The following is a 144,179-nucleotide window of genomic DNA, read 5'->3' on the forward strand; positions in this document are numbered from 1 at the left end:
CTCAGGAATCAATGCAGTTTTTCCCTTTCTAAGTATTGATTCCTCTTCTTGCGTTTTCATCTCTAATTTCCATTCCTTTGAGTTTAGTCTTAACTGAATGATTTCGAATGAAATAATAATTATAAAGCAGTCAGCACAGAATAAGTGCTAAATAAGTGCCTGTCATTATTATTATTATTAAACTTTAATTCAATTAAATAAACACGTATGCTAAGTGCCTAGCAGTATGCTAATAGCTGAGGATATAAAGAAGTCAAAAGGCAGTTAAACCTTCAAGGAATTTACAGTCTAATGGTGACTAAGTGATTTGGCCACGACTACACAGCTTGTGTATGTCAGAGGCAGGCATTTCTTGCTACAAGTAGAGTTCTGTATACATGGAATCCTCTACGCATTTCCTCCTTGAGTGGCTCCATCTCAAAACACAATTTTCTCATCTGCCTTTGTTGGAGCTGGTATCAGACTAGTTTCCTACAATAAAAGTTCCTGCTCTAATCTTTCCTAGCTAGCGCTACTACACCACTCTTTGGAATTTGTAGTTTTGTGGCTTGGCGCACCAGCCACAACAAACCCCCTTTCCCCGCCCCCTTTCTGTTGCCAGGGAGACGAAGAGACGCTGCACTGAGACCAAGGGTTCCTAGCCGATTTATGAAGAGAGGAAATAGGGAGCGAAAGAACACTGTAATCAGAACCTCACCCTTGACCAGACACCAGTCATGGGGACCCCTAGCTGCCGCGGGTACTTGGAGCTGGGCCCCACAGACGTCCTGGAGCGCAAAGGTTCCCTAACCATCCGCTCCCACCACATGAAGTACTCTAAGCCGGTCTTAATGCATCGTTGGTAAGGGCCCCTTTTCCTACTCAGGGGATGGGAGAAAAGATCTGGCTCCGCAAGTTCCAGAGCTCGCTGTGCCCCATTCCCACAGTCCGGATGGGCACCCCTTCTGTCGTTGCCTCGTACCTGCAGGCATTTGTAGAATCGCAGAACCTCAGAATTAGAAAGGACCTTTAGGGTCAGTTCAATTCAGTTCCAGTCCCTTCTTTCTTTCTTTTTTTTTCCTTCTCCATTTTTTCTTTTTCCTTCCTTATTAAAAACTTCCCTTGTCCTTCATAGGACAGGTAGAATACAACAGAGGAAAGGGTTCTGGGTATGGAGTCGAAGAACTTAAGTTTTGCTGCACAGGTTCTCCTAATAATTATCACTGGATTTTGGGCAAGTCAATTTCCTTTTCCATTTAATTTGTAAAATGAGGTGTAGTGGACTAGATCTACTCTTTAGGTCTGTTTCAGCTCTTATCCTAATTGCTTTCAGAGACATTCAGAGTTGAAGGGAACCTTCATGGATTGCTTCAATGGTTCCATTCAACAAAATTTATTAAGTTCCATTACAAACACAATAATAATAATAATAATAATAAATTTTATAGCCCTGTAAGGTTATAGAACAAATTCCCATGAGTTTTTTCTTAATATCTTTGTGTTCCAAGGTATATTCCTTAACCTCTACAGGCTCTAGACAGTTTCTAGTCTCTGAGACTAACTTTCAAGAAGATGAATAGCTACATTAGTAGAAGGATTTTCCTTACCCAAGAATTCTCCTGTACCAGTAAATCACATATCTAGTACCTATCCTCTATTCATTCCTCATAGCAATCTTGTCTAGGCAACTGACTTGAAGAAAAGGTGCTTACCTTTATTAGTAAAGACTGTTTTCTCTTAGGGGGGTTTCCTTCTATCTATGAAATCACTGATTCAGTCCCATGCCCTATTCATTTCTCATGACAATAAAGAAGTGGGTGGTGCTGTTATGCCTTAGTTTCCCCTGCATTAGTTTTCCTGAATTGTTCTGCCTTAGTTTCCTTGAATTGTTCTGCTTCAATTTCCCTGAATTGTTCTGTCTCAGACTTCCTAGTGGCAATTAGGACTGAGATAATTAGGGCTGGGAGCCCTAACCACTAGCATTCCGAAGAGTCAACCTCAATATTTGGCCATATCTTCAGACATCCTGGCTCTTAGCCTCTTTATCAGAATTCATGATCCTTCTTCATCCCCAGCCTGTCAGAACTAAATTTATGGTCCTTTCTTGAAAGTACCTGCTCACCAGTGCTCTACCCCCACCTTGCCTTTGTTTCCCTAATCGCTGGGGCCCTATAAGAGTCTCTGGAATCCCTTGCTTCTTTCTGGATACTTTGAGACAAGAGTCCAATCCAGCTGGCTGAGGTCAACATAGATCTTGTTTTGCCCCTAGTCCAAATTCTCCCTCTAATAAAATGTAAAAACTCTCTAATCTCTATCTTGCTTCAATTTCTCCAGCATTATAGTGCCTATATTAATATCTTTGTTTTACTAGAAGAGGAATATGAAATTCATGAAGGTTAAGTAATTTGCTTAAGAATATACAGCTAGCAAGTGACATTTCTGAGATTTGAATCCAGGTTTCTTGACTCTAGGTCCAGTATTATTTTTTTAAATAAAACTTTTTATTTTCAAAACACATGCATAGATAGTTTTCAACATTCATCCTTGCAAAACCTTGTGTTCCAACTTTTTTCTCCTTCCCTTCTCCCATCTAGAGTAATACAAAAATGTTAAACGTGTAATTCTTCTGTACATATTTCAAGTTATCATACTGCAAAAAATATCAGATCAAAAAAGGAAAAAAATGAGAAAGAAAACAAAATGCAAACAAACAACAATAACAACAAATGTGAAAATACTAATTTGTGATTCACACTCAGTCCCCACAGTCTACTCTAGGTTCAGATGACTCTCTCCATCACAAGACCATTAAAATTGGCTTGAATTATTTTGCTGTTGAAAAGAGCCACGTCCACCAGAATTGATCTTTGTATAATCTTATTTTTGCTGTGAACCATGTTCTCTTGGTTCTACTCACTTTAAGTCTCTCCAAGACTTTCTGAAATCATCCTGCTGATCATTTCTTATAGAACAATAATATTCTATAACATTTATATACCATAATACCATAATTTTATTCAGCCATTCTCCAACTGATGGGCATCCTCTCAGTTTCCAGTTCCTTGTCACTACAAAAAGGTCTGCTACAAATATTTTTGTACATATGGGTCCTTTTCCCTTTTTTATGATCTCTTTGTGATACAGGTCCAATAGAAACACTGCTGGATTAAAACGTATGCACAGTTTGATAGCCCTTTGGGCATAGTTCCCTATTGCTCTTCAGAATGGTTGGATCAGTTCACAACTCCATCAACAATGTATTAGTGTTCCAGTTTTCCCACATCCCCTCCAACATTCATCATTATCTTTTCCTGTCACCTTAAACAATCTGAGAGGTGTGTAACAGTATCTCAGAGTTGTCTTAATTTGTATTTCCCTGATCAATAGTGATTTACAGCATTTTTCATGACTAGAAATAGTTTCAGTTTCTTCATCTGAAAATTGTCTATTCATATCCTTTGACCATTTATCAATTGGAGAATAGCTTGTATTCTTATAAATTTGAGTCAATTATCTCTCTATTTTAGGAATGAGGCTTTTATCAGAACCTTGGGATGTAAAATTTTTCCCAGTTTACTGATTCCCTTTGAATCTTGTCTGCATTGGTTTTGTTTGTACAAAAACTTTTTAGATTAATATAATAAAAATTATCCATTTTGTATTCAATAATGTACTCCAGTTCTTCTTTGGCACCAAATTCCTTCCTTCTCCATGGATCTGAAAGATAAACTATCCGTTGTTCTTCTAATTTGTTTATAATATCATTCTTTATGTCTAAATCATGAACTCATTTCTACCTTATCTTAGTATAGGTTATTAGGTGTGGGTCCTTTCTGTCATGTTAATTTCCAATTTTCCCAGCAGTTTTTGTCAAATAGTGAGTTCTTATCCCAAAAGCTGATGTTTTTGGGTTTGTCAAACACTAGTCATTAACTATTTTGTCCTATGGACCTAACCCATTCTGTTGATCAACTACTCTTCTTTTTTTTAGCTAGTACCAAATGATTTTGATGTCCAGAACTATTGACATAATTCCTGTTCTGAAGGAGTTTACAGCCTTGGGGTGAGAGTTGGGAGATAAAATATATACACAAAGAAGCATGATAAAAAAAAAATCAACAGATTGTGATGAGGGCAAAAAAAGTGACCTAAGAAAATCTAAGAAAATAGTGATCCTTTCAGATGGGGATGGGGGAGAAGCAAGCGAGATCAGGGAAGGTGTCAAGGATGAAGTAGTGTTTCCATAGTATTTTAGGATCTGCAAAAAGCTTTTCACATATCTTATTTTATCCTCATGACAACCCCAACAAATAGAGGCTATCATTATTTTTATCTTAAAGACAAGGAAACCAAACCAATATAAAGATTAAATGACTTGTCCAGATCTTATAGCTGGAGCTGAAGTTGAATTTGAACTCAGGTTTTTCTGAGGTACAACATTTTCCCTTAATTTTAGTGCTTTCCCTGGCTCTCTTCAATATTGAGATAATTCAAACCAGTTCCACTTGTGCAGTGATGAAGAGAGCCATGTACACCCAGAGAAAGAACTGTGGGAACAGAGTGTGGAACACAACATAGCATTCTCACTCTCTCTGTTGTTATTTGCTTGCATTGTGTTTTCTTTCTCAGTTTTTCTTTTTCTTCCTTCTTGATCTGATTTTTCTTGCACAACAAGATAACGATTCAAATATGTATACATATATTGGATCTAACATGTATTTCAACATATTTAGCATATATTGGACTACCTACCAGCTAGGGGAGGAGATGGGAAGAAAGAGGGGAAATTTTGCAACAAAAGATTATTCAAGGGTCAGTGCTAGAAAAATTACCCATATATATGCTTTGTAAATAAAACGCTTCAATAAAAAAAAATTTTAGTGCCTTCTCTCTAAGATTATCTCAAATTTATTTTGTACATCTATTTTGTACATAATTAACTTGTATGTTTTTTTTTCCTTATATTGTGAGCTCCTTGAGAGAGGACTCTTTTTTTTTTGCCTTTCTTTTTTGCCTTTCTAGAGCTTTACTCAGTGCCTGGCCCATATAGGTGCTTAATAAATGTTGACTTGACTTGGATGAACTATCTAATAACAAATGATTTTTTTTTTAAAAGTGGAAAAAAGTAGTCCAGCAAAATGAACCACCACCCCAATTGGGTCTGCCTGATACCAGATTCATCTTTACAACTGAACCAATTGGCTAGTGTCTAAGGTAACCTTTAGAGGAAGAGAGGATGTCAACAGGCAGAAATCCTGAAGGAATGGGTTCCTGTTATGGACATGCCAGAACCAATGTAGAATATTGCTGCATATGTAGTCTAGTTTGCTTGGAATTATGGCATAGATGAAGAATACGACAGAATGATACTGGAAAGATAGACTAGAGACAGATTATAGTCTTTGTTTTCAGTTTAAGTTCTAATATAATGGGGAAAAAAGACATGCACAGATAAATATAATGCAAGACAGAACATTAGTTGCAGGAATAAAGACTTTTAGAATTGGTTGAAATAAGTGATCTCTAAAATTATTGAATGTAACACCCTAATTTTGCAGATGAAGAAAATAAAGCCCCTACTGATAAATGTCAGATAGACACATGTTTGAATGGTTAGGAATCATTTGAAGGACCAGGCAGGTGCTTCAAGCATTTTCCATAGAAACTTATGTGTGCTGATCTGCCCTGAGATCATCAGCCTCATTAGAGATCCCAATCTAACCTTTTCATTTTTTTATTATGGCTTTTTATTTACAAGATATATGCATGGGTGATTTTTCAGCATTGACAATTGCAAAACCTTTTGTTCCAATTTTTCTCCTCCTTTCCCCCACCTCCTCCCCCAGATGGCAGGTTGACCAATACATGTTGTATATGTTAAAGTATATGTTAAATACAATATATGTATACATGTGTATATGTATACATATATACATGTCCATACAATTATTTTGCTGTACAAAAAGAATCGGGCTTTAAAATAGTGTACAATTGGGAATTCTATGTAGTGGTTCATAGTCATCTCCCTGAGGTCTTTCACTGGATGTAGCTGGTTCAATTCATTACTGCTCTATTGGAACTGATTTGATTCATCTCATTGTTGAAGAGGGTCACGTCCATCAGAATTGATCATCATATAGTATTGTTGTTGAAGTATATAATGATCTCCTGGTCCTGCTCATTTCACTTAGCATTAGTTCATGTATGTCTCTACAGGCCTTTCTGAAATCATCCTGTTGGTCATTTTTTACAGAACCATAATATTCATATACCACAACTTATTCAGCCATTCTCCAATTGATGGGCATCCACTCACTTTCCAGTTTCTGGCCACTACAAAGAGGGCTGACACAAACATTCTTGCACATACAGGTCCCTTTCCCTTCTTTAGTATCTCTTTGGGGCATAAGCCCAGTAGAAACACTGCTGGATCAAAGGGTATGCACAGTTTGATAACTTCTGGGGCATAGTTTCAAATTGCTCTCCAGAATGGCTGTTTGTATTCACAATTCCACCAACAATGTATCAGTGTGCAAGTTTTCTCACATCCCCTCCAATATTCCGCATTATCTTTCCCTATCATTCTAGCCAATCTGACAATTGGTATCTCAAAATTGTCTTAATTTGGATTTCTCTGATTAACAATGACTTGGAGCATCTTTTCCTTTTCATTTTTTCTGAAGAGAAAATCAAGAAGACCGAAGTGCAAGACATGCCTAAAATCAATCAAAATGGAACTCAGGATCTGAGACTTAAGATTCAATACTGTTTCAATTAATTAACATAATTAGTTATGACATAATCTTCCTACCATCCATATGCCTTGTCACCCTCCTTCAGTTCTATCCTCCTTCACCCTATTCTTGCTTGCTAGAATAAAATATAAACTTCTTAGACTAGAGCTACAGTCTGACACCATTCTACTTGTCTAGTTTTGTTACTCTACTCTGCTTCTTGTATTTTATGTTCCAGTCAAACTGGATTATTAATTATTTCCAGATCTTGCCTTGCATCTTCCTGCCTCTAGGCGTTCCACTACACCATATCTAAACACAAAGCTCAAGCTAGTTGCTGGGAAGCTTTTGCTGATCCCCCCCAATTGTTAGGGCTTTCCCCTTCCTCAGGGTATCTTCTGTATTATTTTACATATGATTTATCTATTTCCCAAGTGAATGTAAACTCTTTTTAAAAATTTTATTATTATTATCATTATAGCTTTTTATTTACAAAACATATGCATAGCTAATTTTTCAACATTGATCCTTGCAAAATCTTCTGTTCCCACTTTTCTCCTCCTTCCCCCAACCCCTCCTCTAGATGGTAGGTAGTCCAATACATGTTAAACATGTTAAAGTATATGTTAAATACAATACAGTTTTATACAGTTATTTTGCTGCACAAGAGAAATAGGATCTAGAAAGAAGGTTTAAAAAAACGGAGAAGGAAAACAAAAATGCAAGCAAACAATAATAGAAAGAGTAGAAATGCTATTATGTGTCCACACTCATTTCTCATAGTTCTTCTCTGGGTGTAGCTGATTCTCTTCATTACTGAACAATTGGAACTGGTTTGAATCATGTTATTGTTGAAGAGAAACATGTCCATCAGCATTGATTATTATATAGTATTGTTGTTGAAATACATAATGATCTCCTGGTTCTCCTCATTTCACTTCTCCACAAAGTCTTCCCTGATGTTCCAAGTGAAAGTGATTTCTCTCATCTCCTATTTTCTTAATATATTTTCACTAGATCTTCTTTCTGCCTATAGGGTGATAGGGTTTATCATTCAAGATCTTAGAAATTATCTTTGGTTTGTGACCGTCTGGGACTTTAGTGATCATTTGTTTCAATCTGTTCAATTTATAGATGAGAAACTGAACAGTGAATTCTGATCTAAAGTCCCACAGAACCGGTATTTCAACTCAAATCATTTTTATTTTGCCTTGTGTCATTATTTATGTGTGTATGCATTCATATTTATACAATGCATATATATAATTTATATACACACATTTATACACTACATATGTAAAATGTTTATATATATTTTTATATATGTACACAAATGTAAAAAATAGTTATATCTATACTTATATTTAGTTGTAGATATATTTTTTATTTACATTGTAAACACCCTGAGTGCAAGGACTGTGCCTTTATCTTTGCATTTAGCATTTAACAAAACCCTTTGCAGGTAGTAGGTTTTTGGTATTAATCAGAATTCAATTTGTTGAATTCAACATCTTTTCTCAAGACTACCATCCTTCTTTATCCTGTAGGAGATTTACCACTTTTCCTTTCTTAGTCTTCTCCCTATGAAAACATAATTCTAAAGATAAGCAAAAAATAAAATATGATCACCATTTGTTTTCCTCCTTATACTGAAGCAAATTTTAAAGTTTGGGAATTCAACATATCATAAACAGAACTCAGAGACAGTTTATCCCCAATGTCTTGGCTTCTTCTTTCTTTTCTTTCCCTTGATTCACTTTATGTTCATTTTCCAGATGGAAGTTTCTTTCTTCTATCCAAATCTGTACCAATAAAAGAATGTTTAAATTGATTCACAAGGCTGTATATGATAGTTTTGTATTACATATATGTTATATTTGCATATGTTTAATGTGTCAATGGGGCATTTATGTTTTAATAGGGGACAAATAAACCTCAAAATGTAAAATTTAAGACATCAGGAGTTTTATGGGATAGGAAGTTTTATTTTTTTGCAGGTAATTAATTTGTTGTTATCCAGTCATTTTCAGGCATATCTGATTCTTCATAACCCCATTTTGGGATTTTCTTTACAAAGATACTGGAGTGATTTTCCATTTCATTTTCTAGCTCATTGTACAGATAAGGAATTGAGACAAACTAGGTTAAGTGACTTGTTTAGGATTGCACAGCATCTGAGTGTCTGAGACCAGATTTGAACTCAGCTAGATGAATATTCTTGAACCTGGGTAGATGAGTGCAGCACTCTATTCACTGTTCTCCTTAGCAATTCTGGTACCCTCAAATTATACTGGGTAAGTATAAATTGACCTTGGCAAGAGATTGGAAATGTAAGTATTTTGAAGAAGTTAAAAGCTGCTAAACTTCCAGGACTCCCATTACCTTTAGGTGGATTATGCCTTTGGGCACAATTCGAAAGATAATCCTTTAAATATTAATGGAATTATAGTACTTGAAGATCCATTAGAAATTCCATTCTTTGGTTTAATCTTCTTCGATATCTAGAGAAAGTAGAAGGGAAAAAACCCAACCCAGACAATTCAAAATACAAGGAGAAACTTTCTCTTATGCCTGAGTGTACTCCCAATCTTTTCTTTTTCTTTTCTTTTCTTTTCTTTTTTTTTTTAATTATAGCTTTTTATTTACAAAACATATGCTTGGGTAATTTTTCAACACTGACCCTTGCAAATCCTTCTGTTCCAAATTTTCTCTTCCTTCCCTCCCCCCGCAGATGGCAGTATTCCAATACATGTTAAAGCATATGTTAAATCTAATATATGTATACATATCCATACAGTTATCTTGCTGCACAAGAAAAATTGGATCTAGAAAGAAAAAAAAAAAAAAACCTGAAAAGGAAAACAAAAATGCAAGCAAACAACAACAGAAAGAGTGAAAATGATATGTTGTGGTCCACACTCAGTTCCCACAATCTTCTTCCTGGGTATAGATGGCTTTATTACTGAACAATTGGAACTGGTCTGAATCAATCATTACTGAAGAGAATCATGTCCATCAGAATTGATCATCATGTGGCCTTGTATAATGATCTTCTGGTTCTGCTTGTGAAACAATCTTTTTTAATGATTGATTGAACCTATCTTTGAAGGGGATTCCCTCCATTAAAACTCATAGGCAATCAAGTCCTTCAGATGAGTGTACTATTTTTTAAGTCATCTCTTAAAATGTCAGTACCATTAAAGGAGGGAGGGTTAGTATTACTATCCAATCTGAGAAGGGGGTGAGTAGAAAGAGAAATAAGAAAAATCAACATTATAGAGGACCACAGATAGTGGGGGAACTCTGAGTAAGGTATAAGACCCTTCAGCCCAGAGGGAAACTGTTGACAATGTCTGGATCACCTCTTATCTCCCCTTGGGGGCATCTCAGCCTTCTTGAGAAGTCAGGGGGTGTGATGACCTGTGTTCTACTTAAAGCAAAGAGGCATCTAAATAATAATAGCAAGATGCTTATGTGGCCCATGCACAGCATCCTATAGTTGGTGCATGCCTAGTATAGTTAGCCCATGCGCAATGTGTTGTAGTGATGTAATTGTACTAGGGTATTTAAGGCTGAGAGAACTTGAAATAAATGACCTCCATGTTTGACCATTCACGTGGGTCTTCCCTCCTCTCCTCTCCTGAGATCAAGGATTCGGGCTGATACCAAGATCCTATAGAGAATTGGTCCGCTCACTACACAACATGAAGCATTAGGTCCCTGGAAAAGGGAAAAAGAAAAAAATAGTGAAAAAAGGGGAGATGAGAAGGCATAAAGAATCTATTTCATCTACTTTTAATTATTATGTAGCCCTAGGTCTGCTTACCTCTTAAAAATTTATTTAGTTAAAATTTTTCTGAATTTTCTAATTCTATTACTTGTCAAACCACCTGTCTCCAAATCTTCATTTCTAGTTTGATAATATAAAACAAAACATTTATATTTTTATTGTAGGAACACTGCTACCACTTTTGATTGGATTAATCTGCATTACTTAGATTATATCAATAAATGAAAAATGAGGTGATCTAGTTATCTAGATTATTTGAGCCGTGATCAGTTTTATCATCTGGAAAATTTTAATTAAAAAACTATTGTTTTATCTAGATTGATCTGAATCACATTGCAAGTACAGAGCTCAGATAAAGACCTGTTTACTCTCTGCCAAACTGGCTCTACCATCAATGTTATTTTTTTGTTGGCTTTTGTGGCCTGTTATGAGTTCAAATGTTGGAGTTCTTGTTCTTCTCAAAACACAGCCGGTTTAGAGGCTTAGAGCCCTCCGAATATCTCCAAATCCAAAGATTCTGTCCTTCAGCCTCTGCCTCTGCTTTCTTCAGCCTCCAACCAACACAGAGATGGAATGTTTCTCTTGTATCCTTCTGGGGAGCCCAGGCACCAACTACAGTGGTGTGAGATGAAGATGAATCTGGTTGTCCACTGAACTGTCCACTCGTAGCTTTTTCCTCTGTAAACTCTTCGTCTGCCACCAGCCAGCCAAGAGGAAAAAAATGTATTCTGGAATGGCTGTCTCGCCTTATGAAGAATCAGATATGCCTGAAAATGACTGGATAACAACAAATTAATTACCTGCAAAAAAATAAAACTTCCTATCCCATAAAACTCCTGATGTCTTAAATTTTACATTTTGAGGTTTATTTGTCCCCTATTAAAACATAAATGCCCCATTGACACATTAAACATATGCAAATATGTAACATATATGTAATACAAAACTAAAAATACATGTTGTATATGTAACTATCGCATATAATTCGTTCTGCTGAGTGGACTGAAAAGGAGTTCTGACTACTCTTTTTACGGTTAAATCATGAGAGTATACAGCACAAATATTTTGTTTGGCTGCGTCTGTAAAAATAGTTGGTCCTTCAAGAGGAACCTTCTCCTCAAAAATCCATCGCCAATTATGCAGTAGTCTGGTTATCTTTAATGGAGATCCATGTGCAAAATTTGGAGCCATGGCCAATAAAATTTGCCACTCTGGGATGGTTTCACAGCATACATTAATTTGTACATTTGTATAAAAGGTGTATATCTTGTCAGGTCTTGTCCCAGATAATTGTACTGCTCGCTTAATGGCCTTTAAGAGAATCCTAGACACAAGCACTGGGTAAGGCATAAGACTTTGTTCTGGTTGTGCTGGGAGGTTCACCCACTTTATCACACTGTCTCCTTGATGAAGGACTGCTGTGGGTGCTTCTTTCGTAACAAAAGCTGATATTTCCAAGGGTTTTTGAGTTACTCTTTCAACTATATTGGATAAAGCCAGTTCAACTTCTTTCAAGGTCTCTTGAGCTTCTTTTGTAAGCCGGCGTGGTGAATTTAAAGCAGTGTCTCCCCTTAAAATGTCATATAGGGGTTGCAATTGATTGGTAGTTAAACCTAATACTGGACACATCCATTGGATATCTCCTATTAATTTTTGGAAATCATTCAAGTTGTTTAACCTCTCTGTTCTTAAAGACAGTTTTTGTAGTGTAAGTGCCTTAGGATATATTTCATATCCTAAATATTGAAAAGGAGCATGCCTTTACATTTTTTCTGTAGCAATATGAAGTTTGTAGTATCTTAGTGTTTCTATGGTTTTTTGTAAACTTGCTTCTAGCATTTGTTCCTCAGGTGCACATCCCAATATATCATCCATATAATGTAATAGCATAACTTTTGGAAATGCTTTTCTTATTGGAGCAAGAGCAGCAGCAACATACATTTGACACATAGTGGGGCTGTTCTTCATTCCCTGTGGCAAAACCGTCCATTCATATCTTTTATAAGGCTCAGCTAAGTTAACGCTGGGCACTGAAAAGGCAAATCTCTTCATATCCTCCTTATCCAGAGGAATGGAATAGAAACAATCCTTGATGTCTATAACCCAAAGAGGCCATTCTCTAGGAAGCTGAGTAGGAGATGGAAGTCCAGGCTGAAGAGTTCCCATAGTTTCCATCTGTTCGTTCACTTTTGTTAAATCAGTGAGCATCCTCCATTTTCCCGATTTCTTTTTTACAACGAACACTGGGGAATTCCAAGGACTTAGAGAAGGTTGTAAATGCCCTTGTTCAAGCTGCTCCTGTACTATATTTAATAAGGCCTGAATTTTATTGCTACTTAAGGGCCACTGTTCTATCCACACTGGTGTATCAGTTTTCCATTGGATAGGAACAGGTGAAAATGTTGGCAGGCCTTCAACAGCAGCCCTGCTTAAAAAACCGAAGTACTCATTTTTAACCCCAATTGTTGTAAAACGTCTCTTCCCCACAGATTGATGGGGAGTTTTTCAACTATAAAAGGAGTAAAAACTCCTGTTTTGCTTTCAAAAGTCCATCTCATAGGGGCAGCACTAATTTCAGCTGCTATTGATCCTCCTACTCCAGACATATAGGTATCTGCTTTAATCTTTTGGCCAACTGGCACCTCTAATAACTGTATGATCCGCACCTGTGTCTACCAATCCTTCCAATGGTAGGCCATTTATATAGATAGTGAGCATAGGTCGGTCAGCCATTACTGCTGCTGTCCAGTATATTCCTGGATTTTGTGGTCTGGAGTCAGAACCTGGGTGACTATCACGAGGCTGCTTATTAGGATTCTGTATGAGTAAACCTGATGCTACTACGTCTCCTGGGTGATAAGTCACACATTGTCTACCTGTATTAGTGACTGGGATATTATCTACACATTCCCCAGTTTCCCACATCAGTGTGTGGATGGACACTGTTTTGTACATACAAGGAGGTGAAATGGTCAAGCCTACTGTGCCTGGAGGTAGGGGATCCATAGGCTGGAGAGGAACAGATTTCACCTCTCCAGGGGGTATCTCTGTTGTCCCAGCTGCATACAGCTCTATTCTCCCCAATTGTAATTCCCTTCTGCCATCAGGTTGCTTCCTGGCTGGTTGATTGTGTAATCCCCTTCTCCCATCATATGGCTTTCTGGCTGATTGGTTATGTCTGGGTACAGGACTTCTAGGCACTCTCTGGGTGCACCATTGGCTGCCATCATGCCCCAAGTGTTTTTTGCCTTGGGCCCTGGGGCTGGGCCCCTCATCCCGTTTCCCTGAATCTGTCTGCATTCTGAGGCCCAATGGAAGCCTCTGTTGTATTTTGGACATGGGGTTTGGGGTCTTGTTCTCCCACCTTGTTTTCCTATTCTATCTCTATACCAACATTGAGCTTTCAGATGCCCTACTTTTCCACACTGAAAGCGTCTACGAGTCTCTCTGGAAGTCCCTTGCCAAGAGGGACTCTGTCTTCTCATGTTTGGATTTTGGGAAGTCTGCATCATAGCCTGGCTATAAAAGGCACCTGTGCCCACTGTAGCACAGCGTCTTATGAGCTCCTCTAAAGGAGCATCCCTGCGCAGTCCTAGTATAATTCTTCTGCAAACCTCATTAGCATTTTCCTTAGCAAGTTGCCTTATCAAAATGTCTGTTATTGCATTTTCTCCATTTGTTCTTGTGATAGCTGTCTGCAAGCGTCCCACAAAGTCAGCAAAGGGTTCATTTGGCCCTTGTGTTATTTTTGTGAAGGCCCCCCCCCTTGTCGTCTTTATTGTGAAGAGAAGCCCACGCTTTGATAGCATTATCAGCAATTTGCTGATACAATTTTGCTACAGAATAACCAATTTGTGCTGCGACATCTGCATAAGGACCTGTACCTGTTAGTAGGTCACAGGTGATTGCCGTATGAACTCCACTTTGACTATTTTGTTGGGCTTGTATCCTACAGAGCTCACTATATTCAGAAAGCCACAAGTAGTTCTGTCCAGGTTCTAGGCATATTCTTGCTATCGATTTCCAGTCATTAGGGGTCAAGATTTCAAAAGACAAATTTTGTAATAGCATCTTAACATAAGCTGATGTAGCCCCATAAAGAGTGCAAGCTTTTTTCAGGTCTTTGAGGATTTCTATATCAAAAGGTGAGTATCTTCTACTTTCTTGACCTGAAGAATTAAACTGTTGAATTACAGGAAAAATGTGGTGTTGAAATTCTGATACATTTTTCCCTTCTTCTCTGGCCTTAATTAGTCCCTTTTGCAATCTACTCATAGGAGCAGCTGGATGCTGGGGGGGAGGTGCTGGATGCTAGAGGGGAGGTGCTGGCGTTGTCACTGCCCCCCCCCACTACCCCTCCTCCCTCCATCCCGGAGGGTGGAGTTGATGGAGGAGAGTCAATTACCTGCTCCTCAGGTGGGGCTGAAGCTGCAGATTCACCCCGCCCTTGAGCCTCACTTAAGTCTCCCTGCCCTGTGGGGATATGACCATTAATCTGTTCTTTGTCTTCCTCCTTTATCTCAGGCTTCCCCCTTTGGCTATTCCTAGAGTTTTTTCCTTTTCTCCTAGAACTAGTATGGTATTTTAAGGCCATCTGTATAGTATTGTATAAATAGAATACTTCAATGGAAACTGAACGAGGACCGTTTTCATTGTTATATGCGGAGATCTGTTGACCAACCAATGCCCAGTTTTTTAGAGAGATTTGCTCTTCCTCTAAGAAACAAGGGGAGGTGCGTTTTAATGTAGCTAGAAGTCTAGCTGCCTGTCCCCAAGTTACAAGTAGCCCTTGATCTTCTATCAGCTTAAGCAGGCTTTCTATAGCACCACTCCTGGGTGGGGCTGGGTTGGGGGGACTGGGGTGGGGGATGGAGAATCTTTACTTAGGATCTGTCCCATTTCAGCCAAAAAAGGTTGTACTCACTCAGTTCCTGGTCACTGGAGACTTCTTCAGTGAAAGTAGGGTCCTTGGTTCCCACGCTTGGGCGCCAAATGTTATGAGTTCCAATGTTGGAGTTCTTGTTCTTCTCAAAACACAGCCGGTTTAGAGGCTTAGAGCCCTCCGAATATCTCCAAATCCAAAGGTTCTGTCCTTCAGCCTCTGCCTCTGCTTTCTTCAGCCTCCAACCAACATAGAGATGGAATGTTTCTCTTGTATCCTTCTGGGGAGCCCAGGCACCAACTACAGTGGTGTGAGATGAAGATGAATCTGGTTGTCCACTGAACTGTCCACTCGTAGCTTCTTCCTCTGTAAACTCTTCGTCTGCCACCAGCCAGCCAAGAGGAAAAAATGTATTCTGGAATGGCTGTCTCACCTTATATGTGAATCTTCTGAGAGAATGGGATTATGGGTTTTCTCCCATAGTGCTCTCTGGCCCAAAGAGCTTTAAGGGAGGTGTGGACTCCCTTGAAGTTAGAAAGTGTACTTTGTGAAGCTAGCATACTTGTGGACTCCAATGAGTAAAGCCTTGTATTAATTAGTTCTACTTAGTACCTTGTTTCAGGTTCTGGCCAAAATCTTCTTGTAAGATTAGATCAACTCTAATTAGTTAGCAGTTAGTAAGGATTCCAACAGTGGCCATTCTTTTTTTTTTTTTTCCCTAGAAAGGAAAAGTCTCTCTTTTTGCAGGGGGTTTTATATATGGCACATTATTAGCACATAACAGAAAAATAAGTATTTGTTAATTGAAGCATGACTTGTTTATTGCACCTTTCATATCACTATTGACTTTCTCCAGGGCACTAAGGATCACAGATTTAGAACTGGATTTGTATTATTGTATTGAAATATTAGTTTTCTTCTTACTAAATATTTATATAGCTCTTTGAGATTTATAAAATTTCTTTTTCAGAATAACCTAGTGAGGTAAGCATCATAATGTTCTTATTTAGGAAACTGAGGTACATATAGGTTAAGTAATTTGTACATAATTACATAGTTGGCAAGTGGCAAAGTCAGGATTCAAATTGTGGACTTTGATTCCTGTTCTCTTTTCACTAAATCAGGAACTGTGACATTTCATTTTTGTGTTCTTAATGCCTAATATAATAAGCCTAATATAATATAATAAGCCTAATAATACATTGAACATAGTAAGAATTCATAACTGTTGACTTTAATCAAATATGTTATTTTTCTGCATTCATTAAGCATATTTAAAAAACACACATGTGAACATATATAACTAACATATATAGAGCAACTAAGGAGTTGTTATTCTGGGATGATTATTTAGATTGTATTTAAACCAATGAAAAGACTTTTCTGGAGAGCTGACTGGTTACTAGGCTAGTAAAGAGGTTGCCACTCCATCAGATTTGAGCTATAGATTCTCACACAAATGTACTCTATCTTGTAAAGTTCTTGTGAGAATCTAATGAGATAATATTTGTAAAATGCATTTAATTCAGTGCCATGTATATAGTAAGTACAATATTCTCCTTCCAATATCTGATGACTTTACTAAGCATCTCTCTTACAAATTATTTTTTATGGTAAATGTAATCATTAGTATGGTTTCTTTGTAGACTCAGTGAGAAAGAACTTTTCTTAAAGGCTTTTCTCCCTATTCATTCTGATCATGGAACGATAACATCCAGGAATATTTGAGTTTTCTCTCTTGAATTATCACATATTCTTATTTTTCCTGTTCCTTCCCATAGTTAAACCTGTACTTGATTATGTGTGATGATAACTTTAAGTAGAAAGAACTCATATGAATTTCCATGGAGAGAATTCATACCTTAGCCTCCATAGTGACATTTACAGAGACTTACAAATCAAATTTAATTTATGTATTTGAGATTTCATATAATTTTGTTTTTCTACTCAAGCTCATATTTAATACTTTGAACATCATAATATTTTCTATAATATTTAGGAAATGGAAATATAAAGGGAAAGGAGGAAAATCTTTGAATTATTATGATAATTATGTCATCCCTTTTACATTTCTTACTTTTTCACATGAAATTTACCAAAAAAGTGGAAGTGGATTAGAATCAAAGGAAAAAGGTTACATTTTTTATATTGCTTCTAGAGTTCTGTCATACCTTATTATAAGTCATGCTCATTTAGTATTACATTATATTCATAGTGAAATCAAAGATGTATGGAATATATGCAAAATACTGATTCAGATTATTAGGGAATTATTTATTGCTCTGCAGGATCTTGAATTTTTATACATGTAGCATCATGTAGTCTATATTAAGTCAAAGTTTTCTCTAGAGATTATGCTTTTGAATATTAAATGGAACTATTTAAATTCTTTTAAGTCACAAGATAGATAAAATACTTAATAAGTGCTGATTTACGTACTTAGATTTAACAATACAAATGCAAGTAAATAAGAAAGTCCTTATCATCAAGGACGAAGCATGGCTGGTGATCTTCCAGGAATTGCCCGAGTCATCAGTCAGGAGAATAGACCTTAAAGGATGTGGATTCTCTAGGCCATAAGATCGTAGTGGAGGAGATATAGTATATAATATAGTAATATCTGACTTTTAGAACTCAGATATCTGTATATCGAATCTTAACCTCAAAAGGCCTTTCAGTGATGAAATTTGGTATTATAAAATTTATATACTCATGTACTTTGTACATAGACAAGAACCTTAGAACCTGAGTCTTTTTATGTACACAAACATGGTTCTAAAAAGTTTGGTTATCTGATTTCCATGCCTATAACAAATTAGAAACAACACAGTAAGGAGGAGTAATGATACACACACACACACACACACACACACACACACACACACGAAACAAACAAAAACAGAAAACATAATTGACAGTTAATTAGGTTAATAGTCCCACAGTAAAAGAAGAGATAAAAACCCTTATAAAAAACAGATTCAAGAACTGAAAATCAGAATTGTTGTGATACAGGAGCCACCTGTCAGTGGCTCCTGGAGGTCTAACTCAGACTTTTAGAATGGTTCTCTTCATGTGAGAGGATGATACAAGGGGATTGAGAGGCAGTTGCTGTTCTTTGACCTCTCCAGTGAGAAGCTGTTGCGTTGTCTGATCTCTCTCCTCTTCCTTCTGCCTCCAATTTATTTCATTCCTAGTCCACAAGCAACACCTGTGTCAGTAAAGGCTGCTTTGCAATTCCTTCAGATGTTATGATCCATGGCTGTGGAAGCTCTTGGAGAATTGACCTGCCCCTTCACTTAGGCATAGTCCTTAACAGTAAGGTAATATCAGGTTTTGGAACATTTTGCAAGGAGTTTGAATTTACTTATAGGAAATAAGGAAGCATGAACAGTTCTGTATAAGCAGTATTCTCTTGGTAGATGGGTTATAGTGGAGAACGGGTATTGATGGGAAGACTTGGAGGCTTTGTCAAGAGTACAAGTAGATGGTAATGAGGCTCTCCTTTAGGGTAATAGCAGTTGGACCAGAGAAGAGGTGATAAAGATATGAGAGATATTGTAGAGATATGTGGTAGCAATGTGAGAGGAGAGAGAAGGCTAGATCTGGAATTCTATTGGCTATAGGGGTGATTAGAGAGTAAGAATGACACCTAGGTTGCGAACCTAAGTGATTGGGAGGATAGTGTTGCCTTTGACAGCAACAGAGAAGTTAAAAAGTGGGGGGAATTAGTTCAGTTTTGGATGTGTATGTTTAAAATACCTATGGGACATCCAGTTCTATATGCCACATAGGCAGTTGGAGATGCAAGACTAAAGGTCAGAGAGGTCAGGCTGGATAAATATATTTGTGTGAATCACCAACAAAGAGATGATCAAAGAAGTTCCAGGACAGAACCTTATGGAATATCCATATAATCTGGATAAATTCAGCAAAGGAGAGTGAGAAAAAAATGGTCAGATAAGTAGAAGAACTGCAAAACAGTAGGGTCATGAAAACCTAAAGAGTCAAGAAGAAGGGCGTGATCCCACAGGTTTTAAATGTGGGACACTGGATGAATAGTAGTGCCATGAAAATGCTAAAGTATGATTGAGGGACAGATAAAAGAGAAAAGATAATGAGTCTGTTTTTATGACATGTTGATTTTGACCTTTGCAAATGCTTGGAAGTAGGAGAATACAGTTAGTAAGGGAAAACTACTAATACATTTTGGCTGGAACACAGAGATTGGGAGTAGCAGAGGCAATGACTAGACCACTCTTTTCTGGGAATTTGGCATTTAGGAAAAGGAGAGATGATACTATTTTGAGAAATGAAAAGGAGAATAGGAAGAGTTGTGATTGTGTTTTGTTTTTTTTTTTTTGTCAGAGAGGAGAGAGACTATATATATATAGGCAGAAATGCCAGAACAAATACAAATAGTAATAATAGCAGAAGCATCACCACAAGTAGCAAAATGATGACAATAGCACTGCAGTTTAATATATATTATATTACACATATAATATATACAGACATATATCATTTTATTGCACTTTGTTTTTATTTTTTTATTTTATTTTTACAAATTGAGATAACCTGCTTTAGGCAAATTTTTGACACTAGTTTTTCAACAACATGTACTCACATCAGTCTCTGTGTCATATTTTGGCAATTCTTTCAATATTCCAATTTTTTTCATAATTATTATATAAGTTATGGTGATCTATGATCAGTGAAATTTTATGTTGCTGTTGTAATTGTTATGGGATGCCATGAACAGAACTCATGTAAGACAAGTAACTTAATCAATAAATGTTGTATGTGTTGTGATTATTCCATTGACTGGCCTTTCTCCTATCTCTCTCTCTTTTGGACCTCCCTATTCCCTGAGACACAACAGTATTGAAAGATATTACATAAACTTAGTTGATAAAGCAGTGGCAGAACTTGAGAGGATTGACTTCAATTTTGAAGGAAATTCTACAGTGAGTAAAATGCTATCAAACACAATCACAGGCCACACAGAAATCTTTCATGAAGGGAAGAGTCAATTGATAAGGCAAACTTTGCTGTTGTCTTATTTTGAGAAATTAATACAACCACTCCAGCTTTCAGCAACTATCATCCTAATCAATTAGCAGCTATCAATACTGAGGCAGGACCCTCCACTGGCAAAAGTATTACAACTTACTGAAGGCTCTCATAATGGTTAGCATTTCAAGCAATAAAATATTTTAAATTTATGTACATACATTATCTTTAAAAAAAATACTATTGCACGCTTAATAGACTACACTATAGTATAAGCATAACTTTTATATGTATTGGGAAACTAAAAAAAATCATGTGATTCACTTTATTGTAATATTCTCTTCATTGTGGTAGTCTGGAACTGAACCTATAATATCTCTGAGGTATATGACTATACACACACAAATGTACACATATGTATTACTTTAACAGCTGAAAAGTGCTTTACTCATTTGAGCCTTACAAAAGTCCTTTGAGATAGGGACTACTGGTAATGTGATCCCCATTTTTATTGTACAGAACCATATGGGAAATTCTCAGTGTGGACATTTTTCTATAGATATACATATACAATTTTTCTGTAACCTATAATCTTGGAAGACTGCCTGGATAGTGAGTGGTTAAATGACTTAGCCACAAACATACAATGTATGAAAGAGGAAGGGCTTAAATTCAGATCTCTCATACTCTTAAGTCTGAATTCTATCCATTCTTTCATTTTACTGAAAGCCTCCTCCCCCTCATTTTACTGAAGCTCAGAAAATTTAACTGACTTTTCTAAAGTCTCACAAGCGGTATATTTTTGAGTTGGAATTTGAGCCCAAATAATTCTGACTCTAAACCAACACTTTAATTAGCTATGTAATGCTATAGGAAAGGCAGCAAAAGCCAATTACTTTTATACCAAAAAAAACCTTGCATTTTGACTGCTGATTATATAATTTTTTACCAAAGGAATTTATTACAAAAACTGTTCAAATCAAATATAGAAGAACAATCATTTAGAAAAGATACCTCTGTTTAATTTTGGAATTGGTCCAAAAATCAGGCAGAACCTCATGAATTAAATACTATGAAATTCAACCTTAAAGAGATTCAATATGCCTGTTTCAGGTCAAGGCATACATTTGCAAGATCCTTAAATCTTCAAATATTGGAAAACTTAATATTGCATGATATTTTAGAGTATTGTAATTCCCAGTTGATCTAATGTGTTTGGAAGGCTTGCATCTTTCCCTCTTTTCCCATCAAACATTGTCATCTTTCTCCAAGTTAATTGAATACCTATCTAACATACAGATCTGACTCTTAAATAATAAATACAAATAAATATATTACCAGCTTGAAGACCTTGTTAGTATATTAGTGTTTCATATAAATAACCATTAATATTTCTCTACAAATGGTACTTCTGCCATCAATGTCTTCAAGCTTTCACTTGCTAAAGCAGTGAAATCTTCAATCTAAGCATTTAATTCGTTAATCTAGATTCTCCATCGTTTCATAGTCTTCATTAGGTTAATGTGATATTGTATTTTCCATTAGTCTTTCAAGCTAATTGCTGAGGCTCATTGCTTTCACAGCGATTTTGGCTTCTTGAGTCAAACTGGTCTTTCCTAATTCTTGAAGATGTGGTTTATAAATGTCTCTCATCTACCAAAATTATATTTGTAAATGAAATATTAGAGGACTTAAGCTCCATTGTTTTCTCTATGTGATCAATTATAGAATGTTCTTGCACATTTGTTTTACTTCTTGTTGCACTGATAAACTAGAAAAATAGAAGACATTCTTCACTTTGTGCTGAGAAATCTATGGCTATGCGATTTTCTAGTGAAATCTAGCCATGGATTTCTCTCTAACACATCAATTCCAACTACACTTGGATTCATAGGATTTGGATATTTATACATACCAGCTATTGTAACTATTTCCCATGGGCATTCAGAAATGTTCTCTGATGTCCATAGTGCCAGCAACCAGCATAAAGTCCAAGTGATGCAAAGGGACATTAGAGGAAAAAAGGCACATAACCCCTGTTACATTGTCAGTAATAAAGTGTGTGGATACTGAAAGGGTAAAAAGAGATGAAAGATGAAGCCTGGAGTAAGGTCCTAGAAGGCAGAGTGGGAGGGATCAGCAATGCAAGTACAAGGTTAACCTTGGCAAGGAGGAAGGTTGTTTATCCTTTGTTACTGGAAAAAAGAAAGAAAGAATGGGTAAAAGACAGAAGTTTTGAGATGACAAGGAAAAGTGATGAAGAGAGCAACATCAATAGTCTCAGTTGTTTTGTCTCTTTATTTTTTCAAGTGGGTAATTTTCCACAATCATTTCAATTCAGCACCTTTCTATCTTGTGATTTTTCTTAATTTAAAATTTCAGATTTCTAATATATGACTTCTATGTATCTATAAAAGTAGAAATTTGTTCGATCTACTTCACAGGTGATTGTGAAATCAATAAAGTTCTATATAAATTAAAGTTATTATAATGCTTTCATGGAATGTTTAAAACCAGTGTTAATTGGTTGAATTGAGTTTCTCTCAAATTTTTCACTTAAGGTGTGAGAAGTTATTTAGTTATATGTAAAATTAATATGAAATTCAATTTATATGTTAACCCATCTTCATTTTCATTAAAAGAGATTCTATTCATATAGAAAGAAATTTGTATGTTTTTTGAAAACAACTTATATAGATTATGAAAATTACTGATTGCTTAGAAACTGAAGGCCATTTCTTATTTAATGAATATGCAGAGGTCAAAGAACCAGAAAAGCAAGATTAGAAGAGACCATTAAACACAAAGTCTTACAAAAATGAATGTTGAAAACTATTTTTACATGTATTTGGAAAAATAAAAAACTATTGAGAAAAAAACATATATAGATGAAATCATCTGATTTATATTTCACTATTTCTGAGGATCCATAATCTAATCAGAATATTCCTCCATTAATTTTTTAAAAATTAGTTTTTTACATCTTAAACTTAAATAAAAATGGGAAAAAACTTTGCCATGTATACAGCAAAAGATGAAAGGATTCAAAAATAAAAAGCAATAAATAATAAATAATAAACATTGTATTCAGTTGTTCATTTTTGCTTCTTTTTGTTCTCTACTGTACACTTTTTACTTTATTTTTTTCCCCCTTCTTTCTCTTCTCCCCCCAGAAGGCTACAATTAAGTGTGGATATCTTTATATATACATGCACACAAACACTCATATATACACATACATATACATACCTATCTATAGTCATACTCAAACATTATATATACATACACACACACACACACACACACACATATATACACACATTCATATATATGCCTCCATGAAAGAACATACAATGCTGTTTGTTCTTTATTTCTTTGAAGGTAGATAATGTCTTCCTTCCAAGTGTTTCCATATATTTCTAACTCATCATTTCCTATATTACATAAATATTGTAATTATTATGTTAAATAGTTTAAAACAATATTGATTAATATGACTGATATGTAATGTAGTTTCCTTATTTTTTCTCTTTTGATTAAATCTATTTTAACTTTAACTTTCTCTGAGATCATTACTGCCCCTGCTTTTTTTTTTACATAAATTCTACTCCTTATCCTTATTTTATGTTTGTGTATATCACTTCTACCCACTATCCAGTTCTTCCATCTTGCCCTCCTGTTATTTAACCTATCCACTTACAAGGATCTCCCTATCCTCTTCATCTGACCCTATACCTCTTTATCCCATTCTTGTTAATCTTCACACCTTATAACATTCCTGTTAATCTATACACTCTTCTATATCCCTATTTATCCTAGTTCCTTACCCTCTTATTTCTTTATAATTTTAGAAGAAATTTATTCCCTTCTAAATGCATATAATGCTTTCTCTTTAACTTTGATCTGATGTGAGTAGTGTTCTCTTTAACAAGCTCCCCTGTAAACCTCTTTCATCCTTCCTATTCTCTTACCCTTTTATTTTTTTCTGATTTTAGGCTTTTATACATATATGTGTATAAGTTTATATGTATGTATGCAGACACATACATATATACAAAAATATGTATATATATTTGCATGTGTGTATATGTTATATATACAGTTATAATGTCTTCTTTAACCCATTCCTGATATGAGTAGGATTTCAGAACTACCAGCCCTTCTCCCCATCTAATTCTCAGTTTTTCCTCTTGTACCTCATTTGTTTTAGATAATTTATTTTCTTACTTTTTCCTATACACTTTTTGTTTTTAAAATCACATCATATTCAGCTCTATCCAATCTTTCTTTCAAACTACCTAATTACTAATGACTATCTTAAAAATAAGATTTATATTTCCATGTATAAAACAAACAGCTTTTCCTTTTTAAGTCCCTTGTAATTAGTCTTTGATGTAATTTAGCATATATTTTTCTTGGATCTTATATGTCAATTTTCTGGGTGTGATATTTTTGGCCATAATCTCGCTCTATGATATATGGTGTTCCAAGACCTATTGTCTTTTAATATAGCCTCTGCTATGAGTTGTGTGATTCTAGTTGTGGCTCAGTCGTATTTGATTTTTTTATTGTTTCTTGTAATATTTTCTCCTAGATCTGTTTTTTTTTTCTTTTCAGAATTTAGCTTTAATGTTCCTATAGGTTTTTATTATAAGATCTCTTTAAGGTGATGATGAGTGGATTTTTTCTATTTCTGCTTTTCCCTTTTGTGCTAACACTTCAGGACAATTTTCTTTAATTATTTCTTATATTTTCTGTGTTTAGTTTCTTTTTTCTTTTTATCATAGCTTTCATTTAGTCTGGTTATTCTTATATTTTATTTGCTTGATCTGTTCTCCAGGTCAGTTATTTTTCTTATGAGTTGTCTTATACCTTCCATTATTTTTTCATTCTTTATATTTTGTCTTATCATTTCTTGTTCTCTAATAATTCCACTGGCCACCCCTTGCCCAATTTTAGTCTTTAAGAAATCTATTTTCATAAGATTTTGGATCTTCTTTTCTACTTGGTTAACTTTCTTTTCCTAATGTTCTTTTTTTTACTTTAGATTTTTTTTTTAAAGTTTTTCTCAATCTCATTTGATTTTTAAAGCCCTTTTTGAGTTCTTCTATAAATTCTTTTGGAACAGGTGAGACATTTTTTGCTTCAATATCCTTCTTTGAAGATGAACCCCAGTCTTCTCCATTTCCATAGTAATTTTCTAGGGTTATGTTCTTTCTCCTTTGAGTGCTTTAAAAAAATTATAGCAGTTTGTGGATGTAATCATCTCTAGTTTTGGGGTGTGTGGGATGATATGTACTTTTTTCAATTTTCCCTTATGGCCTAGAACCAAAACCAAGAACTCCACCCACTTATAAGTGCTAAAAGCCAGTAGCATCCCTGACCCAGTGGTATGTACTAATTCCTTCTCACTCATAGCCCTGTCTCAGTAACACAGCTGGGTCTGGTATCACTTATCACCAGGACTGCTGGACTTAGATGTCTGACTCCCCACACTGTTTAGGAGATGAAAATTCCTGTGGCTGGTCCAAGGTTACTTCCCAAACCAGTTTAGCCACAGGGCTCACAGCTTGTTGTTTCAATGGAGCTATATATACACCTGGAGGTGTATATATTTCACATAGACAGAACCTCCATTCTTTGATTTTTCTTCAAATCTTCAATTATACCAGAAGAATCACTACTCTTCCCCTGATCTTGTTTATTTTTAGTGCTCTACATGCACCCTGAGGTGCTTTTTTATCTTGTTTGTTGGGGAGATCTAGAAAGCATGAGATTTTCTGACCTTTGTCATCTTCCCAGAATCTTCTTATTCCCTCCATTAGTACAAATCAAATTTATCTATATATTCTCATCTTGTATGATTCTTCCCTGTATCCTCCCATAAATTCTCCAAAGAAGATCAGTATACTAGAAGCTTTCATCTAGCTCTCTTCACATTTCATGAATACCACTGAAGCATATTATCCCTAAAATAGAGGGATAACATCTGGTGTATTCTCAGATACGCTAAAATATTAAAATGATATAAACCAGTAGTTTTAAACTTTAAGGTCAAGGAATCCATGAAAGTATCAGTGAGTTTCTATGATGAACAGATCTCCATGTTTAGAATGAATGCTATTGGAACCCTACTGGCTAGTCACTCTTGACATGTTTGTGCCCTGGAGGAAAGAGCAATTGTTTTGGGAAAGACAATAGAGATCTAGAATGATCAGAGCAGTTATGGGATTAAAAAATAACAGCAACAAAACAGTTCAAATGCATTAACCTTAGTCTTTCCTTTCCAATTCAATTTATTTATTGTCTCCTATGTGGCAAGCATTGTGTTAAGAGCTGAGAGTAAAATTAATAAAGAGATCGTGTCTGCCCTGAAAGAGCTTACAAACTAAAGGGAGAAGCTAAAGAAACAAGAAAAGGGAGAAAGGGAGAATATACAAAATGGGGCAGGAAAGCAGAGCAGGGGAAATAACATATCTAGCAAGGAGGTATCTTGTTCTGTGGAGCTGAGACTAGGTAAAGCAATAGATACAAAATAAATTTATATATTCCTTTGATGTATGTATCTAAGTAAGTTAACCATTTGTTGTTGTAGGTGGGATATACAGGGTATTAAGGAAAGACTGGTACCTCTAGTATGAGAAGTGCTATAAGGTCTGGAATTTCTGCACAAAGAATTTCTGAGCCTCCTTCAAACCAAGGGACAAATTTGATACTGAAGAAAGAGACTAGGAGTTTCATTATGATTACATAAGTAGTTTAATAATCATACGGACATTTATATTGGGGGCAACTGCCAGATAATTCAGTGGATCAGAATCCTTACAAAGACCCTGAAAAAAGCCGCATAGTAATCAGAGAAATCAAACAAAGGGAGAAGAAATCATCATTGCATGTATTATAACAGTTTGGCTAATGTATTGACTTACTACTGGATACTGGGCTTGATTCCCAAGACATGTCATACTGATGCAGTTGGTTAAATGTCTGGATATTCAAATCTGTTATGGTTAACTGGGTAAGGTTTTCAAGCATTGAAGATTATGTGCTGGATATTGTGTCCTTGCTATGATTTTCACTTCCTTATTTTGGCTTTCACCAATGAGGACCCCACATACTACCTCTGAAAAATACCCAAACAATCTTCCCAAATATCTTATATAAAGTCCCTGGGTGGCTTTATACTAAGGGTTTTAAGGTCTTTTAAGAATAGACAGGAGAGATGGTCCCATTTGTAGGCACAGACTATATAAGCAATGTAAGCATAGATAGGAAAACAACATGACCCATAGGAAAACTACCACAATTGTTACAATTTTCTTCCATGCCATCCCTAATGGTATTTGGTGATTAGTGGGAGAACTGAATTTCTGAAATTAACTCAATGAAGGCCAGCTGATTTTCTAACTAGTTGCAGAGACAAACAAACATATTGAGGTGATAGAGAGTTAATAGAATTAGATAGAGAGTGATAGAGAGTTAATAGAGTTAGAGTTTAATAGAGTTAATTACAGAATGAGATTAGAATCATTTACTTTTCTTAATTTCTCTTTTTTGTCAAAGCATTCAATTTCAGTTTGTAGGATTCCCTACATTCTAACTAGTTATTTCAATAAAACCCAATTTCCATTTCCCAAAATCTTTTCTCTTTTGGTGAGTCAGGAAAGGGTTAAGTGCCAGTTCTATTCCAAAGTGTAGGCCTTTTTCACCTTGAAGCTTTCATTAATACAACCCCAAAACTGTGGCTCTTTTGGGGGGCTGCCAGGTGATTCAGTAGATCAGGATCTTTGCCAAGGCTCTGAAAAAGTCTCATGGTAATTATAGAAATCAAAAAAAGGGAGCAATATAGAATATCATTGCATAGCAGTTTGGCTAACATTTTGATTTATTTCTGGGTGCTGGGCTTGATACCTAATATTTGAGCAACAGGTCAGTGCAGATGATTAGATGTCTAGACAGGCAAGATCAGTTGGGTAAAGTTCCCAGGTATACAAGGTTATTTGTGATTCTTGCTTTTGGCTTTCACCCCTGTGTGATTTTCCCCCTGAAGCCCCACAGAAGCAACCTTTTCAGAGTTGCTTTCCATCTCTGTATCCATCTGCCATCCAATTTTCATTTATGGCTTCTAGAAGCATGTATAGTTAAACAGAGTGAGAAGGCTGGAGAAGTATACTTGAAATATGGTGTTAACTCAGAGGAATTGATGAGACAATGGTTAACTAGTTTAGATATATACTTAGTACTTAGCATGGTGATGTAATGGTTCTTTAAGTTAACACATAATCAGTATGCTGTAATGATGTAATTACAATAAGGTATATAAGGGCCAATAAGGACTGAAAGAGAAGATATTCCATCTCCCACCATCCTGGTGGCTCTCCTGCCTTCTGCATTCCTCCACTAAGACCAAGGCCTGTCTGAAGGTCACCCAGGCAAAGGAGACAGCTGTGAAAGAGATAATAAAGACTTTGAACTTTATTCCTGACTATTCTCATGGTGATTATTCTGCTGAGATCAAGGCTGATCCCAAGACCCTCCAGAAAGCTAGCCTTTGCAAACATCACATATAATGGCCACATTGGTCTACTGAGTTGGGTAGATAGGTAACTTGACAGGTTTCAAACCTGTCTGTGAGTTAGGGGGATGTCTACCCCAAGCATGCGAAGTAACTTTTAGTTAATTCATGGTAACTCTCTTTCATCAGCAGTTCTGTTTGGTTTGATTTCACAGATCATCATGGTTTCTCATTTCCCTTTCCAATTCTCCTCTCCTTAGCCCTTGCCTTTGCAGCTTCTTTTTGCAGGTGCTGTATTCCCTTATTATATTGCAAGCTCTTTGAGGGCAAAAACTATCTTTTTTATTGATATCCTCAGTGCTAAGTACAGTTCTTGACACTTAACAAATGCTTATTGAAATTAGATTGAATTGAATGGCTTTGAAATTGCTACTTGAAAACTTTCAATGAAGAAAATTCATAGCAGACAGAATATTAGGAAGGGACATCCAGTTCTTTTCAAAAATAATTTATTAATTTTCAACATTTATTTTTATAATATTTTGATTTCCATTTTTTCTCCCATCTTTCCTCCTGCCCTACCCCAAGACAGCAATCAATCTGATATAGGATGTACATGTACAATCATATTTTTAACAATGAATTTCCATATCAAAAAAGAATATATAATAATAGAAGAGATTATATAGTCATGAATGTCTGTTTGCTTCCTTATACTTTGTTCTTTTGTTGGTTGTTGTCCCTTTTTAAATTTTATTCTTCTTTTCTCCTTTCATTTCCCTTCCCACTCTTCCCAAACAGGCTATAATTAAGCAAAGATATATTTAATAAATACACACACATACATACACACACAGAACAAAACATACACATATATACATATGCATTGACACCCATTCACCTACTCACACACATATGCAAATATTTATATATACACATACATAGAGCGACATAACATACATGTAAATTCTCAGACATACACATTTGCCCATATGTAAACAAGCATCTAAAACAATATTAGTATGGCTGACATATAATGTAAATTTCTTTCTTGATTGAATCTTTAAGTTAGACTGTGTCTAAGATCAATGTTTACAAGCCGTACTTTTTTTCCTAATAAATTTAACTCCTAATCTTTGTTGTAGTGTTTATCAATATCTCTCTTCTAATTTAATTCTGCTCCTTAACTTGCCTTGTTCCCTTCACCCATGGATCCCTCCCTTATCTTTTTTCCCCATACTTTGCTTCCCCCCCACCTATATCTCCCTTTTATTTTTTTTATAGATTTTGGAAGGTGCTATAACTTTCCTGATATATCCACAACATTCATATACCATAACTTATTCAGTCATTCTCCAACTGATGGGCATCCACTCAATTTCCAGTTTCTTGCTACTACAAAAAGGGCTGCCACAAACATTTTTGTACATGTGGGATCCTTTCCCTCTTTTAAGATCTCTTTGGAATATAATCCAAATAGAAACACTGCTGGATCAAAGGATATGCACAGTTTGATAGCTCTTTGGACATAGTTCCAAATTGTTCTCCAGAATGGCTGGATCCATTCACAATTCCAACAACAATGTATTTAGTGTTCCAGTTTTCCCATATCCCCTCCAACATTCATCATTATCTTTTCCTGTCATCTTAAACAATCTGAGAGGTGTGTAATGGTATCTCAGAGTTGTCTTAATTTGCATTTCTCTGATCAATAGTGATTTAGAGCACCTTTGACTAGAATGGTCATGACTAGAAATGGTTTTAATTTCTTGATGTGAAAATTGTTCATATTCTTTGCCCATTTATCAATTGGAAAATGGCTTGAATTCTTATAAATTTGAGTCAGTTCTCTATATATTTTAGAAATGAAGCCTTTATCAGAACCCTTAAATATAAATGTTTTCCCAATTTATTGCTTCCCTCCTAATCTTGTCTGCATTAGTTTTGTTTGTACAAAAAAAATTTTAACTTAATATAATCAAAATTATCTATTTGATGTTCAATTATGAGTTCCAGTTCTTCTTTGAACACAAATTTCTTTCTTCTCCACATATCTGAGAGGTAAATTATCCTATGTTCCTCTAATTTCCTTATGATATCACTCTTTTGTAATGACTGTGTATTTAAAATCAGCTGGAATCAGGAATTCAGGTTAAGGGAAAAATCTTCAATCTTTATTGAAGTGAAGAGGTGAAAAAAGACTGCAATAGCAATATGGGCAAGACGATTGTGATAGCAATATGGGCAGCTGCGACAGGAAGCCAGGACAGCAGAGAGAGACCTGAGCTGAAGGGCCATCGCAATGGCAATGCGAGCAATCTCTCCTTCCCCTTCCTTTTCCACTCCCCTGCCTCCACCCACCAAAATCATCATTTCCTATACAACACATCAGGACTTGCACAAAGAGTGGGTGGGGGCCATTCTTTCTCCAAGCTTATATATTAATAGAGTATGGTCCAATTACTACTTAGCCTCATGTGCTTGGGACCTCAGTGCATCAACTCGAGCCTCAGCCCATTACACTCTTTATGTCATGAATCCATGAATCATGATCCCATTTTAACCTTAGCTTAATATATGGTGTTAGGTGTGGATCAATGCCTAGTTTCTGCCATATTAATTTCCAATTTCCCAGCAGTTTTTGTCAAATAGTGTGTTCTTATCTCAAAAGCTGAGGTCTTTGAGTGTGTCAAACACTAGCTTGCTATAGTTATAGACGATTTTGTCCTGTGAATATTAACCTATTGATTGACTACTGTATTTCTTAGTCAGTACCAAATGATTTTGATAATCTGCTTTATAATATAGTTTTAGATCTGACACAGCTTTCACTGGCATTTTTTTCATTAATTCCCTTAAAATTCTTGACCTTTAGTTTTTTCAGATGAACTTTGTTATTATTCTTTCTACATCTGTAAAATAATTTCTTGGGAGTTTGATTGGTATAACACTAAATAAGTAGATTAATTTAGGTAATGTTGTGTATGGCCTACCCATGAGAACTTGATATTTTTCCAACTTATTAGATCTGACTTTATTTTTGTGGAAAGTGTTTTGTAGTTGCATTCATATAGTTCCTGACTTTTCCTTGACAGATAGATTCCCAAATATTTTATAATATCTACAGTTATTTTGAATGGAATTTCTCTTTGTATCACTCACTACTGTTAATATATAATATGGTGGTGATATTTTGTGTTGGAATCTTTACAAAGTGTAAAGTCATTAGAGTTGATAGAGACAATAATTATCTAATTTAGCATGGTTCAGTATGATTGATCTAATCCTACAAGGAGATGTTATGGGCCAGAAGAAACAAGGTACTAAGTAGAACTGATAGACAATAATGCTTCTGTTCACACCTTTAGAGAGCTCATATAGGCAAGAAGTATTTAAGTACTCATCGGAATTCACAAGTATGGGAGATTCACAAAGTTAACTGTGTAACTTCATGAATTCTCACCTCCCTTGAAGCTCTTAGGGCCAGAGAGCACTCTGGGAAGAAACCCATAATCCCCACTTTCTCATATCCCACAATCCCTCTCTCGGAGAAGGAGCATAAATAGAGCTTCAGTGAGCCAGTCAAGAGAGTTCAGCTGAAAAGACTTGAAAGGGGAGTGTCAAGTCAGTTCAGGAGAAGCCCTCTCTCTGAGGCGCAACCAGATTCATTTCATCTCACATCACTGTGGTGGCTGGGTTCCTGCACTTCCCCCACTGAGACCAAGCTGGTCTGAAAGGCTCTCCAGAAAGCTAGCCGAGCCCCAAGTGAAGGAGGCAAGAGAGATTCATTCCATTTTCCACCTCCCTGGCTGGAGGCTGAAGGACAAAAACCTTTGGATTTGGAGACATTCGGAGGGAGCTCTTGGAACCAAGCAGAGAGATAGGCCAAGAAAACTAACTGGACTATATTGGAGACAATAAAAGATCTGAACTTTTAGCATCTGGCTGCATTTTGGAGTGATTATTACTTTCAACTGAAACTAAGGCTGCCTCCAGAAAACCTCCCCAAGAAACCTGCTTTCTCCCAGAGAGAAAGAAGAAAGAAAGAAGAAGAACACCACAATTTTTTATCTGCAATTTTGTTAAAGTTGTGCATTGTTTCTAGTAGTTTTTTAATTGATTCTCTAGGGTTCTCTAAGAATATCATCATATCATCTGCAAAAGAGTGATAATTTGGTTTCCCCATTACCTACTCTAATTACTTTAATCTGTTTTTCTTCTTTTATTGCCAAAGCTAACATTTTAAATAAAATATTGAATAGTAATGGTGATAGTAGACAATCTTGTTTCATTCCATATCTTATTGGGAATGGTTCTATTTTGTCCCCATTACAACATGATGCTTATTGATGGTTTTAAATAGATGCCACTGATCATTTTAAGAAAAAGTCCATCTGTTCCTATACTCTCTAGTGTTTTTGATAGGAATGGGTGTTGGATTCTATCATAATGATTTTTGTTAGTTTGATTATTAATATAGTCAATTATGCTAATAGTTTTCCTAATATTGAATCAGATCTGCATTCCTGGTATAAATACTACTTGGTTATAGTGTGTTATCCTGGGCATGATTTTCAGTAATTTTTTTGCTAATAGTTTAAAAATGATTTTTGCATCAATATTTATTAGGGAAATTGGTCTATAATTTTCTTTCTCTGTTTTCACTTTACCTGGTTTAAGTAACAGCACCATATCTGTGTCATAAAAGGAATTTGGTAGGAATCCTTCTTTCCCTATTTTTTTCAAATACTTTATATAGTATTGAGATTAATTGTTGTTTAAATGTTTGGTAGAGTTCACATGTAAATCCCTCTGGCCCTGGAGATTTTTTCTTAGGGAGTTAATTGATTAATGGCTTTTTCTATTTCTTTTTCTAAAATGGAACATTTAAATAATTTATTTCCTCTTCTGTTAACCTGGGAAATCCATATTTTTGTAGATATTCATCTATTTCACTTAGATTATCAAATTTATTGACATATACTTGGGCAAAATAACTCATTATTATTGCTCTCCTCTTCATTGGTGGAAAGTTCTCCCTTTTCATTTTTGAAACTATCAATTTGATTTTCTTCTTTCCTTTTTCTAATCAAATTAATTAAATGTTTATCTATTTTGTTGGGTTTTTCATAAAACTAACTCTTAATTTTATTTCTTAATTAAATGACTTTCTTAGGACTCAAGAGAAGCATAAAAAGATAAAAAGAACTCGAGAAATGTATTTCTGTTACGGTATACATAAAGAGTGCATGTATAATTTGATTTTACTGTTATAATATAAAAAAAGGGAATTAGAAGTGGAAAGGCAATTTGTATCAGAAAAAGAGAAAAGTGGAGGTAAAAAGAGGGAAATTACATCTCACAAAGAGACAAAGGAAACATCATGTCTGAGGGAATTAAGAGAAGGGAAGGAACATTGTGTGAATCTTACTCTCATCAGATTTGGCTCAAAGAGAAAATAGTAGACATATTTGGTTTACAGAAAAACTTCTCTCACCTCATTAAGAAGTAGGAGAGGAAAAGGGAAAAGGAAAAGAGTAGGCTAAATAGAAGGGAATATAGAAAAAATAAGGGAAATGTTGGAATCTTTTTAAACTGTTAAGTCATTAGAGTTGATAGAGACAATAATTATCTAATTTAGCTGGTTCAGTATCACTGATCTGATCTTACAAGGAGATGTTTTGGGCCAGAATCTGAAACAAGGTACTAAGTAGAACTAATTGATACAATGCTTGTGTTCACACCAATACTCATTGGAGTTCACCAGTATGGGAGATTCACAAAGCAAACTTTGTAACTTTGTGAATTCACACCTCCCTTAGGTGTGCCTCCAGAAGGAGGAGTCAACCTTTGGAAGATGATATATAAGAAGAGGACTCAGTCAGGAGTTCAGCTGAATTAGATTGGAGAGGAGCACGCTGGGACAGACACAGAGCACTCTGGGAGATTGAGAGCCAGAAACCCTCTTTCAGAAGCAAGAGAGAGATTCATTCCATTTTCCACTTGGCTGGCTGGAGGCTGGAGAAAGCAGAGGCAGAAGCAAAAGACAAAGCTGCAAGAGCTCTTAGAACCAAGCAGAGAGATAGGCCTCAACTAACCGGGCTGTTTTGGAAGGAGAAAATAAACATTTGTATTTTTACCAGCTGCCTGCATTTGGGTGATTATTACTTTTCACTGAAACTAAGGCTGTCTCCAGAAAACCTCCCCGAGAAACCTGCTTTCTTTCAGAGAGAATTATTATTTTAAAGAAGAAGAACGTCACAGGGAAAAGTATAATAAAGGTAGGTATTATAGATCTTTGCAAAAAACTGAATGGAGACAGAAAGGAGTACACTTTCTTCTCAGCAGTTCATGGAACCTATACAAAAACTGACCATATATTAGGACATAAAGACCTCAAAATTAAATGCAGAAAGGCAGAAATAGTAAATGTATTCTTTTCAGATCACAATACAATAAAAACTACATTCAACAAAAAGCTAGTGGTAGAAAGTAATTGGAAACTAAATAATCTCATCCTAAAGAATAAATAGGTGAAACAGCAAATCATAGACACAATAATTTCACTCAAGAGAATGACAATAATGAGACAACATACCAACATTTGTGGGATGCAGCCAAAGTGGTAATAAGGGGAAATTTTATATCTCTAGAGGCCTACTTGCATAAAATAGAGAAAGAGAAAATCAATGAATTGTGCTTGCAACTTAAAAGGCTAAAAAAAAAAAGAGCAAATTAAAATCCCCAATCAAATACTGAACTTGAAATTCTAAAATTAAAAGGAGAAATTAAAACTTCTCCTAGTGAAATGGGTAGATGAATTAAGGTGTTTCAACAACAATGAAGAAGGCTGAAGTAGATGGGTAGCCCTCTTAGAAGTTGGTCATCCACTCTCATCCCAGACCATCACCAATCATCTTGACTTTTGTATTTGCTGCTGAATTTTGATGACTCAGGAAGAGAAAGTAACATTGATGACTTAGTGCAGCTCTGCCTCACTTAAATTCAGTTCACAGGCAAGTCAAATTATCATCCTATGATGTCATTGTTCTACTTCAGAACAAAAGACAACAACCCTAATTCCCCACTAAAGACACCTTTCATACAACTTTTCACTGATGATAATGTTACTGGTTGCCCCAGATACAAAAATTCCTGATTATAGTTCTGTTTCCTTGTTGCAATATATAATATCATTTGACTCAGTGAGATTTATTTTTGCTTTAAAATAATTTGTAAGTCAGATGAATTTTCCTTTTAGTTTGACCTAAGCTGCTTTTATTATTTGAGCTCAGTTTAGAATTTTTGATACTGACTTTTCTGGCTTGTTTTGTGATTTCAGTTTATTCATAGGATGTAATTCATAGTTATTGCAAGGAACACATAGAAAAATAAGGTCTTTTAAAAAAGTTTGAAAATGAGAAGGCATGCCCAACCTATATATAGTTTTTAATTTTTTTTTGCAGCAGAGGTTTTGTTTGTTGCCTCAATGAATCTGTCATTGAAATAAAAATCTTGACATCTGCTTCATTTGTGATATCTTTTAAAGATGATAATCAAAAATGTATTATGCTTCTTTGGTTCTATTTGTTTTGACTTTCTAATATGTTAGGGAATTGTTCACTCTCCAGAGTAATTTTTCTGAAGCCTTGGATAGCAGATGCCTAGTGGAGCCTAGAAAACACATCATTCTTATCTCATTTGGAGGCAGTTTTCAACAGAAAGTGAAATATAGATGACAAGTCTTAATCTCAATAATTCTAAAATGTGAACTCATAGCTATTGCAATGTTAGACCAGAAATTGCAACACATTTTAAAAACCTGCTTAGAAGAACTAGAGTTACTAATGGTCAGTTTTCTCATTCATCAAGAAGATTTAAATTCCTTTGGAGGAAAAAAAAAACCTTTGTATTATAAAGAACTAAGATATAAATATTCATAAATTCACCCTTATTTCTCCCTTCTTTGACATTGAACAGATTTATTGTTTAAGTTTATAAGTAAATTTGAAAGCTTCAGTTTTCAGCATTTGAATTGTTAAGATGACATTGGGAAAATAGATACATTTTTACTATGTGAATTGTGAAGGCAAAATTAAGACATGTGACCTGTCGTCTGGGAGAATGCTATGACAATCTTACCATTCACTGTTCCTTAATTGTGAAACTCTCATTTCAGGTCAAATTTAAATCAACTAATATTTATTAAGCTCCTACTGTATATAGCAAGGCACTCTCCTAGGTTCTAGGATACAAGCCTTTAAAGAACTTATATTGAAATAGATTTTGTAACGTGTGTATAAAGTAAATACAAAGTACATTCAGTATAATGCTAAGTAATTTCCAAGAGAGAGAAGACTAAAAAGTTGTGAGGGTAGGGGTGATGAATGGGGGGGGGGGGTGTTGAGAAATCAGAAAGATCTTTATATAGAAAATGATAGGGAAGGGTTTATGTGGTATTTAGGGAAGACTAGCATTTCAGTATGAAGGCTTGCCAAACCTTTTTTCAGGGTTGTTTATCCACCTTTGATGTCTACCTGCCGCCCAACTCTTACTTGTAGCTTCAAGAAGCTGTTGCATGTGCAGCAACCATATCCCAGTAAACCAACTTGGCAGATAGGCTAAAAATCAGGTTAAGGATAAATGACCAGCTTCAAACTGGTAGGTTCTTGTCCCAAGAATGTAAAGACTTCCCATAGTGAAATGGGCAGATAAGAATAATTTGTTCTAATGGCCATGAAGGTGACAGAAGTAAGTGTTGTGGAGTTCTTAGAGCTTGGTTATACAAAAGAGATGCCAAATTTATCTAATGCATACTAAGCCATCACCAATTTTCCTGTCTTTTGTTTTGTTATTGGATTTCAATGATTCTGGAACAGAGAGTGATGCTAATGACTGTGCAACTCTGCCTTCCTTGAATCTAATTCATGTACAAGTCAAGACTATTTGGACTTCTCCTTTAAAAAAAAAAAAGATTATATGTATACATTCATTTTTCATATATTTCCATATGAGTCGTGTTAAGAGAGAAAAAACAAAAAGGGAAAAACCACAAGAAAAAAATAGAAAAAAATAAAACTAGTATGTTGATCTTCATTCAGTTTCTATAGTTCTCTCTCTCTCTCTCTCTGGATGTAGATGGCATTTTTCATCCAAAGTTTATTGAAAATGCCTTGAATCACTAAATTCCCTGAGAAAATCCAATATGTCATATTGATCATAACACAATCTAATTGCTGTGTGCAATGTTTTTCTAATTCTGCTTGCTTTACTCAATGTTCATGTAAATCTTTCCAGACTTTTCTAAAATCAGCTTTTTCAATCTTTTTTATAGTACAACAATATTCCATTATTTCCACATATCATAACTTATTCAGAAATTCTCCAAATGATGGGTATCTACTCATTTTTGGACCTTTTCTTTAAAAAAAAATGAACATCAATATTATGGAAAAAGTGGAAGTGAAAAGGCATCTGTTAACAATTCATTTAACAATATTTACGTACATATATACACAAATGTTTTATAAATATTTTCTTATTGTAAAAAATTCCCTATTTTTATAAGTAATATGTATCTATCTATCTATATGTGTGTGTACATGTATATGGTTACATGTATAATTTCTCAATGTATTTTTGTAGCACATGATCATCAAAAAGTATAGTGTTATATATTATATATATATATTATATATATGCAAATTGGCTTAAACTAAACATAGAAAATTATATGTGCGGACATTTCACAAATCATACGTGTACTTTTTCTCATATATACATATAAGTATATACAATTTGATATATTGTTTATAACCTGCTGTTCTATATTCCTATATAGAAAACAGTATATATAATTTTCTTTACTTTTTATATAATTATGTGTATATGTTAATATATAATTTTATATAATATTTGAGTGTAAAAAATGAATGAGAGAAATGTAACTTGGCAACTAATTGGACACAGGATTGAGAAAGAGAAGAGAGTGAAGAATACTTTAAGGTTATGAATCTGTATGCGTGGGATAATGGAGATCCTACCAAAATAAAAAATAATTTAGAAGAAGAGATGGTTTTTGAGTAAAATATAAAAGTGTCTAGAATCTCCCTCTCGTGTCATAGGATCCCCAGAAAATCTACTCCAAATTTAAGGAATCCTGTGAATAAGTACACACTCAAAACCTTATTCACAGATCCTCACCAATATGTTTGCTTTTATAAATCTATCAAAGGAAACCTTAGTTTGAAATAAAATAATCAAATAGTATAGTTTATATATGCGTATATATAAAACCATAGTAAGTTACACTCAAATAAAATATTCTTGCTTCAGTATTTGAAATCTCTTGCAATCTGCTTTTTGATACCATCCAACTGAAACTGTTTTCTCTAAGATTGCCAATTAAATTTAATGACTTTGACTTACTATTAATTTAATTTAACACTATCTGCTCTGGGGCATTTCACTCTCTTTCCTTCCTAGGCATTCTGTTTATTCTTGTCTTTACCAACACTTTTTTTTTATTGTTCTATCTTTTTTCTTTAAATTATTCTTTTATAGATTTTTAGATAGATAGATACACAGATATCCCAGCTTCAGAAGTCATCCATGGTATTTATACATGCATGTTTGTGTATGTATATATAAATAAAAACAATATACACATGTGTGTTTATGTTTGCATGTGTAGCTTTTCTATAGATGTTCTACTTCAGGGACCAAAAGATTTTTGAAGAGGAGGGGTTAACAAGAGTTGTATTTTAAGATAATCATGAAGATAATGGAGACAACACCAATTAGAAGGCTACTGCAAATATCCAAGTTAGAGGTGATGAGAGATTTCCAAGTGAGTGGGTGCAGAGAAAATGGAAGTCTAGAGACCTAGGCATGAAAGGAACCAATAGATGAGGAGAGAAAAGGAAAGAGAAAGGGAATGGTCACATATACAAAGTCTCAGAGGATAAGAGAAGGGATGGGATTAGAAATACAAGAATAAGGGGATAGTCAATGTAAAAAGCATGGCCTCTCCGTTATTAAAGTAAGTGAGAGCAAAATCTCTCATCATCCCTATTAATTTCTCTCTTGCTTCAGTATCTGATGGAGAAGTTATTTTCCGTACTGTGACTATATATGTGAAGGTGGTTGTGGAGTGAAGAGAGAACTCAGAATTCATAATGCCTTCTATTTTCTTTTTTTTAAAATAATAGCTTTTTATTTTCAAAACATATGCAAAGATAGTTTTCAACATTCACCCTTGCAAAACTTTGTGTTTCAAATTTTCCTCCCTTCCTTCCTCAACCCATATCCTAGACAGCAACTAATCCAATTAAATGTGCAATTCTTTTATACATATTTCTACATTTATCATGCTGCACAAGAAAAATCAGATCAAAAAGGGAAAAAATGAGAAAGAAAAAAGCAAGCAAACAATAATAAAAAAGTGAAAATATTATGTTGTAATCCATATTCAGCCCCCATAGTCCTCTTTCTGGATGTAGATGACTTTCTCCATCACAAGTCTGTTGTAATTGGTTTGAATCACCTCATTGTTTAACAGAGACACACCCATCAGAATTGAACATCATATAATCTTGTTGTTGTCTTGTATAATGATCTCCTGGTTCTGCTCATTTCACTTCACATCAGTTCATATAAATCTCTCCAAGCCTCTCTGAAATAATTCTGCTGATCATTTTTTATAGAACAATAATATTCCACAACATTCATATACCATAATTCAGCCATTCTCCAATTGATGGGTATTCACTCAGTTTCTTGTTCTTTGCCACTATAAAAAGGACTGTTACAAACATAAAAGACACAGTACTTCGTACTCTATGCCCTCATAGAGATTATAGATGGTAGATTATAGAGATGGAAGATGCAAGCTTTAAAGAATTGCCCACAAAGTGCTATGTACAATTTGAAAGAGAAAAAGTCATTATTGATTTCTTTCTTTCTGAGAAGACTACTCTAGAGTAACTGACAGTTGAGATGGAATATAAGGCTGAAGAGAAATCCAGTGGTCAAAGAATTGAATTTAAGGCTTTCTAAGGTAGGGAAAAATAAAGGCTTTAAAGAAAGAGGGTTGCATGGTGCATTTGAAGGCAAAAAATAGACCATATCAGCCGGGGAAGAGACAGAGAAATGAGAGGGAGAGAAGGAGAGACAGAGGGAGGGAAGAAGGGTTATGAAGAGAATGTGTGTGTGTGTGTGTGTGTGTGTGTGAGAGAGAGAGAGAGAGAGAGAGAGAGAGAGAGAGAGAGAGAGAGAAAGAGAGAGAGAGAGAGAGAGAGAGAGAGAGAGAGAGAGAGAGAGATCTATTAGGAAGGAAATAATGCGATTAGATTGGAAAGGTAGGTTATTATATTATAGAAGGCTTTGTATGCTAAAAAGAGGAATAGGTTTTTCACTCAGTAAACAATATTGTTGAGCAGAATAGTGACATGAATCCCATCTATACACATGTGCTTCAGCTCTCTGAAATAATCTTAATTGATTTGAATACACTTTCCAGTGTTGTAGATTGGATTCTTTCCATAATTTCTTATTCTATGTAACTCTTATCTATCCTGCCTTATAAATCTTACACAGAGAATTTTTCCAAAAGGCTGGGGATTTTTTTCTGGAGTTCTTGAAATTGAGTAGAATACATAATACTCTACATTAGTTATCACCATTTTTCTGATATCTCTCTGATGATATTCTTTATGCATTTTTCTTTGTATAATTCTTGTTGATTTTTATGTATAGCTTACCCATAGTTCCCAAACTTTTCCATTTCCCTTTGGATGACCTGAAATTTTAATTCTTTAAAATAGCATTATTTCATTACTTATAGTTATATTTGAAAATATAATTAAATAAAAATATAACAATACTATTTGAAAAATCTAAAAAGATGAGTCTTTGGTTCTGAGAGAAACTTGTTTTTTTTTTTAAAAGAACTTGACTAGAACCAGGAAAACAATCTATATAATCATTACAGCTATGTGAATGAAAAGAAAAACAAACAAAATGAAGGCTATACATTTATAAAAGTTGAGAAATATATCTCTGTAGAAGAGTTGACAAAATGCACATCCTTCCCATCTTTGCTGAGATGGAAGGCTATTGGTGTGGAATATTGCATATGACCGTCAATGTAGTTGGTCATTTTCTGCAATGACTGTTTTCTTTTCAAATTGTTTTTTTAAACAAAGTCTGACTTTGTTGGTAAGGGCCTAAGTGAACAGCTTACTTCATGATTCCTGCTGTGAATGACTAATTCCTTTACTTCCAATCACCACCAAAAAGTCAGTTACTGTGCCTTATCAGAGTAGCTTTAAAGACACAACCTTTTCTGGCTGCACAGCTAGTGGAATGAGTCTGCTACCACCCATGTTGTTGGTCTTCACAGAGCATTTTTGCCCCAAAGTAGGTCTCTAATATATTCCCTAACAGTGCCTCAATTTTAGGCAATCTGGACATGTGCCAAATTCCTGTTTTTTTTTAGCACTAGAAATGACATTTTTTTTTAAATTGCCTTTCTGTTTTTGCTGTTGCACCTTGGGACCTTTCCATATAATTTAAAACTGAAACATTTCATATGTGTTGTCAACCCCATTAGAATGGGAATAATTTAAGAACAAGGACTGTTTTTCCTATTTGTGTATTCCACACTTAGCACAATACTTTGTACATAGTTAATGTTTAATAAAAGCGCTTTTTATTGATTCATACATACTCTCATTTGACTCACAGAACAGGAACTACTATTTATATTCATTGATAGATATGATAACTGAGACAAAAAGGTTAAATGACTTGTCCACAGTTGTGTGGCTGGTAAGTATATAAGATGAGATTTGAATCCAGCTCTTCCAAACTCCAAGTCCAACACTGTATTGTGCTTCATTTTAACTCAATTTTCTGTAATTCCTCCTATGCTTTCTATTCTTAATTAATGAAACTGTTCCACTGATCTACTTTTATATTTTTATCCAGCACATATAGTTTTGATGATTACTGCTTAATACTATATTAATGCTAGAATACTTCATTTATTTCCCTTGACACCCTTAACTTTACACTACTCCATATAAATTATTTTATGTAGTTCTATAAGATAACCTCATTGGTGATTTGTTTGGTATGGTAATAAATCTGCAAATTAATTTAAGTAATATCACTATTTTTATTATATCATTATAGTCCAAGCATGAACAATTAAAGAGCTCTTCAATTATTTAAATCTTCCTTTATTTCTATAAGGAGCATTTTGTAGTGCTATTCATATAAGTTCTAAATATTGCTGATTGATAAGTTAACTTCCACATGCTTGATATATTTTGTATTTATTTTTAAAGAGATCCTCCCCCCCCATCTCTTCATGCAGAGGTTTGTCAATAATATGCAAAAAGGTTGCTGCTGATTTTTGTGGGTTAATTGTATATCTTGCTATTATCTTTTAGTTGCATAGTTTCCTAAGAGTTCCCTAAGAAGACACTTTATCATCTTGGTGTCCTTTCTGTCTGCTTATTTTTTCAATTTCCTTTTCTTGTCTCACTGTTAGAGTTAACATTTCTAGAACTATATTTGATAATCACAGTGACTTTGGACATATTTTCTTTATTTCTAATCTTAAATTCAATTGGTTGTTCTTTTGTACATGGGCTGAAATTTTTTTGGATGATTGTATATCTAATTTATCAGGCCTTGTATTGCAGGGTTTGGAAAAACCACAACAATGACATCTACAAAGAGGACTGTCTAGAGGATTTTTGCTCATCATAGGGAATCAATCTTCCATTTGGATCTTGCTCTGGATTTTCTTTATGGTAGTGGCTAACACTTTCTGAAAACATATGGCCCATGGCCACTTGTTTTATTCCTTTATTGATGTTAAAAATTTGAGGGCTGACCAATATTATCCCTGTTGTCACATCTTCCAAGTAATATTCTTAATATATCTTAACATATGCATGAAGATACCTTGTTGGCAAATTACCTTTAAGATGGCATTTGGCCTTACTAAATATGTTTTATAGTCAATAAGTGATAGGCATAGTTGCTATTTTTATCTTTTATACTTTTTAGTAGTGTGACTAAAGATGTGATTTCCTGTAGAATATTATTTGATAATGTCTACCTTTTCCCTTTTTGTATCTTTTTGAAGAATTCTCTCAGTGTGTGCATACGTTATTTTCATAAGAATTTTGTAGATATGGGAAAATAAGCATTTTGATTTTTCTTGGTTGCCAATTTTATTAACAATAAGGTCTGGGATTTTTTTAATGAAACAAAATTTCTTTTGCAAACAGTTTGTTTTTATTTTTTAAAGTAAATTGTAAGTTTGCTACAGCAATACCAATACTGTCAGCTTGTCTATGTTCCCTTCTGAACTTTCTTTTGCTCTTTTCTATGGATTTTTAAAAATATTTGGAGATGAGTTTCTGCAGGCAGAAATCATAAGATCTTTAGTACCTGTTTTTGTGAGCCATCCTGTGGAAAGAGCAGATTTTCATTGCCTGAGGAAAAGAGAAGATGCCCTTCTCTAGTCCTAAAGTAAGGGGAGAGAAAACACTTCAGGAAGAGGAGCAAGAATAGAAGAGGTGAACAGTTACTTAATGTTTTGGGCAGAGAGCTGAGTGCTGGTGTGATAATACAACTGGGCAAGTGTGAGTTTGGCTTTTGGGTTGAGTAAAAGAGATGCCTAGTGATTTGAATAATAATGAGTTGAAATTTTTTTAAATGATAGATATGAGATATAAAGGTGGCCACTAAGATTCTGGAGGGCCTTCTCCCACTGTAATCAGATGCCATGCCTGGTTAGCTAGAGGCGAGAGAATGTAGGTAGATGGCAAAGTGGCTGTCTTCTTTCTTTGTCCAAGAGAGCAGACGTTTATTCTAGTTTTCCTTTTCTTTAAAGTTTGCTCTTTGTGTTTTAGTAATGCCATGACTACCTTGGATAATACTACTTTTGATCACAATTGTTTTGGTCTGAGCATTTCATTTTTTTGTGAATGGGGAATTCCAAAAGAGTAAGAAACAATGATATGTAAGACATGAAAGAGATTACAGACTGAAATACCAGGATGGAAAGAATTTCTTCCTCTCCACCATCTTGTCTGGGGTCTCAGAACCTACCTGAGAAAGAATTTTATTGATGTCAATTTTCTTTTCTTAGAACTCCCAGAGTGTAGCAAGCATGGTTTTGTTTTGTTTTGTTTTGTTTTTTCCCTAGGAGCTGAAAATCACAATGACACTCTGGTTTGGTGGACTGGGCTGTCAAGTCATACTGCTTCTCCATGGATTTCACTTATACATGCCTTCAGGAGAAATTTTTCAGGAGAGGAGAATGTTTTTATAGCAGTAAGAGAAGAGACTATTTGCTGTTCAGCAGTATCAAAAAAACTATAGAAAGATCAAGGGTCTTAGATCAAGGAATTAGCAGATCATTAGTAACTCTTAATAATAACTTAATGTGTTCTAAGAAATGATTTTAAAAGGATGGTTTCAGTGACACCTGGGAAGAGTATAAATAATTCAGAGTAAAGTAAAAAGAATTAGGAAAATAATTTATCAATAATATTATTGTAAAGATAAAGAACTTTGAAAGACTTAAAAACTGTGATCAAATATCACTCTAAAAGATTTATGATGAAGCTTGCTATTTACATCCTGAAGGAGAGGTAATGGATGTAGAATGCAAATTGAGACATAATTTTTTTATATGACCAATGTGGAAATTTGTTTTATTTGACTATACATATTTGTAACAAGAGTTTTGTTTTTCTTCTTAGTAATAGGGAAATGGGAAGGATAGAAGATGGATATTCTCTTGGGGATTTTTTTTTTTAATTTAAGGAGGTGGGGAAGAATTTATGAAAACAGAAAAGGAATTTCAGAGGATATGATAAAATGATCTATAAGATGGATTAACCAGTTAGTGTAGGGATATTGGTATAGGAACAAAACCTGGTAAAGAGATGGTATATACTAATAAGTATTGGCCAATAGGCCAAGAAACATATGATTTGGTTTGGAGATTTGAAACAATAAGAGGTGAATTGATTTGTCATACTTCATATGCAAACTATTACCAGTGGCAGTTACTCTATCACAAAATTTGAAACAGAATTTGGTTGGTGTTTTGGAAAGTGTTCCTCTAAAAACTTCTTTGGGGCCCTGATACTGGTTCCCTATCTCATAGCATCTTTTATGTCAGGAGAAGCAGGAAACCTGGATAAATGGCCAGTCTCCTTGGAAAAGCTGCTCAAAATTACAGCTTTGGGTTTACTTCCCTCTCATCTCTGCCTGTGTCAAATGCCTTTTTCTTCCCATTCTTATTCTCAACTAATACAGTACAGACACTGAGAAAATCCTTAATAAGAATCTTGCTATCTAGGTTGTTGCTTCTTTTAATCTATTTATGTCCTTTGATGGTCCTAAAAGAATAGAAGCGAGATTTGTATGATAAGTTCATCACATAATTTATATTGGAAGCTACTAATCTTGAGAATATTTGGCTTGATTTTGGAATTAATCCAGGTGTTCCTATGTGCTTTAGGTAGTACCTACAGATTTGGTTTATGGAAGCTCCAATGAGCTCTTGAAACAAAGTTAGTTTTCTAGGAGTTCTCTTGTGAAGGAGTGACTTAGACCTATGGGATCAGTTTATACCATAACTAGGCCAGAAAGGAAAGAGAGTCTAGTAATTAGGAAGAGTAGGAAGTGTTGGTTGACTAATGTTGGATATGACTTAAAAATCTCAAGCATTTTAGAGATTCTGGATGTTTCTAAATGACTTCATATAGATATTGCTGTCTTAATTTCTGATGATTTTGATCCCTATGTACCTAGCCAGATTTTAAATGGCATCTTTAAAACTCTGGGACTGACTTTTGGTAATTTTTAAAAAGTATAATTGAGATTGCCTGACTTATTAAGCTGATTTTTCCTTACTGGAAAAAAAGTAATAACAACAAACAAATTCACTTTCTTTTTAGTATATTATTTCTTGTTACTGTTGAGACTGAGAGATAGTAGTTGGGGAAACCTTTGTGGGAATTTTTTGGGACAATCTATTATTTTGACAACTTCATCTTCTTGCTTTCCTCTCCTCTCCTTCTCCTCTCCTCTCCTCTCCTCTCCTCTCCTCTCCTCTCCTTTCTTCTCCTCTCCTCTCCTCTTTTTTACTTTCCTTCCATACATCTATCTCTGATGCATTTCTATCTCTCTGAACTTATTTTTATAGTTGAACTTTACAGAAAAAAGATTGTTTGTTTAAATTGTCACTTTCACTTTTTTCCTGCTCATTTGTCTGCTTTCAAAATTCAGTTCCAAAGATACATTCCAGATTACTAATTTAAATTTCCTTCCAGAAATATAATAATAATAATGGCTTTATTATCATATTGCAGCATCATGGTGTGGAAATAGCACTGGATTTGGAGTTGGGGGAAAAAATTTAAATGTTCTTATACTACTAGTTGTGTGGTCTTGAACAAATCATTGAACCTCTCAGCCTCATTTTCCTCATCTGTAAAATTTATAAAATTAGATTACTACTTATACTACCTATTTCATAGAGCTTCATAGAGTAAGGAAAGTATTATGTAAATCTTAAAGCATTATATGAATGTGAAATATTATTTTAGTCTTCCTTTACCAAAGTTTTACCCTTCCACCTTATCATGGCACTGTGACCTTGGATTTTTGCGGACTATGCTAGAAAAGTATAAAATGTGGGCAGGTCCTCTATAAGTAGGAAATCTGAATATGTGATTTTCTTTTAAGGATCAGTCTAATTAACTAGAGAGATTCATCACCAGGTTGAAATAGAGCAATTAAAATTTTTGGCTACAGAAAATTATGAATCACATCTATTAAGCCATAGAAGTATTGTGATATGTATTGGTAGCAGAAGTACCTTCCATTGATTTTTGAAGTATTTTTTAAATTATTAAGTTCTTATTTAATTCCTTAAAAAAGGAAATTGTATTTTTAGAATTAAAATGATAGATAAAGTGTTAAATATTTTTGAGTAGTAAAATACTTCAGAAGGGAGAATAATACACAGAATTTGTCTCTTAACAAATGCTTATCCTTTTTTCTAAAGGGACATAGATAGAGAAGGAAATCCTAAAGCTGATGATCCAGATGAATATCCTGTGGACTCAAAAAATCTGTGTAATTCAAGTTACCGTAGATTTGGAACAAAGGATGCTATGGTAAATATTTGTATTTTTTAAAAAAGTTTTATGTAAATATTTCATTATCAACCTTTAAAAAAATCTTTTTTATTTCTATATTTGTATTTTTTAAAAAAGTTTTATGTAAATATTTCATTATCAACCTTTAAAAAATCTTTTTTATTTCTATTCCCTTTCATTATTATATCTTTCAAGACATCTTGAATTATTTTGAGGTATAGACGGCAAATACTTTGTTGGAAGAAAAACTATGAGACAGAATACTATTTCACTGAATCAAATACTTTTTCTTTTTTTTTTCTTTTTTTTTTCTTGTTGTCTGTTCTTTATTCTCTCTCTCTTTTTTTAATTTTTATTTAATAATTACTTTATATTGACAGAATCCATGCCAGGGTAATTTTTTTTTTTACAACATTATCCTTTGCACTCGTTTCTGTTCCAATTTTTTTCCCCTCCCTCCCTCCACCCCCTCTCCTAGATGGCAAGCAGTCCTTTATATGTTGGATATCCTAGATACAATATATGTTTGCAGAACCGAACAGTTCTCTTGTTGCATAGGGAGAATTGGATTCAGAAGGTATAAATAACCCGGGAAGAAAAATAAAAATGCAGATAGTTCACATTCGTTTCCCAGTGTTCTTTCTTTGGGTGTAGCTGCTTTTGTCTGTCATTTATCAATTGAAACTCAGTTAGGTCTCTTTGTCAAAGAAATCCACTTCCATCAAAATATGTCCTCATACAATATCGTTGTCGAAGTGTATAATGATCTCCTGGTTCTGCTCATTTCATTTAGCATCAGTTCATGTAAGTCTCGCCAGTCCTCTCTGTATTCATCCTGCTGGTCATTTCTTACAGAACAATAATATTCCATAACATTCATATACCACAATTTTACCCAGCCATTCTCCAATTGATGGGCATCCATTCATTTTCCAGTTTCCAGCCACTACAAATAGGACTGCTACAAACATTTTGGCACATACAAGTCCCTTTCCCTTCTTTAGTATTTCTTTGGGATATAAGCCCAATAGAAACACTGCTGGATCAAAGGGTATGCACAATTTGATAATTTTTTGGGCATAATTCCAGATTGCTCTCCAGAATGGTTGGATTCGTTCACAACTCCACCAACAATGCATTAGTGTCCCAGTTTTCCGCATCCCCTCCAACATTCATCCTTATTTTTTCCTGTCATCTTAGCCAATCAATCAGATACTTTTTCATAATCAACAAATCTATTATTTATTTATTCATTCTCTTATTTATTTAGCTTTCCAAATTCTTTCCCTCACCCAACTGAGAAGGCAAATAATGATATATCCATTTTTTATATATATATATTAGATAGATAGATTAGTATGTCTTCCAAATCTCTTCTTTTGCACTGCATATTTCTTAACTTTTTTTCAGTTATTCTATTATTTGCCACATTGATAGCCGTTTTTAGATCTCAGATAGTGTTTTGCAGCTCCTCTAGTTATTGCTTTCCCTTTTATTGTTTTTAAAAACTGCTTTCAACTTTTGCTTTAACTTATTTTAATATGCATATTTTCCAGTTTGATTTCTCCATGGGAATGTCTTCCAGCCTGATATTAATGGTTCAATTTGAGCTTTACTACAGATGTTCTTTACTGAGTCATAGATTTTCTTGCATTTACTCTCAATTTTTCTTTTCTGGGGTAGAAGCAGTGAAAATGGCCTTGGTGTGAATTGAAGATGTTCTGCTAGGAGGAAACCTTTTGTTCAACTTAGGGATGGGTGAGTTAGGCTCTACTCTCCCTATGATCTTGCCAGTAACGGGAGGAGGGAGCATAGAGGTCACAGATTTTTTTTTTAATTGTTGATTTTTTTTGTCTTTTTTGTAATTTCAAATCCCTTTATCCTCTAAAGTGAACTCTCCTCTATGATAAAGAAAAACATTTGAGCAAAAACATCTTGAACTTTTTCTGCATTTGACAAGATAGGCACAATTCTGCTGTAGTAATCTTCCAACTTTCTGCCATGAGAAAGAAGAGATATATTTGATTTTTGTTCTCTTGGTCCTTTATTGGTTTTCCCATACTCAGAATTTTGATTTCTTTTAGTGACTTTTTCATTTACTGTGCTGCATTATGTATATTCTTGGTTCCACTTATTTTGTTTTACAATCATTTCACGTCTTACCATGTTTTTCTGAATTCTTCATATTTGTGATTGCTTGCTGCACTATAATGTTTCATTGCATTCATAACATGATAGAAAGACCATTGGCTTTAGAGAATTAAGGAACGTGGCTCTCATGTTTCTTGCTTATGGTACTTTGGACAGATAGCTTAGCCATCTTTAGCTTCAGTTTTCTCATTTGTAAATAGAAAATTTTGAACTAGATAGTTTCTGAGATCTTTTGCAACTCTAGATCTATCGTCTATTCATCTCTGAATGTGTAAATAATCTTTAAAATTATTCTCAATCTATGGGCCTTGCAGTTCTTTGCTACCACAAAGTGCTGCTATGAATATTTTGGTGTATATTCACTCTGTTTCTATCTTTTAATTCTTAGGGGAATAATCATAATAGGACATCTGAATCAAATGATATGAATGATTCAATCACTTTTGTTACATAATTCCAAAATCCAGAAATGCTGGGCCATTTCACAACTCTTTTAGCAATAAATCTCTGTTACTATTTTACTACAGTACCTCCAACAACTTTGTCTTGTGAGACAGAATCTCAAATGTGTTTTACTTTGTGTTTCTCTCTCAATTAACAATTTGAAGTATGTTTCATGTGGTCATTTCTAATTTGCAATTCTTTTGAGAATTTAGACTGTATTGTTTGATAGCTATGGACACATACTTTTTTGTCAATGTTTTGATTATTTCTCCTCAGTTTTGAGGATAAGTAAAAATAATTAATAACTAGCATTTGTATATCACTTTAAGAGTTGCAAAATATTTTGCAAATATTCATTCTCATTTTATCCTCAAAACAACCCTTGGAGACTACTGTTATCTCTATTTAATACCTGAAGAGGACAGAGGTTAAGTGGTTTGTATAGGCTAACATAACAACTGGTAAGTATCTGAAGCTATATCTGAAATCTAGATCTAACCTGATATTTATTTCTCTACCTATGTATTTTTAAAGAGTGCTGGGGAGTTGGTTTTTATTTTGTTTTGTTTTGTTTTTGGTTTTTTTGAGGATGTGGGCATGGACTGGAATGGAACCAAATCAAGGATTGCCTGAGTTCTTATCTCCATGGAACACACATTTGGGCCAGAGGTTTTATCCTTTAGGACTTCTCTTCTTCTGGACTGTGGAATAGCTCTTTCTTCTCTCCTTTTCTCTTCTGAATTTTCTTTAATGTCTTGTTTTTATTTGCTGATCTTTTCTTTTCAATTGATTTCAATTCTGTCTCTAGAAATGTCATATATCCTTTATTTTATCTTATTAAATTGCTCTGAAGATTCTTGAAAAAGATACATTTTGAATTTAGTGGTTTTTATTCTTTTTGATGACTACACTTCAGTCTCTTTTACAATATAATACTTATTCATCATGTTGAAATTTTTTGACATTTATTTCTTCAAGTTGACTTACTTTCTCTGAGATAATTTTTCTTGTGAGCATCTTTCAAAAGTAAAATTTGGTTGTACTTTTATTTTGTTTAGAGATATCTAGTTTTTCCTCATTGAAGAGGACTTTTCTAAATAGGAATGGTACTTTTCTGAAATATGATTCCTATGACAGGAAGATAGCAGTCACCAATGCTTCTATGTGGCTGTGATTAATCAAAATGAAATCCATCTTATCTGCATTTTATATTTGTATTTTCCCTTTTCAAAGTAACTTGAACAAATAGTTTGCTAATGTTGAGTATCAATACACACTTAACTTTAATTTTTGGGACAATCTGCTATCTGAAAATACCAGCTGGTAAATTTTTTCAAGAGGGTGTTTTCTTTTCCTATTTGAGAGTTGAATAAAAAGCCTAATACTATATCCACTAATATTAGCGTAAATATTCAGATAGTCAGTATCTGGACAGCTAGAGGTGAAAAAGGCTATATAAGCTGAGAAGAAGGATCAGAAAACCTAGACTTCAAGAAGTATCAGATCTAAGGGAGCTAAAGCTTAAAGAAAACCTCATAGTTCTAGCCTTTAGAATTGAATACAAAGAACTGAGATATAAGAAAATGATGTCACAGAACCAAGGACAGAATCCAAGAGAATGCCTAAGGCAGGGGAGATTGAACTCCAGTGGAGCCATAAATGCTGAATATTGCCTGGTCTTGAGCAAAGGGGTCTTGCAATTTTACTGTGATCCTGGGCAAGTAATTTAACTCTGATAGCTTTTTTGATAGCAAAAAATATAAGTAGATACCTTCTTTTTTAGTCAGAAACATTGACAATAGTGAGCATACAGGTGTTCATCCAGTGGCTCAAAGCTATGTCTAGTTCTTAAGATTTGGGGAAGTGTCCTTGGAGATGGAGGGTAGGGTTCTGTATTACATATATGTATATCTCAGGATTATGGTTTTTCTAGGACCTTTTAGGGGGCCAGTATTGAGTTCTAAGGGTCATCTTCTTCAACTTTGCTATTCATAAATAAGTAAAATGAATGAACAAAATTTAATTTCCTTTTGAGAAAAGAAAAAGAAAAGAAAACTGGCAAAAAAAACCACACAATTTTTCAATGTAATTAAAATAACATTTTCTATTGTTATTAAAAATAAATTTGTTTTTCTCTTTTCTCAGCCATACATTGGATATAAATTAAATAGTTTCAGGGTTGTCAGAGGATATTTTCTGTTACAAAGAAATAAGTGTAGTGCATACTTTAATAGAAATGTTTAATGACACTGTTGTTAGATCATTTATTTTTCTTATGGATAACTTTTGTTTTTCCAGCCTTGGAAATCAGAAACACATGAACAGATGGAGCAATGTCATGTAAACAAAGAATTTGTGGAAAGACGCAGTTTGCTCCTGCTGAATAATGATACATTTGACTCTGGGATTGTTGAACGGTATTTTTAACATTTGTACTTATTTGCATAGATTATGGATTTTAAAAGTAGGTCTTATTCAAGAGGTCAGTAAACCCATATTCAAGACTTTTCTTTTGTACACACTTGTGATTTCAACAATGGAGGAAGATATACAATTCAAACCATAATGAAACATCAGAAGAGAATTTTTGAGTGGAGGTGAAAAGGAAATAATAGAAAAATGTTATGTTTATGGCACATAATATGTAAATATCACACCAATTTGCATGACATCTTCAAAACAACAATAAAAACAGAATATATCGAATGTCTACTGAGTACAGGGCACTATGTCTTTGCAGAGAGAAACACATTTAGTTAATATGAGGACCTATCCCTCATAGACTTTATAGTTTACTTAAGGAGACACAGCACATAGATAACTATAATACATGACAAACATATTAGAAGGGATAAATATGAGAGGCATAATGTAGCCAGAATCAAGAGGACTTTGCAAACTGTTTGAGTATGAAACTTTTCCTTTCTGTTATTCATTTCAGTTATGGTCAATTATTGGTCACAAAGAGTGACCAATTTAGGTTTTTTGTTTTTGTTTTTTTTAGCAAAGATTCTGGAATGATTTGCCATTTTCTTCTCCAGCTCTTTTTACAGGAGGAACTAAGGCAAACAGACTAGCCCAGGGTCAAACAGCTAGTAAGTGTCTGAGGGCAGATTTGGATTCAGATTGTCCTGACTCCATGCCCAGTGTTCTATCCACTGCACCACTTAATTGCTTTATTTTCCTCTCTAGGAATATATAATTTTTTCCCCTCCAAACTAGTTATTTAAAAATAGCTTTTGAAATTATCCTTCAATTGAGTTTTTGATGTTTTGAATTTTAAAAGTGTCAGGCTGACTTGTTTTCTGGAAACTGTCATTTTGTGTTTCAGGGATCTTGGATTGCCTAGACAAGGTTTTGGAGCTCTCTTTCCCCGACACCCACAAGATCGCCGTAAAATGTTAGTAATTTACTAAAAATACCACCAATAATAGAAAATGTCATGTAATGAGCCAAGGATATTTGATTTTTGAATTATGTACAATGGGTCAAAGAATGTAGAAAATTTTCAAGTACTATTTGTATATCTGTCAGTTTTATGTTCTTTAATATAATGCTACTTTATCCATAAATAAATGACACCTTGTCTAATATTGTTAATAATACATGAAATACATTGACTAAATCAATGTTTCCCCCCATTTTAATGGAAATAAATTGTGAAAATAATGTACCTTTGGTGATTAAAGGTATAGAGACAATCTAATTTAATGAGTGTAGTCCAAATGAAGTTTTTAAAAAATCCATAATGAAGGATATGTAGAAGAAAATGAAATACATCAGAAATTAAGGTACCCAGAGCAGTTTGTACATTATGAAAGTCCATCATAAACATGCATTATTAGCTAAAGTTTTTACTTTAAGGACAGTAGGGATCTGTGAACTAAGCAGGGAATCTAAAGTTGATCTGACTGAGACTTTATCTCATATTTATTGAGAGATCAATAACAAGGCAGTTAATCTTTCATTAGTTTCCATATCTATAAAAGGAAGGTAATAACATCTGTGTTATGTAAAGCACTATTTTTGAGTGAAGCACTGTTTAAGTACTTTATGGATTTGTGAGTTATTAAAGAGCAAACTTACTAATAAATATTTAAGGCTGGATTTGAACTCATAGGGATGAGTTTTCCTGAACACAAACTGAGTGTTTGATCCATTACACAATCTAGCTGCCCTTTCATAAATATGATACCTGTCCTAACATAGTTATATGACAATTATTACATAATGACACATTGACTAAATTAATATATTTTTTTCAAGTACAGTTCTGATTGTGCCATTCAGAGCCCAAATAAGCCAAATTAAATCACTAAGAAATAATTCATGATGCCTTCAGATATGAATCAAAAACCATACCAGTTTTTTTTTAATCTCCAATTGATATTCTAGAATAATTTCATTTCCCCTTGGATGTCCTATAGTCAGATAAGGATTACCTGAAGGAATTGGGGGCATTTATTTAGAACAAAAGGAGTCTCACTGGAGACATGATAGCTATCTTCAAATATTTGAAGGTCTGTCATTTAGGATTAACTTTTTTCTCTTTAGTTTCAGAAGGGTAGACATTGTCAAATGGAAAATTGATGTTGGGGAAAAAAATAAGTTCCTAAACATTACTTAAAAATAGAACAGGCTGTTTTCTTCAGGTCCCCTAAACCACATAATTTTAAGAAGAATTGAAATAATTACTTTTTAGGTATGTTACAGTGAATATGGGTTGAATTAGATAACCTGTGAACTCCCTTTCTGCTCTGAAATTCTGTGATTGTGTCTATAACTCTAGTGTAAAAATATTTCAGATAATGGCTAAGTGGTATCATTCATTTTTATATTTGGTAAAGCAATTAAAAGCACATAGTTATAAAAGTTCTTTCTTATTCCATCTTGTTGCATGAATATGGAGAATATATGATCCATTAGGAAATAAGACATTAATTTAAATGGTTGGTTAGAACTATTTGTTTTCTTTACTTAATTCATCAATGTAAACAAGGTATTAAAAACATAAATACTCTGTTTTAATGAGAATACACATAGTATACCATTTTGGAAATTTTACCAAAATATACTATTTTAGAATATTTTCTCTTGATTATTAACTGCTCTTTTTTTTCTTGTCAGCTATAAAGCAGCTAAAACTAAATGTCTATAGGAAAAAGGCAATGAATAAAAATGAGTTTGTTTTTTGGACTAGAATAATGTGTTTCCAGTTATTCAGGAAAACTGTAATTATAATGTGATTTTAATCCTCACATTAACTCTTCTGATGAAACAGTATAAATGTATAACATTGTCATAATGGAGACCTTTATCAGAGAACATTTAATTTAAATTTCAGAAAACGTTAAATTAGTCACAATTACACTTGTTAATGTTTCTTTTTTTTACTACAATAACCTTGGATTTACTAATTTGGGGCCATTTCTATGAAGACAATTGTTTCATTTCCATGTAAAAAGACTTCAAAAATTCATAAAGGAAAAATGTTTTAATGAAATTTTTTTATAATCAGAGACCTGGGTTTTTTGGTTGTTTGAACCATACATTCATGATTTATCTCAAAGTAGTAGTTTTTGTCATTTACATAATAGAATGTAGTTGCTAGTATTTTACACTTTTATAGAGGACTTTTGTAGATACTTTCAGTGCATCCTATAGTTGGAAAAATACATCTGGATTGTTACAGTAAATGACGTTTGGAACTGATCCTTATGTGTATGTCTCTTGTCTGGCTCACTTTTCTTTGGACACAGTGCAGTTTGATTGGTAATGTTCTTTCTAAAATGGCAACTGAATGCAATACTTCAAATGCGATCCAAGCAGGACAGAATACTGAGGACAGTTATTATATAACCTATAAACTATGTAGTGTATGATTATATAATCACTTAAATATTGGTATGCTGATGACTCATTGGCAGTTTAGATCTTTTCCATGTAACCCTAATCCAGATATGTCTATGGCACTCTGTACTTGTAAAAGAAATGTTTTGAACCCAAGAACTCTTTGCATTAAATTTTATTCTATTATATTTGAACACTGCTTTCTCATCTAGTCATCTAGCTTTGGATAATTTGCATATCTTCAACTTATATCACTTGTGCCTTCCTCCAAATATGCAACTATAATATCTTTACCAAATAATAGAAAAAATATAGAACCATTTTCAGAAATGTTTTGTAAACAATGTCATCCTTTTCATTTCAAAGAAATGGATGCCAAGAAATAAAAAATGCCATTAACAGTCAGAAGTATTAACACATATACCTTGTAAATATTAACACATATACTTTGTATGTTACTAGGTATTGGGTTCCTAGTATAGATTGAAATTCAACATTAAAATAAGGAGAGAAAGAAATTGAGTTACTCACTTTTCAGCCCGTGGTTTAAAACTTTGGGTACTCCATTGGAGATTTGCCTCTAAATTTAATATGTACCTATAATTAAAAATAACAATATTCATTCTTTGGATCGATTCATTCAAATGGTTCTGAAAAGTCCTATTTGTAATATTATCCCTCTCCATAAAGATAACATGAACCCCTTATAAGTGCTTTATTGAAATGTGAGTAGTAAAATTAGTTCAATTTGGATGAAGCAGTCAATGTTGACCCACTGACTTTTCTAAAAGCTTGTGTATCTTCCCTGGAATAGTGTATTCCAGATCTTTACTAGGATTTGAAATCAAACTTTTATTTTTTTGCTTTCTTGAAAACTGAGATGTTTTTCCATTTCCAATTTTCTGGCACTTCTAATTATTTAATGATTACTGACTAGCTCAACAATCACATCCATCAATCAATTACTTCGGTAGCCAAGGATGTAATGCCTCCTGGATTGATACCTTGAATTTGTCTAGGGTATTAGAGGCTCTCTTGTCACTTCTTCACTTATCCTTTTACAGCTCCCTGACAAACCATTTTTGTTCTATCTTTTCTAGTCTAGAGTTCATTTTCTTTATTAAAATAGCAAAAAAAAAAAAAAAAAGCAAAGTAAAAGCTGAGTAGTTCTGCCTTCTCACCATACTCTGTTATTATCATCATCTATCTAGATCAATGATGAGGATGATAGAAAAAAATGACACATAGAATACTTTAAAATTTTCAAATGGCATTCCTCACATTTTTGTGAAGATAAATAGTGCAGGTTTCACTATTTCCATATTACAGATGACTACAGCTAATAAGTACTGATGAAGGATTTGTTACATGTCATTAAAGTTTAAGTTGGTCATTGAATTCTTGTATATTCATATGAGTCTACTTAGGCAGCACCCTGTTCTTTTCTTCATTGGTATCTTTGATATTGTAATACTGAAATAATATTCTTGAGAGCTTCCCATCTCATGTATTTTATGTCTCAGTGAATCACATCAGATAATATTATAATATGCTTATGATACTGAGGAGACTGTGTAAGAATGAGAACTTTCTAGGACTGAAGATTTCTATGCCATTACCTTTTCAATATCATACAATGATATCTAGTTGGCATTTATAGCTAAAATATCATCAAAGCACCTATACCTCACATCAATCAGTCTTTCTGATAGTTTGAAGAGATCATTATCTGTGATATAGTCAGTCTCATTTGGCCAGTATACTTTTGTTTTCTCTTCCCCTGTTACTCTATCATGATGACTTCTAAGTATTAGGAGAGCAAAAAGAACACTAGAATTGGACTTGCTGGAATCTCTGTTTCAAATTTCAATTCAACCTGTAATTAGCTATGGGAAATAGGCAAATCATAGATTTCTTGAGCCTTAGTTTCTTCCTCTCTAAAATGGCACTAATAATATTTGTAATAACTAATTCACAAGGTTATCACAAGGACATGAGATCATATATGGAAAACACTTTGCAAATCTGAATATGTTCCACAGTTATTAGCTATTGAATACAGATATAAATACCAGTTTATATTTTCAGAACACTTTAGGGTATTCAAAGTTCCTCCATATACATTATATTTTCTTATCCTCACAATGGTGTGAGTGAAATAGAGCATGTACTATTTCCTTCATTTTAACATATAAACTGAGACACAGATATAGAGATACCAACTCCTCCTATCCAAAAGTATTGAAGTGTTACATGAGCACAGATGATTTATTAAGCCAATTAACTGGATATTAGAAAGTGAATGTGGAAGGGTGTGACACAGGATAGATAAGTTTTAATAGAGAAAAAGATATCAAAACCTTGGAATGGATGGAATTTCAACCTTGGGAGCAGCAAAAGCTTGAATGTGCATGCTATCGGTAATAAAGTGGGTTCTTAATTAAGTTCCTATTTGAACTATAATAAGGGCCTCAGTATAGGGGTAGAATAAGTAGATTTGTGCAGTATAGGAGATTCTTATTGGGGAAATAGAAATTAAGATAAATTATTCCTATTTCATAGTTTTGTTCATTGCCAGCCCTTGGTACTGCTGCTGCTACTGCTGGTGTTTTTATGGCTGCTGCTGCTGCTGCTGCTGTTTTTATGGCTGCTGCTGCTGTTGCTATCGTATCATTGGTTTAGGGAACTCTTATTGAGAAAAATCAACCATTGCAGATCAGCAATCATTCTTTGCCTTTTCAGTCTTGGAGAGCATAATTTGTGCAGTCATAGTTTAATGAGCTCATCTCAAAATGACATTAAAACAAAATGAAAAAAATCTATTTTTTGTGTATTGTGTCTTTTCATGAATATTGGTTTATACTTTGTAGGGAATATATGACAACATATCGTGAAGACTATGTTCCTCCCTACGATTACTTGAAAGTTGTAAGTATGAGAGAAAAGAGCTCCATTAAATGGCTATGTACATATATATATATAAAATATATTTTCCTGTCTAGAACAAATAATCAAGATTTGAAGGTAAGAAGAATCTGCTAGAAAAATATTTACATAGAGCTATTAGCAACATGTCTGTGGAAGTTATTAGTAATGTTACAATTTTGAGTAATTTGTAGATTGCAAGGGGAGAAAAAAATCTAATTTTAAATGTACTAACCACTTTCTTTTTTGTTTTACTGCTGTTCAGAACTTAACATTTAATGGTAAAGACATTTTTTTAAGATTTCTTTTCATCTTTGCTATTATACATTTGTACTACATCAAAAAAGAAAGGTGATATATATAGTTATAGATATATACATATATCTATCTATATATGTATGTATATATTTTGGACAAATGTGAATTTTAAAGACTATCTTAATGCTTGAATATACTTTTGTATTTTTGAAAATAAATATTATGGAAAGTATTCAGTATTTGTTATTTCAACTTACAACAGGAACAATGATGCTTCTCATTCTCATGACCTTTAAAGGAAGGGTGTGATACAGGATAGATAAGTTTTAATAGTATTTAAGTATTATATATTAAGCTCAATCCCCTGGCACTTTATCTCTTTGTGTCATAAACTACCTTGTAATGATTGGGATAATAGCAAGCTCAGCTGAGAAGTAGAGATTACACAAGTAGTGTGAAGGTCCAAGGCTGGTGACTTAAGGTTTGATTAGGCAGATCAGGATTTAGATAATCATGGCTGCTTTTAGGATTTAGGCAAAATTTATTCTGATTGGCAAAAAGTATGACATATTACTCAGACAAGAGAGATTTCAACCAGCGATAGGTGAACACCAGAGGGAGCTCCCAGTGAGTTTGTTACTCTAACAAGACATGGAGACATTTGCTGCTCATAATTTTATCCCTAGCATTTTATTAAAAACTGATCTTCTCCCTGGAGTTAAACCATTTAGAGTGTGAAAGGACCAAGTATTTAGGGGAGTTGGGTCTAGCGTCTTAGTGGAGAGAAGATATAAAAAGCTGGAATGGAGAAGTTTTGGAAGAATCTCTAGGGAATGGAGTAGAGAATCAATTTGAAGGGGGGTAAAAGAATTGTGTTACTATAAATTTACAGTGGTTGGTTATATGATTTCCTCTAGTTTCATTTAACAGTCAAAGCCATATGAGTATGAGCTGCTGGAATCTCTGTCTTCTAAAAGAAAGAGCTAATGATTTTGTATTCTATCTCCTTTTAAAATTCAATTTTATTTTGAGTTCCAAATTCTCTCCCTTCCTCACTCCCTCTAGTACTCATTGAGATAGCAAGAAAAACAAAACCCATTACAAAAATGTATATCCATGCAAAACAACTTTCTGTATTAACTATGTAAAAAACACCAAATTAACTCAAGAAAAAAAAAGAGAAAAAAAAAAAACACATTTTGGTCTACAATGAGTTAATCAGTTCTCTATATGGAGGTAAATAGCATGTTTCACCATGAGTTCTTTGGAACTGTGACTGATCAGGCTCACTATGTCTTTCAGAGTTGATTATCTTTAAAACAGTTTTTAAATATAACTTGTTCTCCTGGTTCTGCTCTCTTTATCGATTCATTTAAAATTTCCCAGGTTTTTCTGAAACCATCTCCTTCATCATATACCATAACTTACTCAGCCATTCCTCAAATTGATGAGCATCTCTTCAGTTACTGATTCTTTATCATTATAAAAAGAGTTGTTATAAGTATTTTTGTACTTACTGTTCTTTTTTTACTCTTTCTTGGATCTCTTTAGTATATAGACCTAATAACATTGTTCATATGTCAAAAGGTAAACATAGTTTTATAGCTTCAGGGTCATATTTCTGAATTATTTTCCAGAATGGTTGGAGTAGTTCATAGCTGGAGAAGGCAATGAGAAAACCCACTATACTGGATCCAATTCTGACCAACAAAGATGGGTTGGATACTGGTATAAAAATAAGGGGCAGCTTAGGGAAAGTGGCAACTTGATTTCAGAACTTTGAGAGGAGTGAATTAGAGAGACAGAGAGAGAGAGAACTTTAAATTTTACAAAGTACAGTTTATATATGTCAACTTCTTTGAACTTTATATCAATTCTGTGTAGTCATTGCTATTAATATTATCTTCATTTTATAGATGAGTAAACTGGGATTTCTAAAAGTTAAATTACTTGTCCAGGATTATACAATATACAATAATTATCATATGGAAGATTTAGATCTGGATCCCATAGACTCTTTTTAAAAATAATTTTTTGAATTTTGTTTTAACTTAGAAAAAATTAGCATTTCCATAGAAGAGTAAAATGGGGGGAAAAGCTGATTGTACATGAAACATCAAATCTATTATGTACAACTTACTATTCCTCTTAAATATGTAATAAATTTATCATGTATTTTTTCCTTCCTCCTTTTACAATACGTAATATATTATAGACCTGTAATAGCATAATAATGTGTCAGGAATGCTCAGAATGAACTGAGAAAAATAAAGAATTTTAAGGAAAATAATCAAAAAAGTCTTTATGGGTGTTTTCAAAGCAATATTGGGAGAAAATTAGAATTAAAAAAAGGATACTACTGATGCTTAACGTAGATGGGATAAAGAGAATAGATGATGAAGAAGATGATGAACTATTCAAACTCTTACCTTAGTTCTGTTTTCTTTGCCAAGCGAATGGCTATTTTTTTTCTGGAAAATTTTAGAAAGCATTTTTTCAGATATGTGTTGGACTAAACAACCACTGAACTTTCCTAGTTCATCTCTCTCTCTCATCACTGCTAGTCTGATTTATTGCCTTCAAATTAGTATCCCTGTCTTCAGTCTTTTCCAGTTTTTCCCCTTTTCAATTTCTCTTCCATGTGACTGACATATTGATTTTCTAAAGAACACAGGTCTGACCACATCCCTCTTCTGTTTAAGAAGCTTCAGTAGCTTTCAGCTGAAATAGCTCAAAAGAAATAAAAGATATGCAAATTTCAAGAATCCACTCCAAATATTCACATGATTCATTTGGTCTCATATTGGATTCATTTGGATCCATATTGGTTTGATCAGTTATAGTCAGACAAACTATAATTTGATTCTAATGTCATTTTGGCCCTCTTTTAGAGTAAAGGACAACAATTAACTTCCAATTACCTCTAGAATAAAATATATATATTCCTCTGTTTGACATTTAAAGTCTGTCACAATCTGGTTCCAACCTCTCTTTTCAGACTGAATTAATTTTACTCTTTATTACACGTTAAGCTCCAGCTAAATCTTGCTATTCACTATATACAATATTCCATCTCACACCTCTGGATCTTTGCCTCTTATGCTTAATATTCTGGTCTTTTATGTTGGTCTTTTTCATCTTTGACTCCAAATTTCTATTTCTCTTGAAGTTCCACTATATGAGGCCTTTTCTGATTCCCCCTCTCCCATTTGTCAATGTTTCTCCATGAAATCCCTTTATATATATATTTATGTACATGTTTCCCCTCAGAATGTAAAATCGTGGGAAGCAAGTACCATTTCATTTTTCTCTTTGTATTCTTAGCACCCAGGACAGTATCTGGCTTGTATTAGATACTTAATAAAATGCTCATCAGAATGAAGTTGACTTTTGAGATAGATGATCTGTGAGACTACACTTGCTAATTCTTTCCTTTAGTCCAAATCAATAACTGTAATATAGTAATTTAGAGTGGAACATTAGCTGCATTTGTGAAGACATGAATATGTATGGGAAAATGAGTCCATTCTTTCCTTTTACCTATACATGACTATTTCAACTCCGAGTGTTAGGAGTATACAGATTACTAGAAACCCAAAGTCCATTGCTAATAGTTGTTAGCAATGAATGTGATAAAAGACCTAAGGGATAAGATTGCATATAAAAGATGTGTGATAAGGGTTCTGTCTATCCCTAGTAGGAGAATAATAGTTATTTATGTCTATTTTATACAAGTTGCATTTAAATTATTGGGGTACCTTTTTCAAGTCATTTCCTGATTGGTAGAGTTAGTTCAGTTCAGTGTATAAGGGGACAGAGTGGTAAGTAGATGTTGGATAAGTCTCAGAAAAGCTTGTAGCAGCTCAGCTGTGACAATCCTGTTTTTTCCTACCTACTCTTTCAATGATGTTATATTGGGCCCTAGCTGCTGTGCCTCCATAGAAGACAGGCAGAAACATTAAAAGAGAATTGATTCTTATTATCCTGCTCCAACTCCAATGTTTTGTCTTATTTCATGGTTAAATCTGCTATTGCCAGAGTCAGAGCACAGTGTGCATCAGAGAGGGGGCTGAGGCACAGGCAAATATAGCCTTCTGTAAGTCTAATTCATCAAACTTGAGCTCAATCTGTCATCAGAGGCAGTTGTCAACAGAATAGTAGACAGTTTTTTTTATGACAGATTGTTATATCAACCGAGTTAGTCAAGTATAATTTCTGAATGCCACTACCAAATCATCTCTCATAAGAACTATAATCCCTACCTTGCCAGAATCACCAACACTATTTAATTCACATCAACAAACAGTCATAAAGTACATACTATTGATCAGGTACTGCATTAGGTACTTAGATAACAAGGGAAAAAATGAGATACTCTTCAAAGATTGTCTTCAAGGATCTTATATTCATTAATCTTTTCTCTCTTTTGTTTCTTCCCACTAGGAAAAGACTACTTATCAGTAGCATGTTACTGCTACTTTTGAAGGGTTACCCATACCTTTCCTAGCACTTGTCTGTCTTTTTGGCAAGATGAGAGTTTAAGAGTCAGGGTCCTTCCTATTACAATCTCTGCTCTGGGGTAAACTGGATTATGGAGGGAGAATATATGTATGAAAATAGAGGGCAACATTTTCTTTTGTTGGTTGTTGGGGCAATATGCTCACTGCGATCTATTAGAGAGACTTTTTCCTTTTTTAATTTTATACTTGCATTCTTTAACAGTGATTCCATCTTTTATATACATTGTAAGATTTTTCATCTTTTGTAGTTTTTTCTTGTTAAATCATACCCAATAGTTCACAGTCTCAGGTGTCCATTGAAAACACAGAACTAAATCTTACATTACTCACATAGGGGAAATTTTAGCTCAAAGACAAATACACAAATAATTGTTCAAAATAGCAATTAGTTCAATTAGAGAACTACTTTACATAGGAAACTTAAATAAACAACTTCTAATAGTGATTCAGAATTAGAATGGAGATAAATAAAGTTAAAGTTCATGAATGGGAGAAAATATATGTGTCCACATTTAATACTGAGAATGGAAATATCCCTCATTATATTGCTGAGGACAAGGACAGTTTGCCTTTTGTTATATCTCCCTTACATAGTAGGTGCTCAATAAATTCTTGTTGACTGGGCAGGGAGGCCACTAGCTGCAGGAATGACATGATAAAATAAAATAGAATAGTAAACATACTATTCCTGAGTCCTTTTGGGTTATTCTTGCTGCACAACCTTGAAGTGTCTAGGCAGAAAAAGCAAGAGAATCTTGGAAGCTACTAGCTCTCAGAAAGAATAAAAATTGTGGAGAAAATTGAGGGGAGAGAGAAAAATGATCTCTATAATCTTTTATCCAAGCTAGACTCAACCCCCCCCTCCAAATGTGACTCTGCCTCATATTTTTCAAACTATAAAAATAAGAAAACTTATAGGAGTGTCCAAAGATCTTCGGATATTTGAATCTACTATCTACTTTGAATCTACTATTCAGATCTACTGATCTGAATCTACTATCCAGGAAATAAAGGATAAGTCTTTGTTGGAAACCCTGCCAGATGCTGATCTGAGAATTTCAGACTGATATCAGTTAATTTACAAGTATTTATTAAACACATCAATGCCAGAAATTATGCTAAATTCTAGCGATACAAAGAAAAAAAATACTCCCTGCCCTCAATGAACATATATTTCATTAGAAGAGACTTTTTATATATATAAAGAGATATACACACAAGATACATACAGATTATTTATATGGCAGCCTTAAAGTAGAAAGCCCTTGCAATCTGGAAATACCTCCCTCAAAAGGTGGTTTTGTTTTAAATCATCTTAATCCTAGGTAGAATCTCATTCTAGAATTTTTAGTTCATGCAGTATGTCTTTATGCTATCCAAAGGGGATCAGATCTGAGGTCAACCATGTAGTAATTTGTTCTCCTCGTAGGGGAGGAAAATATAGCACTACTAATTCTTCAATCATTGCCATTGCTTCTAGGTATCCACTTAGGATTGATTTATTAATCAGATGAATTCCTTAGAACTAGAAAATTAGCTTCAATCTATCTTTCATGAGCCTTTCCTTAAATCTATGACATTGGGCCCTTCCTGGTGCTGTTTGGATCCTAACCTAAATCTCCCTTCTATATTAATTGGCATGATTTTGTCTTCAGACTATCTGTCCCCTTCTTAACTAATTTCTTCCCATAACCCTGGCCTACTTTGAATTCTATCATCTGCCCAGACTGCTTAATCCACACTTCGTTTAAATATTATCTCTTCCCCTAATGCCCTTGTTTTGAATCAGTTAAGGGTGAAGTATATAGCCTCAGTTGTATTTTTCTGTCCCCATGTCTAATAGCAGGTCAAAGATAGGACCTGAAAAGTGCAGAACTAAATGGGATTTTTATGCTTAAATTTAAATTTAAAGCATCTATAGCTTTTCACTTAGGATGCCCATCCTGTGAGAATCTCTAGCATTGCTCTCAATTTTTTTTTTAAAGCAGGTTTCTTGGGGTAGCTAAGTGGTGCAGTAGATAGAGCACCAGCCCTGAAATCAGGAGGACCTGAGTTCAAATGTGACCTCAGACACTTAACAATTCCTAACTTGACTTCGCAAAAACAAACAAACAAAAACAAAAACAAAAAGCAGGTTTCTTTAGTATTAGTATAGCATTATCAGAGAATTATATACCAATGTGCCATTATTTTATTGATACAAAAGTAAGACCTAATGTTCAAAGGAGTGCATAAACAGTGGGACACATAAAATTGTACCATAATTTTCTTTTGTGATGAAATCTTAAAGTTGACCATATTCTTTAATTAGAGAGAAATATATTACATTATATTCTTTGAATTATACCTAACTGAACAAACACTTAAGGACACAGATTTAAAGCTAGATGGGAAAGCAAGTCTAGTATTATACCCCCATTTTATAGATGCGGAAATAATTCCTAGAAATATATTATATTGCCAAGGTAACACTGGGCAAAAGCCAGTCTTTGATAGTAGAAGTAGTATTTGAACTCAGATACTTTGGCTTCAGAGCCAATGAACTTTCCATCATATATTTAATCTTTTCTTATGCACTTCCTTTTGTTAATTTGAATACAGGTATCTGGGAAAAAATGCTTTTCACTTGACCATATTTTATTCATTATTGGGACAGTTGATAAAAATGCATCCAAAATAAGAATGCATTCTCATAACTTCTCCTGCTATATCTAATTTTAATTTCTGATGAACCAATTTAAAATAGATCTTTGACAGGTTTGAAAACTTATGTTATATACATTTTTGATGGAGGAATATTTTATGCTCATTGGACATAATCAAAAAGTTATGACAAGAATGTGTATCTATACAATTTTCTTCTATTCTACTTTCAGTTTCCATGTGTCATTCTAAAAGTCCATCCACTGCAGCTCAAAAATTTTTCTAGACAGCAAGCATAGAAACTAGTGGTAAGTGCCCACCTCACTCATAGAAAAGAAAAAAACATTAGTACTTCTAAAGGAAATTGAACATGGAAAATTGAGCTACATCTGACTCTAACTTATAATTTAGTGGTTTATCTTGATATCATAGGCTCAACTTGGAGCATGCCTTTCTGCTCGCCTTTTTTTTCATTGCTTTAACTCCCAGCACCCTCTTCTGGGCTTTTTGTGTTCAGCATTCTACAAATTAGTCATAAACTCTGACTTAGCACACAATGCTTCTGGCTCTAAAGTACATGGGAACTTTCCAGCTATGGCCTTCCTTTCTGCCTCAAGCAAAATAGCCTCAACATTCTATCATGGAATTGGTTTGGTCTCAACCTATCATGAGTACTACCTGTAGCCCTGGGAAGCAACATACAAAAAATTAGGAAAGCTTACCTTGACTAGATTATTAGGAAGAGAAAAATTGGCTTGAAACTTGGATACAGATATTAGTGACCTAACGTTTGATATATATTGAGGGATATTCCATAGATGATTATGTTGCTATTGATCATCCAATCAGCAGACATTTTTAAAATACTTACTATTTATCAGATAGACAGAGCAAGGAAAAAATAGTCTTTGCCCTTAGTGAACTCAGATTCTAATGGGGAGATAACATACAATTAACTATGTGCATACAAGAAATATACAGTGTAAATGGAAGTTAATTTTTAAGTGTAAGCACTAGCAAGAAGGGAAAATTGTTCCAAAATCAGATTTGAGCTTTGTTGAAAAAATCCAAGACAGGCAAGAGGTGGGAATGAGGAGAGAGAGCTTCCCAAGATTGATGGGACAAGCAGTAAAGAATTGGGAGATGGTGTCATGTTCTAGGAATAGCAAGTAGACTTCAGTGTTTCTGAATTGCAGTATATTTGTCAAGAAAAGAGTAAAGAAACATAGGAAGGAATCAGGCTATGAAAGATTTTACATGTCAAATAGAGGATTTTATGGGTTGTCCTGGAGATAATGAGAAACCCCTGGAGTTTATTGATGTGGGCCATGACATGATCAACCCTGTTTTTAGGAAGATTATTTTGGCCCCTAAATAGAGGACAGACTAAAGTTGGAAGAGACTTGAGGCAGGGAGGTCACCCAGAAGGGTTTAGCATTTATTATTGTATTCACTTGTTGGCAACAAGTGCCTATTGTGGCTATGAAATAAAGTATTTCAATGTATTCCAGATGTATAGTATAGGATATAATAAATCAATTAAGGCCCTTTCCTTCATTCATATCTACTCTATTATTTATTTTTGCCTGTAGAACCCACATTACCTAAGCTAGGATTGAGGTCAAATGTATGGCCAAACAGGAAAACTACCTCAGCTACTAAAGTCTGTCTTATTTGTGCTTTCATATATATGTCAACATATAGCTATTACTTTAAAAAATACATTTAATTTTAACTTTATTTTATTCTCAATTTCATGCTAAAAACAAGTTTCTCTCCCTCATTCTTTCTTCCCCTCTTTTTGATAAGGGAAATAATTTGATTTGCATGTCCAATCATGCAAAATATATTTCATCATTCCCATGTTGGGAAAAAGAATGATGCGGGAAAGATTCCTTTCTAGATTCCCACCCTCTCCTAGTTAATAATGTAAATTGCCCTTTAACTCACAAATCCTGGTCCCTTTGAATTCCAATAGAAGATGGACCTGTTCCCAGCCCCACCTGGATCTGAGCCAACTTTGGAGCTACACCCAAAAGCCCCTTGAGCTAAGTCTCCTATTATAAAAAGGCCATGCTGGGAACCCCTCTTTGCAGAGATTCCAAACATGGCTACCATGTGAGGACCCTCTGTCCACTGGACCCTCTGTCCAGTGCCCTCCTTATCTCTACCTTTGCCTATACTTTAACTTTGCTTATACAATAATAAACCTCTTTTATCAATCTAGCTCTCCAGGCCAATAAATGCTTTTATTGGGAACTCATGCCGCTACTAGACCCCATTTATCCTCTTATCCTTGCGCCGAATCCAAGGGGGCTGCAAGGGAGCTTTGCTTGACTCCCTGTACCCCAAACCTGCCACTAGACCTTAACTAAACCCTAATTTTATTTAGATACCCCAAATCTAGACCTCAACAAGAACAGACAAAAAATTCACACCAAGAATAAGAAGAAAGGAAAAAAGTAGACTTCAATCTGCATTCATTCTCTATCGGTTCTTTTTCTGGAGGTAGATATCATTTTTTCATTATGAGTCCTTAGGAATTTTGACTATTTGTTTAGACTTTGACCACTGGTCTTGCTCTGTCCACCAGTGATCTTACCCTCTAGATTTTTTTTTTTTTGGCTGTAAATTCGGTCTTGTCATTTATCTTATTTTGAATTCTGCTCTTCCCTCTTCCTACTCTTTTTCTAACTATGAAGTAGTATTTGACCTGCTGTATGTTCTTTATTCCAGCTTGTCTACTTGTCTCTAACCTTTAACTTTCACTACATGAATGTTTCCATTCTAGTAAAGAAGTCTTTATTTCTTTGGTCTTTTATTTTGGTCACTTATTATCTAGATGGTGCAGTATATCCACTGTGCTAGGCCTGGAGTAAGAAAGAATTTAAAATCTGGCCTCAGACATGTACAAGTTGTATGACTTTGAGTAAATTCTTTAATTCTGTTTGCCTCAATTTCTTTATCTGTAAAATAAGCTGGAGACAGAAATGGCAAATCATTCAAATATCTTTGCCAACAATATCTTAAGTGGGATTATGAAGAGTTGGGCATGACTGAAAAAAGACTAAACAACATTACAGACTCATCCTGTTCTAGGCTATTTCTCTGCCTATTGTATTTTCTATTTTACATTGTCCTTGTTCCAAATTTCATAATCCTGACTCCCGATCCTATAATTCGAGCTATCACCTCCTAATATCTCCAGTACCTTCTCACTTTGTTGGTGATGTAATTTTAATAAAACACTAGTGGATAGAGTACAGGACTTGGGAAGACCTGGATTCAAATCCCACCTGAGACACTGAATAGTTATGAGATCCCTAGGAAAGTCATAACTTCCTTCTGCCTCCATTTCCTCATCTTTAAAATGATGGAGTTGGAGTCAGGCTCCAAGACTCCTTCAAATTCTAGTTTTGTGATTCTATGATCCTGTGATCTGATCATCTCTTATAAATAATAATTTTTTTTTATTTTTACACTGACAACTTCCTTAGTCTAACATTCCAACTCCATCTATTTTTCCAATCTCTTACCCCAAACCAAATTAATCTATTTATGTCTATATCTGTTCCTTGCCTAGGTCATTCTTACCTCTATACCTAAACATATATTTCCTATCTTTCTTGATGTGAATTCAAAGAATCTTTTTTATGAATTATTTACTGCCCAATATAATCTATAATGATTGTGTTTTTCTTATGTCTCTCAGCTGAAATACACTCATGTATGGAAAGCCTTTGAAAACCTTAAAATGCCACATAAATCAATCAGCAAGGATTTATTAGGTTCTGACCATGTGCCAGGCATTGTGCTAAGATTGGGGGATACAAAAGAAAAGGAAAAAAAAACCAACCAGTCCCTATCCTCAAGGTGCTATTATCATTATTATTTTAGTCAACACATATGTTGCTAATGCACCAAAATTTTAGCCCAAAGATCAGTGGGGTTGTGGTATAAATAGACATGAGGGGTGTGGCACAAATTAATGTGCATTATAAAAAAGCCTGTTATCCAATCTGAGGATAGGATTGGACAGACTTCAAATTCAGTTCTAATTTATTTAACTCATAGGCAACATAAAATTGAAATCCTTGGGGCAGAAGAACATAATGTGCTAAATAAATTGTGATAGAAATCAAGGAATAGAGGAAGCTATTAGGTAACTCCAATTCTTCTGAGCTTTCCCTTCTCTGTGTCTAGCAAACTAAAAGCAAATGCAGCTAGCAAATTAAGATAATGATGATGTGGTAATGATGATGATGATGAAAAAAACCAAGTATTTCACATCTAGATAAGGCTTTGAGGTCCTCAATGGAGACTAGAACTGACCATAACTCCCATCATCACTTGCTTTCACAACATTGCAAGTTGTATGTGTAGGTGTGTTTGTGTGTGAGGGGGGTCTGTAGAAGCAGGGAGGAGGGTGTTAGAGGAGGAAGAGCACCAGGAGCTCCACATTTTGTTCTACTCAGCTCAGTACCACAATGATGGCACAAGAAAATAACCCACAGCCAAAAATAGGAATCCTTTTATCCTATGCCTCTTAGCTTTTACTATTTACTCCTTAAATATTTAGCTTCATATATCTTCTTATTAGATTTAGGCTGTTTTTTGTTCACTATAAAATTCATATGTAAAAATGTCTTCCTACCTTCTAAAATCTCTAAACATTCTCATGGAAATGCCAGTGCAGTCAACCACTCCCTAGAGTAGGAGAAAAAAGTATACCTCCCCAAGTAATACAAATAAACTTTGTACTGGTTTCTCTCTGTAGCTTTTTCTATATTTGTCTTTGTCTTTCCTTTATCTGTCTCTCTCTCTCTCTTACATATAATTGCATGCTGTAGGTAATAAACTAAGCTAGACCAGATTCTTTAGTTTCCTATAGGAAAGGGGTCTAGACTAGATGTTATTTTAAAGCCCTTCTTATACAATCTGCTATGATGCTATAAAAAAACAATCAAGTGAGTAGATAAAGTAGTGAACTGCAATTTAAAAATGAGACTATAATTCAGTCAGATTGCTAAACTTCTCAAGAGATTTCTTTCATAAAAGAAAACATAGGTGAGCCTCCCAGCCCCTTATTTCACCAACCAAAAATAAATAAATAAATCAATAAAGCAAAAAAAAAAGTATGCTTTGATTTTTCATTTAGCCTCTTATCAGTTCTTTCTCTGGTGGTGGATAACATTTTTTATCAGAAGTCCTTCAGAATTGTCTTATATTAATGTGTCCAGGTTTTTCCGAAACCCTTCTTGCTTGTCATTTCTTATAGCACAATAGTATTCCATCAGAATCATAAATCTCAGTTTGTTCAGCCATTTCCCAATTGGTGAGCATCTTCTCGGCTTTTAATTCTTTGCTACCACAAAAAGTGCTGCTAGAAATATTTTTGTACATATAGATCCTTTTCCTTTTTCTTTGATCTGTATAACATACAGAACTAGTAGATTGCTGGGTCAAAGAGTATGTACAGTTTTATCCCTCTTTGGGCATAGTTCCAAATTGCTATCCAAAATGGTTAGATCACTTCACACCTCTATGAACAATGCTTTATTGGCCCAATTTTCCATATTTCCTTCAACGTTTGTCATTTTCCTTTTCTGTTTTGTTAGCCAATGTGATAGATGTAAATTGGTACCTCAGAGTTGTTTTAATTTTTATTTCTCCAATTGATGGTATTTTAAAGATACTAATTTTAAAAATATGAGTAGACAGTTTTAATTTCTTTTGAAAACTGCTTGTTAATATTTTAAACAACTTGTTTATCGGAAATGGCTCACATTTTTATAGATTTAACTCAGTTCTCAACATATTTAAGAAATCAGACTTTTATCAAAGAAAGTTGTAAAAAAAATTTCCCAGTTTTCTGCTTTCCTTCTAATCCTTAGTCATAAATTTAAAAAAAATTTACTCTTCCCCAGTTACATGTAAAAATTATCTTTTATTTCAAATTTTGAGTTCTAAATTCTCCCTTTTCCTTGACTTCCTCCTCAAGGAAGACCAAAAAAAGCCTCAAGAAAAATTTAAAAAGTATGCTTCAAACTGCATTAACAAGCTCTATCAGTTCTTTCTTTGGAAGTAGATAGGATTTTTTATCTTAAATCCTTCAGAATTGTTTTACATCATTGTATTCCTAAATTATTATTATTATTATTATTATTATCATCATCAGTACAGTTGACCATCATACATTATTGCTGGGACTATATACAATGTTCTTTTCTTGTTGTTTTTAAAATTTTTACTGTGCATCAGTTCATAAAAGTTTTTTCCATGTTTTTCTGAGTGCATCCTGCTTGCCACAGCATAAAAATTTCTTGGACAAAAAAGAATCAGTAGTAGAAAAAAATTTAAGAAACCCTGATAAGAAACTAAAATTGTATCATAGAAGGGAAATCAATACATGAAGCAACCTCATATATTGAGGGGCAACCCAAACTTGGCACTTCCCTGACACTGGGAGTAATGTGGATTGTAGCAGAGCCAGAAGCTTCAGAGAAACATATTTTCATTATATTCAGGGAAAAACTTCGTAACAGCCATAGTTACTTCTAATGACCACATTAAGTAATTGGAGAAGGAATTTTTGTTCAGGTTCAGACTAGATGAAAACCCCTGAAATCTCATCCAACTCTGAAATTCTCTGATTCTCTAAAGATTTGTTTGACAAACTCTGAAAAATAGAGGTTGTTTTCCTAATGGTCAAGAATAATAGTATCTCATCACAGTTATATCCCATAACTTGTTTAGCCATTTCCCAATTAATGGACATCTCAAAAATTCCAGTTATTTGCTTCTAGGAAAGATCTTATGTATATACATACATATATATGTACATATACAAATATATACATATATATACACACAAAGATCTATGTATACTATATATATCTATATATATACACATAGATCTTTTTTCCTTTTTGTTTTTTATTTCATTGGGATATAGATCTAGTAGTGGTATTGCTTGATCAAAGGTTATGCATACTTTTATAGCCTTTTGGGCATATTTCCAAATTGTTCCATAGAATGGTTAAATCAATATAATTTTAGCCATAAATTTTAAAATCATTTTTTTACTCTAAAATTGTTTAAGAATATTCCACATGAAAAAATTATCTTTGCATAATATTCATAACTGTGAATGAGATCAGTTTTTCACATTTAAAAGCATTAGTGAATCTACTAGCTAGATTTGTTAGCCAAGAATTTTATCTGGAAATACAATATTTTAATTATTTGGAAATGAACTGTTGTCTATAACACCAATATCTTAAAGAATAATAATGTGGCAAATGACCTGTGTTCACTTCAAACTGTTTCTCTTATTCCTATAGCTTCAGCCCCTCCAGGATATTTACTCGACAGTTCACAGAAAATGCTGTTCTCAATTCACTGATGTTGAAGGTTATAAAAGAAGAGGTATCCATTCATGGCAGGATGAGAGTGGGATTTACTCCAATGCAAACGTAAAACAAATAATCTTCCCCTCAGTTAATCCTATTCCTCCTATTCTGAAATAATGCCCTTTATCTTCTGTACAAAGATACTTCTTTAGTTCCATTTCTGACGAGAGACAAAGAATTAATGGTTTATTATATGTTTTAATAAATATGTTTACTCATACAATAGATTTTCTTCTAATATATGACTTTTAAGATAGATAAACATCATCATCAGCATTTCTAGTATATACATTGTAGTTTAAAGTTTGCTAAGAGTTCCACAAATGTGAACTTATTTAAGAGAAATCATTTTATAAATTGTGTGTGTGTGTGTGTGTGTATGTGTGTGTGTGTGTGTGTGTGACCAAATGTAAAGACAATCTGGTGTGGGAGTTCTTAACTTGGTATGCATGAATGCGTTTTTAAAATATGTGTGATAGTTACATTTTAATAGGATTGATTTCCTTTGCAAACTTGAATATTTCATTTTATGCATTTAAAATATTATTCTTAGAAGCCAATAGGCTTCACCAGAGTGCTGAGAAGGGTACAGCTCTTTCAGTTTACATGAGGAAACTAAGTCATATAGAGATGAATCAACTTGCCCAGGAACACTTAGGAAGTATAGAGCTTAGCAGATCCTTGAATCCAAGCTTGATATTTTATTTTTTCTGGCATTCAGAGAAGCTCCTCCCCCTTGTTTGGTAAATTCTTTTCCCCTCATGAGAAGAGACAAGAGCACTTATCCAAATACTTTTGTATTTAGAGGGAACACTCATTTGACAAAAAGTAAAATCATATACTGAATTATATATGATACCTAGAAAGGTTTAAAAATTCACTTTGCTCCACAAAAAAAGTATGTGCTCTAAGACAAAGCTTCTTAAACTATGGGCCATGACAACATATGGAATTGCATAACTGAATGTGGGGGGGTTGTAAAAAATTCAGCAACAGTAAAAGATTTCTGAATGCTTTGCATTCTGCAATATCAAATATTACACCAAAATTTAATTCTGTATGTAAAAACAAGCACATTTATCTCATTAGTATATAAATTTGCTTTCATTTTTAATAAATAGTAAAATTTTAGATATACCCATTTTTGGTATATTCCTTTATGATTGATTTGTATATTTATTTTATGTCTATTTACTTGGGATTGCATAAAAATTTCTTGGGCAAAAAAGAGTCACAAGTAGAAAAATTTTAGGAACCCTGATAAGAAACTGATAAGGTGGTGATGCTGAAATTTTACCATAGAAAGGAAATCAATATATGAAGCAACCACATATGCTAAGGGGCAACTCAAACCTAGTACTTCCCTGACATTGGGAGTAATATGGATTGTAGCAAAGCCAGAAGCTTCAGAGAAGCATATTTTCATTATATTCTGGGGAAAACTTCATAACAATTATAGTTATTTCCAATGACCACATTAAATAATTGAAAAAGGAATTTTTGTTCAGGTTTAATTTAGACTAGATGATCTCTGAAATCTCATCCTACTCTGAAATTCCCCAATTCTCTGGAATACAACTGGAAGGGAGATTTGTATGACAAACTGAAAAAGGGAGAGTAATTTTTCTAATGGTCAAAAGGCTTGAGTGTGAGCCCATTTTTTAAAAATTAAATGAAATACTTTCAGAGGAGCTGAAGAACCTTTAAGAAGAGAATAAACTGAGTCAACAGCAGTTATTACTTAATTTAGTTATGGGGGCCTTAATCCAGGAAAACCTCCACAAAAATATGCCTGTGTCTATTGTGTCAGGAGGTAGGAGCTTCTCATATTTACATATATGAGTATATGTGTGTTTATATGACATATATACATAGCTAAACTTAGACTTGAATAGGATTTAGAAGTAATAAACTGTATGTTTATTGATCTAAAGCTACTCATTGCAACAAATACCCCCTATTAGCATCTTTCAAGAAATTATCAAGGAAAACTGTCCTGTTATCCTAAACCAGAGGATACTATCATGAAAAGAAGCTACTGATCGCCTCCTGAAAGAGATCCCAAAATGAAAACTCCAAGGGAGTTTTTTGCCAAATTCCAGAATTACAGATCAGGGAGAAAATACTGCAAGCAACCAGAAACAATTCAAATATTGAAGAGCTACAGTCCGATTTAGCAGTTCCTACATAAAAGGATTGGAGGGCCTGGAATATGAAATTCCAGAAGGCAAAGGAGTTTGGATTACAACCAAGAATCAACTGTCCAGCAAAACTGAGCATAATCTTTCAGGGAAAAATGAATATTCAATGAAATAAGGAACTTTTATGACCACAACTGAAAGGATAATTAGATCTTCAAATGTAAGACTAAGAAAAGTAAAAAAGGCAAACAGAAAGAAAAAAAATCATGTTATTGAAAGGTTAAGCTATTTACATTCCTACAATGAAAGATGATACTTCTAACTCATAAGAACTCTGTCTCTTTCAGAGCAGTTTAAAAAAGTATACATAGAGAATTTGGGCCTAAGGTTTTTTTTTGTTTGTTTGTTTGTTTTGTTTTTTTAATAACTTTTTATTGACAGAACCAATGTCAGGGTAATTTTTTACAGCATTATCCCCTGCACTCACTTCTGTTCCTATTTTTCCCCTCCCTCCTTCCACCCCCTCCCCCAGATGGCAAGCAGTCCTTTATATGTTGAATAGGTTACAGTATATCCTAGATACAATATATGTTTGCAGAACCGAACAGTTCTCTTGTTGCACAGGGAGAATTGGATTCAGAAGGTATAAATAACCCGGGAAGAAAAACAAAAATGCAAGCAGTTTATATTCATTTTCCAGTGTTCTTTCTTTGGGTGTAGCTGCTTCTGTCCATCCTTCATCAATTGAAACTGAATTAGCTCTCTTTATCGAAGAGATCTACTTCCATCAGAATACATCTTCAAACAGTATCGTTGTTGAGGTATATAATGATCTCCTGGTTCTGTTCATTTCATTTAGCATCAGTTCATGTAAGTCTCGCCAGTCCTCTCTGTATTCATCCTGCTGGCCATTCCTTACAGAACAATAATATTCCATAACGTTCATATACCACAATTTACTCAACCATTCTCCAATTGATGGGCATCCATTAATTTTCCAGTTTCTAGCCACTACAAACAGGGCTGCCACAAACATTTTGGCACATACAGATACCTTTCCCTTCTTTAGTATCTCTTTGGGTTATATCCAAAGTAGAAACACTGCTGGATCAAAGAGTATGCACAGTTTGATTACTTTTTGAGCATAGTTCCAAATTGCTCTCCAGAATGGCTGGATGTGTTCACAATTCCACCAACAATGTATCAGTGTAATTTGGGCCTAAGTTGACCTTGAAGTCATGATATAAAAAAAGAAATTGAGAAGTGGAAAAGGGTTGTGCTGGGAGAAGAGAAAAGAGATAAAATGTGATAAATTATATCACAGAGAGGCACAAAAGACCTATTACAGTAGAGAAGGGAAGGGAAATTAGCATTATTTGAACCCTAATCTCATTGGATTTGGCTCAAAAAAGGAATAGCACATACTCATTTAGATAGAGAAATTTTTTCTTACCCTATAGGTGATGAGGTTATTGGCAGTCAGAGAGTTGTGGAAATCCCCTTTTGGTTGGTGCACAGGTTCAATGTGAAAGAATTCACTAACCTGAAGAATTTTAGGTGGCAAAAATGGAAGTTTATTGTTGAATAGGAAGCCAGCTTTACTAAGAGAATGACTTCTTTAGTAGCAAAGTCCTATTAGGGAAATAGAGGCTGGCACTAAAAAGAGAATGCCTTCTCAGTGGGCAGGGTCCTACTTTGGACATTCTGCAAAGAATGAGTTCAGAAATTGCCATTTAAAAAGGAATCTTGAGGCTCAGATATCAGGTCGAAAAGAAAGCCAAAGTCCCCAGGCCTAGATGCTTATCAATATCTGGCTCAGATCTCCAACTGGAATCCTCAAAAGATTAATGGGGTGCTTTTTGACCAAGATTTCTAATTCAAGGGAGATATGCTTTCCCAGGAGGGCCTGAGACTCCAAGATCAAAAGGGAACACAGTTTCAGAGTGATAATTTTAAAGGAACACAGTTTCACTCCTTCATAGGGAAGTAGGAAGAGAAAGGGAAAGAAAAGGAAAAGGTGGATAGAAGAGAGGGCAGAAGTTTAAAATCAGCTGGAGTCAGGAATTCAAGTTAAGGGAAAATCCTTGATCTTTATTCTTTGTGGAGGTGAAAGGGGGATGGCGATACAAAGTGAGAGCAGTCATGACACAAACCCGGCCAGAAGTCTCTTTGCCTTTTTCTCTCCACCCACCCAAATCATCTCTACATCATTTCCTATACAACACATCAAAACTTGCACAGAGAGTGGGCAGGGCCATTCTTTCTCCAAGTATATATTAATAGAGCATCGTCCAATTGTTATTTAGCCTCACATGCTTGGGACCTCAGTGCATCAACTCGAGCTTCAGCCCATTACACAGAAGCTATAGAAAAAACGTGGAAGAAATGGGAAGAGTGATAGAAGGGAGAGCATATTGAGGAAGGCAATGGACAGAAGCAAAACACTGGTTGGGATGGAAAGGATGAAAAGAGGAAAAAAGTATAAACACAGGAAAATAAAATGAAGGGAATTACATAGTTGGTAATGATCATTGTAAAAGTGAATGGGATGAACTCTCCCTTAAATTGGAAGCAAATAGAATAGATTAAAAACCAGAATCCTATAACATGTTTCCAAGAAATACATTTGAAGCAGAAAAATACACTCAAAAAGACAGGAGAAAAATGAAATGAAAAAAAGGTAATATCAGTAATAAACATATATGCATTAAATGGCATAGAATATAAATCCTTACAGAAGTGAGTTACAGGAAGAAACAGAGCAAAACTATAATAGCTTCAAAATGAACAAGTTAAAGAAGTGAATGGACTTTGAGAAAAGTTAGATATCATAGACTTTTGGAGAAAAGCGAATGAGGATAGAAAGAAATTTACCTTTTTCTCAGCAGAAGATTGCACCTACACAGAAAGTGACCATGTATTAGGACACAATTTTACAGTCAAATGCAGAGAGAAATATTAAATACATCCTTTTCAGATTATGATGCATTAAAGGGTCATGGGATGATAGACTAAAAACTAATTGAAAATTAAACAATTTAATCTAAAAGAATAAGTGGGTCAAATCATAGAAACAATTTTATCCAAAAGAATGACAATAAACCAACATACCAAAACTTGAGAGGCATAATTTTCAGGAAGTCCAATAATCCTCAGATTATCTCTCCTAGATCTATTTTCCAGATCTGTCCTTTTTCCAAATAAATATTTAATGCTTTTTTCTAATTTTTCATTTTTTGGTTTTGCTTGACTGATTCTTGATATCTCAATGAATCATTGATTTCTATTTGTTCAGTTCTGATTTTTAATGAGTTATTGTCTTCATCAGCTTTTTTTTTTTTTTTTTACTTCCTTTTGTATATGTCCAATTGAGTTTTTAAATGCATTGTTTTGCTCTATGGAATTTTTTCCCATTTCACTAAATTTTTTTTCAGTGAGTTATTTTCTAACCTAAGTGAAATGGATGATTATCTCAAAAATATAGGCTTCCCAGATTAACAGAGGAGGAAGTAAATTGCTTAAGTAGTGCCATTTCAGAAAAAGATAGACCAAGCTATTACTCGACTCCCTAAGGAAAAATCCCCAGGACCAGATGGATTTACATGTGAATTCTACCAAACATTTAAAGAACAATTAGCCCCAATGTTATATAAACTATTTGAAAAAAATAGGGAATGAAGGAGTCCTACCAAATTACTTTTATGACACAGACATGGTACTGATACCTAAACCAGGTAGGTTGAAAACAGAGAAAGAAAATTATAGACCAATCTCCTTAATGAATATTGATGCTAAAATCTTAAATAATTTATTAGCAAAAAGACTACAGAAAACAATCCTCAGGATAATACATCACAATCAAGTGGGATTTATATCAGGAATGCAGGGCTAGTTCAATATTAGGAAAACTACCAGTATAATTGGCCATATTAATAACTAAATTAACAAAAACCATATGATCATCTCAATAGATGCAGAAATAGATGCATTTGATAAAATCCAACATCCATTCCCATTAAAAGATACTTGATAGGAATAAATGGACTTTTCCTTAAAATAATCAGTAGCATCTATTCAAAACCATCAGTTAGCATCATATGAAATGGGGACAAATTGCAACCATTCCCAATAAGATCAGGAGTGAAACAAGGTTGGCCACTATCACAGTTATTATTCAATATTGCATTAGAAATGCTAGTTTTGGCAATAAGAGTTAAGAGATTAAGGGAATTAGAGTAGGCAATGAGGAAACCAAATTATCACTCTTTGCTGATGATATGATGGTATACTTAGAGAACCCCAGAGATTCTACTAAAAAGTTATTAGAAATAATCCACACCTTTAGCAAAGTTGCAGGATACAAAATAAACCCACATAAGTCATCAGCATTCTTATGTATCACTAACAAAATCCAACAGTTAGAGTTACAAAGCGAAATTCCATTTAAAGTAACTACTGATAGTATAAAATATTTAGGAATCTATCTGCCAAGGGAAAAACAGAAACTTTATGAGCAAAACTACAAAACACTTTCCATAAAAATTAAGTCTGATCTAACCAATTGGAAAAATATTAAATGCATTTGGATAGGTTGAGCAAATATAATAAAGATGACAATACTACCTAAACTAATCTATTTAGTGCTATACCAATCAGACTCCCCAAACATTGTTTTAATGACCTAGAAAAAATAACAAAGTTCATATGGAAAAACAAAAGGTCAAGGGAATTAATGAAAAAAAAATCAAATGAATATGGCCTAGCTGAACCAGATCTAAAATTATAAACCAGTAGTTACCAAAACCATTTGGTATTGGCTAAGAAAGACTAGTTGATCAGTGGAATAGGTTAGGTTCAAAGAACAAAACAGTCAATAACTTTAATACCCTTGTGTTTGACAAACCCAAAGACCCCAGCTTTTGGGATAAAAACTCACTGTTTGACAAAAATTGCTGGGAAAATTGGAAACTAGTATGGCAGAAACTAGGCATTGACCCACACGTAACACTGTACACCAAGATAAAGTCAAAATGGGTTCATGCCAATGAATATGGCCTAGCTGAACCAGATCTAAAATTATAAACCAGTAGTTACCAAAACCATTTGGTATTGGCTAAGAAAGACTAGTTGATCAGTGGAATAGGTTAGGTTCAAAGAACAAAACAGTCAATAACTTTAATACCCTTGTGTTTGACAAACCCAAAGACCCCAGCTTTTGGGATAAAAACTCACTGTTTGACAAAAATTGCTGGGAAAATTGGAAACTAGTATGGCAGAAACTAGGCATTGACCCACACGTAACACTGTACACCAAGATAAAGTCAAAATGGGTTCATGACCTAGGCATAAACAATGAGATTATAAATAAATTAGAAGGGGATAATGCTGTGTAAAAATTATCCTGGCATGGATTCTGTCAATACAAAGTTATTATTAAATAAAATTAAATTTAAAAAAAAAAAGAAAAGAATAAATAAATAAATAAATTAGAAGAACATAGGATAGTTTACCTCTCAGACCTGTGGAAGAGGAAGGAATTTATGACCAAAGAAGAACTAGAGATCATTATTGATCACAAAATAGAAAATTTTGATTATATCAAATTGAAAAGCTTTTGTACAAACAAAACTAATGCAGACAAGATTAGAAGGGAAGAAATAAACTGGGAAAATATTTTTACAGTCAAAGGTTCTGATAAAGCACTCATTTCCAAAATATATAGAGAATCGACTCTAATTTATAAGAAATCAAGTCATTCTCCAATTGATAAACGGTGAAAGGATATGAGCAGACAATTCTCAGATGGAGAAATTGAAACTATTTCTAGGCATATGAAAAGATGCTCCAAGTCATTATTAATCAGAGAAATGTAAATTAAGACAACTCTGAGATACTATTACACATCTGTCAGATTGGCTAGAATGATAGGGAAAGATAATGCAAAATGTTGGAGGGGATGTGGGAAAACTGGGACACTAATACATTTTATATCTTTTTCTAATTGTCCAATTGAGTTTTTAAGTGAGTTGTTTTGTTCTATGGAATTTTTTTCCATTTCGCCAATTTTGTTTTTTAAGAGAGCTATTTTCTGTTTCCAGTTCACTAATCCTGTTTTTCAAGGATTTTATTTCTTTATCTACTCTGTCTTTAAATGAGTGGGATGACTTCTCCAGACTCTCTTGCCAAGCCTCCCTCTCCTTTTCCCATTTTTCTTCTAGCTCCCTTGTGAGAGCCTTTTTAATTTCTTCTATGAGATTCATCTGTGCTGAGGAACAGATGATCTCCTCCTTTGGGGATTCACCTGGAGACAGTCTGTTTTTAGTCTCCTCAGGATTTAGAGTCTGCTCTCTATGTATAGAAGCTGTCAAGGGTTAAACTCCTCTTCAATTTTTTGCTCATTTTGTCAAAGAATCAAAGACAAACTATCAAGGAAAAAAAAAAGAAAAAAAACCCTAAATGGAGTCTGTTTTTTTTTTTTTTTTTTGGGGGGGGGCTGGGTGGTGTTACCGAGCTTCCTCTACAGACTGCGGGGGGGCAGCAGTGAGGCACTAGCAGGACTGTGCTGCGCCTGCGCTCTGAGACTCCGAGAGCGTGCTGAGACACTGTGGGGGAGGGGTGGCCAGATCCCGAGAGACTCCAGCTGTTTGGGATTGTATTCTTCACCCCCCAGTGTTTTTAGCTTCTCTGCTGGGCTGCTGGCTTGCTGCCAGGGCAAAGTATCCAATCCTGTAGCAAAGCTCCCCAAGCAGAGATGGCTGCGATTACTCCCCACCCCCTCTCCAGTCTGCTCCTGTGCTCTCGCTGCTGCTGCCTGCCTGCCCGCAGCCTGCCTCTGATCTAAAACCATCCCCACCCTCAAGCAAAAACAGACCTTTCTTGGTGAGTTTCAAGGATGTCTTCTCTTGTAACTATTTGTGGGTTTTTTTTTTCAGTCAAGCATTAATTCAGAGGCTTGTAATGAAATGTATAGTGAGAGAAAACGCGGAGCTTACACAGCTGTGTGCCTCCTCTCCACCATCTGGCCGGAAGTCCCTCTTGGCCGGAAGTCCCACAATGACCATAATGCAAATAAACTTATGTAAAGAAAAAACTCAGTTAAAGCAAATTGAAATTGTGTGATAATCAACTATAGTAGATGTAACTCTTCTCAGCACTATAATGATCCAATACAGTTCCAAAAGATTCATAATTCAGATCCAAATCTAGAGAAATAACTATGGAGTCTGAATGCAGATTGAAGCATACTATTTTCTGTAAAGTATAGACTAAATCCCTGGAGGGCTTCAGGGTCAGCCAGAGTCAGGATAAATCAAAGTCCTTGGTCTTTATGGGGAGAAGTGAAGGAGGCAGGCAAGCTGCCATGTGGCTTGCCAAAGATCTCTCCTGGATTCTGGAGTTCTGAGTCACTAGCCTCTTTCCTCCTCTTCCTGCAGCCAAGTGCTTCTCACTCTCTCTCTCTCCCCATTTAATCCTTGCCTATGATTATTTCACTACCAAACATCCAGCAAGTACCAATGGTAAGGAGAGCCATTATCCAAATATATGCTAATAGAGCCATTGTCTCACATCAAATAGGTAGCCTTTAGTGCTCTCTTATCTGATTCAGAGTTTTAGCCCTCTACAATTTTCACTATTTTTTTATTAATGGTTTTTTTCTTTTGTTCTATCTCTTCTAATTTGAAAATATGTTTAACATGATTGCAGGTATAACCTGTATCAGAGACTATTTATTTTTATAGCTATGATGATGAGTCAAGAAAAAAATACATCAAAAAATGTACTATAAAAGAACAGAACAGAATTAAAAATTAAAAACAAATCCACACATTTGTAGTAAACAATAACACTGCTGGCTTAGATAGGGCTAGTGTGCTCACCTTCTCCTACTAACAACCTTGCTATCCTGAGGGTTGAGAGAAGAGAGGGAAGGTGGAGGGGAAGGGACAGGGGGAAGAGAAACATTTGTAACTCAAAATCTTATTTTAAAATGAATGTTCAAAACTATATCTGCATATAATTGAAAAAATGAAATTCAATTTTATTTTAAAAAATTTTTGAAATTCAATTTTAGAAAACAAAGAGAAAGAAAAAATAAAACAAATTAAATTCTGAGTATATGAAAAATCAGTGAATTTTTATCACTAATTAAATCACCTTTCTTCATAACAGAAATATGAGTGAATACTAGGAAAGAATGTTGAATACATTAAATGCAGTTATACTGTCTTGGACAAAAATTTTTGCACATTTCTCATTCTTTGCACAATAAGACCCTAGAGTGTTATGAGAAAGAAAGTTGTATTTCAGACTTTGGGAAAGTTTGGGATAATTTTGTCCTCAAGTGGAATGATCTGAAATAAAGTTGTGGACCCATTGAGCAAGAAAAATATAGACGCAGTTTTTAGCAATTTGGTGGCTAACTCCTTAGATTCCAGAGAATTTCCTTATCAATTGCTTTTAATCTTCATAATTTTATCTGCTTTTCACCTCTGTATTGCTTTTAACTGTCTAGAGACTTGCTTTTCCCTGAGAATATAATTATTTTAAAAGTCCTAATTGTTTGAACCCTGTGAGTTCTGAATAATTTGTTCACGTGTCACTGAACTATGACCCTGATGTTTTTCATTAGAAAGTTCATTGTTTTTGTGTCTGAGGTTGAGCAAAGGACCTGGCAGGTATTAGATGCTTTAATAAATGCTATTATTTAATTGATGAGGAGACTATTTATTTTCATAGAGATGATGATGAGTCAAGAAAAAATACATCAATAAGTGCAAAAAAGCATAACAAAGCAAAAAATAAAAACAAGCCCAGGCATTTGTAATAATCAAATAACACTGCTGGCTTCCTGCTCCCACTAAAACATTTGGATTCTAGGCTCATGAATTGGACTGAACTTAATCCTGAGAGGAGCCTGACTTCATAGGGAGGGTCATGATCTTTTTCCTCCAACTCCCTATTTCTACATCATTCCCCCTCCAGGAATTTCTAAGTTTTCTTTAAAATGAGTAAGAAAGATACTCAATATACAATGTAGAAAAAGGTACAGGCAAACATCAAAAACATCGAAGAACTCAGTAAGAACCAACTATTTATATGTGGAAATATAAACTATAAGAATGTCATTAGTATTTGGGTAGTTTGAAAGAAAGTTTGGGGCAGAACTGAGTATGATGTGATTCTAAAAAACAAAACGTGGGGGAAAAGGTAAAAAGAGTAATTATGTTATATGAATGAGGTTTCAAGAATAAGAAATGATACAGAGGTATTAGTTGGGGGGTAGTAGTTCACAGGGAATAATACATTCATATATAAATGTGTGTGTACATACACATACATATGTATAAGGGTATAAAAGTCTAAGTTTATAAAGAAATAAGGAGGGAGAGAATAAGATAAGGGAGTATAGAAGAGTGTGCAGATAAACCAGAATTAGATAAAGTATATGAATTAATGGGAATGAAATAAAGAGAGTTATAAAGGGTGGGGGGAGAAAAGAAGAGGGCTACTTGGGGGAAGGGGAGGTTAATTAATAACAAGGCAAAGTAGTAGGTTGAAGTAAAGCAGAGGAGTCAGCAGGAATAGAAAATAAAAGATACACACAAACATAATAATAATTATCAGGAGTAGAATTTATTAGAAAAAAATAACAGTAGCAATCATTGATTTCAGACAAAGTTAAAGCTTAAGTATAATTAATCAAAAGAGAAAAATAGGGAAGCTACACTATGTCAGGTATATTAATCCATATTGTTTTAGACTATTTGAGATAACTCAATAATATTGAAGAGGGAGGAAAACTGTTCCCTTTACTGAAGCTGTGTTCTCTTAAAGATTATCACTCTGATTCTGTGTTCCCTTTAAGATTATCACTAAACTGTGTTGTGTCCCCTTTCTGATTTCAGAGATCAGGATTTCTCAGGCTCCAAGGAGTCTAGAGAAGGCCCATCTTCCCAGGATAAAACAAACAATACTATACAAGGGCAAATCAACCCCCATAGACCTTTTTGAAATTCTAAATTCTCATTCAATTGAGAAGTTCTGGTCTGATCATCTCAGGCTATCCTGGCCCTGCACTAGGATGCCCATAATAGTAGACTTCCTTCAGCTCAGCTCCTTGTAGAAGGCCCAAGCAATTTTCTAGGACCCTACCCACTTCTCTCAGCACCAAATTCCATTTCCCCAATAGGTCTTTGCCACTATAAAAGTCAGTCTCTAACAGTGATTTCTATCCAGCAATAAACTTTCATTTTGCAATTAATAATTTGGGAATAAGTGAATTCTTTCACTTTAAATCTGCGGCCAATTAAAAAGGGATTTTAACAACTCTCTTATTGCCACTAACCTCATCACTACCAGGAATTGAGGGGATTCAAACCTCATTAATATAAGATTGGAATATTACTGTGGTGTGGGAAATGATGAGTTGGCAGATTTTGAAAATTATGGACATAAGACTTTGTCTTATGAAGGATAATATTAACTACTTTCAGAGATAGGACAAACAAGCATAGTATAGCCCTACAAGGGTATATGAATGTGTGTGTGTGTGTGTATTTATATGTGTATGATTATGATTATAGATATATGTATGTAGATATATGTGTATTGTGTATATATGTATGCATGTAGCCTTCTTGAGGAAAATGGGGTTGGGGAGGAAAGGGAAAAAAAGAATAAAATCAAAAGTTCACAGCAAAGAACAAAATAAAACCTACAAGCAAGCAAAAAAGATGGATATCTCTGACCACAATATGTAGTATTTATTATAGGTTTTATTGAAATGGAAATTTATTGTCTCATATTTTGAATCCTCTCTTATGTTTTGCTATGCACATGTAATATTTCCTCCCTTTTTGTTTTGTTTTGTTTTCTGTTTTGAATTTAAGTTTTAAATAAATAAAATTTTAAAAATATAGTCAAATTTTCTCTCTTTTTCTTGGGTGAAGCAATTGGGGTTAAGTTTCTTGCCTAGGGTCACATAGCCAGTGTGTATTAAGTGTCTGAAGTCAGATTTGAACTCAGGTCCTCTTGACTATATAGTTTACCTATATAATACTTAATTCATAAACTTAGCATGGCATTAATGAAGACAGAACAGCATTTTCAGGATAAATTGTGGAATTTTCTTAGTACTGACAGGGACTTGGCAAAGACCAATATTCAAAGCAGGATACTAGGATTTTAGAATAGGCTCAAGAGATGCATTCTGTACTGGTGCCATTAAGGATGTAAAATAATCTGGAAAACTGTGAATCAACAGAGTAGTAGATGTTGTCATTGAGTTTTAAAACATCAGGACCTTTGTTCTGTCATTTGTCTTCTCTGTGGCTGTTTCATTTGGTCTTCTCTCCAGAGTAACAAATAGCTTACTAGCCTATCCCTTTCTAATTTTAGCCTCTGGCCCTGTAGCCCTCCTCTCCCATTGATGAGTTCCTCTTGAAACCTCCATTTTGAGAAAGGAGTCAGGCCAGCTGTCTATTGTTCACTCTCCTAACTTTGCCACTTTGTTACAGTATTCCCTCTCTTTTAAAGTGCCCTTTAGATGTTGGCTTCCTTCATTAGAATGTAACATCCTTGAAGCTAGGACTATAAGTAATCTTATTTACACTTAAGCACTTAATAAATACTTGCTCACTTGTGTGATTTTCTTCTTTTAAAATAATAGTTCTCTCTGAAGTTTTCTGGAGGCAGCCTTAGTTTCAGTTAAGAGTAAATAATCACCCAAAACGCAGCCAGGTAATAAAAATTCAGATCTTTTATTGCCTCCAATATAGCCTGGTTAGTTGAGGCCTCTCTCTCTGCTTGGTCCCAAGAGCTCCCTCTGAATGTCTCCAAATCCAAAGGTTTGTCCGTCAGCCTCCAGCCAGCACAAAGGTGAATCTGTCTTGCCTCTGAGAGAGGGCTTCTGGCTTTCAATCTCCCAGAGTGCTCCTCTCCGACCCCAGTCAATGGTCCGAAGTAAAACTCCTCACTCAGAGAGGGCTTCTGGCTGAACTCACTTGTTGCTCCCCTCTCAATCTAAATTCAACTGAACTTTCTTGACTGGGCTCACTGAAACTCTATGCTCCTTCGAGAGAGGGATTATGGGATGAGAGAGAGAGGGATTATGGAATGAGAGAGAGAGAGAGAGAGAGAGAGAGAGAGAGATTATGGGTTTCTTCCCAGAGTGCTCTCTGGCCCTAAAGAGCTTCAAGGGAGGTGTGAATTCACAAAGTTACACAGTTAACTTTGTGAATTTCCCATACTTGTGAATTCCAATGAGTACTTAAATACTTCTTGCTTATATGAGCTCTCTAAAGGTGTGAACACAAGCATTATTGTCTATCAGTTCTACTAAGTACCTTGTTTCTTCTGGCCCATAACATCTCCTTATAGGATTAGATCAATCATACTGAACCATGCTAAATTAGATAATTATTGTCTCTATCAACTCTAATGACTTAACAATTTGTGAAGATTCCAGCACTTACTGACTTGCTGACTAACTGGTTCTCACAATTAACTTGTTGGATAGTCAGTGTCCATATAATTATAACATTTTACAAGGATAAAACTATGGCCCAAGGAGGAAAAGTGCTTTGCCCAAATCATAGAAGACATAATACTCAAGCATGAATTCAAATCTTTTGACTCCAAAATATAGTGCCCTTACTTTTGCACCATGCTTATAATTAAATTGATAGAGTACTTTAAATTTTATAAATCTATCTGATCTTGATATTTTTGGAATTTTCAATTGTTGCATTTTCTGTGATCCCAGTTGGGATTTTCTTGGCAAAGATACAGGAGTGATTGCCATTTCCTTCTCCAGTTCATTTTATTGATGAGAAAAATGAGGCAAAGAAGTTTAAATAGCTTGTTCAGGATCACACGGCTAATAAGTATCTGAGGCCAGATTAAATTTAACAAGTCTATTGGAATTGCCTTGAATCTCATCATTGTTGTAAAGAGTCAAGTTTATCATAGTTAATCATCACATAATCACAACATCCCATATTTAATGCTAACATATATATTAGAATAATAAAATCATAGATTCAAAGCTGGAATGGACTTTAGGGACCATGTACTCCAACCCCTCATTTTATGGGGAAAATGAAACCCAAAGAGATTCACTTTGTTCACATTAAATGCACAATTTAGTAATGCTGCTAGCCCCTGTCACAGACTCTTCATATCTAATCAATTGCCAAGTATTTTTGATTTTACGTTCACAATAACATAACTTGTTATTTGTAACTTTCTTCTCCTTTCCAGATACACCCCAACTACCTGACCCTCAAACTTCTCTTCCTTGGGTTATTGCAATAGCTTCTTCATTAACCTCTCTGCCTCTAAACTTCTCCCCTGTCTGCTTGACCAGTTACATGTCTCTCCAAATGTTAAAGCACATGTTTGATAATGTCATTAACTCTCCTGCAAAAAGAACCTTGAAGGACTCCCTATTGCTTCTAGGTAAAATACAAATTCCTCTTTTGGTCATTTAGAGCCTTTAATCTGATTACAATCTACTTTTCCAGTCTTCTTACACATTATTCTCTTACACATACTCTATATTGAAGCCAAACTAGACTACTTGCAGTTCCCCATACTCAAGGGAAAACTCTCCAAAAACAACCACCACCACCACAAAAATCCATAATGTATGCCGGGACAAATTTAAGTTTAACCTGGATTATCAACATTTTCTCCATACTAGACAATCAAGCATCAACAAAACAATGTTTCAAGGAGTTTGCTACAGAGATGTATATGTGTATGTGTGTGTGTTTGTGTGTGTGTGTGTGTGTGTGTGCGTGTGTGTGTGTGTGTTTTATCTAGGGATAATGTAGGGATAAAAAGAAACAAAACAGTTCCTGTTTCTGATGAGCTTATTTTTTACATGAAATTGCCATGCTCCCACTCTTCAGTCTCCATTTCTGACCCAGAACTTAAGCTCCATGCTGGAACCCTGAGCTTCTGCTTAGTGAATGTTTCATCTTCTATTGTTCAGCTCTAGCAAGTACTATGTATGCTGCATTTGGTCCATGCCATCATTTCCCAACTAATCAAATCAAATTTGTTATTCAGTCATTTTCAGTTGTGTCCAACTATTCCTAATCCTGGGGTTTTCTTGGCAAAGATACTGGGATGATTTTCTATTTCCTTATCCAGATCATTTTACAGATGAAGAAACTAAGGCAAATAAGGTAAAGTGATTTGCCTAGCATCATACTGCTAGTAGTGTCTGAGGTCAGATTTGCATTGAGAAAGATGAGTTTTCCTGACTCCATGCCAGGTATTTTATTTTACAACCTAGCAACTCAAGTCAATACTGGAAATTAATAAATAATCAATTGTCAAAATAATTATTAAGTGCTTATGATATGCCAGGCATTGTGCTAAGTATTGGATATTACATCAGTAAATTCTTCTATAATTCTAGTCTTTATTTTTCTGACTTCTTGATGAAAAATATTCCTCCCCACTTTTCCCTCCACTATTAACCCAAATATATTCTTTTTCTGCTAGAATGTAAGCTCCTTGAGTAGAGGATCTTTTTTGCTTTTCTTTGCAAAGTTTAGCACAGAATCTGACTCTTAGTCAGATAATAAATGCTTTTTTGTTCATTTATTCATTCTAAAAGAAACCCTTATGGTGTAGTGCAGATAAGCTTAGTTCTGGAATAAGGAAATCTTGGAGAGAAGAAGCCCTGCTTTGGACACATGCTAGTTGTGTGACCATAGGCAATAGTTTCATTTTTAAGTGCTCTATGAAACTTCCTAAGCTTTTAAGTTATAGAGGAGCTGCCAGATAAAGATGAAGGGGATTCCCTCTAGAATCAAGTTACTTGGCCAGTCTAAAAACGCATATAATTTTTTTTAAAGGATCAGCTTCATTTTGGGGATTCCTAATATATAAAATGGAATGGAAAAACATTTATTAAGTGTTTACTATGTGTTAAACACCATGCTAAATTCTGGAGATATAAATATAAAATCGAGACTGTCCCTGCTTTCAAGAAGTTCACATTCTGATTAGGGGAGACCACTCCTGTCTGGTCCAGAGGAGATTCCAAATTTATATTCAGATCCTGGCAGCTGGACAATCCAGGTAGACTTAGGAAGGCAGATTTGTAGAGCTGATAACAAGGCTTAGAAGAACTTGGGGAACAATGGCAGGAGAAATAGAAGATAGAGGATCAAGGATTAGAGTGAAATAATCACTAATAATAATAACTAGCATTTATATCATATTCTAAGGTTTGAAAAGTACATTTGAAATATTATGTAATTTTATCCTCATAACAACCTTCAATTTATATTATTGTCCTCAATTTATAGATGAGGAAAATGACACAGAGGGTTAAGTGTTATAGATCACACAGCTAGTTAAGTGTCAGAAGCTGGACATGAACTCAGGTCTTCCCTGATTCTAGATTCAGTGTTCTATTTAGTGCGCCACTTAGAGACTTTGGGATATCTGATTCAGAGATAGGAATCTGAGGGATGGAGGTCAGCATCCATTTGTCAGTGAGCCAAATGGTAGGAAGTTGATAGTCGAGAAATGAGTGTTAGTTGGTGAAAGGAAAGTCAGTAGCTTTCCTTAGGAGCAACAAATGTTGCTTGTTAATTTTCCTGCTACCTAATGGTGTGGGTTGAGGGGCAGAAAAGGGAAGGCCTCTTGTTCCCTACCATAGTTTGGGTATAGGTGACTGGTCCTTCTTGATTGGTCTGAGGGTTGTTTACTTTTGGCCAAAGACTATACTTCTGTTTTCCTCTAACTATATTTCCAGGTTCGTTTTGCCCCCTGAAATATGAGTATAATTAGCTTTCTCTATCTGTAGACTGTATCTGAAATATGGTTATGAAGTTTTAGGTTTACTTGTTGTGGACTTTCCAAATATTTCACTGCCTTCCAAATATTTCTTTTTTCAAAGCAGCCATTTAGTTGGTAAGATTTGAGAATGACACATTTAGAAATGTGATATTGACTTACTCAGTTTTGAGGCAGCTGGTACCATGGCTACAGTTAAAAACATCAGATACATAATTCCTCACATTCACAGCAACTGTTGTGTTATACAAAGAACAAAGAGTATCTCAGAATCTCAGAATCTGAAGGCATCTCAGAGGTCATCTTGTCCAACACATATTTGAATAGAAATCTTCTCTAAGCCTAAGAGGTTTGGCTTAATGACTCTTACAATGAGAAAGCCATTGCTTCCCCTGGCAACCCATCTAGTTGATGGACAGCTAATGTTGTTAGGGATTCTATTGAGCCTAAATTTGCTTCTCTTCCATTCTATGCTTTTTTTCACTGGCTATGGCCCATGCATGGACAGCTCTCCCTGAACACTTTCTGGCTGCTCTTTTCTTCAATACTCAACTCAAATCTCACCTCTGCAGGAGACCATTTCCATTCCCTCAAATATGAATGCAAAGGCATTTCTTCTGAGATTTCTTTCCCATTATACTATATATAACTTATATGTATATACTTGTTTGCATGTTGTCTCTCCCTTTAGAATCTCAGGCTTTCGAGGGCAGGGACTTTGTTTCTGCCTTTCTTTGGCTCTCCAGAACGTAAAATAGGACCTGCATTTTAATAAGCATTTCATAAATGCTTCTTGATCCTACATTTTCTTTCTGGAATCAAGAACAAAAAGTCTAATGACTCCTCTATATTCTATATTCTATATTTTATTTGTAATTTTTGTAATTTATATTATTTGTGAATATTTATAATATATTCTATATTTTATAATATTCTATATTTATATTTATTAATTAAATTATATATATATATATATATTTCCTATACATATTTTAAATATTCTACATTTTACAAATACAAATTATGCACCTCAGGACAGCTAGATAGTATAATGCATGGAGTCAGGAAGACTCATTTTTGCGACTTCAATCCAGTGTTTGGCACTTATTATCTATGTGAACCTGAGCAAGTCGCAATCCTTTTTGCCTCACTTCCCTCATTTATAAAATGAGTCGAAGAAGGAAATGATAAACCATTCTGGTGTCTTTACCAAGAAAACTCCAAATAAGGACCTGCAGACTCAAACACTGCTGAACAATGACAAGTTTTCTCTTCTCCAAGCTAAATATTCAAATTCATCTGGTAAGTCTCTAGTCATATCACCATTCTAATAAATGTTTTCTGGTACTCACCAGTTTTTTCATGTTTTTAACAAAATATAGAGGTCAGAGTTAAACAGAATATCTTAGATGCAGTGTGACTATGGCAGACCAGAAAGCAAGTTTAAAGGACCTGGTTCTTTCTCCCTTGCCCCGTTTGGGTAAGGAGTGGGACATTAAAAACTTGAGTGCCTCTGCTGAAATGTGGGAAAGATAACTAACTTTAACTCTTTCAGATTCCAAAGCAATTCTGTATCCATTGTGCATTACTACCTCTCTTAACGTGGTCTATGATTACTTAACATTTGGGAGTTATGTCACACATTTCACTTATACAGAGGCCTGGATGAGGAATACCTGAATTCAGATCTAGCATCTTATTAGGCACTTAACTAGTTGTGTGACTCTGGGCAAGTAGCTTAACCTCTGTTTACTTCAGTTTCCTCATCTGTAAAATAGAATAAAAATCTGTAAAATGGAGATGATAATGATAGCACCTACCTCCCAGAGTTGTTGTGATGATCTAATGAGATAATAATTGTAAAGTGCTTGACAGAGTATCTAGCACATAGTAAGTGCTATATTTTAAAAAATATATTATTATTATTAAACCCCACAAATCTTTTTATACAAGTTTTTCCAGCCATTCTTCCCTTAATCTATACTTTATTTCTGCAGTGGTTTTCTTTGAACTCAGGTAATAGGGTTTTAGAAAGATCTCTATTAAAGTTTATTTTATTAGATTAGGACTAACACTATATTGTCACGATAGTTTTGCATTCTAACTCTCTGTTATCCAATGAGTCATCTCTTTTAGCTTTATAACATCTGCAAATCTGATAAACTCCACCAGTGCCAAGGACCAAAGACAATTCCTTGAAACATTTCACTAGAGACCTCCTTCAAAGCTGCTATCAATCCATTAATGACTCTTCTTCAGTTCCAGCCATTTAACCAGTTCTAAATTCATCTGACTACACTGTCCTCTCCCTGATACATATATATTCATCTTGCCTCCAAGGAGAGTGAGAAAAACTTTGCCAAATGCTATGATAAAATACAAGTGTTATATTCATGCTAATAGCCCTGTCAAAAAATGAGAATAAGGTCACACTACTCTGGCCTTTTCTTAATGAAGCCATTCTGGCTTTAAATGATCACTTGTTCTGAATTCTCACCAATTTCTCATCTAATTATTTATTCTAAAAAGAGTTCTCCATGCTACATTTTGCCAAGAATTTAAGTTAAACTTATTAGTCTTAGCTTGAACATTAAATCTCTTTCCTTTTTTGAATGTTGGAATAATATTTACTTTTCTTCTTTCTCTGTTTTCTTTCAAATATCATCCCAAACAGTTCAAGCTCATCAACCAAAAGTGTAGTTTTTTCCCCTTTTAGTCTTAGAATGTATTGTTTCCTGTCCAATAATAATAATAATAGTTAAAATTTATATAGCACTTAGTATATTTTGGGAGAAGCTAAATGCATAGGATAGGACACTGGACTTGTAATCAGAAAGACTTATCTTCATAAGTTCAAATCCAACCTCAGCTACTTACTGGCTGTGTAATTCTGGCCAAGTCACTTAACCCTGTTTGTTTCAGTTTCCTCATCTATAAAATGATCTTGAGAAGGAAATGATAAACCACTCCAGTGTCTTCGCCAAGAAAATCTCAGTTGAGATCACAGACTAAAACATGACTAAAAATTACTGAACACATGCACATACTACATTTCAGGCACTATACTAAACATTTTGCAATTTTTGTGGGTGGAGAGATAATTATTATCTCTACTTTACAAATGAGGAAACTGAGACAAACACAGTTCCATTGATCTGACCAGGATCAGATAGCTAGTTTCTGGGGTTAGATTTGCACTAGGGCAGTGGTTCTCACAGTGTGGTGCGGTGAATCCTAGAGGGTCTCTGAAATCCTTTCAGAGGATCTACAAATTCAAAATTAGTTTTTTTCTATTTATGATAAATATCTATTATGTAAACCATATAAACAAAAACTCTTTGGACATATTCTCAATAGTTGTTAATACCATAAAGATACCGAGAAATAGAGTTTGAGAACCACTGCTAAGGTTTTCCTGATTCTAGATCCAGGGTTCTCTCAATTGCACCACCCAGCTGTCTGGTGATTTGAATTTCATTCTCATCTTAATTATCTCAAGTTAAATTTTTATTTTTTTTCAATCTTGAGTTTCAATTCTTCGTTAACCATTTTTGTGGCTGGGACAGCCTATTCATTTTCTGCCTTGGGACCCTACTTGCTCCTGACTGGGAAGAGTTCTCCATATAAGCCAGATATACTTCCTGTTGCTCTCCAGTGATCTTAAATCTACACCACATCCTCTTTCTATCTTTAGTTATTAGAGTCATAATCAGATGAATACTACCACCCCAGGAAAAGATATTCCAATCAGTTGCTTTATAATTTACCCACCATCCCAGAGAATTCTCAAAATAGCTCTTCCCTCTTCCTTTATTTGAAATGCAAGAAATATCTTTCTTCTACTTATATCTTAGCAGTTAATATAGTGCCTAGCACATCAAAATAGCTTAATTAATAAATGCTTTCTGTCTCTTTATTTCTGTCTTTATCCCTCTCCTCCCAGTTTTTGTGCCTCTTCTCTGTCTCTTTTTTCTCTGCCTCTCTTTCTTCTCTTTCTCTACTTCTCCTCCCCTTTTTCTTTTTTCCTTTCCTATTTTCTCTTTCCTTTCCCTTTCTTTTTCTTTCCTACTTTCTCTCTTTTTTAATCTTTTCTTCTTCTTCACTCTTTTCTTTTTTCCTCATTTTTCTTTTTCATTTTTTCTTTTCATTTTTCCTAGTTATATTATTCTCTTGCTAGAGAAAACAGAAACAAAATGAGAGTTGTATGATTCTGCCCTCTCTCCATTGTCCATTATCATCAACTTGTCCACTCCATATAGTGTTCTATCCTTTATCTTCCTTATTTTTCACTATAGCTACCTTTTCATTGTCCTTGAAATTCTTCACTGGCTTCAGTTTCTTCAGTTACTCTTAATACTGGAAGTATGTTTCATTCTCAATTACTTAACATTATTTCTGTCTTTTATAAGCATATACATAAACATATGCATCTATCTATCTATTCTATATATAATATATTTTTTAAAAAATCAGGATACAAAAAAAATCTCAATGAGCTTCAAAACTGGATAAAATTTTAAAAGATGAAATTTACTAGGGATAAATGGATAAATGTAACTTACCTATTATACTCCATCTCCCAACTTTGGATATTCTTACTGGTTGTCTCATATAGCTGAAATGTTATCCCTTCTCAGCTCCACCTTCTGATTTTCTTTAAGTTTCAGCTAAATCCCACGTTAGAAAAAAGACTTTTCTAATTCCCATGCATTTTAGAGCTTTCCTTATGTTGACTTAACTTTAGTTTGTCCTGTCTGTAATTTGTTTGTATATAATTGTTAGATTTCAAATTCCTCAAGATCAGGTACTATTTCTTTGTATTCTTAGTTTATGGCATAGTGCCTGCAGGTACACATGAGGCAGCAAAATGATCCAATAGATAGAGTGTTAGGCCTGGAGGGAAGAAGACCTGAACTCAAATTTGGCCTCAGACACTTTACTAGCTGTGTGATCATAAGTCAATTACCTAATCTCTGTTTGCCATAATTTCACCATCTGTAAAATGGGGATAATTAATAACATCTTTTCCCCAGGGTTGTTGTGAGAATCAAATGAGATGATTGTAATGTTCTTGGTTCAGTTTTCTTGGGGTCTCTGGGAGCAGCCTTCCTTTCAGCTCAGTAATCACCACAAGAGCAGCCAAGGGTTAAAGTCCAAATCCTTTATTATCTCTTTCAAAGTCTTGTCTCCTTTCCTGGGGCCTGTTTAGCTTTCTTAGAGGCCTTCCCAGAGTTTTGGTTTCAGTGGAGAAACTAAGGAAGAGAGCCTGCCATTGAGGTGGTGTGAGATGGGATGAATGAATCTGAGTCTAAGGACTTGTGCTTCAGTTTCCAGTCTGCTTGTCTTCTCTAGCTCTCAGTTCTCTAGCTCTGTTTGAACCTGGCTGAGGCTCCTAGCTTATATGCTCTACAATGAACATAAACCAATCATTATATCACTAGGAAACCATTATTTGTTGTAAGATTAAAGCAATCATACTGAACTATTAAGCACCATGCTAAACTAGATAACCATTATCTCTTCAATTCCACTTAGTTAGTACCTTGTAAAAATCCTTGTTTCAAATTCAGAGTTCTGGCCCATAATAGATGTTATTTATAAAGTGTTTAGTACAGTGACTAGAATATATTAGGCTCTATATAATTTCTATTATTGATATGGTGGTTATTGTAGTAGTTGTTAATAAATGCATGTTGACTTGGCTTGACTTGAAATACCACCCAACATTTAGGAGCAATTTCAAATATTCACTCTTCAAGAAGCCTTTTCTAATTCTCCTAGCTTTAACTGATCTCTCTTCAAAACTCTCATAGAAATTTGGTGGGATCTCTTGTCACACATTGTTGAGACCAATCACACTGTTTTCATGACAGCTTTGTGTATCTCTGACTTATTTCCACAGCTAGTTTCTAAGCTGTCTAAAATCAGGCAAGATGTCTCATTTATCATTGTGTCTTTCTCTTTACATAGCACTACCTTGCACATAGCAGGTGTCAAATAAGAGAATCCCAAAGGAGCAAAACTACTAAAAGTCACCTTTAACACTCTCATTTTATGGGTGAGAAATCTAAATGACTCATCCAAAGTTTTGAAGTCAGTTAGTACCAGAATGGGGGCTAAAATCTAGGTCTCTTGATTCCCAGTTCATTGCTCATTTCATGAAATCAAACCAAGTATGAAATTGAGTTGCTTAAAAATGTAAGGGCCAAAGGAGACTATGGGAATGGACATTATTCACTATGTATAACATCAGACTTAGATTAGTTTCTACCAAATAGTTGTTGTTGGTTTTTAACCCTCTTTTATTCTTTGCTATAAAGGTTAGTTCTCTGGAAAATAAGGGAATCATTGAGAATGCAATCTATGTAAAAACAAAAGATACCAATAACAAATTATCTTTTAAAAGAGTACAGAGGGGGATGAAGAGAATATTTTTCTTAACATATAATATATATTGTGTGTATACATATATGTATTGTCTGTGTTTACATATACAGGAAAATATGACTGTATATATACAGACATGCATATAACTACACAGTGTATGTATATGTACACACATGCATGTATTATATTCATATACACATATATATGCACATACATGCTTGTCTAGATATCATGTGTATATGTGTTCATACACATAAGTGTGTATGGTATTTTTAAAATCATGATTTTAAAATAAGAAAGCAACTATCAAATTTAATAATAATGATCTGTTAAGACTTGGTCAGATTACTAAAATGAATTAAATAAACTATGTATAGGAGAAACTTCAACGAATTTCTAAAGAAAATGATCTGAGACATTTTATAGGTGTTTGGTGTAAACTTACCCATAAATTATTTCTCTATTATTAAGTATATCCACAAGCTTACTCTGTACTTGTTTGACATTTAGATGAATTAACAAATTAACAAAGAGTTTCAAATGTTTATTATTAAACAACAGTGCTTAGCACTGGAACCCAAAATAGTAAAGACCAAAAAAGATAAGGGTCAATGGATTCTATATGAAATTGAACAAAGGGATACACATTTTTGGATGGTACATATTATTAAACAATACTAACAAGTCAAAAACAAAAAGGTAACATTGAAAAGTTCTGGGTGAGAGTGTGATTGTAGCTGTAGGAGCCAATAAAGTTCTAAATTTGGGCTTTAGGAAAGAACCAATATAGAAGCTTCTCCCCTAGGTGAAGAAAAGGTAACACTGATAAGAGTAATACTCAGGCAAGTCTCATTGAGGAAGGATGCTGGAATATGGCCCACGGTAGATCTTGTTTACCTCACCTCCATACACACACAGGAACAAAAACGCATGTACAACAACTAATGCAGGCTACCTATCATCCTACATTGGCTTGTCAGAATCAATAGGATGAATACGCTACTTTTGATGGGATACCATTAAATTGATATTAACTAGTTTGTGTTAACGTATAGTTTCAGAACAGTTTTCTTTTCACTGATACAGCAACCTACTGATAAAGGCGCTGCCCCTACCAATGTAAGTAATGTCAGGCAGTCTATCAGAAAATATTAAAATTATATAAATATAAATATAAAAATCTTCTATCTTCTATACAATATGTAAAATATATTAATATTAGGTTTAACATATAATATAAAATTATGTTTGAAATATAATAAAAATTAAATAATTTATCCAGTCCCATATTTATTACTCAAGAAACAAAAATAAACTCATATACCACCTTCTACCTTTACTTCCATAGTCTTAGATAACTTGCTGAAGTAATGAGAAGTATCCCTTTTGATTTTTACTACCTTATATTTGTTTGTAAAAATAAAACAAAACAAAACTTTAATTTTATATGATAAAAATTATATATTTTATCTCACATGAGCATTTATTCCTTGCTTAGTCATGAAGTCTTCTCTATCCACACATCTGAATGGTTATTTCTCCTTTATTCTTCTAATGTTTTTGTTGTGGCCTTTTATACCTTGGTGATGTATCTATTTGAAGCTTATTTTTGTGTATGATGTAAGTTGTTGGCCTAAACCTAATGTCTGCCAGATTTCTGTCCAGTTTTCCCAGCAGTTTCTGTCAAATAGTACTTCTCCTATTAATTAGGGTGTTTGGGTTTATCAAACATCATGCTACTAAATGTTTTGGCCTCTGCCTTGTCTGAATCTGATTTGTTTCATTTGTTTATTGATCTCTCTCTTTCTTTGTTCCTGTCTCTTTTTCTTTCTTTCTTTTTTCTTCCTTCCTTCCTTTCTTTCTCTCTTTCTCTCTCTCTCTCCTTTTTTTTCTCTCTCTCTCTCTCGCTGTTTTTTTTTTTTTCTCTCTCATTTTCCCCTTCTTCTCAAGAAGGGACAGATAGTGTGGAATTTAGGGAAAAGATAATATTTGATGAGAGTTTTGAAAATTGGCTAGACTCTGCAGAGGCAGAGAGGATATTAATAATGATGCCACTTAAATAGTATTCACTGTGTGCCAAACACTGTACTAAGTGCTTTTCAATTATCATCTCATTTGATTCTCACAATTACCCCAGGGAGAAGATACTATTATTATCCTCATTTTTCCAATGAGGAAACTGAGGCAAATGGTATTTAAATATTTACCCAGGTCAGAAAACTAGTAAGTTTCTGAATCTGAATTTGAACTCAGGACTTCCAGACTTTGTCCTACCACTCAATTAGAGAGAAAGCAAGAAAAAAAGCAGGGAGATGAAAATAAGTTTGGCAATGTAAGAGGCAGAGAAGATTGCTATTGTTGAAGTCAAGAGACACTACTGGAAAATTGGAAGAATGAAGGGTTAGAGAAGGTTATGGAGGCCTTTGAAAATCATACGAAGAAACTTAACTTGGAAAAAAAATGCAATAGAGAGGAATTAGAGTAGGTAATGAGGAATCCAAATTATCACTTTTTGCAGATAGGATGGTATACTTACAGAACCCTAGAGAATCAACTAAAAAACTATTAGAAGCAATCCACAACTTCAGCAAAGTTGCAGGACACAAAATAAATACACATAAATCATCAATATTCTTATACATCACTAACAAAATCCAACAGCAAGAGATACAAAGAGAAATTCCATTTAAAATAACTATCGATAATATAAAATATTTGGGAATCTATCTGCCAAGGGAAAGTCAGGAACTATATAAGCAAAACAACGAAACACTTTCCACACAAATAAAGTCAGATTTAAGCAATTGGAAAAATATCAAGTGCTTGTGGATAGACTGAGCAAATATAATAATGACAACAATCCCTAAACTAATCTATTTATTTAATGCTATACCAATCAAACTCCCAAGAAACTATCTTACTGACCTAGAAAAAATAATAACAAAATTCATATGGAAGAACAAAAAGTCAAGAATTTCAAAGGAATTAATGAAGAGAAAAGCAAATGAAGGTGGCCTGTTATACCAGACCTAAAACTATATTATAAAGCAGTAGTCATCAAAACTATTGGTACTGGCTAAAAAATAGAGAAGCTGATCAGTGCAATAGGTTCACAGAACAAAATAGTCAATGACTAGTATTTGACAAATCCAAAGGCTCCAGCTTTTGAGATAAGAATTCATTATTTGACAAAAACTGCTGAGAAAATTGGAAATTAACATGTCAGAAAGTAGGCATAGACCCATACTTAATACCATATACCAGACTTCCGGCCAAGATGGCGGAGAGGAAACACACTGCTGTGTAACCTCCGTGTTTTTCTCTCACTATCCATTTCATTTCATGCCTCTGAATTAATGCTCGACTGAAAAAAAACATACAATTACTTACCAAGAGAAACAATCCTTGAGACTCGTCAAGAAAGGTCTGTTTTTGCGCGAGGGCGGGGACGGTATTTAGATCTGAAGCAGTCTGCGAGCAACAGCTGCAGCGAGAGCACAGATAGCAGCTCAGAGCCGAGTAGAGCGGAGAGGGGGTGGGGCGTGATCGCAGCCGTCTCTGTGGGGAGAGTTTTGCTACAGGATTAGATACTTTGCTCCGGCAGCAAGTCAGCAGCCCAGCAGAGAAGCTAAAAACACCGAAGGTGAAGAATACAATCCCAAACAGCTGGAGTCTCTCGGGACCTGGCCACCCCTCCCCCATAGTGTCTCAGCGCGCTCGGATCTCAGAGCGCAGGCGCCATAGCACAGTAAGACCCGTGCCTCACAACTACCCTGCCCCTCCCCCAAAGAAAGCAGCCTCCATTCAAGGGTTTTTTTTCTTCTGTTTCTTTGATAGTTTGTCTTTGATTATTAGACAGAATGAGCAAGAAACTGAAAAAGAATTTAACCCTTGACAGCTTCTATACAGATAGAGAGCAGACTCCAAATCCTGAGGAGACTAAAAACAAACAGTCCTCAGGTGAATCCCCAAAGGAGGAGATCATATGTTCCTCAGCACAGATGAATCTCATGGAGGAAATTAAAAAGGCTCTCACAAGGGAGCTAGAAGAAAAATGGGAAAAGGAGAGGGAGGCTTTGCAAAAGGAGAAGGAGGCTTGGCAAAAGGAGAAGGAGGCTTTGCAAAAGGAGAGGGAGACTTGGCAAAAGAGCCTGGAGAAGTCAGTTAAAGAGAGAGTGGATAAAGAAACCAAATCCTTGAAAAATAGGATTGGTGAACTGGAAAACAAAATTGGCTAAATGGAAAAAAATTCCACAGAACAAAAGAACTCAATTGGACAATTAGAAAAAGATCTTAAAAAAGTGAGTGAAGAAAATACCTCACTGAAAATCAGGGTCGAACAATTGGAATTGAATTACTCGAGGAGACAAGAAGAATCAGTCAAGCAAATCCAAAAAAATCAAACAATGGAAAAGAATGTGAAATACCTTCTGGGGAAGATAACAGACCTGGAAAACAGATCCAGGAGAGACAACCTGAGAATCATCGGACTTCCAGAAAAGTATGATGAAAAAAAGAGCCTGGACACTATTTTCCAGGAAATTATCAAAGAGAACTGCCCAGAAGTCATAGAAACAGAAGGTAAAATAGACATTGAAAGAATTCATCGATCCCCTACTGAAAGGGATCCTAAAATCAAAACACCAAGGAATATAGTGGCCAAATGCCAGAACCCTTAGGCGAAGGAAAAAATACTGCAAGCGGCTAGAAAAACCCAATTCAAGTATCAAGGAGCCACAATAAGGATCACCCAGGATCTGGCAGCATCCACATTAAAGGATCGAAGGGCCTGGAATATGATATTCTGAAAGGCTAAGGAACTTGGTATGCAACCAAAAATAACTTACCCAGCGAATATGAGCATCTTTTTCCAGGGAAGAAGATGGACATTCAACGAAGTAAGCAAATTTCATCTATTTCTGATGAAAAAGCCAGAACTTAACAAAAAATTTGATCTACAAGCACAGAACTCAAGAGAAATCTAAAAAGGTAAAGATTAATCTTGGGAACTATATTTCAGCTATAAAGATGTATAAAGAATACATGTATACCTTGTTCTAGAAACTAAATGTGGAAAGGACATTGTACCAGAAAAAAGGGAAAGTGGGGGTACTACATTTCATGAAGAGGCAAAGAAAACCTAGTATATCTGAGAGAAAGAATGGAGAGGGATGAATATAGTGAGTATTTTACTGCTTTCAGAATTGGCATTAAGAGAAGAATTTTAGACATATTCAATCTATGGTGAAACTTCTCCCACCTCATTGAAAAGTGAGAAGGGAAAAGTGAAAAGGGAAGGAATAAGCTAAGTGGAAGGGAATACGGTAACAGGGAGGGAAAGGGGTAAGTTGGGGGGGGGGAACTGTAAGGGGGGGAGGAATACTAAAAAAGGGAGAGCTGTGAGAAGCAAATGGTGCTCACAAGCTTAATACTGGGAAGGGGGGTAAGGGAGTAAGAAGGGAGAAAAGCATAAACTGGGGTTAACAAGATGGCAAGCAATACAGAATTGGTCATTTTAACCATAAATGTGAACGGGGTAAACTCCTCTATAAAGAGGAAGCGGTTAGCAGAATGGATTAAAAGCCAGAATCCTACAATATGTTGTTTACAGGAAACACATCTGAAGCGGGGTGATACATGCAGGTTAAAGGTAAAAGGTTGGAGCAAAACCTACTATGCTTCAGGTGAAGCCAAAAAAGCAGGGGTAGCCATCCTGATCTCAGATCAAGCTAAAGCAAAAATTGATCTAATCAAAAGAGATAAGGAAGGGCACTATATCTTGCTAAAGGGTAAAATGAATAATGAAGCAGTATCTATATTAAACATATATGCACCAAGTAGTGTAGCATCTAAATTCTTAAAAGAGAAATTAAGAGAGCTGCAAGAAGAAATAGACAGTAAAACTATAATAGTGGGAGATCTCAACCTTGCACTCTCAGAATTAGATAAATCAAACCACAAAATAAATAAGAAAGAAGTCAAAGAGATAAATAGAATACTAGAAAAATTAGATATGATAGATCTCTGGAGAAAATGTAATGGGGACAGAAAGGAGTACACCTTCTTTTCAGCAGTTCATGGAACTTATACAAAAATTGACCATATATTAGGACATAAAAACCTCAAACTCAAATGCAGTAAGGCAGAAATAGTGAATGCATCCTTTTCAGACCATGATGCATTGAAAATTACATTCAATAAAAAGCCACAGGAAAGTAGACCAAAAAATAATTGGAAACTAAATAATCTCATACTAAAGAATGATTGGGTGAAACAGCAAATTATAGACATAATTAATAACTTCATCCAAGAAAACGATAATAATGAGACATCATACCAAAATGTATGGGATGCAGCCAAAGCGGTAATAAGGGGAAATCTCATATCTCTAGAGGCCTATTTGTATAAAATAGAGAAAGAGAAGGTCAATGAATTGGGTTTGCAACTAAAAATGCTAGAAAAGGAACAAATTAAAAACCCCCAATCAAACACTAAACTTGAAATTCAAAAAATAAAAGGAGAGATCAATAAAATTGAAAGTAAAAAAACTATTGAATTAATTAATAAAACTAAGAGTTGGTTCTATGAAAAAACCAACAAAATAGACAAACCCTTAGTAAATCTGATTAAAAAAAGGAAAGAGGAAAATCAAATTGTTAGTCTTAAAAATGAAAAGGGAGAACTCACCACTAACGAAGAGGAAATTAGAGCAATAATTAGGAGTTACTTTGCCCAACTTTACGCCAATAAATTCGACAACTTAAATGAAATAGAAGAATACCTTCAAAAATATAACTTGCCTAAACTAACAGAGGAAGAAGTAAATATCCTAAACACTCCTATCTCAGAAAAAGAAATAGAACAAACTATCAATCAACTCCCTAAGAAAAAAACCCCAGGACCAGATGGATTTACATCTGAATTCTATCAAACATTTAAAGATCAATTAACTCCAATGCTAAATAAACTATTTGAAGAAGTAGGGATTGAAGGAGTCCTACCAAACTCCTTTTATGACACAGATATGGTACTGATACCTAAACCAGGTAGGCTGAAAACAGAGAAAGAAAATTATAGACCAATCTCCCTAATGAATATTGATGCTAAAATCTTAAATAAAATATTAGCAAAAAGATTACAGAAAATCATCCCCAGGATAATACACTATGACCAAGTAGGATTTATACCAGGAATGCAGGGCTGGTTCAATATTAGGAAAACTATTAGCATAATTGACTATATCAACAACCAACCAAACAAAAACCATATGATCATCTCAATAGATGCAGAAAAAGCATTTGATAAAATCCAACAGCCATTCCTAATAAAAACACTTGAGAGCATAGGAATAAAAGGACTTTTCCTTAAAATAGTTAGGAGCATATATTTTAAACCTTCAGTAAGCATCATATGCAATGGGGAAAAACTGGAACCTTTCCCAGTAAGATCTGGAGTGAAGCAAGGTTGCCCACTATCACCATTATTATTCAATATTGTATTAGAAACACTAGCCTCTGCAATAAGAGTCGAGAAAGAGATTAAAGGAATTAGAGTAGACAATGAGGAAACCAAACTACCACTCTTTGCAGATGATATGATGGTATACCTAGAAAACCCCAGAGATTCTACTAAAAAGCTATTAGAAATAATTCATAATTTTAGCAAAGTAGCAGGATACAAAATAAATCCCCAGAAATCCTCAGCATTCTTATACACCACCAACAAAATCCAAGAGCAAGAGATACAAAGAGAAATTGCATTCAAAATAGCTGTTGATAGCATAAAATATTTGGGAATCTACCTACCAAAGGAAAGTCAGGAATTATATGAGCAAAATTACAAAAAAGTTTTCACACAAATAAAGTCAGACTTAAATAATTGGAAAAATATTAAGTGCTCTTGGATAGGCTGAGCGAATATAATAAAGATGACAATACTCCCTAAACTAATCTATTTATTTAGTGCTATACCAATCAGACTTCCAAGAAAATATTTTAATGATTTAGAAAAAATAACAACAAAATTCATATGGAACAATAAAAAGTCGAGAATCTCAAGGGAATTAATGAAAAAAAAAATCAAATGAAGGTGGTCTAGCTGTACCTGATCTAAAATTATATTATAAAGCAGCAGTCACCAAAACCATTTGGTATTGGCTTAGAAATAGATTAGTTGATCAGTGGAAAAGGTTAGATTCACAAGACAGAATAGTCAACTATAGCAATCTAGTGTTTGACAAACCCAAAGATTCTAAATTTTGGGATATTTCATTATTTTGATTTCATTATTTGATAAAAACTGCTGGGATAATTAGAAATTAGTATGGCAGAAATTAGGCAAGGACCCACACTTAACACCACATACCAAGATAAGATCAAAATGGGTCCATGACCCAGGCATAAAGAACGAGATTATAAATAAATTAGAGGAACATAGGATAGTTTATCTCTCAGACTTGTGGAGGAGAAAGAAATTTGTGACCAAAGATGAACTAGAGATCATTACCGATCACAAAATAGAAAATTTTGATTATATCAAATTAAAAAGCCTTTGTACAAACAGAACAAATGCAAACAAGATTAGTAGGGAAGCAACAAACTGGGAAAACATCTTTACAATTAAAGGTTCTGATAAAGGCCTCATTTCCAAAATATATAGAGAACTGACTCAAATTTTTAAGAAATCAAGCCATTCTCCAATTGATAAATGGTCAAAGGATATGAACAGACAATTTTCAGAGGATGAAATTGAAACTATTACCACTCACATGAAAGAGTGTTCCAAATCACTATTGATCAGAGAAATGCAAATTAAGACAACTCTGAGATATCACTACACACGTGTCAGATTGGCTAAGATGACAGGAAAAAATAATGATGAATGTTGGAGGGGATGCGGGAAAACGGGGACACTGATGCATTGTTGGTGGAGTTGTGAACGAATCCAGCCATTCTGGAGACCAATCTGGAATTATGCCCAAAAAGTTATCAAACTGTGCATACCCTTTGATCCAGCAGTGTTTCTATTGGGCTTATACCCCAAAGAGATACTAAAAAAGGGAAAGGGACCTGTATGTGCCAAAATGTTTGTAGCAGCCCTGTTTGTAGTGGCTAGAAACTGGAAAATGAATGGATGCCCATCAATTGGAGAATGGCTGGGTAAATTGTGGTATATGAATGTTATGGAATATTATTGCTCTGTAAGGAATGACCAGCAGGATGAATACAGAGAGGCTTGGAGAGACCTACATGGACTGATGCTAAGTGAGATGAGCAGAACCAGGAGATCATTATACACTTCGACAACGATATTGTATGAGGATGTATTCTGATGGAAGTGGATTTCTCTGACAAAGAGACTTAACTGAGTTTCATTGGATAAATGATGGACAGAAACAGCTACACCCAAAGAAGGAATACTGGGAAATGAATGTGAACTATTTGATTTTTGATTTTCTTCCCGAGTTATTTTTACCTTCTGAATCCAATTCTCCCTGTGCAGCGGGAGAACTATTCGGTTCTGCAAATATGTATTGTATCTAGGATATACTGCAACATATTTGACATATATAGGACTGCTTGCCATCTTGGGGGGGTGAGGAGGGAGGGAGGGGAAAAAAATGAAACATAAGTGATTACAAGGGATAATGTTGTGTAAAAATTATCCTGGCATGGATTCTGTCAATACAAAGTTAAATAAAATTAAATTAAAAAAAAATACCATATACCAAGATAACGTTGAAATGGGTTCATGATCTAGATATAAAGAATGATAATATAAACAAATTAGAAGAACATAGGATAGTTTGCCTCTCAGATTTGTGGAGGAGGAAGGAATTTGTGACCAAAGAAGAACTAGAGATCATTATTGATCATAAAATAGATAATTTAGATTATATTAAGTTTAAAAGGTTTTGTATAAACAAAAGTAATGCAGACAAGATTGGAAGGGAAGCAGTAAACTGGGAATACATTTTTACAGCCAAAGGATCTGATAAAGGCCTCATTTCTAAAATATATAGAGAACTGACTCAAATTTATAATAGTTCAAGCCATTCTCCAATTGATAAATGGAAAAAAGGATATGAACAGATGATTTTCAGATGAAGAAATTGAAACTATTTGTAGCCACATGAAATAGTGCTCCAAATCACTATTGATCAGAGAAATGCAAATTAAGACAACTCTAAGATACCACTACACAACTGTCTGATTGGCTAAGATGACAGGAAACCATAATGACCAATGTTGGAGGGGATATGGGATAAGTGGGACACTGATACATTGTTGGTGGAAATGTAAACAGATCCGACCATTCTGGAGAGCATTTTGGAACTAGGCTCAAAAAGTTATCAAACTGTGATCCTTTGATCCCGCAGTGTTTCAACTGGGATTATATCCCAAAGAGATCTTAAAAGAGGGATAAGGGCCCATATATGTAAACATGTTTGTGGCAGCCCTCTTTGTAGTAGCAAGAAACTAGAAACTGAATGGATGCTCCTCAATTGGAGAATGGCTGAATAAATATGGTATATGAATGTTATGGAATATTATCGTTCTGTAAGAAATGACCAACAGGATGATTTTAGAGAGTCTTGGGGAGACCTATGTGAACTGGTGCTAAGTGAAATGAGCAGAACTAGGAGATCATTATACATGGCAACAAGACTATATAACAATCAATTCTGATGGACGTGGCTGTCTTCAACATTGAGATCATTCAAACCAGTTCTACTTGTTCAGTGATGAAAAGAGCCATCTATATCCAGAGAGAGAACCATGGGAACAGAGTGTGGAACACAACATAGCATTCTCACTCTCTCTGTTGTTATTTGCTTGCATTTTGTTTTCTTTCTTAGTTTTTCTTTTTCTTCCTTCTTGATCTGATTTTTCTTGTACAACAAGATAACTATATAAATAGGTATACATACATTGGATTTAACATGTATTTCAACATATTTAACATGTATTGGACTACCTGCCAGCTGGGGGGGGGGGGTTTGAGGGGAAGGAGGGAAATTTGGAACAAAAGGTTTTGCAAGGGTCAATGTTGGAAAAATTTACCCGTGCATATGCTTTGTAAATTAAAAAATGCAATAGGGAGCCATTATAAATTTTTGGAGTAGGAGAGTGGTATAATTAAAATAGTGATCTGTGCAAAAACATCAGAATAACCCTAATTGTTAATCAGGATTGAATCATTAGAATTATTTTGATGTTGTTGTACTTGTTTGATTGGCAGTAGGGAAAACTGGAACAAAGAGACCAGTTAGGAAGCTTTCTGGAAATCTAAACGTGAGAATTATTGTAATATTCTTCTCTAAAATATAATATTTGCTTGTTGGGATTTTCTTGGGGTCTCTGGACACAGCCTTTGTTTTAGTTCAGCAATCACCACACGAGTAGCCAGGGTTTAAAGTTAAAATCCTTTATTGTCTCTTTCCAAGTCTTGTCTCCTTTCCTGCAGCCTGGTTAGCTTTCTTATATTCCAAATCCTTTATTATCTCCTTCCTGGGTTTGGGCAGCTTTCTGAAGAATATTTCAGTCTGGCCTTGGTTCTGAGAGCTTGAGCTCCTGCCTGCCTTCTTTGGCTTCTGAATCAACCCAACTGAATCCTGGCTGAAGACTCTGAGAGCTTCTGTTGAGCTTGTCTTTCTGGCCCCAAGAGCTTCTTGCTTATATGCCCTACACTGAGTATACACCAATCATTATATCACTAGGAAACCATTATTTGTTGTAGGATTAAATCAATGCTAAACAAGATTTAACATTGTTTCCTCAATTCCACTTAGTACCTTGTTTCAAGTTCTGGCCCATAACATCTCCTTGTAGGATTAAATCAATCATACTGAACCATGCTAAACTAGATAACTATTGTCTCTATCAATTCTACTGACTTAGTACCTTGTAAGAATCTTTTGTTTCAAGTTCAGAGTTTTGGCCCATAACAAATTATATTAGTGTAATTCTTGGTAGTAGATTTCAGAGAGAAAATGAACAGAAGTAAAAGATGTCTAGCCTGGGAGATTAGAATTATAGTAGAATGGGAAAGTTGGGAATGTGTGTTGTTCTGGGTGGTTGTGTATGCTTGGGTCCCACCGACTTTTGACTCCATTGCAAAACATCCAAATGGAAATGTTCTATTGTCAATTGAACATGTGTGACCAAAATGCATACAAAGTGTCAGGGGCCACAAGAGATTTAGATGTTACCAAAATGGAAGTTTTAAACTCATAGAAATTGAAGGGTATTTCCAAGGAATAGTATAGAGAAGAAAAGGCAGATTAAATTGTGTTAGGAATATTTGGAAGGTTTTCTGGAAATCAAGACCAAAGGGATAGTCAAGGAAAAAGGCCAAACTAACAAAACTAAGAAAAATAGAATGATCAGAAAGACAATGATGGTTGTTTGGTTGGTCAGTTGTTGTCCTTTATTCTCAAAGAGGGCCAATATAATATCATTATGTTGGAGTCAAGGTGCAGTGTGTCCAACTGTGGCTAATCAGACCAATGTAAGGTCTTATAGAAGGCATATATATCATGGTCAGGCAATGAATAGTCCACATGAACATTTGGAGTAAAGATGTCTCCAAATTTGCTCATCTCATGTTTCCTTTGAGCTACTGCAATTCTACTTCATCCATATAACACAGTGCCTTCTTTGATGCAGACATGGCATGCTGGGTGGTCCTTTGCCAATGTCTCTTATGGCCTGCAAATTATAAGAATCAAATATAACAGATGCTAAGGGCAGAAGCAAGAATTGGTTAATAGTGTCAAATGGCTTAGAGAGAGGGAAAACCAAGTGAAATAACATTTGTAAAGCATTTTGTAAATGTCAGAATGTGGTATAGATAGTGTTGGAGACTCATATCATGATTTCACTATTATAGAGAGTTCTTTCCTATCATTCTCATTGATCCAGGAAGCTCCAAGCTTATAGAGTAAGCTGCAAAATTAAAAATAGTTGCCCATATGCTACAGAGGAAATAATTTCCATACCAGGAATTTTTTTGCTATTAAAATCAGGAATCAAAAAATGTTAATCAACATTAATGTTGATGGGGTAAAGGCATTGGATTTGGCTAATAGATCATTATGATATAATGTTGGTGATTATTAAGTCCCAACACTTTCAAATAAGCAGACAAATGCACTTTAGAGGGAGGAAGCTACTGTAGGATCAGGAGCTCTGATGAGATTATCCTTAAATATAAAGTTAACTTCTGGAATTCAGGTGATTTTGTGTGTTAATTAGTAAGTGTTACTTATTTAATGGAAGAGGGCTTCGCAAAGCAATTTTCCTAGTCCTTTGAATTATTGTATTCTTAATGCCTTCAATTCAGAGGCCCTGAATTGTAGTTTAGAATGTGCTACTCATTAGCAAAATATTTCCCAAAAAGGAAAAAAAAATCAGCAGCAATTGAATATTGTCAAAGGTTTATTATATGCTTTGTGTCATCCAAAACAAAAGGAAACCAGTTTCTTTCTAAGTAAGAATTTATATATTTAATATGAATATATACAAAGGAGTTACAATTTTATCATCATGAGGAATTCCCTCAATCAGAGAAGATTATCTAAAAAAAAAAGACAAAAGTTAAGTGTTATGCTAAGCGTCGGAAATCCCTGAATCCAAGTTATCCTGATTCTATGCTAGTTTTCTATCTACTATGCCATGCAGTCTTTTTACATTCTAAATCTATGTACATATATAAGCATGCATATATATGTGCATATAAGATGATTTCATATACATACACACTTACACTCATACATATATTCATGAATACACATTTAATGCAATGTAATACAATATGATATAATATGATACCACACACATATACACCAAAAAGAAAAAAAAAGATTTTTGACAGATTTTTTTGTAGAGAGAATGAAGTTGGATATGATTTCATCAGCATAGAGAAGTCCTGGTATGAAAAGTGTTACTACTTTGTGGAGACATCGAGGATTACATTAATTTCCCATGATCATAAAACCAGTTAATGTCAGAAGTGCACTTGAACCATGGATTAAGGGACTTTTACCTTGGACAGTAAGCAGTAAGCCATTCTACTATAAACACAAAGCCAGAATGTGTTGGAAGGTTATCTTGAACTCAAGTCTTCCCTAATTCTAAAGCTATCTTCTTTTAACTATTTTATCATATAATCACTCTTATGCATTGTTATATTCTTTTGAAAATAAATAAAACAAATGGAATAACTATAGCCTGAGTTCCAAACTTCTGTTATTAATTGTAAAGTCCTGTGAAATACTGTTTCTGATCTTCAAAATTATACAGTAGGTCGATCAGTTGTTGTAATTCTTTGTCTGCTGGAAACACGATTTTTGTGTATGTGTATGTGGATAAAGGGACATGCCAAATGGTCAGCTTTGAATTCAATGACCTGGCTGGGTATGCCATACAGACTAAAATCTGTCACAAATATCATCTTTTATTTCAGGATCCAGACTGTGACAAAAATCATATTAAAACTGATTTGAATAGTAAAAGCCTACCCACTAATGCTATTTTGGAAATTATAAAATTTTAATTTCCCCCTTTTACATGTTAATTTCTTTTGAAGCAGATATGTGAATGAGAATGGACATGGGCATCTTAGAACTTTCTCTGTACTATATCCATGAACAGACAGACATCATATAATCATATAATAAGAGAGTCAAATTCTCTTCTGAGCCTAAACTAGGATCATTTTCAGACTAAATAAATTAGAAACTGGTCATTTTTGGATATGTGAAACCATATATCTCCTTTAACTCTAAAACCAAGCATCTTTTCTTTTGCATATGGTGGATGAAGTAATTATTTGCCTATTTTTCCCCCTAGTATTTTTGCACTGATATTGTCATTCTTCTTTCTTAAAGTTACATTTATGACTTACCAGATTTGGAAAGTTGAATGGCAGGCCCAACCCAAATAGTATGGTCTGCATTACAAAATAGACTTTGTAAATATGGAAAAAATTAGAAAAGAAAAGAATTCCTTAAAATCTCAATAACTTCAAAAAAATATCCTGAACAATTTCATTACATTTTTTTCAACAGACATCTCCCTTACTCTACTTAGCATTTTATTCAATCAACAATCATTTAAGTGCTTTCTATGTACCAGTCACTGTGCTAAGTGTGGAAGAGACAAAGAAACAGCTAAAAATCCTTACCCCTGAGCTTTTGTTCTAACAGGAAGAGAAAACAGGTATTTCAATAAATATAATCAGCATTCATATAGAACAGATGGAAAGTAGCCTTAAAAGAGAGATACTAGCAATTATTGCCATTTAGGAAAGATCTTTTCCCTTTTTCTACAAGATAGCATTTAAGGTAGAGGAACTAAGAAAGACCTGTATCAGGAGGACCTAGTATTCACAGGAAGGTAATTAATAGTCTAGACTGTTACAGAGATAAAAAGAAAAAAGAATTGAGAAAAGGCCATTCAATTGGGCAGTGAAGAGGTAATTGGCAGCCTTAGAAGGAGCAATTTTAGTTGAATGATGAGGTTGGAAGATGGACTAAAAAAAAGCATAGGCACTAATATGGAAAGCTTTTCCAAGTCGAAAAAGTGAGAAATAAAGGACAATTGTTAGGGATGATAGCCTCCAATAGACAGATGAATAGCACTCTGGGCCTATAATCCCAAAACACTTGAATTCAAACCTGGCCTCAGAAATTTATTAGTTGTGTGATCCTGGCCAAGTCACTTAACTTCTGTCTACCTCAGTTTCCTTAACTGTAAAATGGAGATAATAATCTCTTAGGATTGTTGAAATACTATTTATAAGGTACTTAATACAATGTGTGGCACACATTAGGCTCTTCTCCTTTGGTGAGGGTTTTATCTTTTTAAAGAATGGTAAAGTTATGGGAGTATTTGATAAGTAGCATGAAAAGAAACAATTTACCAGGGAGATATTGAAAATGAAAGAGTGGGGGGGAGGGGATGGGTAGGTGGAGGGTGTTTGTGTGTGTATGTGTGTGTGCGCGCACACATGTGTTTGTTGGAAAGAGGGAATGAGAACAAGAAAGCCATTTTTTTTTCATAGTAGAGTAATGTAGCTAGAGGGGATCTGATTATTGGAGTGTTTTTCTTTGTATTGAGTATGGTTCCATTAAAAACCTTTTTGTGGCAGATTGAGTTTCAAGCTGCCTGAGGTTTTAGACACAGAGAGCCCCTTAAGATGATTCTGTAACATAAGGTCAGTAAAAGATATGTCCTTGATAGAACCTTGCATTAAAAAAAAAAATTCTTTATTTCTTTATTTTCTTTAACACATCTATATGAGGAGACCAGACATTTAAATAAAAAATAGAACAAAAATCACTCAGGAGATTATATTTTTTAAAGCATTAAGGCAACATTTATCATAACTCAATTTCACAAATTGTACACCCCGGACCAATTTTACGCCAGTACACTCCTCTTCCCTAGGGTCAAATCCTTGAAAAACAACAACAAAAACAATATTGGGCAGGCTAATTTGTCATGCCTCAGGAGAAAGATATTCATCAGATAGCATGCAAAAACCTAACGATGAAACCACTATGTAAGTGCTACTGTTGCTACTTAGATAGCAGCTATCTATCAAGTTTGTAATTGAAAAGAGTGCTAACTACATGATCACACTTTTTTGGTTTTGGAACATTTGATCATATATCACCGTCAACAGTGCCATCTTTAAGCACTTATGAAAACAATGTGTGTTACTATCTTTAATGTATAAAGATGATAGTGTTTAGTCACATCTTAGGTACCCTGTAAATACTTTATTGATGGATGGACCTATAATTTTTTCATCAGTGGTAATGTACTTACACAAGATGTTCTTATCATATTTTTATATGTCATATAGTGAAACCTTAGACCCCTTCTCAGAATAATGTTTTAAATTCAAAAAATAAAATTCATAGGATTACAAAGGAAATGAAAATATAATGAAAATAAAAATAAAACTTTTTTGTATCCAAGTTCATGGACATTCATCTTTGCCCAATGGCACACATTTGTAAATAGGTTGGATGGGATGATGATGATGATTTTTAATCCACAAAAACAAACAAAAATGTCTTTCCATATCCATTTTTCTGTTTCAGCTATGGATCCAATGTAATGAAATTTACCCAGAGTTGGAGGGAAAGTTGAGGGAGGCAATAGAGAGAGTATATTTAGGAAATATTAGGGAGGTAACTTGATCTATCAAAATCATCTTTAGCCCTTTCCAAATCTGGCAACAATGGGAGCAGATGGGAATAAGTTGGCACAAGTGGGAGAGTAGAAGTACATAGAGTTCCTCGAACTCACCTGTACTTTCTTGAAGTGGATCAATGGCAAAGGAAAGTAGGAAAAGAAGGAAAATACTATACTATATTCCCAATGCCAAGATAGAACCAGAAGCATCAGGAACAGAGAAGCTAACATGGTTATCTGGTTCACACTCCTCTCTGTGAAGGAATCAATTGCTGGGATTTTTAGAACTGAAAAGAATTAGTGAACTTCATGTTGCAGTTGAGAAAAGCAATGATCAAGGGTAAAAATTGCTCATCTAGCTAGTGGTAGATATAAAGTCTTTCCCTTTTTTGCCATGGTCTCTCAAAAATGCACACTAGGCAAATGGCAGTCATGTTATTTGCATTACTTTAGCTGGCACACATATTCATTCCAGTTTCCCATCTTAATTTAGTACATTTTATCTCCACTTTTCAATAGAAATAGAAAAACAGAAATCACTCCAGTTTCTTTGGTCATCAGGAAAATCCTATTCTTTCTCTCTGAGCCCTAAATGTAGCTTTATCCTCAGGTTAAAAGTACTTCTTGGAATCCACTTGCAGAATAACCCTGAAATAGGCTTTGTATTTCTCTGGGATCATCATCTAGAAGAATATAAGCATCTCGAGGGCAGGAACTATTTTGAATGTCACCTTTGTATTACCAGCTTCTGACACAGTCAATATTTTTAAAAATACTTATTGAACCCTAGCAGTTAACTCTATTACACTGCTTCTATTCAAAAAACTTCCTAAAAATGTCTTCTTTCCTGTGTTTTTTAATCACTCCATATTGGTTTTTCTAAAAGTATCAAGTTTCCCCAATATCATAATCTCATGGCTTCTATTTTCTTGACCCTAGTTCCGATATCTCAGTGGTGCCACTTATTCTACAAATAATCTACAGCTTATTCTCTTTTCTCAGCAGGATCTAAGGATGGGGTTAGGGATGATCATCAAGGTCTTCTAATCCAATTCATTTCTTTTAGATTTGAGGAAATTGAAGAAACACAGAGCTAGGGAAGTTAAGTGATTTATCAAAGGTCACACAGGTCAGGATTTGAACCCAAGTACTCTGCCTATAAATCTAATACTTATTTCATTGCATCATCTTTATTCTTAAGCTACAGCTTAGAATCTTTACAATTTGATTATAGTCTGATTGCTCTAAAGATCAAATCAGTTATTCCCCAAATCACCTATGAATATCAGAAAGGGAATTTTTACAAAAACTTTGCAGTAATTCTATTTTTTAAAACTAAAAAGAAATTACTTTATTTTTTCAATTAATAAAAATTGTTTTTTCTCTCTCAATCTCTCCAGTATAGAAAGAAAAACAAAGCTCTTGAGACAAATATACATAGTGGGGAAGAGCTAAAATGGCACCCTTTAGGAAAAAAGTAGAGCAAGCTCCTGGGCTCAAAATACCTTCAAGAAGATCTTGAATGGATCAGACTGGATCCTGATCAGGAAATCCAAGGAAAAGCCAAGCCATAGTGGCTTATTTTTTCCAGCCTAGGTTAGCATAGAGGAGGAATCTGTGGATAGTGGATCCTGGGGCTGTCCGTGAGCAGGAAAGGGAAGGGGGTTGAGATGGGATAATGAAGTGCTCCAGCTCAGGGAGACACTGAGTACCAGAATAAGAAGGGTCCAAAGATCAACCTACCACAAAGGAATATAGATAAATATAGGCTTCAGGAACAGAAGCCAGCTGGAAGCTTTGATATCTCCTGGGTTGTGTCCTGAGCAAAGAGAAAGTGCAGAAATAAGTCAGAAATAAATCCTGGTTACGGACAGTCTCAGTTCTACTTTCAAATCCAGTTTAAAAATTGTAGAAAAATTACCAGAGCAAGCATCTCAGACCAAAGGGAAGCCAATGATTTGGTTGCTTAAGCAACAGAGCTTTCCAGTTGGCTAATAAGGGCTGAGTCCAGTTGCAGTCTCTTGTTCCTCAGATCTAAAACCCGGTCAGACACTTGCAAAGCTCAAGCCAAGAGGGCCAAAGATTGGATTTTGATCAGGATCAGCTTGCTTTGAAAGTATGCAGCTCTGTAACTTGAGTTGTGTCTGAGATTCTGGAAAAATACAAAACTTAGTCCTCAAGCAAGAAGCAGAAGGATCAGCTCAATCCTTGCTTCCGGAAGCATACAGAATCTGATTGTAGTAACAAGTTCAAAGTTAGGAAGAATGCTGAAAGTATGAGCAAACTTTTAAAAATTCACCATATATAACAATTGTGGGAACAAGTATTAAGAATTTATCATTAATAAATACTATTAATTTTAAATTTATATTATAATTAAAAATCAACAATAATAGAATAATAATTGATAATTATTATTAAGTATTAAGTTTATTTCTTAACACAAACTCAGAAAGACAATGACTCAACAATATATATAAACAAAACCTCAAAAGAAAACACTTATTGGACACAAATTCAACGTGAATTCCTGGAAGAGATAAAGCAAGAACTAAAAAAATTTTTTTTAAAAACCAATTAATTAATTAATTGAAATGTTTCTGTCAATGAAATGAGAGAACTAGTGGAAAAAATGGAAAAGAAGTGAATTAAAGAATTGGCACATGAAATATATAATCTTGTCCAAGCAACAAATTCCCTGAAATTAAAGTGAACCAAAATTAATGACATTCATAAGACAACAAGAAATATGAAAATAAAGTCAAAAGACTGAGGGAAAAAACCCAAGATATCACATAGCAAAAACAGTGGTTTTGAAAAGCAGACTAAGGAGAAATAAATTTGAGAATAATTAGTTTAAATGAAAATGATGAACAAAAAAGAACTTAGACATTAATTAAAAAAAAATTAAAGAACAATTGCTGCGACTTCTTTAAAACCAGAAGACAAAGTAGTAGAAAGAATATAATGATCATCTCCTGAAAAAACGCCAAAATAAAAACTGCCAGCAACATTATAAACAAAATTCTGAGCTTCCAGCGCAAAGAAAAAATAGATATATTTTGCCAGTACCCAGAAACAAATCATGTCATACAATCTCCAGAGCCATATGAATTTACATATTAAATCTACCAAACATTTAAAAAATAATTAATTCCAATACTATATAAACTATTTGAAAAAATAGGGAAAGGCGTCCTGCCAAATTCCTTTTATTTCCTATTTCCTTGTTTAGGCTAATTAGGGTGAAAACAAAGAAAGAAAATTATAGACCAATTTTCCTAATGAATATTGATGCAAAAATTTAAATTAGATATTAGCAAAGAGATAACAGAAAGTCATTCCCAGGATAATACACTATAACCAAGTAGGATTTATATCAGTAATGAAGGTCTTATTCAATATTAGTAAAACTATTATTATTATTATATTGACTATATCAATAACCAAACTAACAAAAATCATATGATTATCTCAGAAAAAGCATTGATAAAATCCAACACCCATTCCTTTTAAAAACACTAAAGAGCACAGAAATAAGTGGACTTTTTCTTAAAATGAACAGTAGCATTTATTTAAAACCATCAGCAATCATCATATGTAATGGGGACAAACTAGAACCATTCCCAATAAGATCAAGGTTGCCCACTATTATCATTATTATTCAATATTGTATTAGAAATGTTAGCTTTGGCAATAAGAGAAGAAAAAGAGATTAAAGGAATTAAGAATGGGTAATGAGGAAACCAAATTATCACTCTTTACAGGTGATATGATGATATACTTAGAAAATCCCAGAGAATTAACTAAAAATTAGTAGAAACAATTCACAACTTTAGCAAAGTTGCAGGATACAAAATAAATACACAGTTATGTGATTTATCATCACATGATACACATTTATGATGATTTATCATCAATATTTTAATATATTACCAACAAAGTCTAACAGCAAGAGATACAAAAAGAAATTCCATTTAAAATAACTGTCTATAATGTAAAATATTTGGAAGTCTATTTGCCAAGGCAAAATCAGAAACTATATGAGCAAAACTACAAAAAACTTTCTACACAAGTATCATATCTAAACAATTGGAAAAATATCAAGTGCTCATGGATATGCCAAGCGAATATAATAAAAATGACAATACTACCTAATTAATCTATATATTCAGTGCCATACAAATCAAACTCCAAGAAATTATTTTACAGATCTAGAAAAAATAATAACAAAGTTCATCTAGAAGAACAAAAGGTCAAGAATTTCAGGGAATTAATAAAAAAAATGCAAATGAAAGTAGCTTAGCTGTGCCAGACCTAAAACTATATTATAAAGCAGCAGTCATCAAAACCATTTGGTATTGGCTAAGAAATAAAGTAGTCCATCTTTGGAATAGGTTAGATTTATAGGACAAAATAGTCAATGACTATAGTAATCCAATGTTTGACAAACCCAAAGACCCCAGCTTTTGCAATACAAACTCACTATTTGACAAAAGCTGCTGGGAAAATTGGAAACTAGTATGGCAAAAACTAGACATTGACCCACACCTAACACCTTATATCAAGATAAGGTCAAAATGGTTTCATGATTTAGACATAAAGAGTGATATTATAAGCAAATTAGAAGAACAACAAGATCCTTCCCAGATCTGTGGAGGAGGAAGAAATTTGTGGTCAAAGAATAGATAATTTTGATTATATTAAATTAAAAAGGTTTTGTACAAACAAAACTAATGCAGAAAAGATTAGAAGGGAAGCAATAAACTAGGAAAACATTTTTACATTCAAAGGTTCTGATAAAGACCTCATTTCTAAAATTTATAGAGAATTTATGGGGCAGGGGGTTAGGGAGGCAGAGCCAAGATGGCAGAGAGCAGACACAACTTTCTATGATCTCCTCTGACATTTTCTCAAACCAACAGTAGATTAAGACTCTAAAATGATTTTGGAGTGACAAAATCCACAAATATCTGGAGTACACATCCCCAGAAGAAGATACCTTGGAAGAGCTTCAGGTTTGTACAAATGGTCAGGGGGACAGTCTGCGGAGTCTAGATCACAGTTCAGGGAGCCCCGGAGGAAGGAGATGGGGCAGGGATTCAGAGCATTGCAGCTTTCACACAAGGGAATTCTTCTATAAGGCTACTCTGTTTTGGTTGAAAGCAGTATCAACAGATTTGCTATTAAAAACCCAAAAGCAAATATAAAAGGCAAATTGTAAGCTGCTGAGCCCCTAAAGAAGTCAGTCGCACTGGAAGTCAGTAGAAACACTGGCTCTAGGGCAAACTAAAGCAGCTGTTGCCCTTTTGCCTTAAGAGCAGATCTCAACCCTTAAAAAAAAAAAAAAAAAAAACCTCTGACCATAGACAACTTTAATGGAGAGAGAGAACAGACCTCAAATCCTGATGTTCCTAAAGGTCAATCAATTCCAAATGAAGTCCCAAAGGAGATATGAGCTGGTCCCTATTTCACAAGGTTTTCTTTGAAAATTTCCAAACAGATCTTACAAGTGAGTTAGAAGAAAAATGATTAAAAGAAATGAGGTCTTTACAAGAGGGTACAGAAAAGGAAAAACAAATTATCTGAAGAAAACTCCTTAAAAAAAGATTTGACAAAATGGGAAGAGCATATAATTCCCTACAAAATGGATTTGATGAAATGGGAAGAGCATATAACTTTTTACAAAATAGATATAAAAAGATAACAACTCATTGAAAAATAGAATTTGTGAAATGGAAAAAAATTCAATTAACAAAATAATTTAAATGGTCAAATACAAAAGGAGTTAAAAAAAGGTAATGGAAGAAAATAATATAATAAAAATTAGAATTGAACATAAGGAAGCAAATGACTCAATAAGACTTCAAGAATCAGTCAATCAAAACCAAAAAGTGAAAAAATAGTAGAAAATTTGAAATAATTCCTTGGAAAACCAACTAATCTGCAAAATAGATCTAGGAGACACAATCTAAGGATTATTGGACTTCCTGAAAGCCATGACAAAAGAACAAAACAAAACCAAACAAACAAACAAACAACAACTCTAGACGTTATCTTACAGGAAACCATAAAGGAAAATTGCCCTGGTGTCCTGGAATCTGAAGGTAAAATAAGCATTGAGAGAATTCACTGATCCCACCTTGAAGAGACCCCAAAATTAAATCCCTAAGGAATATTGTGGCTAAATTTGTAACTATCGCACCAAGGAAAAGATATTACAAGCAGTCAGAAAGAAACGGTTTAAATACCAAGGAGCCACAATCAGGATTACCCAGGACTTAGTAGCTTCTATTTTAAAGGTTCAAAAGTCTGGAATCTGATATTCTGTAAGTCAAAGAATTTTGGATTACAGCCAAGAATAAGCTATCCACCTAAAATGAGCATTATATTTCAGGGAAGATGGACATTCAATGATACAAGTGAATTTCATCTATTTCTGATGAAAAGACCATAGTTGAACAAAAAATTTGATCTCCATAAAAGGAAAGCATAAAAAGGTAAAAAGAAAAGAACTCTTGAGAACTATATTTCTGTTGTAGATATACTTAGAAAGTATGGGTATAATTTGATTTTATTACGATAATATGAAAAAGAAACTAGATGTAGAAAGGGGATTGTGCTGGAAAAAGAGGGAAAAAAAGGTAAAATATGGGAAATTACATCTCACAAAGAGGCAAAGAAGACTTATTATAATTGAGGGAAAGAAAGGAGAGGGGAGAGAATTGTGTGAATCTTACTCTCATCAGATTTGGCTCAAAGAAATAATATCAGAAATATTTTGTTTCACAGAAAAATTTGTCTTACCTTATAGAAAAGTGGGAAGAAAAGGGGAAAAGAAAGGGGAAGGCTAACAGAAGGGGAAAAAAAAGTAGTAGGGGAAAGGTGTTAGAAAGGGGGAGGGTCTCTAAAAGGGGAGGGCTGTTTGAGGAAAGTAGTGAACAGAGAGAAAATATTGAGAAGGAGGGAAAGGGGAAAGAAAAGAGAGAAAGCATAACTTAGGGTAAATAAGATGGCAGGTAATACAGAATTAGTTATTTTAACTGTGAATGTGAATGGGATGAACTCTCCTATAAAATGGAAGCAGATAGCAGACTGGATTAAAAATGAGAATCCTACAATATGTTGTTTACAAGAAACACATTTAAAACAGAGTGATACATATAGAGTAAAGGTAAAGGGCTAGAGCAGAATCTATTATGCTTAAGGTGGAGTAAAAAAAGCAGGAGTAGCAATCCTGATCTCAGAATGAGTAAAAGCAAAGATAGATCTAATTAAAAGAGATAAGGAAGGAAACTATATCTTGCTAAAGGGTACCATAAATAATGACCCAATATCAGTACTATACATATATGCACCAAGTAGTATAGCATACAGATTCCTAGAGGAGAAGTTAAGAGAGGTGCAAGAAGAAATAGACAGCAAAACTATACTGATGAGGGATCTCAACCTTGCTCTCTCAGAACTAAACACATCAAATAACAAAATAAATAAGAAAGAAGGTGAGGAGGTAAATAGAATGTTAGAAAGGTTTGGTATGATAGATCTTTGGAGAAAATTTAATGGAGACAGAAAGAAGCTTAAATTGACCATGTATTAGGGCAGAAAGGCAGAAATAGTAAATGCATTTTTTTTTCAGATCATGATGCAATAAACATCAGATGCAATAAAAGGCTAGGGGAAAATAGATCAAAATTAATTGGAAAGTAAATAATCAAATTCTAAATATTGAGTAGTAAAACAACAAATCATAGATACAATCAAAAGTTATCCATGAAAATGACAATAATGAGGCAACATACCAAAGTTTGTGCAATGCAGCCAAAGCAGTTATTAAGGGAAAATTTATATCTCTAGATGCTTACTTGCATAAAATAGAGAAAGAGAAGATCAATGAATGGGGCATGCAACTAAAAAAGCCAGAAAAAGAACAAATTAAAAACCCTCAATTAAATACCAAATTTGAAATTCTGAAAATAAAAGGGGAGATCAATATAATTAAAAATAAGATTGAATTAATAAATAAAACTGAGTTAGTTTTATGAAAAAACCAACAGAATAGATACAACTTTAGATAATTTGATTAGAAAAGGGAAAGAAGAAAATCAAATTGTTAGTTTCAAAAAAGGAAAAGGAGAACTCTTCATCAATGAAGAGGAAATTAGAGCAATAATTAGGAAATATTTTACCCAATTATTTGTCAATAAATTTGATAATCTTAGTGAAATAGAGGAATATCTACAAAAACATAGATTACCCAGGTTAACAGAAAAGAAAATAGATTATTTAAATAGTTCCATTTTAGAAAAAAAAATAGAAAAAGCTATTACTCAACTCCTTAAGAAAAAACATGTCCAGGACCAGATGGATTTACATGTGAATTCTACCAAATTTTTAAAGAACAATTAATTCCAATACTATATAAACTATTTGAAAAAAATAGGGAATGAAGAACTCCCACCAAATTCCTTTTATGTCACAGACATGGTACTGATACCTAAACCAGGTAGAATGAAAACAGAGAAAGAAAATTATAGACCAATTTCCCTAATGAATATTGATGCAAAATTCTTAAATAAAATATTATCAAAAAGATTATAGAAAGTCATCCCCAGGATAATACATCATGACCAAGTAGGATTTATACCAGGAATGCAGGGCTGGTTCAATATTAGGAAAACTATTGGCATAACTGACCATATCAATAACCAAACTAACAAAATGTAGAAAAAGCATTTGATAAAATGCAACACCCATTCCTTTTAAAAATTCCAGAGAGTATAGAAATAAGTGGATGTTGCCTTAAAATAGTCAGTAGTATCTATTTAAAACCATTAAGAAGCATCATATGTAATGGGGACTAACTAGAATCATTTCCAAAAAGATCAGGAGTGAAACAAAGTTGTCCACTATCACCATTACTATTCAACATTGTATTAGAAATGTTAGCTTTGGCAATAAAAGAAGAAAAAGAGATTAAAGGAATAAGAGTAGGTAATGAGGAAATCCACTAATCCCTCTTCGCAGATGATATTGATAATGATATTCTTAGAGAGAACTCTAGAGAATCAACTCAAAAACTACTAGAAACAATTCACAACTTTAGCAAAGTTGCAGAATACAAAATAAATACACCTTTATGTGATTTATCATCACATGATACACATTTATGATGATTTATCATCAGCATTTTTATATATTACCAAGAAAGTCCAGCAGCAAAAGATACAAACTAAAATTACATTCAAAAAAACTCCTGATATTACAAAATATTTGGGAATCTATCTGCCAAGGGAAAGTCAGTAACTATATGAAGGAAAAAAAAAAAACACTTTCCGCACTAATAAAGACAGATCTAAACAATTGGGAAAATATCAAATGTTTGTGGATACATCAAACAAATATAATAAAGATGATAATACTACCTAAACTAATCTATTTATTTAGTGCTAGACCAATTAGACTCCCAAGAAACTATTTTATTGACCTAGAAAAAATAACAACAAAATTCATCTGGAAGAAAAAAGGGTCAAGAATTTCAAGGGAACTAATGAAAAAAAAAATCAAATGAAGGTAGCTTACCTGTATCAGATCAAAATCTATATTATAAAGCAGCAGTCATGATAGCCATTTGATACTGCCTAAGAAATAGAGTAGTTGATCTCTGCAGTAGATTAGGTTTAAAGGACAAAATAGTCAATAACTATAGCAATCTAGTGTTTGACATATGTAAAACCCCAACTTTGGGGATAAGATCTTATTATTTGACAAAAGCTCCTGGGAAAATTGGAAAATAGTATGGCAGAAACTAGGCATTGACCCACCACCTAACAAAATTATAGACCAATCTCCCTAATGAATATTGATGCTAAAATCTTAAATAAGATGGCAAAAAGACTACAGAAAATCATCGCTAAGATAATACACCATGATCAAGTAGAATTTATACCAGGAATGCAGGGCTGGTTCAATATTGGAAAACTATGGATATAATTAACCATATCAATAACCAAATTAACAAAAACCATATGATCATCTCAATAGATGCAGAAAAAGGATTTGATAAAATCCAACATCCATTCCTATTAAAAAACACTTGAGAGCATAGAAATAAATGAACTTTTTCCTTAAAATAATCAGTAGCATCTATTTAAAACCATTAGTAAGCATCATACATAATGGGGATAAACTAGAACCATTCCCAGTAAGATCAGGAGTGAAACAAGTTTGCCCATTATCACCATTAGTATTCAATATTGTATTAGAAATGCTAGTCTCGGCAATAAGAGTTGAGAAAGAGATTAAAGGAATTAGAGTAGGTAATGAGGAAACCAAATCATTACTCTTTGCAGATGATATAATGGTATACTTAGAGAACTCCAGAGATTCTACTAAAAAGCTACTAGAAATAATTCACAACTTTAGCAAAGTTGCAGGATACAAAATAAATCCCCACAAATCTTCAGCATTTTTTGTACATCACCAACAAAATCCAACAGAAAGAGATACAAAGCGAAATTCCATTCAAAATAACTGTCGACAGCATAAAATATTTGGGAATTTATCTACCAAAGGAAAGTCAGGGATTATTTGAGCAAAATTACAAAACACTTTCCACACAAATAAAGTCAGATTTAAATAATTGGAAAAATATTAAGTGGTATTGGATAGGCCAAGCGAACATAATAAAGATGACAAACTAATCTATTTATTTAGTGCTATACTAATCAGACTCCCAGGAAACTATTTTAATGATCTAGAAAAAATAATTTTGATTTTTTTTCATTAATTCCCTTGAGATTCTCGACTTTTTATTGTTCATATCAAATGAAGGTGGCCTAGCTGTACCTGATCTAAAACTATAATATAAAGCAACAGTCACCAAAACCATTTGTTATTGGCTAAGAAATAGATTAGTTGATCAGTGAAATAGATTAGGTTCACAGGACAAAATAGTCAATAACTATAGCAATCTAGTGTTTGACAAACCCAAAGATCCCAACTTTTGGAATAAGAATTCATTATTTGACAAAAACTGCTGGGAAAATTGGAAATTATTATGGCAAAAATTAGGCATGGACTCACATTTAACACCGTACATCAAAATAAGATCAAAATGGATCCATGATTTCAGGCATAAAGAACGAGATTATACATAAATTAGAGGAACATAGGTTAGTTTACCTTTCAAACTTGTGAAGGAGGAAGGGATTTGTGGCCAAAGAAGAACTAGAGATCATTATTGATCACAAAATAGAAAATTTTGATTATATCCAATTAAAAAGACTTTGTACAAACAAAACTAATGCAAAGAATATTAGAAGGGAAGCAACAAACTGGGAAAACATTTTTACAGTTAAAGTTCTGATAAAGACTTCATTTCTAAAATATATAGAGAATTGACTCGAATTTATAAGGAATCAAGTCATTCTCCAATTCATAAATGGTCAAAGGATATGAACAGACAGTTTTCAGATGATGAAATTGAAACTATTTCCACTCATATGCTTTATTGACCACTACTACTAATACCATGCTTAAAAATAGTCAAAGATTCAGACAGAAGGTAGTGTAGTGCAATTCAAAGAATATTAGATTTGAAATGAGATAATAATGATAATGATAATGACAAGCTTTTATATAGAACTTTGAGATCTTCCTGAATTCAGACTTACTCTGTTTATATACCTGAGTATCACTTATATCTCTGGATTCAGTTTACTCAACTGTAAGATGATGCAGTTAAAATTCAATGACCCTTAAAAAAGAGAAGTACCTATATGTACAAAAGTTTTTCTAGCAACTCTTTTTGTGTGTAGCAAAGAAGAAATTGAGAGAATTCCCATCAATTGAAAAATGACTGAACTAGTTATAAATGTATATGGATGTATATGAATGTAATGGAACACTATTGCTCTATAAGAAATGATGAACAGGAAGATTTCAGATTAACCTGGAAGGACTTAAATGAAGTGATGCTGAGGAAAGTGAGCAGAATCAGGAGAACATTATACACAGTAACAGCAACATTATAAGATGATCAACTGTTTATCAATTGTCTTTTAAAACAATTAAAATAGAAAATGAAAAAGACTCATGATAGAAAATTCTATCAACACCCAGAGAAAGAACTATGGAATTTGAATGTAGATCGAAACACACTATTTTCACTTGTATGTGTGTGTTTCCCTTTTGTCTGTTTCTTCTTTCACAACATGACTAATGTGGAAGGAAGGACGCAGAAAAATTTGGAGATCAAAATCTTTTTAAAATGAATATTAAAAACTATCTTTACATGTAATCAGAAAAAATAAAATATTATTTACAAAAAAAAGATGAACTTCACAATGTCTTACAGGTCTAAATCTATGATGCTTTGGTGGCATAAGTGAAGAGCTGACCTGTTTTTATTGGCTGTTTCTACAAAGTCTGGTATCCCTACATTTCATTTTTACTGATATGACTTGTAAAGTATAGGATTCCAAGTAAAGTTGTGAGAAAGTCATTCAGAGTACTTTTGAGGGGACAAACATGGAACATCCATATCTCCTACATATTCTATTAAGCTGGAAAGATTTTGTTTATGGCCCTAGCCACAGAATAAGTCTATATTCTGAAGATCAACTTTGTGACATACAGAGACAAACATTAATGGAATACTGAAAGGAGAAGGGGTTTAGATTAGGTTATCTTTAAATACCTTTTAAGTCTATGAATAGTGGCTGTGAATGATATATTTCTGATTGTGCCCTAGTAAGATCTCTTGCATCCATTCTCTTCTCTTCACTCATAAGGCCACTATCTTACCTATATTCAAGACTTTATCAATTTTTCCTAGATCTTTTTTCCTAATTTTAAAAGGATGGTCCAGAGTCCTTTGGGAGATTCTCAAACCCCTTGTAGAGAATCCATGAAGTCAAAATTTAATGATAATTTAAATTTTTTAACTTTGTTATTTTAATTTTGACTATAATAAATGCCAATAGATGCAACTGACATAAACAAAATCTCTTTGTAAAAGAGTCCTCAATACTTTTAAGAGTGTAAAAAAATTCCAAGAACAAAAACTCTGCAAATGGTTGACTCAAACTAATGTAAAGTTCTCCTAATTGCTCTGTTTCTAGTCTTTTCACAATATTTCTAAAATAATTACTCTCATGGATTGAGCTGACCATATCACTTCCTTATGTAATGGGCTGAAACTGAGTTGATGCACTGAAGTCCGAGCACTTAAGGCTAATTACCAATTGGACATTTGCTTGGAAAATGGCCCATCCCACTATTCTGTGCTGGCTCAATCTGTTGGTGTATAGAGAGATTTGGAAAAGGGATTAGAGGGTAGAGTAGGACAAAAGAGTATGTCTCAGGCGGTAGAGAGAGAGGAGATTCCTATGTCCATTCCTCTGACTTCGACAAAGAATAAAGACCAAGGGCTTTTACTTATCCTGAATCTGGCTGATTTTAAAGTATCCAGAGTGCTGATTCTAAAGTATCCAGGGTGCTAATTTAGTCTTCACATCCTTACTCAAAAAACTTCAATGATTCTCTTAGTTTATAGGATAAAATACAAATTTTGGAATTTGGAACTGTGGATGGAAACTCCACAGTTTTCCATCTACCTGATTTGTCCTGTTTCCACACTGTTCCTATGATGACCTCCACATGCCAACCAAAGGAGATTACTGGATTGTTGCTGAGTTTAACACTCCATGTCCAACTTTGTTGTATTCATAGAAATCATTCTACATGCTAGGCATGTACTCTCTCTTTACCTCTACCTCCCTACTTTCTTACCTTCTTTCAAAGTTCTTAACAATTATGATAATTCCTTCAAAAAGCCTTCCCTTATACTCTCAGTGTTCTCTCTTTCCTCTTTCCAAAAATTGTACACAATTTTTGGGTACATATTCTAATCCCTTAATAAAGTCTTGTGCACTTAGCAAACATTTGTTGAATGCAATTTCTATGATCACATCTTGCATTCCTTTGTTTTCCAAAGATTACTTCGTATAGTTCTGGGTACATGTGGCCATGTTGCTTCCCTGTATTAGAATCTTCTGGAGTTTCATATTGCCTTTCAGATAATATATTAATTTCTGAACTTGGTATGTAAAACTCTTTATAATCAAGCTATACCCTACCTTTCCTGGCTTATTTCACCTTCTTGGTCCATTCCAACTCTACTACCAAATTTGCATCCCAACAAAACCAGGCTATTTGTTGTTTCCTCAAACTTGCTATTTCATCTACTATCTCCCAGGCCTGGAGTATACTCCCTCTTCACCTTTCAATCTTGGAATTCCTATCTTCATTCAGGGAACAGTTCCTATGGTATCTGCTGGAAAAATCTTTCTTGGTCTTTCTTGATCTTTCACCTAGTTTGTCAGAGTTATTTTTTTTTCTTCTCCTGAAATGATTAGGTATATACTTTTCTATCTATATGTCATATCCCCCCCAATAAATGTAAGATTTTTGGTGACAGGAAATGCTGTTTGATTAGCCGTTGTATCTTCAGCATCCACCAAAGTGTATCCTATGTGCAAAGTATATATTAGCTTGAACTGGTGTGGATTGATTATTTGCTATTATTCAGTCATGGTTGATTCTTCATGAGCTCATTTGAAATTTCCTTGATAAAGATACTGAAGTGGTTTGCCTTTTCCTTCTCCAGCTCATTTTATAGATGAGGAAACTGAAGCAAACAGAGTTAAGTGATTTGCCATGATCACATAGCCAATTTAAGGCTAGATTTGAACTCAATAAGATGAGTCTGTCTGATTTTAGGCTCAGTCTTCTATCACTGTACCCCTTAGCTGCCTATTCTAGTATAGTTTAATAGAACATTGTCCTTAGAATTAGAAGTATTTGTCTTTGGGCTTCACTATTTCCTACTTATGTGACTATGGGCAAATGATAACTTCTTTGGTCCTTAATTTCTTCACCTATAAAATAAGGTTGTTGCTTTTGATGATTTCTAATATCCCTTTCTGAACTAAATTCTGTGACCTGTTTCTTCAAAAGCCTCTATGTAGAAGTCAGGTGAACAAGGTGTGAGAAAGTTTTTAATCTTTAAAACGAATACTCTTTAAACAGTCTCTCCCATACTTCCCTGTCTTGTCATCACCCCTAAAAACCATACTTATTCACCCATCAAATACTCAAGTTGTAGTTTCATAATGAATACTCAGTAATTAAATCCTAGTGGTCAATGCAGAAGGAGTTTTATTAAAATTATTTTTTCTTTTTATTTACCTGAGTGAAAAGTATTTTGTTAATAAACATAATTTGAATACAATTCTTTTTCCATTAGCTTCTTTAAAGGGGTATGTGTGTGTATGTGTTGAATTTGTGTCCATTAGATTAGTTAAGATATAAATAAGGCTAAGATTGTAGGTTTCATCCTTTTGTAGATTATTTATATATGCTCTGCTTTCTAGCCATTGGCTATTATTTCTCCAACTATCTCCCTGGACAGATTATCTAGACAGAATAGTGCAAAGCTTTCAACCTGATGGGGAAAAAAACTAACCCAGCTCAAAACAATACCTATAGAGTGAATCAGGAATATTGCCCTCATGGATATGAAACATGCCAATTCTGCTATTCACACCTTTAGGACTTCAGACATATCACTTTGTAAAATGAAGTATTAGAGGGATTCTAAGGTCACTTATAGTTTTAAATCTACCATCATATGTTCCAGTGAAGATCGTGACCATGTATAATAAATGCCTAAATTTGTGATGCAAGTTCAGTAGATAGAATATTGGACTCAGAAAGACCTTGGGTCAAATCCCACTTCTTAATCTTTTAAATATGTGAACATTGGAAGGTTCCTTTAGCTCTCTGAGTCAGGATTTCTTTATCTTTGAAAATAATATCTGAAGTATAAAACTCATAGAGTTTTGTGAAGCACAAGTGAATAATGTATGCAAAATGATTTGCAAACTTTACAGTAATATGTATGTCAGTTAACATTATTATTGTTAATGATAATTAATCAATTGGTAAATATTTATTAAATGCCCACTGTATTCCAGGCGCTGTGAAGACACAAAAAGAGGCAAAGGACAGTCCCTGCCCTCAAGGAGTTCCCTGCCCTCAAGGAATTTACAATCTTTTATTGAGGAGCTGCAAGGTGTAAGCAAGTGAGAGTTGACCTAGGAGTCAGAAAAGGATGGACTTGAGTCCTGTGACTGACACATTCTGGCTAGGTGATCCTGGGCAAGACTTTTAACCTCCCAGTATTCTGACATTTCTCTAAGCCTTCAAGTTGCAGAGCAGGTAACAATTGATTTTGATGGAGGGAGTCTTTTATATCAGTAAAATCACAGGCTCAATCCCCTTGCCCCCAAGAAATTACTGTCACAGCTGTTCTTGATGCTTTACAATATCATGTTACCAGTACCATTATGTAAAAATCATGTTAAAATGGTTTTTTAACATGTAATTGGGGGAAAACAATTAAAATTAAAAAGAAAAGAAAAGAAAATCATACATAGCTCTGAAAAGCCTGTGTGTCAATTATATCTTCCTGAAGAATTGTCCAATGTATACTAGAAATAACAAGTAGAATGTTTTAAATGGGAGGAAAATACTAAAAACAAAACAACAAAGCCGAAAACAAACAAAAACAACAGTTTCCTTATATCTTTTAGAGGAAACTAAGGGACAAATGAAGGATTAAAGAGTGAGCAAATCTTAATTTTCTTCACCTTATATCAAGGTCACTTAAGAAATTGCAGACTTTTAAGTCAGTGTGGTATATAGCTGTCACCTAGAGTGTTAGAGTGTTAAGGTTTGCAAAATATTTTATTTTGGAAAACAAGCAAAAGACTTGCTCTTCTAAATACCTGAGATAACTTCCTGGTCTTTACTTAACTGTTTAGAGAAAAACATGATTAATTATTTAATGACTTGGAAATATTTAAGAAGTCTCTAAACTAACTATTTCTATTTTGTTGATTGAGGAAGCCTAAGGTAAACTAAGTCTCCTTAGTTATTCTAGTTTAATGTATTATTTCCTTCTAAATAAATTTCCTTATTGTGAGGGATTATGTGGTTTCTCATAAAATTATTAATTAAGGTAGATTGAACCTATAACCTAAATTTAGTTTATGAAGGTCTGATGGGTTTAGGGAAATGAAATTCTTTGTATAAATCTTATAATAGAATACTAGCTCAAGTAAGCATTTGTAAACCTTGTAGGTCGGACAACCATAAACCCATAAAACTAGGCAAACACATTTTTTTTTTTTGGTTTTATTTAATTTTTATTTAATAATTACTTTATATTGACACTCGTTTCTGTTCCGATTTTTTTCCCCTCCCTCCCTCCACCCCCTCCCCTAGATGGCAAACAGTCCTTTATATGTTGCATATGTTGCAGTATATCCTAGATACAATATATGTTTGCAGAACCGAACAGTTCTCTTGTTGCATAGGGAGAATTGGATTCAGAAGGTATAAATAACCCGGGAAGAAAAACAAAAATGCAGATAGTTCACATTTGTTTCCCAGTGTTCTTTCTTTGGGTGTAGCTGCTTTTGTCCGTCATTTATCAATTGAAACTCAGGTCTCTTTGTCAAAGAAATCCACTTCCATCAAAATATGTCCTCATACAATATCGTTGTCGAAGTGTATAATGATCTCCTGGTTCTGCTCATTTCACTTAGCATCAGTTCATGTAAGTCTCACCAGTCCTCTCTGTATTCATCCTGCTGGTCATTTCTTACAGAACAATAATATTCCATAACATTCATATACCACAATTTACCCAGCCATTCTCCAATTGATGGGCATCCATTCATTTTCCAGTTTCTAGCCACTACAAACAGAGCTGCTACAAACATTTTGGCACATACAGGTCCCTTTCCCTTCTTTAGTATTTCTTTGGGATATAAGCCCAATAGAAACACTGCTGGATCAAAGGGTATGCACAATTTGATAATTTTTGGGGCATAATTCCAGATTGCTCTCCAGAATGGTTGGATTCGTTCACAACTCCACCAACAATGCATTAGTGTCCCAGTTTTCCCGCATCCCCTCCAACATTCATCATTATTTTTTCCTGTCATCTTAGCCAATCTGACAGGTGTGGAGTGGTATCTCAGAGTTGTCTTAATTTGCATTTCTCTGATCAATAATGATTTGGAACACTCATATGAGTGGTAATAGTTTCAATTTCATCCTCTGAAAATTGTCTGTTCATATCCTTTGACCATTTATCAATTGGAGAATGGCTTGATTTCTTAAAAATTTGAGTCAGTTCTCTATATATTTTGGAAATGAGGCCTTTATCAGAACCTTTAACTGTGAAAATGTTTTCCCAGTTTGTTGCTTCCCTTCTAATCTTGTTTGCATTAGTTTTATTTGTACAAAGGCTTTTTAATTTGATGTAATCAAAATTTTCTATTTTGTGATCAGTAATGGTCTCTAGTTCATCTTTGGTCACAAATTTCTTTCTCCTCCACAAGTCTGAGAGATAAACTATTCTATGTTCCTCTAATTTATTTATAATCTCGTTCTTTATGCCTAGGTCATAGACCCATTTTGATCTTATCTTGGTATATGGTGTTAAGTGTGGGTTCATGCCTAATTTCTGCCATACTGATTTCCAATTATCCCAGCAGTTTTTATCAAATAACGAATTCTTTTCCCAGAAGTTAGGGGCTTTGGGTTTGTCAAACACTAGATTACTATAGTTGACTATTCTGTCTTGTGAACCTAGCCTTTTCCAATGATCCACTAATCTATTTCTTAGCCAATACCAAATGGTTTTGGTGACTGCTGCTTTATAATATAATTTTAGATCAGGTACAGCTAGGCCACCTTCATTTGATTTTTTTTTCATTAATTCCCTTGAGATTCTCGACTTTTTATTGTTCCATATGAATTTTGTTGTTATTTTTTCTAGATCAATAAAATATTTGCTTGGAAGTCTGATTGGTATAGCACTAAATAAATAGATTAGTTTAGGGAGTATTGTCATCTTTATTATGTTCGCTCGGCCGATCCAAGAGCACTTAATATTTTTCCAATTATTTAAGTCTGACTTTATTTGTGTGGAGACTTTTTTATAATTTTGCTCATATAATTCCTGACTTTCCTTTGGTAGATAGATTCCCAAATATTTTATGGTATCAACAGTTATTCTGAATGGAATTTCTCTTTGTATCTCTTGCTGTTGGGTTTTGTTGGTGATGTATAAAAATGCTGAGGATTTATGGGGATTTATTTTGTAGCCAGCTACTTTGCTAAAATTATGAATTATTTCCAATAGCTTTTTAGTAGAATCTCTGGGGTTCTCTAGGTATACCATCATATCATCTGCAAAGAGTGATAGTTTGGTTTCCTCATTGCCTACTCTAATTCCTTTAATCTCTTTCTCGACTCTTATTGCCGAGGCTAATGTTTCTAATACGATATTAAATAATAATGGTGATAGTGGGCAACCTTGCTTCTCTCCAGATCTTACTGGGAAAGGTTCCAGTTTTTCCTCATTGCATATGATGCTTACTGATGGTTTTAAATATATGCTCCTGACTATTTTAAGGAAAAGTCCATTTATTCCTATGCTCTCAAGTGTTTTTATTAGGAATGGATGTTGGATTTTATCAAATGCTTTTTCTGCATCTATTGAGATGATCATATGGTTTTTGTTTGTTTGTTTATTGATATAGTCAATTATGCTAATAGTTTTCCTAATATTGAACCAGCCCTGCATTCTTGGTATAAATCCTACTTGGTCATAATGTATTATCCTGGTGACGATTTTCTGTAATCTTTTTGCTAATATTTTATTTAAGATTTTAGCATCAATATTCATTAGGGAGATTGGTCTATAATTTTCTTTCTCTGTTTTCAGCCTACCTGGTTTAGGTATCAGTACCATGTCTGTGTCATAAAAGGAGTTTAGTAGGACTCCTTCAATCCCTATTTTTTCAAATAGTTTATATAACATTGGAGTTAATTGTTCTTTAAATGTTTGGTAGAATTCACATGTAAATCCATCTGGTCCTGGGGATTTTTTCTTAGGGAGTTGATTGATAGTTTGTTCTATTTCTTTTTCTGAGATGGGACTGTTTAGGATATTTACTTCTTCCTCTGTTAGTTTGGGCAAGCTATATTTTTGGAAGTATTTTTCTATTTCATTTAAGTTGTCGAATTTATCTGCATAAAGTTGGGCAAAGTAACTCCTAATTATTGCTCTAATTTCCTCTTCGTTAGTGGCGAGTTCTCCCTTTTCATTTTTAAGACTAACAATTTGATTTTCCTCTTTCCTTTTTTTAATCAGATTTACTAAGGGTTTGTCTATTTTGTTGGTTTTTTCATAGAACCAACTCTTAGTTTTATTAATCAATTCAATAGGTTTTTTACTTTCAATTTTATTGATCTCACCTTTTATTTTTAGAATTTCAAGTTTAGTGTTTGACTGGGGGTTTTTAATTTGTTCCTTTTCTAGCATTTTTAGTTGCAAACCCAATTCATTGACCTTCTCTTTCTCTATTTTATACAAATAGGCCTCTAGACATATGAAATTTCCCCTTATTACCGCTTTGGCTGCATCCCATACATTTTGGTATGATGTCTCATTATTATCGTTTTCTTGGGTGAAGTTATTAATTATGTCTATGATTTGCTGTTTCACCCAATCATTCTTTAGTATGAGATTATTTAGTTTCCAATTATTTTTTGGTCTACTTCCCCCTGGTTTTTTGTTGAATGTAATTTTCATTGCATCATGGTCTGAAAAGGATGCATTTACTATTTCTGCCTTACTGCATTTGAGTTTGAGGTTTTTATGTCCTAATATATGGTCAGTTTTTGTATAGGTTCCATGAACTGCTGAAAAGAAAGTGTATTCCTTTCTGTCTCCATTACATTTTCTCCAGAGATCTATCATATCTAACTTTTCTAGTATTCTATTTACCTCTTTGACTTCTTTCTTATTTATTTTGTGGTTTGATTTATCTAATTCTGAGAGTGCAAGGTTAAGATCTCCCACTATTATAGTTTTACTGTCTATTTCTTCTTGCAGCTCTCTTAGTTTCTCTTTTAAGAATTTAGATGCTACCCCACTTGGTGCATATATGTTTAACATAGATAGTGCTTCATTATCCATGCTACCCTTTAGCAAGATATAGTGCCCTTCCTTATCTCTTTTAATTAGATCAATTTTTGCTTTAGCTTGATCTGAGATCAGGATGGCTACCCCTGCTTTTTTGACTTCACCTGAAGCATAGTAGATTTTGCTCCAACCTTTTACCTTTAACCTGCATGTATCTCCCCGCTTCAGGTGTGTTTCCTGTAAACAACATATTGTAGGATTCTGGCTTTTAATCCATTCTGCTAACCGCTTCCTCTTTATGGGGGAGTTTACCCCGTTCACGTTTATGGTTAGAATGACCAATTCTGTATTACTTGCCATCTTGTTAACCCCGGTTTATGCTTTTCTCCCTTCTTTCCCCTTTCCCCCCCTTCCCAGTATTAAGCTTGTGAGCACCACTTGCTTCTCACAGCCCTCCCTTTTTAGTATCCCTCCCCCCGCCTTAGAGTTCCTCCCCCTATCTTACCCCTTTCCCTCCCAGTTCCCGTATTCCCTTCCGCTTAGCTTATTCCTTCCCTTTTCACTTTTTCCTTCTCACTTTTCAATGAGGTGGGAGAAGTTTCACCATAGATTGAATATGTCTTAAGATTTTTCACTTAAAGCCAATTCTGAAGGCAGTAAGATACCCACTATATTCATCCCCCTCCATTCTTTCTCTCAGATATAATAATAGGTTTCCTATGCCTCTTCATGAGATGTATTACCCCCACTTTACCCTTTTTCTGATACAATGTCCTTTCCACATCAATTTCTAGAACAAGGTATACATGTATTCTTTATACGTCTATATAGTCAAAATATAGTTCCCAAGATTAATCTTTACCTTTTTAGATTTCTCTTGAGTTCTATATTTGTAGATCAAACTTTTTGTTAAGTTCTGGTTTTTTCATCAGAAATAGATGAAATTCGCTTACTTCGTTGAATGTCCATCTTCTTCCCTGGAAAAAGATGCTCATTCTCGCTGGGTAAGTTATTTTTGGTTGCATACCAAGTTCCTTAGCCTTTCGGAATATCATATTCCAGGCCCTTCGATCTTTTAATGTGGATGCTGCCAGATCCTGGGTGATCCTTATTGTGGCTCCTTGATACTTGAATTGGGTTTTTCTAGCCGCTTGCAATATTTTTTCTTTCATCTGAGGGTTCTGGCATTTGGCCACTATATTCCTTGGTGTTTTGATTTTAGGATCCCTTTCAGTGGGTGATCGATGAATCCTTTCAATGTTTATTTTTTCCTCTGTTCCTATGACTTCTGGGCAGTTCTCTTTGATAATTTCCTGGAAAATAGTGTCCAGGCTCTTTTTTTCATCATGTTTTTCTGGAAGTCCAATGATTCTCAGATTGTCTCTCCTGGATCTGTTTTCCAGGTCTGTTGTCTTCCCCAGAAGGTATTTCACATTCTTTTCCATTGTTTGATTTTTTTGGATTTGCTTGACTGATTCTTCTTGTCTCCTCGAGTCATTCAATTCCACTTGTTCAATTCTGATTTTCAGTGAAGTATTTTCTTCACTCACTTTTTAAAAATCTTTTTCTAATTGTCCAATTGAGTTCTTTTGTTCTGTGGAATTTTTTTCCATTTCGCCAATTTTGTTTTTTAGAGAGCTCTGTTTCCAGTTCACTAATCCTATTTTTCAAGGATTTTACTTCTTTATCCACTCTCTCTTTAACTTTCTCCAGGCTCTTTTGCCAAGCCTCCCTCTCCTTTTGCCAAGCCTCACTCTGTTTTCCCCATTTTTCTTTTAGCTCCCTTGTGAGAGCCTTTTTAATCACTTCTATGAGGTTCATCTGTGCTGAGGAACAGATGATCTCCTCCTTTGTGGATTCACCTGGGGACTGTCTGTTTTTAGTCTCCTCAGGATTTAGAGTCTGCTCTCTATCTGTATAGAAGCTGTCAAGGGTTAAAGTCCTCTTCAGCTTCTTGCTCATTCTGTCTAATAATCAGAGACAAACTACCAAAGAAAAACAGAAAAAACTGGAGTCTTTCTTTGGGGGAGGGGCTGGGTATGTTATCGAGCTTCCTCTCCAGACTGCAGGGGGCAGCAGTGAGGCACTAGCCCGACTGTGTTGCGAGTGCGCTCTGAGGTCCCAGAGCATGCTGGGTCACTGTGGGGGGTGGGGGGGGAAGGGGGGGCGGCCAGGTCCCGAGAGACTCCAGCTGTTTGGGGATGTATTCTTCAGCCCCGGTGTTTTTAGCTTCTCTGCTGGGCTGCTGACTTGCTGCCGGAGCAAAGTATCCAAACCTGTAGCAAAGCTCTCCCCGCAGAGACAGCTGCGATCACTCCCCACCCCCTCTCCGCTCTGCTCGCGTGCTCTCACTGCCGCTGCCCGCCGCCTGCGCCCGATCTAAAACCGTCCCAGCCCTCCAGTAAAGACAGACCTTTCTTGGAGAATCTCAAGGATGGCTTCTCTTGGTAATTATTTGTGGGTTTTTTTTCAGTCAAGCATTAATTCAGAGGCTTGTAATGAAGTGGGTAGTGAGAGAAAGCGTGGAGCTTATGCAGCTGTGAGCCTCCTTTCCGCCATCTTAACTGGAAGTCCCATCTAGGCAAACACACTTGCAAGCGTTTGTAAATCTTGTAAAACTGATCACCATAAAATTTAAATAAACACATCTGCAATAAGTCAACCATATGGGCCTGACTAGAATTTAGCAAACCCGTGCTACTTTAACCTAAGAAAGCATTAAGCAAGGTAGTAAAAATTAACTGGATAAGAGGAGGGGGTCATGTATTCTTGTGGTTTATGACAATATAATTGCCTTTAACTTCTGTGAAAATGGCCTCCTCTCTCTGGAGAACTCAGTTAGTGTACTGTCCACTTCTCACAAGATTCTAATAAAACTTTTGATTCTTCACTTTGAGAAATCTTTGAGTAGTCATTTTGAGTTAGGACTTGCCATACCATACAAGTATTATTCCATTTTATCCTCACAAGAATTCTATTATTATTTTCTCCATTTTATGAGTGAGGAAACTGAAGGAAACAGAAATTAAGTGTTTTAACCAGGTTCACACAACTAGTATTTTAATATTTAAGTATTTAATCCTAAATGGCTATATTTGAACTCAACTCTTCCTTACTTTAATTCAACACTCTATCCATTGCATTACCTAACTACCTCTGTGTAATGTAAAGAACACTATTTGGAGTTAGACCACTGGGTTTCACATATTAATTCTAATGCCTTACCTCTGTTAATTATTTCCTATTTATCTTTTAGTAACTTCTTTTTTATATGTTTGCACATTGTCTCCCCTTATTAGCTTTTTCCTTGAGGGTAGGGATTGCCTTTTGCTTCTTTTTGTATCCTCAGGCATTGTGCCTGGAACATAGTTGGCACTTAATAAATGTTTATTGATTGCTTGATCTTAGCTGATACCTCATATGGATGTGTTAGCATCTGCTAACATTAAGACATGCACCTCCTCCAGAACTTAGTTAAATGTAATGAAACCAGTTTGAGTGAAATATTAATTGTGCAAACATAACAGTTCATGTTCTATGTTTTCTTTACCTCTTTGGGTAAATAAGAGAATAGCTTATTGACTAATAAAATAGACTGGCTGAGATTAAGGGGTCTTCAGATTATAGAAGAATTTTAGGAGAAATTAGTCCAGTGGGTAGTCAAATTTCAGGAACTCCTTGAGGAGGCAGGGTCTTACTTGTACCACACTTACAGCAAGAAGGAGAGGAAGGTGGTGGTGAGCACAGAGAAAATATTACACCCTTCTCCATTAACTATGTCATTAGTAGGAGACAATGCTTTCATTATCTCTTGTGGTTATCTCTGTATTTCTGAAAGATTAGTAGTTATTTCCTTCTGGAAACCGAGGTTGTCAGTTCGAGTAGGAATTGGACAAGTAGCCCTGGAAGGAATGTTACATGTAGGAACAAGATATTGGGATTGTTTTATCACTAAGGTCTCTCATCTATAATCATCTATAATATCAAATCCATAACATATTGTTGCAACCATAACCCCAACCCTCCAGGAAAACTATGTTTGAGAACTTAAAATGACTCAGAAATCCCCAAACCCCTTTTGCACACCTTAAAAGACCCTTGTGTCCTTCCCTTTTGCATAACATTAGAAAGGAAACCTCATGCAAGATTTTTGTCTCACAGCCCCTGTCTTTGATATATACCATTAACAAAACAATTGCAAATATGTCAGATAAGAAAGCAGACTAACCTGTTTGATTTCTTTAGACTCTATAAAAGGCCCTATGTCCTTTTGGGGGCCATGGGATGTGAATTCCATGTGAATTAAAAGTGGATTTTAATAAATTCTCCAATTGAAAATTATATTTCTCAACCCATCTCTATATCCTGCATAACAATATGACTCAAAATGAGTGGATTTTGTCTAGAATTCTTTCCACTGCCTTGATATACCTAATATAAAAAAGTAAGCAATCAGCATTCAATAATATTTATAATGCACCCACAGTAAGCAGCAATGGTCTCAATTCCTGTATTTTCCAGCAGAGTCGCTAAAGACACTATACCAGGAGAGGGATCTGGATAGACAACTCTTTAAGTTCCAAGACTAGTTAAGTCTCACTGATTAAACAGTTGCAATTTTGCTTAGAAGCCAAAGGAAGAGAAAGATTAAATAAGGATTATAAACATGAGACTTGAGAGAAATTTCCAATTCAGGTCAGAGGTGAAAATCATCAAAAATACCTTCTCTAAACTGGGTATGTAATACTTAACAATCAACCCCAATGACACCAACAGAAAGCATTCCTGGAAATAGGATAGAATTACATTAACAGTTGCTATTGGCCTTAGACTCAATTAGCCCTCTTACTCAAGTGTCAGGGGAGGGAGGAAAAAAGAGAGAAAGGGGAGAGAAAGAGAAGAGAAGGGAGGGAGAGAGAAAAAAGAAAAAGAAGAGAGAAAGAAGAAGAGAAAAGAGAAGAGAGAAGAGAAAAAAGGAGAAGAAAGAGGGAGAAGAGAGATGAGAGAGGAGAGAGAAGAAGAAAGGAGAGAAAGGTGAGAAGAGAGAAGAAAGAAGAAAAGAGAAGAGAGGAGAGAGCAAAAGCAGAGAGAGAAGAAGTGAAGCACCAAAGGAAAGAGAATAATGCTTCTGTACCTCTCGAGGTAGGGAGAAGAAAGTGAAGAGCAAATAACTGAGGGAAAGAGGGGAAATCTTGTGCCTTCATATTTTCTGTCTTTTTCTGTTCTTCTGGATAAGTCTAATTTCTTCTCTTCCTACTAGAATGTTGCTAATCCACTCCACCCCCCACTGCCCCTAATTCTCAAAGACTGGAGGCAAAAACAGGTCTTTTTTTCATTTCTAGCTCAAGGATAGATCTGAAAGTCACTGAAGGTATCATCTTTTATTTACAAGACAGGCTATTGGTGAGCAGGCTCATTTCAGAAAAGCCTGGAATGGCTTACATGAACTGATGTTAAGTGCAGTGAGCAAAACCAAGAGAACATTGTACACAGTAACCACAAAATTATATGATGATCAACTGTTATGGACTTGGCTTTTTTCAATGATGTAGTCATTCAAGACAATTCCAATAGAGCTGTGATGAAAAGTATCATCCACATCCAGAGACAACAAATTGCTACCTCATTAGAGTTGATAGATTATTGATCTGATCTTACAAGAAGATCAAAACATCTTCAGGCCAGAACCTGAAACAAGGTACTAAGTAGAACTAATTGATACAATGCTTGTGTTCACACCTTTACTCATTGGAGTTCACACGCCTGGGAAATTTCAGAGTTTAGTATGAGATAACTGAATTCATACCTCTCTTGAAGTTCGTAGGGCCAGAGAACACTATGGGAGAAAACCCATAATTCCATTCTCTCAGAAGAGTCATATATAAGCCAGTGAAGAGTGATTCATTCCAGAATATATTTTCCACTTGGCTGCCTGGTGGTGGAAGAAGAGTTTTCAGAGGAAGAAGCTACGAGTCGAGAGTTCAGTGAAGATTGAGAAGGCTCTCTCAGAAGCAAGACAGATTCAACTTGGTGCTGGCTCTGGAGGCTAAAGAAAGCAGAGGCAGAGGCTGAAAGACAAAACCTTTGGATTTGGAGACATTCGGAGAGAACTCTTGGAACCAAGCAGGGAAAGAGGCCTCAACTAACCAGGCTACTTTGGAAGGAGAAAAAAAGTTTGTATTTTTACCAGCTGGCTGCATTTGGGGTAATTATTGATCTGAACTGATACTAAGGTTGCCTCCAAGAAAACCTCCCCCGAGAAACCTACCTTCTCCCCCAGAGAGAACTATTCTACATATTATTGAAACACCACAGAAAGTGACTGGATCAAAGCACAGAATTTTTGCCTTTTTGTTGTTTGCTTGTTTGTTTTTTCTCCTTTTTTCCCATTTGATCTGATTTTTCTTGTGCATCATGATGATTATGGAAATATGTTTAGAAGAACTGCACATGTTCATCTACATCAGATTGCTTATTGTCTTGGGGAGGAGGTAGTGGGGAGAAAGGGAAAAATTTTAGAATACAGGGTTTTACAAAGATAAATGTTGAAAGATATATTTGCATGTATTTGGAAAAAATAAAATACTATTTAAAAAAGACAGGGTAATTTTGGATCAAGAAAGTCTAATCTTGTTGACAACAGAAAAGCTGCTTCCTAAATATAGTCACATATCTTATTGCTGCTTTCTGACACCTATTGTTCTGGTGGGAGTTAAATAGAAGAGGTCAGGAGAGATTTGAGTTTATCTCCCATTTCAAATAATTATAAGGTAATGAAGTGCTAATAAGAAATTATGATATTGCATGGAATGATGACATCGCAACTAGTTTGGGGAGGAGTGAAGAGAATGCTGCACTTGAAGTCAGGATGAAGTAAATTTTTTTTAATTTTTATTTTTTAATATTTTAATAGCTTTTTATTTACAACTTATATGCATGGGTAATTTTACAGCATTGACAATTGCCAAACCTTTTGTTCCAATTTTTCCCCTCCTTCCCTCTACCCCCTCCCCTAGATGGCAAGATGACCAAAACATGTTAAATATATTAGAGTATAAATTAAATACAAAATAAATATACATGTCCAAACCATTATTTTGCTGTACAAAAAGAATTGGACTCTGAAATATTGTACAGTTAGCCTGTAAAGGAATCAAAAATACAGGCAGGCAAAAATATAGGGATTGGGAATTCAATGTAATAGTTCTTAGTCATTTCCCAGAGTTCTTTCGCTGGGTGTAGC

General features: G+C 34.4%; 1 protein-coding gene and 1 pseudogene across 2 annotated transcripts; one reads left to right on the plus strand and one right to left on the minus strand.

Annotated features, from left to right (window-relative positions):
* Positions 1-631: 631 nt before the first annotated feature.
* CFAP95 (cilia and flagella associated protein 95) lies at positions 632-74,535 on the plus strand. Of its 2 annotated transcripts, none has more exons than XM_051962017.1 (6): positions 632-841; positions 48,016-48,127; positions 53,003-53,121; positions 54,036-54,104; positions 59,425-59,482; positions 67,134-67,208. In XM_051962017.1, exons 1-6 carry the CDS (start codon positions 717-719, stop codon positions 67,197-67,199), a joined length of 549 nt encoding a protein of 182 aa, XP_051817977.1. In that variant the 5' UTR covers positions 632-716; the 3' UTR covers positions 67,200-67,208. The 2 variants fall into 2 exon arrangements, with proteins under 2 accessions (XP_051817977.1, XP_051817970.1); XM_051962010.1 differs by lacking the exon at positions 67,134-67,208 and adding an exon at positions 74,244-74,535 and having other exon boundaries at positions 642-841.
* On the minus strand, positions 21,781-22,407 carry LOC127545944 (PRELI domain containing protein 3B-like; annotated as a pseudogene).
* Positions 74,536-144,179: the final 69,644 nt, after the last annotated feature.

Source organism: Antechinus flavipes, chromosome 1 (assembly GCF_016432865.1).
Source record: "Antechinus flavipes isolate AdamAnt ecotype Samford, QLD, Australia chromosome 1, AdamAnt_v2, whole genome shotgun sequence".
NCBI classification, from domain to species: Eukaryota; Metazoa; Chordata; class Mammalia; order Dasyuromorphia; family Dasyuridae; genus Antechinus; species Antechinus flavipes.

Excerpts from the sequence above, each read along its gene's own strand:
- CFAP95 (XM_051962010.1), top strand. The coding sequence starts at position 717 with ATGGGGACCCCTAGCTGCCGCGGGTACTTGGAGCTGGGCCCCACAGAC. Across the intron at positions 53,122-54,035 it reads GACTCTGGGATTGTTGAACG|GGATCTTGGATTGCCTAGAC; the intron begins GTATTTTTAACA and ends TTTGTGTTTCAG. Across the intron at positions 59,483-74,243 it reads CCTACGATTACTTGAAAGTT|CTTCAGCCCCTCCAGGATAT; the intron begins GTAAGTATGAGA and ends TTATTCCTATAG.